This window comes from Uloborus diversus, chromosome 8 (assembly GCF_026930045.1).
Source record: "Uloborus diversus isolate 005 chromosome 8, Udiv.v.3.1, whole genome shotgun sequence".
NCBI lineage: Eukaryota > Metazoa > Arthropoda > Arachnida > Araneae > Uloboridae > Uloborus > Uloborus diversus.
Window position 1 is genome coordinate 53,085,457 of NC_072738.1, and position 144,179 is coordinate 53,229,635.

Sequence of the window (144,179 nt, forward strand, 5' to 3'; positions counted from 1 at the left end):
GGGGGAGGGGGCACCGAGTCCGGCTGAGAGTCTTTGGTTTTAAAGCCTTCAACTCCCGACTCCGACTCCGACTCCTTTGCCCCAAAATTAGATCGACTCCAACTGCAACTCCACAACTAGGTTCGAAAAAATCTATTTTTTATTTCGGATTCGCGTTACTTCTCAAAAGTTGTAGTTTGATACCCTCAATTTTGGGTAAATAAACAAAAACATTTTGAGGGAACATCTTTAGTTCGCGCACGATGCTGAAAGTTTGGGAAAAAATTTGTTAAAAATTGAATGTTTCAAAAATTTTAAAATAATTTTTTTTTCTAATTTTTATAGTGCAGCAACCGTAAAATATCGGTATGTAGAGTAGTTTGAACCTAAAAAAATATTTTATAACTTTTTATTGAGATCTTTAGTCGCGCATACGTTAATTTCAAATTTTAGGTGATTTTAGCCGAATTCAAGTTGTGTGCGCGGACTAAAGATCTTATGTAAAAGCTATAAAACGTTTTTTTTAGGTTCAAACTACGCGTATTGCGGATAATTTAAGGTTGTTGTATAAATAAATTAGGAAAAAAAATCTTTTTTTAATTTTAAAAAGTCAATTTTAAACGTATTTTTTTCAAACTTTCAGCATTGTGCGTGAACTGAAGATGTCAACTCAGAATTATTTTGTATTTATTTTACCCCAATTGAGGATATCAAACTGCAACTTTTGAGAGGTAACGCAATTCTGAAATTTGAAGAAAAAAAATCGATTTTTTCGAACCACCCTACTCCGCACCCCTGGTTTTTACTGTGAAATAACTATTATTATTGATATGTTTTTATTTGCTTCTAAACTTTTGACTTATTTATTCTCTTTCCGGCAACGGAAAATAAAAGGAACTTGGAGGTCCTTTATGTTTTAACCAAAAAAGCTGTGCAGACGATTTTTTTTTTTTTTTTTTTTTTTTTTTTTTTTTGCCACGGAGGAAAATAAATTCCGATGCTCTTTATTTTAACCCAAGAGAGCTTCAAACAATTTTTGGGAGTAAAATTTAATTATTTATTTATTTTTTTTTGGTGAGCTTTTCAGTTTTAATTTCTTTTTTTTTTCTTTTCCTTTTTTTTTTTTTTTTTTTGCAAAAGATTAAAGAATTGTTTTTTTGTGTGTGTAAAAAATACATTAGCTGCATTGTTTAAAAGGTGATGCTACTTTATTCGTTCATTTATTAATTTTTTACGTATTCATTTCATTGTATAAGAGAAGTATATTTTGTTTTTAGAAATCAGCTAAAAATGTTTAGAAGGTATCTTTGAACTAGTGTGCAGACAGAGCTAATTAAGAGAATATTGATCAGATGCTAAAAAGTCGAAAATGGTCTACGGTAAAGTAAGCTCGTTTAGTTTTAGGTGGAATTTCTTGTTATTAATCATATCGGGGATAGCGAATCAAAGAGTAAACTCTTTCTTTTTTTTTTTTGTAATGCACAGACTGAGCCGTGCGTTGCTGCTAGCATTTGTGAAGGTACATGAAACCCTTTACTTTCCATTGTCTCGTAAATACTTTTTTTCCCAAGAATATACTGGAGAAAATTGTCATTAAATTTATTAAGACATAAATATCTGCATGTCTTGAACAAGTCTGCTTTGCATGTCACGAATCCAAATAATTTGTTCAGTTCGTTATCAACATTAAAATCAACTTGGAGAGAAAGAGTGAATTTACGCGTTACAAAGAAACAATTTCTGTTTTAATCATAACTGTGAAATACGACTCACTAGTGAGAACTAGCATCTACCGGGATCAACTAACTCTTGCCCTACTTTTTCGATCTTGGCGAGGAGTTGGCGAAATTATTTCACATTCCATCTGTGGCAACCCGGTGTTATGGCTCCTGTCAATTTTGCGCGCGGTTTCCGCTCTTATACAAATTTGATTGTTTTCTTTCGCATGGTCAGTGTACACCGAGAATTAAAGGACTGCAGATCCTTAATTTTGTTGGAGATTTTTTTTTGTTTAGGTGGTTCCAAGTTGTTAACGATGTTACTTAGAGATATTTGGTGGAGTTTGCCAGTAGTGCTCTTTTTTTTAGTTCAATGCTATGGATTGACGCATGGTACGATGCATAAAATATGTTTATTTTGCTAAAATATATTTTTCTAAAATTAACTTTGAATGAAATTTTTAAAACATTTTAAAATGCATTTCACTGAAATTATTTATTACTTTTGATGGAAATTTTATTATTTCTGGCTGAAATTATATCTTTCAAGTATCAATGCAAAACTTCATTTCTAGTTCCATGTATTGCGTTTCAGAAAGTCTCCAAATTAATATACTTTTATTAATATAAACATACATAATTTGCGTGTCTGAAAATCGTTAACTTGTAAAATTATATATGTGTGTGTGTGTGTGTGTGTGTGCGTGTGGAGGTGGGGGGGGCGCTATTTTTACTCATGCATTGTTAAAATAATTTCCAGAAATAATATTTTTTAGAAAATCAATTCATTTTTAATGTCTTAGTGAGCTACGCAGCACCCGAAAAAATTTTTGAAAGTCGGCAGTCGATTAATGATTTTCATATCACTAAACTATTGCTCAAATATTTGAGTAATGATTTATTTTTTAAAAAAATCACAAATAGGTAAGCACATTAAAATAGATCACCGAAAAAACTATGAAATTCGCATTGCGATACAAAAACACTAAAACGAGAAATTCTTTTTCATAGTGTGCAATTTTCTTTAACTGTAAATATTTTGCGTGATTAGAACAGCTTGTATCATTTATTGTAGTACGAGGTACAACAGAAAATGAGGCTTGTTTTTAAAACTTTGAGGATCGTAAGCTTTGTAGAGAATATAGAAAAGTTTGTAGTGTTTTCAAAAAAAAAAAAAAAAGTTTTATTTATTTTATTTTTTTTAACAACAATATATATATTTTTTTGGCTCAATAAACATTTTGATGTCTCACAACATGAAAAAAAAATGTACTTCTATGTTCTTTGTTTTCGAAAATCTTTGAAATAAATTTTGAACTTGACACGTATGTTCCATAATGGACTTGAGGAAAACAACCGAAAGTTTTACTTCTATCTTTTTCTTTTATTTTATTTTACTTATTTATTTGTTTATTTTTTCATTTATTTATTTATTATTTTTTTTTTTTTTTTGTTCTTCTGTCTAACAGAATATTACTGAAATTTTTATTCGTTTGTTTGTTAAAGGTCATTGTAATTCTCATCAATTTCAATGCGGTAATGGTAGATGCATTCCAGTAACATGGCAGTGTGATGATGATGACGATTGTGGTGATCAAACAGATGAAGTAAATTGTGGTAAGAGGCTTTTGAAAATAGCTACAAAAACAGGTGAATTTCATTTCCATACATGTTTTGGATACCATTTTCATTTTCTGTTTAACTTTAAGTTTTATTAACATTATTTATATATTTTTGCCTCATAACGGATTAGTTTAAAATTTGTTTGAACATTTATATATACACAGCGTGTTACCATTTATCCTGCAAGACATGTATTTTCGCATCCTTTAGTCCTAGATGCTTACTTCCAATTGCAAAAATGGTCAAAATCTGATGCACAGTAAAGATATTGAAAGTTTTAAGGAAAGAAGATAATTAGCGGAAAAATATGAAATTTAACTTTTTATATGGGCCCTGGGTGACTTATATTTAGAGAAATATTTTATTATTTACATCTACTATTTACAGCGTGTACCCTTATGGTATTTTTGTTTCTTATCAATCTTAAATGATGGGAATTATAGTAACCTGGGAATTTTGTTTTTAGATGAAGTTTTGCTATTTAAGTTCATCTATATATGTGTTTTTCCTGAAAAAACGTGATTCCCCCCCCCCCCCCCCACCAAACCCATTTTCTAATGTAAAATTTATAATAATGTAAAAGCTTGAGTCAAGTTTTGAATGAACGTAAACGTTTTGTCACTAAGACGACGAAAATGAGTCTCTAAATTATATTAAAAACAACGAACTAGACTTATTCTCGTCACCATGGTGATCTGAAAAATCAAAGAGCATCAAAAACTGCCAAGTGAGGACAAAAAGCAATTCATCATTCCTCAATAAAAGGCATGAAATTCGATAGAATTTTACTTCGAACAAATAGAGAGCAAACATAAATTCCCGCGCAGAACAAAACTTCACAACTCCATCATTTTAAGAAACGGAATGTAACTACAAATAGGAAACAATTGTTCGAAAACCCAAATAAATCGATTTTTTGAAGGGAGGTAATTTCTAATTTGTTCATATTTCCGTTTTACCTTCCGCATTCGATTCGGAAGCCTTATTTATAACTAAAATACTTCTGAAGCCTTACTCAAGGAGGATTCTTTTTGAAGCCTTATTAGCGAAGAAAAGATGTGAGTTGTCAGTTCGGAAAAGTCAATATTTTTAATTGTAAATCCACACTTTGTAATTATAAGCGATATTTTATTAACTAAGGTAAATAATATTTATTTTACGTCACTTATAAATGTGTTATTGAGACATACTATACTGTTGATTTCATTTTGTAACTTCCTCGATATTTTTATGTTCTTCTGCTGTTTTTACTTTTTGTAAATTATTCGAAGGTATTACTCGGAAGATTTTATTTTTGATCAAACAAATCGTAAACCAACACTATTTTTATTCATTATAAGAATAAAGTCAATACAAAAAAAAAAAAGCTGCAGGCCCCAGGAAAAGCTTAATGCGGTAGCATAAGCATAGAATTCAGAAAAAAATTGATAATCCATAAAAACGTGAAGTAGTTTTTAACAAAGCATTTTTTTTTTCTTCACTATAGTCCCGTCACGTGAAATTAAATCAAAAGAACATAATTTTAATTAGCATGAAATGGAGTAGTTCTTCACCTTCAACTTTTACTATTCTCAGTTTAAGAGCTTGGATCCATCACCTTGCGGTGATGTGAGAAGTTGGTCAAAGAGGTAAAACATTTCAATTTTGCGCGGGCAAAGCAGATGTCTCATTTTACAGGTTTTCATGGGTGGGTCTTATACCATTTGCAACAGCCAAGGGCAGATCCAGAAAATGTTCAAGGAGCGAGCGATCTTTTACTCTCTCTTTTTGAAACTTCCATTTCTAAAATTTTCGAAGGAGTGTACTGAACCCCATCGCTTGTATCCTACAGTTGTGTTTTTTCCGAAAAATATCCAGGGGAGCCTTTGAACCTATCTCTAATGTCATTTAAAAGCGTCTAAAATTGAGGTTTTAGAACTTCAATTTCGAAAAAAGTCCGATAGAAAGTTCCTGTCCCTCTCCACAGAGTAAAAAGAGCGTTTTCAAGACTTCAATTCCGGAAGAATTGCGAAGATCATGTAAAATTGCCGTTTTTGAAACTTTAATATAAAAAATTTACGTCAAGAAAGTTCCCGTATCTCGCTCACGGAGGGGGGACCGCCCCCATAGCCCCTCCCTTGTATCTGTCCTTGTCAACAGCCATAGGCCGGAGACTGCATCGCCTCCTATAGTTTATTAAAATTGCAAAAAACATGAGACAGTAAGGGGCCATTCATTTATTACGTAAGGGTCCCGAGGGGGAGGGGGTTGAAAAAATGTTTACATACCCTTACTTTGGGGGGGGAGGGGTCAAATCCATTCTTACGTAATATTTTACGAGTCGATATTTTATATTAGAAATCGCGCGATCAAGTGATTTGGCAATGATCATATTTCATTTGCATCAGGAAGGTAAAAAACGTATTAGGATGAGCTGCTTTTTGCTTGTTTTTCAAAGAATGAATTAGTGTAAAACATAATAAAAGAATCGTACTATGTATGGAATGTTTTATTTTTAATTAGTATCGCATCATATACAAAGAAATGTAGGAAAAACATTCAGTCTAGAATCTAAGAAATATTTCTTTACATACAAAGTTTTAATTTAATAATAGTGAATTTAACAACGATTCCAGTGATGTAAGATTTGTTATATTTGAAAACCGAAATAGAATCTTACGTAAGAATGGGGGGGGGGAATCTTGCGTACCCTTACAAGGGGGGAGGGGGCCAAAAATTTCCAAAATCTTCCTTACGTAATTAATGCACTGTAAAAAAAAATCCGAAACGACACTGGGTATTTCCCTGTTACGTCTCGGGATTTTAGTGGTTTTCATCCACTTCCTGGAAAAATCAAGTATCATTGTCAAAAAGTTTCCTGAATTGCCATAACATGCACGAATACAGACTTATCACTGTTGTGAAAGATATTTTTAGTTGCCAGTTTAAAGATTAACTGAGTCTATTTATAAAGTGCATCGACTTCAGCACTCTTACGGTTCGTCCATGCTAATTATGCTCCCAAAGGGAGCAAATAAGTATGAACTACGTTGCTTTGTAAGAATTGCAGGTGAGAAAATTGTCTTTACTTGCAGTTCTGGCGTAGCTTTGGCCATGTTTGCAATAATACTCTTGGATCTTCCTTGATAAATCAGGAAGATGCCAAGCTAGTATATTATACCTTTCTAAGGTAACACTAATTTTCCAGAGACACGATTTGGGTTTTAACAGAAAGATTTCTGAATTTTTCAGGAGGCTTCCTTGATAATAACAGGAAGGTTACTGAATTGTAGCGGAAAACATTCCTGGATCTTGCAAGATATGTTGCTGGTAGAAACTGGGCATATCAGCTGCCCATTATTTTCCAGAAACGTTTCTGAATCGTTTTTACAGTGTGAATGACCTCTAAGAAGCAAAGGGATGTTCTGAGTAAAACACGTTTAAAATTCTGGTCCTAGGTAGGCTTTCACTGAATTTTTTTTCTAAATCATCCTGTGTAGTAGCACCTACCAGGTCTACTAGTACTACCATCTCTTACCCCAAAACGGAGGAGAGGTTCACCTACAATTTGTACTGGTTATTTCAAAATTTTTAACTTTGTCACAGACATCCCTTTGTTTCTTACTACTACATATAACCTAAATGCATTTTATTTTGAAGACACTAAGAATTTTTACTGAAAAAAATCAAAGTAATTTTTCTGTTAGACGACATAAATTAATACATATTTTAATAAGAGCTCTCACTCGTATCTCCTATTATTACTTTCTAAGGCAACACATTTGCTTCACTCGCAGCTCTAGAGCTTTAATACGTCACCCTGCGGTAATTTAAAAAATTAGTGAAAGAGGTAAAATATTTCAATTACACTGTAAAAACGATTCAGAAACGTTCCTGAAAAATAATAGGCAGCTGAAGTGCCCAATTTCAGCCAGTAACATATCTCGCAAAAGCCAGGAATATTTTCCGCTGAAATTCAGTAACCTTCTTGAAATTTTCCCGCTTAAAGCCAGTAGGGTCTCTAGAACTTCATAGTAATATCTCCATAAGCTGTATTACAATCAAAGCCAAAGTCAGCCAGAATTGCAAGGACCAAGCATATTACTTGATTGCTAATCTTGCAAGGCTACGTAGTCCAAAGACTCATTCGCTCCGTTTAGATTTGTCAGACAGGACAAGCTATAATTGATTTTGAGTCGATACACTTTATAAATACTCTCAGTTAATTTTTAAACTGGGAGCTTAAAATATTTTTTACAACAGAGAAAAGTCTGCATTTGTGCAACTTGTAGCAATTCAGGAAATTTTTTGACAATGATACTTGATATTTCCAGGAAGTTGATAAAAACCATTGAAATACTGAAGCATTACACGGAAATACTCAGTAACGTTTCGGAATTTTTTTACAGTGTAGGCTCGGCAAAACGGGAAGATTAGGTGGGTGGGTCTTTAGTTTATCTGTTTCAACAGACATTGGTCAGTGACTGCAGCGCCTCTATTAGTTCACTAAAATATGGTCGTTTCCAAAATTTTGAAACTTATTTTTTTCTGAAAGAGCATGCTTAAAAATATAGGATTTGATAATTTTTTAAATAATTTGACAAAGTTTGATATTTTTTAAGAGTTATTTTAATCAGTGCGCAGATTATTTTTTTTTCTTCTTCTGCGCATGACATCACAAGTGATGAAAAGCCATTCATGATGCCATTAGCGCAGAGCACAATATTTAGTTCACTTCTTTATTCACATGTACTGGCAACGATGTCGTTGATAGCAAGTGTAGAGCACAATAGTTAATTCGCTTCTTAATTATCAAAAGCTGGAAACGCGATAGACTGTAAGCGTAAGCATTCAGCGCGCTGAAGTTCATCACTTGTGACGGCATAAAGACCACGCCTTATTTGAAAAATTGGATAGTTTTAAAAATTAATTTTAAAATAAACGTTTTGAAAATAAAAGATTTTCCTCGCTCCATGTTTTTTTTTTTTTTTTTTTGCTCATTCTGTATCAACTTCAATGACTAAAAGTAGTACTTTTGACTGATGAAAACAACCCCGTTGAGAGTAATGAAATTCACTCTAAAATATGTTTTCATTAGGACGAGATGATTTTTATATATTTCTGCAGTTAGTTTTCATTCAATCTCCTTTTTCGAACGTATACTCTTTTGTGGCAACAAGTACATTTAAAGATGTATTTCATGAGCTACTTTTCAGTACTCATTGACATAGATAGCTCCATTTCGTGATGAAAGTTCGATATTTTTGTATCGAAAAAATAATTCTTCAAAACTTTCAAACGCTTGCGTGATTTTTTTTTTTTTTTTTGAAAATATGTGCCATACTTTTATATGAATCGTTGAGAGCAAAAATAGTGTCAATCAATTTCTTAGTACAATGTAATTATACTACTTAAATCCGTTTCAACCTCTTTCTACTTCACGCGAAAGTGGTGTAACTCTAGGTTCAACCATTAAGTGGTTGAACCTAGATTTACACCACTTTCGCATGAAGTAGAATGGAGTGAAAATTAATTTCTAACGATGTAAATACAAATTATAAAAAAAAATGATCTTACAACCACTTGCTCTCAACGTCTCACATATATATGTTGTAGTTGAAGCTTAAACAGAGGAACATCGGCTAAACTACCTGTGGTAGATATGAGGCACCCCAAGGCCACTATATAAGAGGAGCTGTCAACGGACAAATTTATTATTTGTACAAAAGTCTCGTTGCAGAAAACTGGTGTGCGTAAGCTTCAGATGCGTTCCCTGATTCATGTTAGATTATTTTATTCTGTAAATGAAGAAGATTTATTAAATACAAATTAAAAACAAATAAGGGATGAAAATGAGGTACATTGCAGTAAACATTTTCCGCATAGATTTTTGCTGTATTTGTGAACAAAGTTATCTTTCTAGATTTACCTTAAGTGACAATTTACTCAACATCAATTTATTTACGGCACAGCAACCAGAGAATACTAAAACGTATTAATAAATACTAAAAACAAGGTTGGATCCAAAGTTGTTTGGAGCCAAAATATCGGATAGGTCAGCCTGTTCTAAGGTACCCTGGAGTGTACGTTGTATGTAATGGTAACCAATGCTTCGTTTTCTGAAAAATAGTAATAATAACAAAAGATGCAAAGAGAGCAGCCAGTGTGGTAGCTGCGATGAGTCAACCCCCTAACCCCCACCCGAACTCTTGATTTTAATACTAACACCAAGCCTGATATGGTAATTTTTTCATAGATAAGGACTTATATCACCAAAAAACCCAAAAGGGAAATTCTGTCTACACTATTGATAGCAACTATCAGGTCCGTCATTTCAAATTTTTCCATGAAGGAGCAAAGGGTGTATGTATACTCAATGTTAATTTTCGAAAATCAACAAAAACTACACCCGCTTATATATATTATGTGTAGAAACGCTAATTTGTCAAAGCTGGGTTGGACCCCAGTAAACTCCTAAATGACGAGCCTGACAAAGAATAAAATATGAATAAAGGGTTTTAATGTTAGTATGCTCAATTGCAACAACTCTTCGGAAGGTTTGGATAATTTTGAGGAATGTGGTACATAGGAAGGTCCACGGATAACTGACATTTTCGAAGCAAAACCATAAGCATTTTGTCGCATTTCATGCAAGGTACCACATGATTAAAAAGCGTTTTTTCACTAGTTTATTGTTCTTTTTAGTCTGAATTGAATGGTGTAAAGGTGTAAATAAATTTCAAAATATTTTTTGGTTTATTTTTAAAAAATAGTTAAAAACATGGCAACTGACTGACATCAAAGACAGTATATTTTGCTTGGAATGTGACAAATATTTATGGATTTGCTTCGAAAATTTCAGTCAGTTACCTGTGGAATTAATTGCCCATATCGGTTAGCCATTTCTCAAGTTTAGACTTAGAACCCATTTTACTCAAAGATGCAAAAAGAAAAACCAAAAGCGCCAAAGCCCTTTTCTCAGTTGCAGTCAGAGAGCAGTTTTTAATAATAATATCTGCTTAAAGCATCAGATGCGGGGAAAATGCAATTCTGCCGCTTTTCCCCTCAAGAACCCAATCGAGCATCTCAATTATTCAATTTACAACACGTGCTCTGGCTGCCTTCCCAAAACACTCATCAGGCAATTTGCCAAGGAAACTCTTCAACGGCAAAGAAAATGAATTTCCTGACCGTGGCACTGTAACTGTAGCCCTGTCCTGCTAATGCATGAGCATTACGGTCATGACGATTACGGTTCGGACCAATAGCTCTCCGCTCTTAATTTCTTCTTGAATGAATGCTTGGCCGAAGGTGCCCTTTTCAAAAAACTGAAATTTATGACGTTTTAGGACACGTGTACATTTTTTTTCCATGGAAGCACATTCAAGCAGTAGCATTCTACAATCTTCTTTGAAGAGCCACTAATCCTGAAATCAATAATGCTAAGAGCCTAAGGGATAGTGCGTGTTTGAGTAGGGGGAGGGGGAAGAGGTGCCCACTCCCCCAAGTTCAATGGCGCGAATCACCCTCCCCCCCCCCCAAAAAAAAGAAAAATTTCTCAACCCTCTTTCCTTTTTTTATTTTTAGCTCTCTTTTTTAACTAATTATTATTTTTTTAATTTTAATTTATTTACTTATTTTTAATTATTATTTACTGTTATGACTATTTTATTAGAAAAGTTCTTTAATAGCATACACACACACATAAACTAAATAAATAAATGAAATAAAATATAAACAGAATAAAATAAAATAATTTAAATAAAATATAAATCAATAAAAATTTTAAATAAATAAATTTAAAGAAATTAAAAAAATCCACCCCAAAATTTTGATGGCGCAGCTTGCGCCATAATCCCTTCCTGTGGGCACCCCGGAGGAAGGGAGGGGGGAAAGGAATATGAGCTTTATAAAACAAAGCTAATTCAAAAACCTTCTCAATTTGTCTGTCATTGCAAACTTGAAAACATTTTGCTTAATGTTTTGCATCATCTTGTTCTGTATAGTGGCATAACGAAGAGGGAGGAAAAGGAGTTCGTACCGCTTCCATAAAAAACAAATAGTACTGCGTCAATCAAAAAAATTTCTTTTTAACAAAATGCAATTTCTATATGTGTCTATCTCTCTGCCTACATGTCAATCATTTATCTATCCTATTTGTATATATTTAACCATCAACGCATCGTTACCTATTTCTGTCTATCAATTTATATGAATTTACACCTATCCATTTATATCTCTCTAGCTCAGAGGTTCCCACACTTCAGACCTTCGCGGACCCCCTCCGGGGGGAAAAAAAAGACACAATTAAACCTATTTTTTCCTAATATATTTTTACGTTCTTTTTCCCTTCAAATTTATTTATTTATTGTTCTGTCTATTTTTCAGAGCTCTTGTCTAGTTTTCATTCTTACGTTGTTATTTTGAGTTATGGAAATAAAATTCTACTTGAAATTCAGTTAGGAATAAAAATGTTTTATTTGAAGTATAATATCCCAACTGTAAAAATGTGCGTCAGTGTTGGCATTTTACTTAATAATAGTTTTGTAACAATATGAACTTCGTCATGTACACAAAATTAGTGAATGTGTAGTGTGCTTTCTTCCGAGAGTTCCGAGGGGAGATGGGGGGGGGGGCTGCTGCGTGCTGCATGCACTTAAGCGAGAACATTTTTATTCCTCATAAATGTGCTTTCTTTTTTACTTAAAATATCAATGGTCTCGCGGACCTTCAGTGGTTTGCGGACCACAGTTAGGGAAACTCTGCTCAAGCTATTTACTATACCTATCTACTATCTATTTATTTCTATCTATCTATATCAATCTATCCATCTTCATGGGTATAAAAATTAATAAAATCGACCCCCCCCCCCCTTTTTCATCTAAAATTTCTCAATACGCTACTGATTCTATATACATATATGTTTGTTTATTTGTTATTTTTTTTTCGTTTTTATTCAGAGTTCAGATTATCTTTACACGTAATGAAGAAAAATGATGCACAAATCAATTTTTGGGCATAGGTTAAAATCAAACACTGTAAAACGCAATGAAACACGAGTAACTTTTTGGGTATCAGTTAAAATCTGGAGCAAAAAAACAATACGCACAAATAACTTTTGGGTTTATTTAATCTAGGAGGATTTCTTACGAAATAGTGGATAGAAAGGAGCTCGTTCGTATATAGATGTAAAATTAAATAGGCAATGTATAACATCATTCATGAAATCAGCAGAATTAAAATAATATGTGTATTAGAATAGAAGAAAAAGTTTTGTTCACTGTTTTGCCAACACTACGGGACCCCTCCACTCCCTTAGCCCCGACTGATCGTGGTAAGCCCTCTTCCAATTTTGTTTATATATATATATATTACTTTTACAAAATCCCCACCTCTTCCGGGACCCTCTTTAGTCCGAGCCCTACTGCTGTGGTACCCATAGTTCTTTCCATATGCGGGCCATTATCAGCACTTAAATCAGGGACGCCCCGATGGGAGGTCACTGTGACCTTCCAAAAATTTCCTTATTTGGCAAATTTTGTTTGACGATTCTGCAAAATTTCCTCTATTCGGCAAAATTTGTAGTTCTATTAGGCAAAATTATCCTCATTCGGCAAAATTTAGAGTTTCATTCAGCAACATTTAGAGTTTCATTCGGCAAAATTTAGAGTTTCATTCGGCAAAATTTAGAGTTTCATTCGGAAAGTTGAGAATTTTTGCCCTCTCAAAAATTTAAGTTTGGTTCCTTTTACATTTTTTACATTTGATTGCACAACTTGCCTAGGCTCAGGTTTCATTCGTGATGGAACTCAGAGTATTTTATCTGATAAAATTTTCGTATTTTCGGCGGAGAAGCTAAGAATAAATATTTGTTACCAAACGCAAACGTCAAGAGTGAAAAAAAGGCTTCCCCAGAACCTTCTTATCAAATTGTTCCTGAAGTTTAGATTGCATTAAAAGCAACACTTATTACTGTTTTTTATTGGAAATTCTTTAGACGTGCTATATCTCATGTCTTGAACCTCACGCGTTATCTTAAGCTAATGTCCGGAATTATAAGCGCTTTAAGTGGATGAAAATTTTTATAAGCTGCACGTGTATTGATTGTTTAATAGGGGTTGGCAACAGCTGAAAAATACCATCTCAATTGATTTTTAATTCCTTTTACAAAAAAAGGAAGTATTGTATTCGCGAAAAAAATTTCACTCAAAAATCGGCCTTAATTTCCATTTTGTTCACCCCCAAGTGAATGTTAATTTTTTTTTTCAACCCGACCACACGTGAATATGTGCCTAGGAACGTACAGACAACCAAAATATCCGTTTTGACGATCCCCGAGTTAATTACAACGAGTTCTCTCGTGACGTCTGTATGTACGTATGTATGTGCGTATGTGTGTATGTATGTCGGATAACTCAAGAACGGAATGTCCTAGAAAGTTGAAATTTGGTACGTAGACTCCTAGTGGGGTCTAGTTGTGCACCTTCCTTTTTGGTTGCATTCGTATGCTCCAAAGGGGGTCTTTTGCCCCTTTTTTGGGGGAAATCATTGTTAATTTCGATGTAAACTCAAGTGGTGTTATAATTTGGCGGACACTTGGGGATATATCGCCAGTCTTTTGGTTGCCAAGTTTTATCGCCAACTTGGCGACAAATTTGACGATTCCTTTTTTTAAAATCTGGCTTCAATTTGGCCACTGTTGGTGACATTCAGAGAGTAAATTATTGAATCATATTAAAACTGCCAATAATAAGAAAATGACACTAAATTGGAGTAAAAGGAAGTCATGTGATGCACACATCAGCTCGTTTTGCAAGAATGTTGTTACACTTGCTGAAATGGCGGAACCCTGTTGTTTTATAATTTTTAGCATTATTCTTCAACTTGACATCATTTATGTTTCTCAAAACTATTTTTGATACATAGCTGATTTTGGATGCTGATAAAATATTTTTGAACTTGAATGTCAAACCCAACTTCTGAGCATTTTTTAGGACATTAACCTGGTTCTTAAGTTTCCGAGAACACTTTTAGGCTCAGAACTTTATTTGTAGTTTATTTTTACATCTTTTAACTTTGAACATAAATTAGATGTTTAGTAATCAAATCGATTGGGCGAATGAAAGAATTTAATTAATGAAAAAAAAATAATTCTTATTCTTCCCAAATAAAACTGCCGCATAACAGTCTCATTCTTTTTATTCATATTATTCTCAAACTCTCAAAAGTGAACATACAGCAGAACTTACTTTTAATTCGCATCTCAAATAAGGTTGTAAACATTGCCGAATCAACTTTTAATTCAAATCATTCTCAAATATGGTTGCAAACTTTGGCGAATTAACTTTTAATTCACATTATTCTCAAATGAGGTTGCAAACATTGCCAACTTTAATTCACATTATTCTCAAATGAGGTTGCAAACATCGCCAACTTTTAATTCACATTATTCTTAAATGAGGTTGCAAACATTACCGAATGAACTTTTAACTCGCATTGTTCTCAAATGAGGTTCCAAACATTGCCAAATAAACTTTTAATTCACATTATTCTCCAAATGATGTTGCAAGCTTAGTCGAATTAACTTTTAATTCACATTAGTCTCAAATGAGGTTGTGAACATTGTCGATTAAACTTTTCATTCGTTTTCAGTTTTTAAATAAGGTCACAAACATATCCGAACTTACTTTTAATTCTTATTATCCTCAACTAAGGTTGCGTACCTATCCGAGGAGCAGTGCTTAATTTTGTTGGTATAATTTTCAATAAGAATACATCATTATATGACATGAAAAACTGGTAACCTGATTTTAAAGAAAAAAAAACAGTATAAAAAAGACAAATCGACCACGACCTTGTAGTACCTTGACACCATGAGATAACCTTAGCTTAAGTGCGGCCATTTCTAGATGCTCGAACTCTGCACTTCTATTTTTTTCACTCTTTTTTCCGTAAGTTAACAAACTAGATGCAAAGATCGACGCTACTGAAATCTTCACACATTTTGCTTCTATCAGTGACGTAAATGCCAGTTTTATCGTAAAAATGATTGGAAATTAATTTCGTAATGATGTCTACTTGTTGAAAAGTTGATCAACCGATTGCATTATTATTCTATCGCTTTAGGGTTTTTTCCTAAAATACTTGATTTTGAATTATGGCCACATGTCTGAATATCTGATGGCTACATCTTAAAATTTGGACTAAATAGCTGATTGGTGAATAACTTTTCTCATGGTGTTTCGACTGTTGGTCATCATATTTAGAGATAATGTTACTGCTTTTTAAAAGCAGAAGACCAAAGAGTTTTTATTATTATTATTATTTTTTTATTTTTTTTTTAAATGTCAAAGTTACCAAGCCTATTATTTCATTCGGAACTTAGGACAAACGGATTGTTGAAAGGCTACTTTATACACAATATGATGTAAATGTAATTCTAAAAATATGCCTTAGTAAAATTGCTGAAATAGAAATGCTTTATTAATTGAAACTTTTTTTAAATAATTAATTGTATTTTTATTACAACGTCTCAAAATATAACGATTCATTAGGCCAGCTTCACACGTACAGCTCTTAAATTTCATTCCAAAAACTTGAATTGCAATGTAATAGATACTTTGATATCCAAATTCAGCTAATCTAAAAGTATATTAATTGTGTAGATGCTTCATATTCAATTCTTATTTTAAATAAGAATTATTGCCGTAAGCTTTTATAGCCGTGTGGCTGTTTTACTTTTATTCAGAACGAAATGATAATAACACATCCATGAAAATTGGATGCATGAAAAGTGAGACATCATTCTAAAAAAGATAAATGGTTCTTTATATATATATATATATATATATATATATATATATATATATATATATATATATATATATATATATATATATATATATATATATATATATATATATATATATATATATATATATATATATATATATATATATATATATATATATATATATATAATTTCGAAGATTTTTGTGTAATTTGATCTAGCTTTAGAGATCGAAACATTGTTTTTAACACCTAGAGGTTCCATTAGAAGTTCATTAACTATGCAGAATGATCAGAGTTCTATATTTAACTAGTAATTGAAGCAGGTTTATGTTTTAAAAATATTATATTGTTACTGAAATGATGGCTTTTCAGTACTCGATGTAAGGAAGAAAGGAATGGCTTCCGCTTCTTATTGAGGTGGCCCGAGCCCCCTCAATAGTTTGTTTTTACGGGCAGAGCCCCCTCAATAATTTAAGAACATTATTTGTCATATTATGGTTTCTAAAATCACAAAATTATGTTGGTATTTTTTACTTTCCTTGTTTGAAGATAGTTACATTGTAAAATACCTTCAGTAATGAATTAAAACAAATAACTATTGCGGTAGTAAGCAGGTTCATTGAAAACGTGTGGTGTGAATAATGATAATGTTATGGTGCTGAGAGCACTCATAGAATTTGTCCCAGTGCGCGAAACTTCGGGTGAAGTCTGTTGCCGGCGGCGCTCTCATCTAAATGTTGCTGATCTGGAAAAAATATATCAGGGTTTGATTTGTATGTTAAATGGAAGGAGTAATAGTTTTCTTCAATTATTAGAGTTAATAAAATAATCTGTATTAACTTTTTTAACTCTATTAAAGCATTAATTTTGACTGAGACATTATTTTTATTTAATGAACTCTGAGCCTTATTCAAAGCAAGCTTAAATTAGTTATTTCACTTATAGTAATCAAAGTGCGACAGCAATCTTTTATGCTTTATTCTTTTAATGATAGTTTAGATTTATTTAAATATCATTTCAATCTTTTCAGAGCTACATATTCACTGCTCTGCAATCGACTAAAAGCATAATTATTACTGAAAATTAAATTAGCTCTTTACGAAAATACCAAGCATGATTTTTTTTTTTTTTTTTTTTTCAAAGCCAAAAAATGTATTAGCTTGTCGAGTTTCTCAGAGTGTTGATTTACCGAGATTCGAGATTTTGGGGTTCTAATGTTGATCATATGATTCTAAAATGCTTAAAAAACTTTAAAACTCACTATTTTTTATTTCAAATTTAGAAAATTTCCCCTGGCAAGGCTCCCGTTATGGCAAAAAAATAGTTGTTATAAATCGGTGTCACTGGGAGTGCCTTTCTATGCAAGTCTAGTACACTACTTTGTATAGTGACGTAGTCTAGCTATGGCACTGCACGGCTCCCCACAAAATGGAACTGTAAAATTATTCCTCACTTAAGGCAAGAGACATGATCTAATTGAAGCAGAAAATTTGTGTACCAATTTTTAGATTGTTTTACTTTGAAAACGCCATGTCACACATTGTTTGTATAAATTATACACACCAGAAAATATGTAAGTTGGCATTTTCAAAGCACAAAAATCTGAATTTTTTTTCGAGAGGGGGGGGGTCCGTGCTTTAACATACTCCCTAGACCCCGGTGACATCCGCCCCCCCCCCCAAGTAATTTTTCCAAGTCGGCGCCCCTGATCTGAGTAATCAATGTTAGAAAATGTATGCAGCTAAAGGTTGTTACGAAGCAATTTTAAATAAAATAGTGAAACTACAGATTGATTTTTGTTTATTTTTACTTGTAAAACGTTTTAAAAATATAATAATATTTTTTGCAATAAAAAGCGAAACAATTTGTTTACGAAGCGTTTTTCATTTGACAAGAATCCAGCTAATAGGGGAAACCTGAAATATCGTTTAGATATCTACCATTTTGCATTTTTTGCAGTATTCTCTTCTGTTTTCTCACCTATCTTCGATTGTTTTTTCTATGATTTATGTTCAGTTTAAGCTTTTGTCTCAAAATGCATGCAATAATATAAAAAATTGCCATTTTTGTATTATATAATTTATGACGAATCCTTTTAAATCAACTTGGGTATTGATAAAACTCTTCATTTAGAATATTTATTCTCTTACCATCTATTTCTATCGTTTAAAGGAGGCCAAATAAAACATTTAAATATTGAGAATGATCGCTCCATGCGATTCAGTGTGAGCAATTTTACATTCTCACCGTTGTTGAGGCAGGCAGTGAGAAGCAAAGGGATGTAAGTGAGAGTTTTGCTTTGAGTAAAGTGTGTGCAAGTTCAAACCTTAGGTAGGTTTTCATCGAAAAGTTTTCTAAATCATGCTTTATAGCAGCACCCAGTCTACTACTACCAATGCCCTTTATCATGACTCATGGGCGTAGCCATGATTCCCGCTAGAGAGGGTCACGCATAGGCTCAACAAGATAGAGGTTTTTAGTTGCCCCCCCCCCTCCCCCCAGTATGAACCTCGGAAAATTCCTTGAGATTCTGATCCTCCTGTGCCCCTAAAGAAAAATAAAAATGCTATATTTGGTCAGATGAGGGCAGGAAAAGCAGCAATGTGGCTCTCTCCTGATTTTTTTTTTAAATTGAAGTTTTAAAATTGCAATTTTAAATTATCTTTGGTAACATTTAGAAAGAGCGTGGGAGTCAAAGGTTCTCTTCAGGGAGGGACAGTTGCCTGCCCCCTCCGGCTACGTCTATGCCCCTTGTGTTTACAATTAACATTGCTTAGTTGGTTGAATGAATTTAGTTCTTCACAGTTGTATTTCCCATTTAATTCATGGCTGAAAAGTATGAGACTCCTTGGTTTAGATATTTCATTTCAGCGAAACATTTTCATTGCCTCTCAAAATCATAAACATGTCTTACATAACTTGCAACATTGTTACATAAGTTGATTGCACTGCTAGACGACCATTCAGCTGATAAAAACCATTCTCAACAGTACAATATTTACCAACATCAACTTCCGCCTTTTGTACTGCGTTTTCGGGACAGCTCTGTCAACGGTTACCAATGCGTTCCCATGCTATTAATAGTAAATCTTTGACCTTTCTTTACTTTCAGTTTTCACTGCGTTATCCTCTACCACGTATTCCCTCAACCTACATGTAAGACATTCACCAATACAACTTTATGTTCAATCAAGGCTCTTTGTCAGCAGTATCTCTGCCTGATGAAACATTTATTATTCTTTCATGGACTGCAACCATCGGCTGGACTTTTGACTGTCAGCAACGTTCTAGCGTTCTAGGTCACTCGGTGACTTGGGAAGTTTCATTGATGCGTTTTGTTTGTGTACATTTTCATTTAACTACGCAGTATCCTTGATGGCTACAAAGATGCGATCTGGAAATGCGTAATGAGAAGAAAGCCAATACGTTGATGATAGAGATAATGTGTAGTAAACTCGGTGAAAAGGTTCCAAGAACATGTTTGTAAACAATTTTTGCTTTGTAATCGGAAACGTCATTTACGGTAGAAAAAAATTGCCTATTCGTCGGATTGCAAGTGTGGTGTTTACTGATTAATAAGGTAATCTGTCCTAATTTACCAGACCAGTGGTGCCCAACCTTTTCTTACCCGTTACGCGTCAAGAATAGTTGGTATCATTACTACTTGCTTATTTTATCAATACAAAGCTTCATATGTTTTTCAGAAATTAAAATTCCAACTATTTGACCTCAAATTTGCAAAAATCATTTGTAATACCAAATAAATACTTGGTTGTTCTGAAAGTTTTCAGAATATATTTTTCGAATCGTAACATAGAACATAACAATGGGCCACATGGATCGACTTCACGAGCCACATCTAATCCGCGGGTCGTATTTTGGACACCATCGAAGTAGGCTTACTCTCGTAACGAAGATGACTTTTCCAAGAGTCCCTACGTCTGAGTCAGATAGCTTTTGACAAACAGAAGGATCTGAAGTGCCCTTTTTGGAAAAAAGAAAAGTGCTATACAATGGATAGCAAGCGTAATAATCAATGTAAACTACGCTAGACCTACGCTCATAATCGCAACAAGAGTTTCTATCTGTGGGATGATAACCAGTGGCGGGTTTGCCATCTCACAAACTGTTGCAATTGCTAGGGGACCGCACGACGATAGGAGTTCCATAGGAGATTCGAAAATGCACATGATAAATGCATTGTATAGTTCTGTGATGCTTAAATGGGCCCCAAAGTGTATTGCGATGGGCGATCAAAACTGTCAATGAGCCAATGATAACAGTTTCACCTTACTAGGATTAGTAATGTGTCTTAAATACGGGTTTTAGAGGTGACTCTTGTGGCTTCCACTTGAGGAAAGCTAGTGGGTATAAGGGCAGTGGCACTCGGGCAGCATTATGTAAGTTTATTCTTATGTACAGTCATAGAAAAAAAAAACGAAACACTTTTAATTATTCGGCCATTATGCATGCTAGAAAGGAAAGAAAGGTGTCATCCGACTTGGTTTAAAGTCCTCTTTAAAACTACGTAGGTAAAATTTTGATAAGGGACCATATACAAAGCAAAATGAGCATCAACTCTTGATTTTCAAATGGGAACCCCTAACTTTTGCTACATTATCATGTTTAGATCGCAAAATACAGTCAGGATACGAAATTTCACTGCATTCTGTGCAGTAGAACAGGAGTTATTAACGAAAAACGTTTTAGGGACCGTCACCACATTGAAAACGCTTCTTTCAAGGTCACGGCTTATCAAGTAACGGAATGAAAACAAAGAAAAGATCGAGATTATCCAGCTCAATTCATGATTTTTTAAGTTCTCTTTTTTTTCCCGTAATTCGATACTTTTTAGCCGATTATGTTGCAGCAAAAAACGATTTACGGTCGGTTTTTTTTTTTTTTTTGTAAAAAAAAAGGTAAAAATATTTACTGATTTTGTCTATCTGGATTAACCTAAGAAAGACGGATGGGTTTTGGCTGGTCCATCATATAGGTCGTTGTTAGTAAATCGAATAATGAGAAATTAAAAGTTATGGAACATTTTGCCTTTTCTTATATGAACCTATTGGATTGCTTGTATAATCATTCAGCAAATTAACCTCATAGAAATGTAAATATCCAACCTAATACCTAGAAACATAATGTGAATATGTTTGATAAATGCATTGCACCTATGTTACAGGTTTATTTTGGAATGAATAGAAAGTCTTTTGGTGTAAAATGGAATTGCGCGTTTTTAATTTCGCAGAACATCGGCAGAAGTTTAGGTCATCGCACAAAAAAATATAAAAAATGTACTGCACTACGTGGGAAGGCGCAGCATTAAATAGATTGGAGACTCGAGCGAAGCAAGGTCCATTTATTCCGTGAAAATTTGCTCTAAATACATAAAATGAACGAAGTATCAATCTAAAAAACAAAACAGAAACAGGAGAATATAAATACCCGTTAATGAGCAAACCGTTCATACTCGAACTTTATTTGGGAAAAATTTGGTTATTTGAATTAACCCAGTGAAGAAACACAGAGACTGTTGATTGTTCTAGAGGCTTTTTTGTAATCAAAAAAAGAGAATTTGTTTCAAAGCCTAATTTTTGCGAAAGATCATAATGCGTGGTATTATTAATAAGGCAAAACACAATCGGCGGTTTTAGTTAAACATGTAAGGGCTCTTAAAAGCAATTTGGGAAAGTAATTTCCCAATGCTGTTTCTAGCAACAAGATTCGAGATGGTCCAACCCGTAATTTAAAAAGACAAAAGTTATTTTAGCTTAAACCAAGGTGAACCGAAATCTGACTTCTTGTCATTTCTCCGATTTTGTAACATTACAAAAAAACCTTAGCATTATTTGATTTTGTTTCGCGTACTATATACCCACAATCTAACATTTTATATAGTATCAGACATTCGGCTGGCGCACCTATTGTAATACAACACGCAGCATACCCGACAGTCGGGTTGATCCATCCCGAAGCTACAATTTCGTCCTCGCTGGAGACGTCGCAGACTGGAATCGAAACAAATCTGGCGGGTTGCAGAAGTCACCTCATTGAAACTGAGAGTGTGAATAAACTGGTAGGTAAAGTAAATTTATCTGCTGTATATTTACGGCATCTCACTGGTGAGATAAATTTTCTTTATCCACCAGTTTTTAGGCACACTCAGCTTCAATGACGTGACACCTGCTTCGTTGTTCGGTTAAATCTAGTTCAGGGCTGTTGGGCTCAGTATTAGGACCCACAGCAGCCAGCGAATGGGATAACCAAACCTCAGTTGTGTCAGTGAAGATGCCTGTGCCACATTCAGCTCGCGAAGTTGGTCCATGTGGCGGCCCGTTGTGTGTTCAGAGAATAAGAGCAGAACGTAGAATTAGTTCCAGTGTCATAAAGTTGGAGCCGAATATTCATATACTGGATTCTGAAAAACATGTATTTATAATAAAATAGGCACCCATTGGTTGATAACAATAAACTTTTTCATTTTGTTTCTTTGACGATATTTTTCCATGTTGTTCAAAAGAGAAGAAAATAATTAAAATTTTATCTTTGTCTTGCGAGAATGATTTAATGTGAAATGCATGGCAATGACCGAGAATGTAAATAGAAAAATAGTATTTAAATAATAATTAAGAATAGACTAAAAATCAACTTAATCTAACACGCAAATTAATGTTTTGTTAAATCTTTGACGAAGTCAAAAAAAAAAAAAAAAAAAGTTCACAATTAGCCACAACTATTACTTTTGTGCAGAATACAGCTCAAAGCACGCGGCCCGCTAATGCGACTGAGATTTCCTCTCCCACGTCTTAACACATTGAAAACACTATACAGAAAAGAAAAAAAATAATAATTCCTAAAACCAGTAAACTTATCTAAGAGCAAATATTACTTTTTGACCCATCTGGATACTGTTAAAAGCGATTTAGACAATATTTTTCCTTTTAGTATATTATCACCGGGAAGAACCATTAAATCTACACTGTCTATTGCAACATGGCTAGCAAGACAATGAGGTTTTGTTGTATGTTTCTGTGAAAAAGTTGTGCATTTTAATTTTTTTGAGCAATCACGATTGCTTATTGCTTTTATTTGACTGTTTTGATGTGCTATCATTTTATTTCCCCACCAGCACCCTCCGCAGCACCATCGTCGGCCGGCCGCCTCACGATGCTGCTCCTCTGGCGAAAACCGTCTCCAGGTTACGTCAAGATCCTACACACACACACACACACGCATACATACACACACATACACATACACGCACATACACTCACTCATGCCTGCACAGACACAAACACACATGCCTACATAAAGACACACATACGAACGCCTACACACACGCGCGTACACGCACATAGGAACGCCTACACACACACGCGCGTACACACACACACACGAACGCCTACGCGCACACGCGCGTACACACACAGCACTGCATATACAACACGCACACACACAGCACTGCATACACAACACGCACACACATGCATACATACACACACGCACCCACACACATGCGCCTACACAAACACACACACATGCGCACACAAAGGCTATGGCTAAACGCAGAAGGGAAAAAAAACAGAAGTATTTTAAGTGTAGCTTTTAATTTAAAAAGTTCTATAAAATATTCTTTTATTAGACAATGAAGTAGTGTTTCGCTTTATTTACACATTGACGTCTGAACGATATCCACAAAAAACTGACTGTTGCAATATTGTGTTGTTCTTCTGCAGAGACAGCGAATAAATTTATGCATTTAAAAATTTCATAGACATAACTCTAATATAGAAAATTCACGTTAAAATTTGTTTGCTTATTTTATCGAACAATTTTTTTCTCTTTTTTTACGAAGAAACTAACTTTCATAAGTTCTGTTTTAAAAAAGTATACGGTCCCCTAAAGTAGGAAAAAATGAATTTTTAAGCATAGCGCAAAAACTACTGAATATTTTGAGCTCAAATTTTGGATTCCAACATAAAAGCTCTTCTAAATTGTTTTTCTGTTAAAATTTAATATGGTTTCAGATCATATTTTTTTCAAAAAATATTAAAATAATTCATAAAAAAACTAAGATTACATTTTAGGTGTTGTAAATTATGTTTTTATTATTGGGTCGATTCATATTTTGATATAAAAAAACAATCTTTGCCGTGCCTAATCTAGTTTTTGTGTTATGAGTAAAAATATCAAAATACGTTTTAACATTATGAGAGGGAATTTTCAAAACTCGATTCTGAAGTAACGGCTGGATCGAATTAAACAAAACTTTGTATACAAAGTTAAAAAAGTATTTTGATCACAAATATGTGATAAAAAAAGGGGGTTCTCATTGAAAAATTTGAAGTTGATGCTCGTTTTAATATGAAGACGACCCCTTAACAACAATTCTTTACCTCAATTATGTAGAACTTTTTATTCCTGAAACAATGACACCTTACACGTGTCTCTAGTGTCAATAGTCTTTGAATACGTTCGAGTGTTTCGTTTTTTTTTTCTATGACTGTACACTATATTAGCAAGATTAACTGAACTGGTTGGAGTCTGCTGCATGATCTGGCTCAAAAAACATGGTGTAGGTTAAAAAAAGTGGAAGTCCTAGGTTGACCAACTGTCGCTGCGCCTCAGCCAATACCTACAGCTGGTTTCCAAGACTCCCTAAATCTGATGGCTTTGGCAAATGGAAGGTGATATGATCGTACATAGTAGGGGAAGCTGCTGTACCCACGGACAAAATTTACTTTTCAATTTTTGCTGTTCTCTGGGAATGGATAATCGATTGGAAATTGTTTTGGCAGAATCTACAACTTATCTTCTAATTTGGCAATTTTTGTCAGGCGAAAATCTCAAAGCTTTCAACTTCAAAAAAAAAAAAACCTTAAAAACCACCTTTTTTTGTCCATGGGTACAACACCCCGTTCACCCCGCGGACAGGTACCTTTGTACCCATGGACATACAAAAAAAAAATACATAAATAGGTCTGAGGCACTCAATTATACTCAATACATTTTCATAAGCCATTTTATATTGAAATACTTCAAACATCCATTGAAAATAACATTAAATAAAATATCTAACAAAAATTAAACTATAAAAATTAATCGAAGGTTTTTTCCTTTTTTTTTTTTACATTTTCCTTCATTTTTAACATCAGTGAAATCTTTAAAAAGTTATTACTCCTAAGAGAGTTAATGATGTTATGAGTAATTAATATGTTTTTAAACAAAAAAAATAATAATAACTAGATTCATAATATTATGGCTCTCTATATACCTACATAATAACCTCAATTTATATGCAAATTGAAACCTTTAACCAAAATTAACCCATTACAAAAATACTCAGATCAAATTAAACCAACAAAAATATATTATCTAAGTCGACTTCAAATGAAAACAGAATTGATTGACGGTCTGTAGATCCTACAACAGGTGAGGGTTACTTCAACACTATATCTTCAAGCTCAACTTCAAATTCATCCTCTTTGTTGAAAGAAAATTTCGGACGTTGATGACAAGGCACCATTTTGAGGTACTTTACGTTGTAAGAAGACTCACGTGTGTCCCAAGGTCTCAAGGAGACTAAAAATTGCCATCCGTGGGTACATATGGTTATGTGTCCTTGGGTACAAAGGTACGCCATTTGGGTTTTGCAAGCCAGTCACATCGACAAGACCACAGTTTTAAAACATTAAAAATCAGAAACAAAACCTTCAAAATATAGGGTATCATGATACCTACAACAAAAATGAATAATACAATCCACGACGGATGAAAATAAAAAGAGAAATTGCTCATGTTTTTTTTTTTTTTACTTAGATCCTACTAAAACCGAAAAACTGTGATAGAATCTTAAATGATCGTTCAGTGGCGTAGCTAGACCCGACTTTCGGGGGGGGTTACTTCTTTTATATATATATATATATATATATATATATATATATATATATATATATATATATATGTGTGTGTGTGTGTAATCGCTTGGAATTTTTTCCCTTCTCTTCTCTCTTCTTTTTCTCTTTTTTTTTGAGACTAACTTTTCGGGGGGGGGGTTTTGTCCCCAAACCCCCCCCCTTAGCTACGCCCCTGTGATCGTTTGATGGCGTTGAAAATTCCTGGGGTACTGGAGAGGGCTGTGATACACGCGTTGAACCCCAATTAGGATCTCTCTCGACGATATCCAGAATATCCCTACCAACGTCCGTAGGTACAACCGTCCGTGGGTACAGCAGCTTCCCCTACGCCCTGCTCAGTTATTGAATCAAAACTTTTCACTAAAACATAAATTTCCAAATTATGGTGGACTATACGTGCACCAAAGCATTCTCTAACTCAATTTTTATTCCATAAGTACTCTGTTTGATTCGTGTTTACTTTATCAAAAATCTTAGTGGTTTTCTATACTTTCCTCCAAAAACCCTCTATATTTCAGTGCGAAGACCTTAGATTCTGTATAGCGCGAAGGAATTAGTAAATTTTTTTCCATGTCTGAATACCAAGCCCAGGTCTTACTGGCTCGGAGACTACGTCCTTGCGACCGTATACTTTTTTCCCTCTTTTAAAATAACTCCTCAATATCATCATGCGGTGGTCAGCTCATGACATATGATAAGAGGCAAGCGGCCCTCCCAAACGAAGTTTGTTTCGTCCCCCCCCCTCCTTCTTCTTTCTTTTTGATGCAGAGGACGTTAGGTGGTCTCTTGGAAGTGCCAGACAAAGTGAGTTTCGAGGTTGTTGTTTTTTTTTTTGCTAATAAAGATCTTGGAGGTTACTGCCTTTCCGAAAGTTCCAGCTGGAAGTTTGTTTCGTGCATTTTCGGAGCAGTGGACTTTGGAGGCAACTGTCTTCGTGGAAGTGGCTGTGGCAGATGAAGATTGTTTCGTGCTTTTCTTGGCGCTGAGAACCTTAGTGGTAATTGTCTTCAGGAAGAACAAAAGAAGAAATTTGTTTTGCAGAATATCGATGAAGCGGACTTAGGAGATAACTGCCTTATTGAAAGTGACGGACGAAGTTTGTTTCGTGTTTTTCTCGGTGCTGAAGACCTTGGTGATAACTGTCTTTCAGGAAGCACTATGGAAGAAGTGGATTTTTGATGCAGAGGACTTTGGAGGCAGCTGCCTTATTAGTGAAAGTGGCAGACGAAGTTTGTTTCCTGTTATTCTCGGTACTGAGGATCTTGGTGGTAACTACCTTCTTGGAAATGTCAGACAAAGCTTTTTTGGTTGAGAGAACCTTGAAGGTAGCTGCCTTCCTGAAAGTCTGCTAAGGGAGGAAACCCCATATTTTATGTATTGAATTGAAGAAAGCCATAGAAATGTCTATCAATCAACACGATGTGGCTTCGACAACGTGTCACACTATCTAGAAGTTCCCAGAATTTTAAAACAGCGACCGCAACGGCAGCTATAGAAACCGGAATCTACCACTTAGTAGCTAAATGCTTAATCGCTGGTTCATTAGTAGAGATTCTATAGATTGAACGTACTGAGAAGCGTTCTGAACGTACTGAGAAGCGTTCTCTAGTAGAAGTTTTTGTATTTGTTCTTGCTAGGTGGTAAGCAGCGTTGCTCAGACTCATCATTTAATGTCAGAAGGGGTAGATTAATTTTGATAACTTTAATAACTCAATGACTTGCGTCATCATTTCAGCTCTAGATTTGTTTATTAACACCCAATATAAGGAGGTCTCAATGGTGCAGATCGTCCAAAATGTCTCACCATCATTTCTCATGAACGATTCCCACAATTTGCGTGAAAAAATAGAGAGGATAGAGAGCAAAAAAAAAAAAAAAGAAAGAAAGAAAGAAACATTTTTGACTACTACTTAAAAGCAAAGGCAAAAAGTTTCTTTTTACTGGCAATTTGCAAGTTTCATTACAATGACCTTTGTTTCATAAAATTAGCTCTAATTGTTATCAAAAATTATGTATGAAGTTTTTATTTTCCCATGGTAAATAGTTTACTAAAATAAGATATCTTAATATATAAAAATCTTCTGTGCGGACGTTTGTCACCATAAGGCTTTTAAACGACTTGACCGATTTTGATCAAATTTTTTGTGGGTAATTAAGTTGTGGCAAGCATGGTTTCGAAGCGCGATGGATCGAATCGGAAACGTTTTTGTTAATTAATTAATTAATTTAAACATTGGATGGTTATATCTCCCAAATGATTAATATTTATTTTACCCTATTGTTGAGTAAAAACTGAAATAAATATTTAACCCGTTGCCAAAGACAATAAGAGACCCAGCTCTGCTTTTTGTAATGAAATTTCCTACTGTGATATGTCAACTGAGAATAGATAAAACGTAAAGAGATAGTGAAACCTTTTTTCATTTTTTGAAAACAACGATTTTAGGTCCCGCGATATATTTTAAAGTAAAGTAGTGGAAGGTTCAAGCAAAACGTGTGTTCTGCCGTCGTAGTTGAACCATGTGACCGGATCCGTGCTTTAGGTTTTCCTAACCAAATGATCTGAGAGTACCGTACCTAACAACATTTGTTTCTCGGCAGAAATCCATCTGAGTTTTGGCACCAATGTCAAGAATACTTTAAGGATTATCTAACTAATCAGTACATTATTAAAGGAAAAGATGATGGAATTTAAAGACAAAAAAATTTTTATTTTCGTCCAGATAAATTACAACAGGGTAGTTAGTTCTGTACACAAAAGATCAGTGCAGTAAAAGATCTTTATCTTTGGTGGGAAGAACTAATTTGGCAATGTATGAAGTTTTAAAACTTTTTCGGTCAAAAGATCGGACCGCTAATCGGTTGGAATTAGCTTCGCTGACTGATCGGCTGGATTACAGTAACGTGGTGGCTTGGCGACTTTGGCTGTAAACAACAGAGTTGCGTGATCTTTTTTTTTTTTTTTTGCATTTTAAAGCTACTGTTATTGTAATTTATTGCATTTTTTTGTTTATTTGGCGAAAAATTTCAAATTGCAAAAAATTGTTTTTCGTTTTTAGAGAGGGTTTATTCATTTTAGTTGAAGAATGTGTTTATTTTACATCGGGAGCGGGGGGATGAGTGATTTTCGCTTATACTGAGTACTGTTTTTACCTTTATCATTTTTTTAAATGATATCCTTTCGATTGTTTTATTCTTTTTCATATGGGTTATGTTGCAGCGGGATTTTCCGTTTGTTCTAGATGGGTATTAGTTTTTTTCACTTAATATCTGAGGACGATTTTTGTCCTTTGAGTATGACTGAAGGAGCAAACCATGCAATCTATGAAGATCTTTCAAGTTACGCTATAAAAAAAATAGTCAATAAAACAACTGCTTAGTGGGCATTAGATAAATCAAGTTGCAATAAATATATGCATTCTGACACCAAGCAGCTTAAAACATTCTCTTTTTACTTATTTTTTTTTTCTCAACAAAACGGTTCAAACACTTGATAGTTTCCTGAATTTTTTTTAACTTTTCAATTTACAAAGTTTTAACAGAACAACGTCTGTCGGGTCCTCTAGTTTATACATAAATATCCCCTTTATTGGGATTGGATTCCAACCAAAGCTTTTGAGATTTTGGTACTAATTAATTACATTATCCATCATAGTAGATAAAGCAATGTCTCTCTAAAATTAATAGATACAAATTACATGCTTAGGGAAAAATTTAACGTTAAATTGAGGTTCATGAAAATAAATTTTATTTAAAAGTTGATGGAAGCATTTACTAACTATCATGTATGCACTTTATTCTTTAAATGTACTTCATGAAAATTTTCATACGCACTCGTTTTATTTTGATAAAAACTCATCTCTGAAATAAATATCACGTGATATTGTTTGGTGTCTAAGCCATTGGAATCAAGGGGAACTTCATTTCATCACTTCCAAAAAGCAACGACTTCAAAACAATTCCTAAGTGATCCCTCCCTCCTCCTTATTTTTTTTTTCCTGAGATCTCATATTTACATTTTCCTCCAAAGTCCTGAAAATATTTTTATCCACCAAATAATAAATTCAAAATAATAAAATTCGCTCTTTAAAACAGTTGGTTGTTCATCAATATTTTTCCCATGTCAGTTACTTCTGACGCAATCTTTTTAGCAAATGTGCGTTTCAAATCAAGTACGGCGATCAATACCGGTTACTTCGTTTTGAGGTCAAGTTCAATAAACAACTAAGGCGTTCGCAAACCAAAAAACAAAACGCAATCGATAATTGATGAAAAAATTACCCGGCTGTTGATATTTTTTTTTGAAAAACGATGCCGTTAAAACAAAATTTCTTTTGCAACTGACTAAATGTTAAAAAGTGATTTGTATTGTCTTTGCTCTTCTTCTTTTAGTAGGGTGTGAAGATCTGAAGTGTTGTTCAGTGCACTAGTTTAAGGGTTAATTTCCCTCCCATAAACTAAATGTTTTCCTCAGAAATGTATAGAGCACGGGTTCTCAAAGGCAAGGTCGGATTTGGAAGTGTTGAGACCCCGGGGTAAGGAGGGAGTGGAAGCCCCTAATCAAGGTTCGAAAAGATCATCATATTTTCGAAAATATCCGATACTTTGATATATATCCGAATATTTTGATATATATATATATATATATATATATATATATATATATATATATATATATATATATATATATATATATATATATATATATATATATATATATATATATATATATATATATATCCGATATTTTCGACCCGTGAAAGTTAGGATATTTTGTAAAAATTTTATTGTGGGGCCCTTTGTTGTGGAGGCCCCAGGGCAGTAGCCCCGCCTGCCCTCCCTCAAATCCGGCCCGCCTGTTCAAAGGGGATGCCGTGGCACACTGGGGTGCTCTACGGGGTAGTGAAGACACTAAAAAAATTCCAAAACGTCACTATTTCCGAGGAACTTTTCGGGATTTCACGAGTTTTCATCTATTTCCCAGTAAAATCAAGTATCTTTGCAAAAACGTTTCCTGAATTGCTACAAGTTTCACGAATGAAGACTGTTCACTGTTGTGAAAAATATTTTTAGCTACCGGTTTAAAGATAGTCTGAGCGTGTTTAATAAGAGTATCTGTTTCAGTTCAATTATGGACCGTCCAGATTGACTAAGCTTCCAGTGAGAGCGAACAATTCTCTAGATAGCTGCAAAGCAAGAATTGCAGGTGAGGGAGACGCTTGGTACTTACTTGCAGTTGTGCATTAGCTTTGGCCAAATTTGTTTCTGGTGTTTCCTTAGTAAATCAAGAAGGTTCTAATCAATTACATTAAATCTACCAAATTTCTCTTGAAAATTCCAGATTGGCTTCAACCAAAGAGATTTCCAAATTCTTCAGAAAGGTTCAAGAAAAATTTCAGGATGGTTACTGACTTTTACCGGGAAACTTTCCTGGGTTTTGCGAGATATGTTGCTGGCAGAAATCGGGCTTATTAGTTGCCCATCATTTTCCAGGAACGTTTCTTAATCGTTTTTAGTGAAGGTGCTGCGAAGTGTCACGGTAGTCTGCGGTACTAATATACATTATATAATAAGGATAGTCAAATGTACAGTGATAACAGCGGATCAGATAAGTTTGGAAACCCCTGGCACAGAGAGGAATTCAGTTTTGGTATAACCGGAAGAAACCAAAAGTTAACATTTGTTGGAAACCAAGCTACAATGTTAAATGGTAAGGTGGGGGAAGGAGTTTGAGATGGTATAACGCTGCAAGTAACCGACCCATAGCAATACATGAAAACTTGGGTATAAAATATGCTCAAACATTTTTCTTCGCTTTCGAGGTGGAGTCGCACCATGTTTGCGTACCTCTCGCAAGTGTACTGAAATACTCTAAGTCAACTGTGTGAAGAAGTTTTTACGTTTCGGGTTCGATTGTGGTTGTTCCAGACTGACGAACAAAGAGTAATAATACAAACTTGGGGCGATTTTATTCCGAGCTCGGGTGCGGTTGTATCAGATTAATGAGCCAAGAGTAACAATACAAACTTGTAGGTTTTTTGGTTTCGGTCTTGGTTGTGGTTGATCCAGACTGACAAGCCAAAAGTAATAATACAAACTTGCTGTTTTTAGATGCTTTAAACGAGCATTAGTGACCGCGTTCGAAGTCAGATCTGTCTTTCAAAATTTTCCAGGAGGGGTTAATGGTTAGGGGTACATACTCAATACATATTATACAGCAAAAGAACAAACTCCAGGCCTACATTAAGAAAATACTACATTAATTTCTCAAAGTCGAAGTGAGGGGAGGTAATTGTTCCTCCCGGTTACCCTAAATGACGGACCTGTTCACAGGCCATTTAGCAACTAAAAGAGCGAAAAGCAGATAGACTACTTCAACAAGCGAAGACAAGTACAATCACTGTATCGTACAACCTGCAAAATGTAGGACTTATTTTCCTTGCAGTGCTCCATGCAAAAGATGCGTAATCGAAAGTTTACCAATGCGTTATGCCTAAGCTTAACTACGAATGTATTTGCAATCAATTTACTGATGAGTGCTCAGTCGACTCCCGCTACAACGCGATTCGACTTACGCGAAATGCCTATAACGCGAATTTTTCACGAGTAACGAATTTTTGAGCTAACGCAATTTTTTCGCCCACAACACGAATTATTTTCGAAAGAAGTATCAGCATCGTTATTGGCCACTAAATATTGATTTAGTGAATGTTATTAAATCCCTTTTCGCATCACTGACAGCCAAAGTTCCCACACCAAACTAGTCTAGTGCATCAAATAACCACTCTCAGCATCTTTCATTTATTTATTTTTTTCATTCAAAATATAAAAGTTGATGAAATATAATGGCACCTTAGAGTCACCTGCATCTAAAGATTGTGAAGTTGAGAAGAAAAAGAAAGTTTCTGATAATTTTTTTTTTAAAAGGCTAAGATTCTCGATGTGCTTCAACTACTACAAAACGTCGACGGTTAGCGTGACAATAAGTATGAGTGAATCTTCCACACGTACAGTTAAAAGTCAAAACAAAAAGGTATCCATAAAAGTTAGTTTCAATATTGCAGCTTGCAGAGCCGTCTAGCAAAGTAAATATTATAAAAATGGAAGCTGCTCTTGTATTGTGGATTAATAAAAATATCAGGAAGAGGAAATGTTGCCACAGATTGAAACGTCATAAAAGAAAAGGCGAAGCAACCGTATTTAAAAATGTACTAGATAAAATTAGCAATCTGATCATAGAGCATAAATCATTACTATATTCATTCATTAACTCTTAAATATTGTTACTGTATCTACTGTACAGTGCTATTATAGTGCATCATTTTAATTTACTATATGCTGTACGTACCGTGTTGTTTTCTTTTATGTCCTTCATTCCCATTGGTCATTCATTTCGTGCATCTTAAAGTATTTCATGTTGAATAACAGTTTATTTTTTAAATACAGTAAAAGTTCAGTTCTTTATGCAAGAAACTGCAGTGTATGGTTAAAAAATGCTTTACAGCAATTTGATGAGTGTTTATAAGTGTGGAAAAGTATTTGGTACGCTTTAAAAAATTTGTATTCACATATTTTTCCACAACGCGAACTTTCGACTTATGCGAGGAGCCTTGGAACCGCTTGGAACGCATCCCTCGCGTTAGTCGGGATTCGACTGTATTCGGTTTCGATCTAAGAAGATTAGACAGTGCTGCCAGATTGGGGGAAATTTCCCCATTTTGGGGAAATCTGGTGCTCTCTGGGGAAATTTTGGGGAAATGGGTTTTGAGGGGAATTCTTTGGGGAAAATTTTTTTTTCTTGGTTAAAACCTGGGGGGAAAAAAACCTCAAGGAAAAAAGAAATTTTTTCATATTTAGTATCGCGTCAAGAAGTAGTAGTTACATTGTTTGTATCAAATAGCGTTGGTTTAGCTTTACTGAACTTTATGGAATTCGCATTTCGCGTTATGTGGAATATTATGCTACGGAATTCGCATTAAAGTTCTGCGTGAGTAATTAGTTGATACGTGAAACGGGTAAAAATAAGTATGATGAAGAATGTTCTTGGATAAATCTATACAAAAATCATAGTTTAAATGTACCATACAGAAGCAAAGTAGTAAATACAAGTGGAAAAAAAAAACATTTGGCTATATTTCTTATCTCTCGGTCAGGCGATTGTATTTATGACTAGTGGCACCCGCATGACTTTGCCCGTAGTAGAAAATTAAAAGGTCTTTCGGTTCCCCTGTATATTTACAAATAATGCATGATGAATTTCTCGCCAATTGGCTTGTCCACGTTACGGTTCCACGTTATGATAGCTTGGTAATTTACTCGTCCATCTTATGATAATTTTGCTCGGGAAAATGTTCTTAAAATTGGAATAGAAAAAGCACAAAATCGAATTTTCGAAAAATCGCTTAAAGGTGCACACCCCCTTGCTACAAACTAATTATTTGCCAGATTTCATGAAAATCGGCCGAACGGTCTAGGCGCTATGCGCGTCACAGAGATCCTGGCAGACAGAGAGATATCCAGATAGAGAGAATTTCAGCTTTATTATAAGTACAGATAAAGAAAAATATTGATAAAGAAGACAAAAAAAAAAAAAAAGGAAGAAAGAAAGAAAAAGAAAAAAAAAAGCGAAAATGGGAAGAAAAAAAAAAGTTGGGGAATTTTCTAAGAAAATTTGGCTTTTTGGGGATTTTTTTTTTTTTTTTTTTTCAAGAGACAAAAATATTAGAGGAAGTCGATTCATTTTCTGAAAATAATGGTGGAAAAATAATTTTTGAATTTGGGGAATTTTGGTAGAAAACATCACTTTTTGGGGAAAATTTGGAGGGGAATTGGGGAAATCTGGATTTGACCATCTGGCAACACTGAGATTAGATGAACTGCTGTACTGTAATCTACAACACTTTCAGTAACGTTATAGGTAAACTGCGAAATTTTTTGGACAATACCGTAGTTTTGCTGCAGTAGATCACATAAATTATTTTTAAACAATGCGGCAGAGTTGAACAAAAGCTACAGTTGATCCACAGGAAAGGATATATATACATTGTAATAGATTCATCTATAACCCCATTCCGATGTCATATCGGATGACGTCTTGAGATGATAGGCGCCATCTTCAGCAAGGCTTGTCCCCTGTAAGGTATAAAACCTACAGGGAATCAGTACGAACTAGCACACAAACTAAAATTACACATTTTTAAAAGAAGGAGAGAAAAGTTTAAAAGGGGGAAAACATTTAGAAAGTGAAAGAGAAAAAGGAAGTGAACAGGTTCCACATTGGGAAAGCCTTCTTGTTTGATAGTAAAGCAGGGGCGGATTTATAGTCCATTCAAGGGGTGGCGGTTGAAAACCGTAAGAGCTGCCCCCTGTCACGTAGGGGGGGGAGGGGTTAGGTAGTCAATTACTCATTACTCTCCCCCTTAGAGATTTTTTTTTTTTTTTTACAAAATGAACACTTTTCGAACATTGGGCTCATAGAAGTGAGTTATATACTCTGGTTTTATGCGGAAAATAAGTGAAAAGATTGTACAACAAACCCCTAGAAAAAAAATCGGTTTTTATGATTTTTTAAATATTTAAGAAGGAATACACCCATGAATCTCCCAACTTGCTCCAAATGTTCATGCTTTTGAGTTTTGCACCTCTCTAGCATCTCAGAAGAGTGTTAATTGTTATTATAACGCTCCCTTTATCTCCAAATGAAAATAATGGCTATATAACCATCGAAAACTGAAAGCAATTGGGGGCAATTTCCAAAATTTGGGTCATATAGGGGGGAAAACGGCTGCAAATTTTAAATTCAGGGGGTCATTTTCCATAAGAATCAGCAAGAATTATGTCAAAAGCATTTTGAAAACTTTTTTTTTTTTTTACCGCGTAGTGTTATTAAACTGTTAAAAAAAGGGAGGGGGGATGGGCGAGCTTGTGTTAAAATTAAGAAGTGGGTAAAGCTGGGTAAAGCCGTCCATCCTCGACTACACTACTGTCTAAAACTAATTAAAAGCAAATTTAAAGAATTTACTTGATTATAATGGTAGCTATTTCTACTAACTTCTTCAATTTCATATTATTGTTTTCAGAAAATGACGTTTACGGAGGAGGTGTCACCCCCACAGCCCCCCCCCCCAGTAAATATGCCACTGTAGTAATGAGCAGCACTGAAGAAGTTTGCTAAACTAATGTTGAAGTACTAAAAATCATGTTTCTTGCACTGTAAAAAAGTTCCGAAACGTTACTGGTTATTTCCTTGGAACGTTTCGGAATTTCAGAGGTTTTCACCTGTTTCCTCGCAAAATCAAATATCTTCGTAAAAAAGTTTCCTGAATTGCTAAAAGGTGTACGAATGCTTTCGGGATTTCAGAGGTTTTCACCTGTTTCCTCGCAAAATCAAATATCTTCGTAGAAAAGTTTCCTGAATTGCTAAAAGGTGCACGAATGCAAACTTTTCACTGGTGTGAAAAATGTTTTTTGCTACTAGTTTAAAGGTTGACTGAGCGTGTTTGTTAAGTATATCGGCTTTAGTTTAAATACGGCCCGTCTGGATTGACTAAGCTCCCAAATAAGCCCTGGGAGCAAATAAGTCACTGGATAGCTGCAGCTTTGCGAGGCAGGAATTGTCGGCAAGGAATATGTTTGGTTCTTGCTTGCAATTATTCGCGTAGCTTTGGCCATGGTTGCGCTAATGCTTCTGGTGCTTGGTAAACCAGGAAGGTTCTAATCAAATACATTAAACCTATTCAATTTTTGTAGATGGTTCACGACTGGCTTTAAAAGGGCAGATTTCCCAGTATTTCCGGAAGGTTATTCACTTTTATCGGAAAGTGTTCCTGGTTTTTGTAAGGTATGTTACTGGTTGAAATTGGGCACATCAGCTGCCTATTATTTTCCAGGAACGTTTCTGAATCGTTTTTACAGTGTGTTCCGTTTGCTCTGTATTTTACATACGAGTCCCTTAATAATTTTAATTAAAATGAAGTTATATATGAAAAGGGGGGAAGTCTTAAATGAATTTTCAGAAAGTAACCCCTCTTTTTACATTGACTATCGGCCTCATATAATTTGTTTTCACACGACACAATATTTTCTAGAAACCTATCTACCAAGGGAAGGAGGCGAGAGTTAACTCAATGTATTTAGGGTTTTTTACAGTCATAATTTTTCCGTACATAAAAACAAGTATATGTGTGCCATAAGTCACTGCTTCTGTACTTAAAAATGAAAAACCTTTTTTAAAAGGTTTTAAAAAATGAAGAAAATTTATTCAAACTGCAGTTTTAGAATAATACTGATACTGTTTGAATAAAAGCATATGTTACATCATTTTCCATTTTTGGGTTATAAGTACTAAAACATAATTTGTTTTTCTTTGTCTAGAGGTTCGCACTTGCTCCGAAACTGAATTCAAGTGTCGTAATGCCAAATGCGTCCCTGTTCGGTGGTTATGTGACAGTGAAGATGATTGTGGAGATAGATCGGACGAAGATTCAAAGCACTGTTGTAAGTTGCTTTTATATCTTATCACTTTTTTTCAAAAAAGAAAAAAAACAGCCCTATCAATCTTGTCAGCATTAATCATGAATGAAACATTCAGATGTGGGTTTTATCAGAAACGGAAAAATACCTTCATTTTTAACCAAAGATGTCAACAAAAAAACTTCTTTTTTTATGTTCTGAGAAATCGAAACTTAACATAATTTGAAGAGTGTAAAAGATCAATGAAAAAGGATGTTAAACATTTTACTCTGTACGGAAGCAATAAATGGAATGATCAAAACAAATACAGTCGAACCTCGTTAATTCGAACTCGATAAAAGCGAATCACTGCTAAGATGAACAACATTTGCAATCTGTGTTCCACTGTTTATTGTTTTTCGGATGAGACCAACTACGAATAAGACGAATTGATATTAAAAACCCCTTTCGATTGTACAGCTCAAATTACGAAAATATTGAAAAAGTGTTTTATCAGGTTCCAATAAACACTTTTTCTTCGTGGAAAATGTTTTAAACTTCTGCATTGCACACTAAAAATTTGTTTGCTTCAGAAAAAAGGGCTTCTTGTCCCTTGAAAACACGCTTTGCAATATATATTTCTACTTCAACAACAGTTGACTTTTTTCATTTGTAACCGAATTATTTTATGTAAGTCTTATCTATTTTGTCTGCGGTAAGTGTAAGAAAGTATAAGAGGAAGAAATATGATTCAGTTTTTGACTTTAAAGACTCTTAGACTGGGAACGTCATTTTATCCTATGGAGCAAATGCTTCGCGAGTCTCTGACGAAACGAGAAATAATTAAAACTACGTCATAAATATAATAAGAAATAAAAACAAATTTGTCAAAAGTCTCCTAAATTCGTTCAGATAAGGAATTCAAGGACCATGCTTTAATGTTACTTAATTGTTTCGTTTTCTTCGAAATTTTCAAGTACAATTATTTTACACTGCAGTGGCGCATTTAAGGGAGTTTGCCGAAGAGATCCCAGCTCTTCCTAAAATGAATTTAAAACTGCTAATTGTGAATAAGGGTTTTAATGTCTTCAAACTTAAGTTTGGAAAGTTTTCATAGGTTTCAGCCAGCCCCTCCCAAAATAAATTCTTTATGCACTCCTATTACTCTGAATATTATCAGGCTTTGACTTTGACATTATCTACGATAGCCTCAAAAAATAATTTTTGGTCGCTATTCAAATCAATTTTGCGAAGCTGTCTCATATGTCAAGTGCATCAAACGCAAATATCATTTTGCGGGCTAGAACTTTGATTAGGTGATCATCTATTTTTGTGCCTCAAAATGGGACATTTAACAATTCCGGGCAACAAAAATATCTAACGAAAAATGTCTCGTTTTTTATATTTTGCTAATTATAGAAAAGAACAGCAATAAATACTTTTAACAAAGAAAATTTTATGTAGTATTATATTTCTTAATGTACATACTTACTTGAGTACATTTAGTGCTGATTTATTTCAAAATAAAAATTTTGGCACTTCTTTGAACAATTTTCTTTTACAATCAACATTGTTTAAGCAGCGATCTACCATTGTGCTTTTTCGGCAGTCCCTTTTTATTCATAAGCAAAAATACCATTTCTATCAGTATATTAGTGCCTGAAAAAAAATGAATTAAATAATTATGCAAAAGCATGATTCAAGTTATTGATAAAAAGCGAATGCTTAAGGAATTCCCTGCAGCGACTTTTGACTGAAATATTCCCAATGCTCCCTTCCATCACTTCAGAAAACTGGACATTTCAGCGTCCGCCAACAATGTGCGGAGACAGTGGAACAACTTTCTCATTGCTACCTGAACCTGAAAACGGGATTGTCTCCCATACAAGACACGAGACGTATGGTCACTTTGATAAGCTTGTACAATTATTTCAGTCATTTGCGTGTGCATTTCTAAACAAAATGTTGTTTTATTCCTCAGTTATTTATTTATTCATTTTGTTTGTAAAGAAGCTAATCAACTTCACATATGTAGAGGGCCACGAACAAAGCAACTTTACTTCCAGATAAACACAAGAAAGATTTATAAAACGAAAAAGAGAAGGGAATAATACCGACAGATCGGTGGGAATCGAACCTATCTGCCTCTGACATACAGAGCGAAGCTTCGACTACAGATCCGCTGAGGCCCCTGCTCAGTTATTTTTTAACACATTTGCCTTTTCTACATATTACTACTAGTAAAAATAGGGTTCGATTTAAAAATTAAAACTTTGTTTGCTGTGCAAGATTCGTTCGTAAGTGATTTTTAGCAACTGAAAACGACTAAATTATTTCCTTCTTCCCCAAATGAATCCTCAATTTATTTCATGGAGGAGGGAGCACGTTTAGCAGTAAACAGATATATTATCTCCCATCGAATGGCAATACTTGACATAAACTTGAAATGTAAACAGTAAACAAAACGCGGTTTGCTTAAAGTTGTACTGTCTGTAGTTCCATATCCTTCGAAGTAGAGCAAATAATTTAGTATTAAAATGCAAAAATATTTGAATTTTAATTATTGTCCTTTTTCTTCACGATACGAATTCTCAAATGTTTGTTTTAACCGTTTACCCGCCAATGTTCCAAAAATGGAACATCATATTTAAGTGAAAATTTTCCCAAGAAATGACGTTAAAATAAACAAGTTTTTTTTAACACAGTTTAGTCTTATTTCAAAGTATTTTTTTGATTTCCTGCTTGATTGTTTATATGTTTTCAATTATTTATTGCGATTTTTCAAAGATGAGTGTTTTTTTAGCTTTTTGCAACTTTTTCTTATAAAATTTACCAAAAATTGGTTTTTTCAGAAAATGTGATGATATTTATTATAGTTGTGAAAAATACTTCAATGTATGATTTTAAAATGCTTGTAGAAATGTACAATGATATTTCCGAAAGGTGTACCCCTTCAAAATAGCATGTTCCAATTTTGGAACATTGGCGCTTTTAGGGAGTCAAATTTCCAAGAAGTAAATCGTTCGATTTCCAAGGGGAAATTTCATTTTTCGTAATATATGTTTCTTTTTTTTTTCTCATTTTGAATGTACTCTGATGTAGATGTTGGCAAAACCAAGTAAGTTTATATTTTGAAATTATATGCCGTTTCGTTTCGTTAGCAAAGAAAATAATAACAGTCTTCTGTTTGACGGACTATATGGCTCCGAATCCACACCTGCTCGGACAGCTGCATTGTCACGTAATAATAAAAAATAATATTAGTGAGAGTTTTATTCTTCATATTTTAAATGCAGTTCAATAATTTGCTAGCTTTGTTTTCGGGCGAAACGAAATTCTGTTTGACGTATACCAACTGCTCATAAATGTTAAAAAATGTCTACAAGATTTCTTACTGTAGAACAAGCTGTGGCTTATTTAGAGACATTGTCAGATTCGGATTTTTCAGATGTGGATATATGCCAATTACCCCCTGATGAACTAGGCAATATCACTGAGGAAGAATAGATGTTGACAGAGATGAAATCCTACAATTTTTTGGTTTGTTGCTATTGAGTGGGTACCATTCTGTTCCTTCTGAAGATATGTATTGGAGCAGTGCAGAAGATACATCTGTGCCAATTGTACTAACAGTTATGCCTCAAAATTGTTTTCGAAAAATAAAAAACAACTTTCATTTGATGGACAACCATGAATTAAAACAAAATGACAAACTAAGAAAAGTTTTCCTTATTTACGAAGAATTGTGTAAAAACCCTCAACAATTTGGTGTATTTCATGAAAAATTAAGCATAGATGAATCTATGGTTCCCTACTACGGTCGGCATTCATGTAAAATGTTTATTAGATGAAAACCAATAAGATTCGGCTTCAAAATTTGGATGCTGTGCTCTTCAAGTGGATACCCATATTCCATGGAGATTTATTCAGGCAAAAAAGAAGGATCCCCTGATGTGCAATTAGGATCCAGAGTTGTAAATGATCTATTATCAGTTTTGACTGACACGTCTAAGCATGAAGTATACTTTGATAACTTTTTTACATCATATGACTTAATTTCTCAGCTATCAAAAAAAAAGTGTACGAGCAACAGGAACAATTCGTGAAAACCGAACTGGCCATTGTCCACGGAAATCCAAAAAAGCCCTTTCTAAAGAAGATCGCGGAAATTTTGACTATCGATCTGATGGATCAGTGTACATGTGCAGCTGGAAAGATAATGCAGTGGTTACAGTAGCATCTAATTGTTATACACATGAGCCACTTGCATCTGTAAAATGTTATTCAAATGCGCAGAAATGCAAGATAGATGTGCCACAACCTCATCTTATCAAGAGATACAATGAAGGAATGGGGGGTGTGGACGTCTTGGATAAACTTTTAGGGAGCTACAGACCTCATTTGAGGAGTAAAAAATGGTGGTGGAATCTTTTTAGTAATGCGCTGAATATTCCAGTTGTAGCTAGTTGGTTACTTCATTATGATTTACACGAAGTCAAGATGAAGCATTTAGAGTTCCGAAGAGAAATAACTCACCTCCTTAGAAAAAAAGTACGAGTGGAAAGTCCTCCAGGGCCTCGTTGTCATTTACATAAACGGTCAAGAATGTCTGACGGACATTATATTGTATCTGCATCCCAAGGACGTTGCGCGGGGTGCAAAAAAATACGACTAAGAAATGTTTCCATTGCGACAAACGACTTCACCAGCAACGCTTCCTTTCATATGATGGGCATTAGATATTTCAGTATTGGATTTTCTGAATTCTGATATGTACACAAATGCAATTTAAAATATTATTTTTTCCGCAATAAAGTATGCTAAGATAAAAACCGCATTCAAAACCTCTTAGTTTAAAAAAATTCTCTGAAAAAAAAAAACTTCATGCAAAACGCCAATGTTCCAAAAATGGAACACACTGAAAATCATAGTAAAAATTTTTTTTCCGGAAATTTTATTTTATTTCTGTATTTACTAGACATAAATAGACATAATTGCAAAAAATTACTCAAATTTGATCATCCGTCAATAGTTCGGCGGTTAAACGGTTAAGGTTGTTGCTTTACTTGTTCTGAATTCACATTGACTGCTATGATTAAAATGAAAACTTTGGCAATCATTACGATATTTTTGAATTTATTTCTTGATTGTTTCAGCTAACAAAACATGTACTCTTGACCAATTTACTTGCGGTTCTCCCACCGGACTTTGCATTCCTATTTCATGGAAATGTGATAATCAGAATGATTGTGCCGATGGTTCTGATGAAAAAGATTGTCGTAAGTTTCGCTTTTGTTTCTATTATTTAAGATTATTTAACATAATTATTTAGTTTTATTATTGTGCTAATTAATTTGATTAATTATTTACAAAATTTTCATCATGTGCTTAATGTTGTTTGCCTGTATATTCTTTCCAACGAAGAAACATGGAAAAACTGGAACAGATATTAACCCTACTGATAACGCTTTACTTAACACCAAAAAATTCTCTCCAAGAGAGGAATTTTGAGTTTTTTGCCACGTCCTACAAACGTAGGTAAACAAACGAAGTGTAACTTCAAAACATAACCAAAATGTTTATTTTGCACTGATAGCAGTGAAAAAATCTTTAAAGTGGTGTCTTACTTATGATTTTTTGAGAAAATTATGGCCTACTCAAAAAAAAAAAAAAAAAGCACTTGAGAAATAATAAATGCACAGTATTAATCTGGAGTCATCATTTCCTTCATTATACCTCATGTGCTACATTATATTTCATACATTGAGCTTAGTAATTTCTTGCTTGTGTTTTTAGGCAAAGTTACTTGCACTGAAGAGGAATTTACATGTGAAAACAACAAATGCATAACTCAGAGGTGGCGTTGTGATTTAGATAATGATTGCGGAGATATGAGTGATGAAAAAGATTGCCGTAAGAAATTTTTAAATTAATTCCCTCTCAAAAAGTATTCCTTTCTTGGTCACAAAGAACTATAATATAATGTTTTCCTTTCAGCTAATGTGACGTGTTCTGCATCAGAATTTATGTGTGCAAATGGCAGGTGTATACCTGATCGATGGAGATGTGATGGCGATGTTGACTGCACAGATAACTCTGATGAGCTCTTATGCCCTAAACAAACATTGAAAACCTGCAGCCCAGCTGAGTTTAAATGTGGTTCAGAATTTAAGTGCATTCAGAAGACATGGTTGTGCGATGGTCACTTTGACTGTTCTGACAGATCTGATGAGCAAAATTGTAAGTTTTTATTGCATTTTCTTTTTCAATTATGAAAATATTTTACATTTTTTAAATAAATGCTTAAATTTGGAGAAAGGGGGACTAACAATACTTTTAATTTTGAAACTCATTTAATTTATGTTTCCATACTAATTATTTCTCATAGGTACTGTAACCTGTTCAGATACAGAGTTTACTTGCAAGAATAAAAGGCAGTGCATTCAAAAGCCCCTGCTGTGTGATGGTGCTAAAGATTGCTTTGATGAGTCAGATGAAGAAGACTGCCCAAGTATGATTCGAATTCATTACACAATCTTGATTTTAAATTAGTTTCCATGCTTAGCAGCTGTACAATTGCTTTTTTAGTTTAAAAACAGAATGATGAAAATTTACTTCTGTATCTTTATATTTTGTCAAAAGAATACAAATTTCTGTTGAAATCTCATTGTGCTACAACAATAAACTTTCCAATTGAAACAAAAAGGAAAATGTTTTCATGGATTTAGTTCAAAAAGTTTCACTTAGGGATCAAGTCGTTATTTTAATCATTTCCTTTTTTCTTTTCTCACTTTTTTTTAAATATAAAGAAAAGAATTTGTATTTTGAAGAAAATTTGACTAATTCGTAGAAAAAGTAATCATTCAGTTTAAAAGTTGAAATTTAGTAAAAGTGCACAATTTTGTTTTACTAAAGGGATATATAGCAGATTCCATACAAATGTAATGCCACATTGCTAAAATATAATTTTCATAAAAACAAAAGCATCATTTAAATATGATTTATTGGCTTTTATAGTTATTTGTCTTTGGAAACTATTCCACTTTCTGCAAAGCAATTGTAGTATTACAGTAGATTCTCGTTTTACTCGCATTTATTTTACGCATTTTAAGATTTGACACTTTTTTTTTAATTTTACACGGATGAGTTTCAGTTTTACGCGGATGCAGCAATGCAAACAGATAAAATTTTCCCCTCTTTCAAAATCCAAACTCCTAAAGATTGCAGATTACTCGCAATCAGCGGTATTTTGGCGTGCTAATAATCGAGCTAGGACCACTGGAGACATTTTATGCGATAGGTTCCAGAGTTCTTTCCAAAAGTAAAGTAATTAAACTCACACAGTTCAAAACTCACTAGAAGAAGAGCTTTTAGGAGTGACAAAGGAGGCCAAAACCGACTAGGATACCGACATCGATGATGCATAACCAAAACTCATTGAAAATTTTGAGCCATTCCTGGACAATAAAAATGATCTTTCTGATTTGTTAGTGAAGAAGGATTCTATCATGGAAATGACGCAAGCAATCATGGATGTGTTAATGCTCTGCAAAAAATTACAGAGGAAAAATTCTTAATGATTGCCAAAAAACTCATAGCCAGCTCCTCTTTATAAACAGAACACGAAATTAATTTATGTTACTTTCTTTATGCATGTTGTGCATAAAAGTCGATGTAAGTACACATTAAACTTATTATACAATTAGTTATCACTAGAATGAAGTACTTTGTTATCTATAGAACCAAACCCCTGTTTTAACACCATAGCTGCCAAGTGCTCCGTTTTTCCCGGAGTTTCTCCGATTTTTATTGCGTACTCCGAAAATCCGATTTTTTCCAAAAAACTCCGTTTTTTTGACTTTGTTTGTACACTTTTCGATTTTTGAGGAAAAAGAAGAAATTTCCCTATCCTCGAAGGCAGGAATTGTGCACAAACTCAAGAAAAGTGAAGACAATTTGATGCTTTGGAAGCTTAGTGTCAGGATAAACACTGAGGGGGAGCGTTGGTTTCTGATCGTCGTTTTTTCATCGAGCATTTCAGCTACGTGTAAAACGTAGCCGCCATGTTTGGTCATTCACAAGATGGAAGTTAGTAGACGATGCTTAAGCGCCTTCGTTTTCAAAGACAAAGCAGAATTGGGTGTTTCTTTTAACCGCAAACTAATGAAAAAAGCAAAATGTGCTGCAAAATGTTTTTTTTTTTTTGGTTATTTTAAATAATTTTATTGAGAAATATGAAAGCAGTTATACCATTTAAAATTTCATTTTATCCTTATTGCTTTAGACATGAATGTGCTAAAAATTCGCAATTAAATTGTAGTTTCATGGGGATTTTTTATTTTTAAATTATTTTCATGCAATAAATTCAAAATTTTATTTCTGAATTTTTGACTTAGTCGCCATATTTGGTCATTTGCGAGATTTTAGTACACAAGACTCTTAAGTGGCCAAGTTTTCAAAATCGGAATTAGATGTTTATTGCAATGAATTGAAAATAATGCAAAATGGGCTAGTTTTTTTTTTTTTTCGAAAAATTCTAAATTTTTTTCTTGAAAAATGCAAAATTTTTTCTTCAGAATATTATTTTATCCTCATTGGTTTAGACTCTAATATGCTAAAAACTCGCTATTTCGTCTAAATTTTAGTTTTTTAAGGGTCATTAATTATTTATAATTGCTTTTCATGCAAGAAATTCAAAATTTTATATCTGAATTTTTGACTTAGTCGCCATATTTGGTCATTTGCAAGATTTTAGTACACAAGACTTAAGTGGCCAAGTTTTCAAAATCGGAATTAGTTGCTTATTGCAATGCAAACTATTGAAAATAATGCAAAATAGGCCTTTTTTTTTTTCGAAAAATTCTAAATTTTTTTCTTGAAAAATGCAAAATAATTTTTTCTTCAGAATATTATTTTATCCTCATTGGTTTAGACTCTAATGTGATAAAAACTTGCTATTTCGTCTAAATTTTAGTTTTTTAAGGCTCATTAATTATTTATAATTGCTTTTAATGCAACAAACTCAAAAATCTATTGTATTGAATTTTTCGCGTTGTTGCCATGTTTGGTCATTTGCAACATGAAGTAGACAAGACTATTAATAACCTAAGTTCCCGAAAACAGAATTAGTTGTTTGTCTCAATGCAAACTATTAAAAATAACAAAAGGCAAAAAGTTATGTTTTTTTTTTAAATAATTTTCTTGAAGGGGAAATTTTATCTATTTGATCCTCATTGCCTTGTAGGCTTTGCTATAAACTGAAACTATTTCATTTAAATTGAAGGTTCCTGCTGACTTCTCATTTATTTATTTAAAATTTTTTTTTTTTATTATTATTTTTTTAAATAAATCAGAAACCTATTTTAACTTAAATTTTCCATGTGCAAAAAAAGTATTGAATATCTCTCTTTAAATCCTATTCATCTATTTTTTTTTTAGGGAAGTTGTAAAAACTGCCTCCTCCACTCCAGTTTATATTTCAAAACTTGGTGATATTCGTGGCCACTAAGTTTTTGGAGTCTAGTGGCCACTTTCAAAGTTTCAGTGTCTTGACCTTTACTATGAAGTTGTTTTACTTCGAAGTATAAGAAATAATTGTGTTCTTTAATCTTCAATATGTTCTTATGTATGTAGGATATAAATACAAGCATATTTTAAAAAAAAGATTGCAATTTTATTAAATCAAACAGTAATCATTTTTTTTTTTTTTTTTTGAACTTTTCAATATGTATCTATGTAATGTTACTTTTTAAATGGAAAGTAATTTTGTTTTAAACTTGGTTGTAGTTTTGTTGAAAATCTAACATGAAAATTCAGAAAAGCATTTAAAAAGTGCTTAGAATTTATGGAAATTTATGGTACAGAAGGAAGGTTTAGCGCAGGCCATGATTTCATGCTCCTATTTTAACTCTCAGTGCTCCTATTTTTTCCCTTAAGTGCTCCTATTTTTTGTATCTTGAGGTTGGCAGCTATGCGAAATAGAGATCTAATACTAGTGTTAAAGACTAGTATTAGATCTCTATATGCGTGGTTTCGATTTACTCGGCATTTTCGTGGAACGTAACCCCCGCATAAAATGAGAGTCTACTGTACAATGTTTTTTTAATTTAAAAAAATGCATATTTTTTTTCATATTAAATATGTTTTATTGCTTCTAACTGGAAAGTTTACACCAAATAAATATTAACAATGTTTTATAAATTTGAAATGCTTTTGAAATGTGCATAAGAATGTGTATTATTATTATCTTCTAATTCACCTAATGAATTCTAGTTTTGGCCCCAAATTCATGCAACTCTACTACACATTTTGACTGTGGAGGCATCTCTTGTATAACAAAAAATTTAGTCTGCAATGGAAAAAATGATTGTGGAAATTGGGAAGACGAACCTCAAAGTTGTTGTAAGTTTTTTTTTTTTTTTTAATATTTCTAGAAACTTTTTTTGGCTTCAGAAAATATCATCCATGTGAAATTTTTTGTATCTGAAGATTTTAATGAAATTGAAAAATAATTCTGCATAGCATTTCAAAATTTTCTTTCATTTATTATAATTATAACTTTTAAAATCTAGTAATTAATTGATAGTAAAAATCATGCATTAGAAGCCTTGGTTTAATCTGAATATATCGAAACAATTTTAAAATTTTGATCGTGAACTTATACAGAGATATTGTAGGACATTCTGAATGTTAAAATGCAAAATAGTGCGAGGTTTTTTCTTACCCCCCCCTTCCCTTTCATCTTTAGAAAATTAGTTTTTTATAAATTAATCACTGATCTACCATTGTAAGCTAAAAAGCAGTACCTCTATTTTTTGCCTATTTGTAATTAACTCACTTTCTGGTTTTAGTATGGTGATATGTGTTACCCTTCAAAACTAGAAAGCAGTGAAATACAAAGAAAAACATTATACACATTGCAGTATGTCCACTTTCCAATATTAAACGAGCTGATTTCTGCATCACATGACTTCCTTTTACTCGAATTTAATATCATTTCCCCATTATTGGCAATTTTAATGTGATTCAATACAGGGCTGTCGGATTTTAGCCGGGCCAAAAAAAGCCGGCCGGCTTTTTTTGGTTTAAACCACTTTAAAAAGGCCGGCTTTTATTAAAAAAGCCGGCTTTTTTAGAAAAAATACTTTTTGGTATTTTTAGTGTGATTTAATCAAAATGAAAATTATATATCATTAATGCAATTACTACTCTTTTAATAAAATGGTTAAAAATTAGACAGTTAGATAACAATGTGCAGTACAAAAAAAAAAAACATAACAAAACAAACTATTGCTCTATATTATGAAATTATTGAATGGAATTTAAATGATTAGAAATTATTTTCAGTTCAAGTATTCAAAAGATCACAAAACACTGCTGCTTTTAGTACCAGTCATTTGGTTCAGTTTTTAAATAACAGTATACTCTTACCTTTTTTTCTGCTTTTGTTTAATCACCCAAACAGTAAACCACCAACACATTAAAATTTTGCTACATCACAAAAATAGAGAAAAAAAACTTATTTATTAGGGACATGATCCTTTTTGATACAATTTAAATTATTATAAAGGAATGTTTCACTATGTATATAAAAGATCACATACGACTGCTGCTGTATTAAATAAATTACCAATCATTTGGTTGAGCCTTTAAATATCGGTACACTTTCACTAATTTTTCGGCTTTTTCTGCACCTAAGCTGTTTCTGACTTTGCTCCAAATAAAGCCATAATTTGAGAAAATCCTCTCAATGGATGCAGAAGATGGAGGACAACTATGTAATTTTATAAAAAAATCACAAAAATCATCAGATATTGAACTCTTGGTTTTTGAAGCCTTGATTTTTACTAAATTCCACCATTTTCTTGCTGGAAATTGTTCGATAACGTTTTCAGAAAAAAGTAATGGTGAATAGGTTTCGGAATCTTTTATCTTGAATTTTAGTACACCGGGTAGAAATTGAGGGTACTTTTCTGCAAGCCACATTTCCGCTTCATTTTCCTGTAGATTTGTCAATCGCTTGCCAAAGTATTTGGGATCTGTCATGTGAGCTAGCAGATGAAACGGCTCAATGTGTTGATTAAATCTTTTTCTAATTTTTGCTTCATGGCTTTCTAAAGATGAGTCTCCTATAACATTCAACCATGTCTCCACTGCTTTCGATAAAGTAGCGTTGTCGCTTTGAAGTTCATTGATTGCTTTTGAAATAATTTCAAGTTGCTTACGTAGGTAAACCTTGAGTATAGATACCAACATTTGTCAGTATACTTCCAATCTGCTGATCAAACTCATCCAAGTGCTCTAATCTGATTTCATTATACTTGTGAAAATTAATGATGAAAGTTCTTAGACATTCATCTTGTGAATTCCATCTAGTGTCATTGGGTATCTGAGGCATTAAGCCATTTTTCTCCTTTAGCCACCCATGAGCATTGTGCTTATTCCTGAAATATTTTTGCACTTCTAAGACATGTTTAATTAAACTATTTGGTATGATGTCTTTAACACAAAGATTTAGCATGTGTGCTGAGCATCCATAAATCAAAAGTGACTGGTGAGTTTCCTGAATTTGATTTCCCATAGCAGTCATCTTATTTTCATTATCTGTACAAATAGCGAACACTTTCTTATTATACTTGATCTCGACTTCCTCTAGTGTTTCCTTCGCAAAATTAGCACAAAACTCTGCTGTTTTCTTTTCCGAACCACAGTCCATAGCCTTGAAAAGGTAAGATTTAACTCCGGTATGAATACTGCAGGCAAAAATTGGGTCATTTTTTACACTTGACCATCCATCAAGGATTAAAGTTAGAGCTGCTTCATCGACAAGTTCTTTCTTTAAGCAGTTTTCAATATCATCGCAAGCTTCATCAAGTAATTTCCCCGAAAGTTGATGCCTGTTAGGAGGAACGTAACCAGGTCTTAAATCTTCAACCATTTTTTTAAATTCTACATTGCTTGAAACATTGAAAGCTATGTTGTTTGCATAAAAAAATCTAGCAACAGATTTATCCAAATTTTGTTTCTGAGATGCTGTTGTAACTACACCGTAAGAAAATATGGATTTCTGCTTTTGTTCTTTGCTTGAAGAAGGAACTTCTGCACAGTCATTATTGCACTCTTCAACTCTGGGCACTTTAGTAGGAGGCTCAATCTCTGCAATATCAGTTTCTTCAATAGTCCTAGAGGCAATATTCCTTTTGCACTTTTTAAAATGTTCTTTTATTCTTACAGCTCTTTTGCTAACAACAGTTTCGCAATGTTTGCACTTCACTTTTGTGCCAAATTCAGTAAACTCATTCCATTCTGAAGCTTGTTTTCTCCCACATCCTGAAGCCATTATAACTTTGGGAAAATAATAGTGATCACTAAAAATTTGAACTGAGCTACTCAAAGGTTCAAAATGGTTTTAAAGCAGAAAAGAATTGTGATACCATTTTCAATCTGCAATTCCATTCTTTTAAGAGGTGCTATTTTATTGGTTATTGGAACTAGATCAGTAACCAATAGTTGTCAGATAAATTTTTTATTCCCCCAGACTTGGATGGGAGGGTGACCTGTCTGCCCTTCCATTCCTGAAAGGTACCCTTCTTCCCCTTTTATTTGTGAAATGGTTCTGTTCTTGCCTGTTTGATGAGAAACCAGAACCCTGTTGATTTTGAACACAAAAGTGAATAAAATGCAGCAGTACCTTCCTCACTCTATTTCTGCAATCTTTCTCTCCTCCCCTCCCCCCCTCCTACTCAACTAGGATTGTCATTGACTATTGCTCATTCACCAGCTCCCCAATTCTGGAACAAGGAAGGAACATTCTTTCAGGATAATAATACTCTGCCACCTGTTTTTATCTTTAGTTGCACCTTTAATACTTTTGTATGTCACTGCTCCTGTCACTCAAACTAGAGGATCATTCCCATTGATATCCACTCTTTCTTTCTGACTAGCCTCTGCTGAATTCTGAGTAATTGTAAGTTTCTAGAATTGCCTTGAAACCACTAAAGAATACTGGTCATGACCCTCCTTATCACCTTACAAATAGTGCAGAATGGGTTTCTTTGTCCAATTGACATACCTCTGAATGCAATTCCAATGTTTATCTTTTCAGCAGAGTTTAAGTAAAGGGAAGGTGTCTTTTTCCATTTTATAACATTTCATTCAAATTCAAAGCAAGTAATTCAGCAATGATGTATTTTATTACTATTTATCTACTTGGAAATAAAATAATTAAATTCATTTGAAATAAATTATTTTTTAAACTTTAGAATATAAAAAAAGTAAGAGTTCTGCATTTTAGCAGTGACCTGTTTTTAAGATCAGCTGACCTGTATCTGCTCCCTTCCCCCAGGCGCGCTTTTGATATGAAGTCCTGGAATTATTCAGCTAATATATGATAGCACTTAATTTTGAAGCTAATAAATTAGTAATATTTCAAGCATCAGTTCTTTTCTTCTACTAATCTTGGTTTTTTGCTAAATTCAGAAGGGTGCCATTTGATTATTTTGTAGTATATGTTTTTTTTAAAACATAGAATAGTCTTTAAAAAAATAAATACTGTACACACAAAAAATACTATGCAGATGTTGTTTTAAGCTGTAACACAATCATTCAAAAGAAACAATTTGACAAAAAATGAGAAATTTTTATCACATTTCAATGAAGCATTTTTTTTTTTTTTTTCACTGTCTTCCTAAGAAAACTGATTTTTTTTTAAGTTTAAATTTTCCCAGTTTGTTCTGAGTCACTATACTACATACTTTCTTGTATTGTAATCAAAGATAAACATGTTTAAAGTCATATTGTCGTCTCTGAGCAACAGTAGGATATCATATTGTTATTTCTGGGATTAGATGTCTTACTGTTGCTCTGAGGCGACAATATGGAAGCACTTTTCCATGCTGAAGGTGGAAGAGTAAGCAACAAAAGCGTAAGGATTCTCTCAGACATTTGAAATCATTTGCAGTTTTTGTTTGTATATTCTTTTTATCACCATATTTTCAGCATAAGCATTGCTTTATTACTTGAATTAACATTGGTTATCCTATTAAAATGTAAGGAGGGCATTAGTATAAGTAGTAAAGTATGTAATGCAAAAAAGCCAAAAAAGACCGGCTTTTTTTAAAAAAGGCCAAATAAAGCCGGCTTTTTTAATAAAAACCGGCCGGTCTGGCTTTTTTTAAAAAAAGCCGGCTTTTTTACAGCCCTGATTCAATAGTTTACTCTCTAGATACCACCAACAGTGGCCAAATTGAAACCAGATTTTAAAAAAAAATTCATCAAATTTATCACCAAGTTGGCGACCAAAAAACTGGCAATATATCGCCAAATTATGACACCACATCGAAATTAGCAATGATTTCCCCCCAAAAAAGGGCAAAAGACCCCTTTAGAAACACCCAAATGCAACCAAAAGGAGGGGTGCACAACTAGACCCCACTAGGAGTCTACGTACCAAATTACCATAATCCTCAGTTTGGGAGATACTACTTTCTTAGTTTGGACGGCAGTATTTTGGTCTTTGCTATTTTTGAATATTTCTCTTCAAAAAAAATGTGGTGGAGTGTTTTAACCCCCATTGCAAGAAACCCTATCTATATCTCTGAATACATGTATAGTAAGTCCTATATATACATATATTTAATTATCTAATCATTAGGTTGTATTTAATGTATCATTTTTTAAAATGTGTATTAAAAATTGTTCATTATTGATACTTAGTAGAATTTTAACATGTAACTAACATTGAATCCTGATGTAAGATGAAAACTATTAAAGTTATTTCCAAAACTGTATTGCAAGTTGTAATTTTTAATAGTACGTCAATAAAATTGGGAATTTTTTCTTCAACATTTTAGATATCAATGAATGTCTTCGCAACAATGGTGGATGTTCTCAACAGTGTGTGGATGACATAATTGGTTTTCACTGTCAGTGTTTGCCAGGTTATAAACTGTCTGATAATCAAACTTGCGATGGTAATTATTTTTACTTTTTCTTTATTAAAGCATGAACATTTCATTTAATCATTTTACAAAAGTAATAAAGTTTTGGGGCATTACAGTTCACTTTTCTTGTTTATCAAAAATGCCTTTGATTTGAAGTTAGAGGTCACTAAAAGTTAACTTCATCAATATTATGAACTAGTAGTACCCGCACGGCTTTGCCCGTAATAGAAAAATTAAAAGGTCTTTTGGTTCGCCTGTATATTTACAAATAATGTATGGTGAATTTTCTCGCCAATTGGCTTGTACCCATGTTACGGTTCCACGTTATGATAATTTTGTAATTTACTCGTCCATCTTATGATAATTTTGTTCTTAAAATTGAAATAGAAAAGGAACCACATCGAATTTTCAAAAAATCGCTTCGAGGTGCACAGCCCCATGCTACAAACTAACTTTGTGCCAAATCTCATGAAAATCGGCCGAGCGGACCGCTCACAGAGATCCAGACATCCTCCGTTGAGAGAGACTTTCAGCTTTATCTTTACTAATATTATAAAGAGAGGGCAGATTTTTGTGTGTTTATATGTTCGAGGTAATCTCCGGAACTATTGCAACTATTTGAAAAATTCTTTCACTGTATGAAAGGTGCCTTCTTACTGAGTAACATAGGCTATAATTCGAAAAAAATCCGATGAATAGTTCTTTTTTTATTCCAATTTAAGCCCAAATTTCACGTAAATTGTCTTTTATTGGCTATTAAAGAGGTGAAAAATTACTTGCACATATTAATATTTTACATAGTTGAAAAGGGTAGAATTTTCCGCGTTCTAAGAAATTTGTTTCAATGCTCTAACTTCATTACGACGGGAGCAATTTGCGTTTTTCTCTCGAACTTTTTTACGCTTAACTGAAATTTTGGCAATACTTTCTTCATTGAATCTATCAATAAAAAGTGAAGGAATTGTCCCATAGTTTTCTTTTTGACACCGTTGGAAAAAGCGACATTTTTTACTCCAGAAATATCTCGACCTATGGTCGAAAAAATAACCTTCTATCTCCAAAGGAAAAAAAGTTACAAGCCATTAAAAATAAAGTTTGAATAAATCTAATCTCCATTAAAATTACTGATGTTTTGTTTCGCATTGCCATGGTTATGTTTTTTAGCTTCGCTTCATTTTAATTTCTTAAAGGTCCAAAATTTTTGCGCCACGGTATTATAAGCAAGGGGGAAATGTTTTCGCCAATTCTGCATATTTTACGATCAACGTTATGATAATTCCCCCAGACAATGTAGAAATTGCGGGAAGAGTTTAGAAACTAGGAGTCTTAGCAATTTTCCCATTTGTCGCCAAATTTGTGGACGCCAAAGACCAAGGGCTACTGTACTTCAGCCATGGCCTTGCTGATAGTGATAGAAGCAAACAATTATAGCCCATAATTGAGGATAGCGCCAAACCCCCCAGTTATCGAAATATCTTCAAAATTACTAATGAAAAGAAACCAGTAGTGCATCGTAAAAGCAGGGGGGGGGGTGGAAGTTGTATTTGCACCCGTTTTTACATTTAATTCTAAAGAAGAACATTACTATACAAATACAAATACAAGTACAAAAGTGACGACCAGCAACAGGCTCTGGGCCCAGCTAGACTGGTCCTAGTCAATTTACAATCCCCAGTGAAGATCAATGGCCCTCTTAAAACTGTCTACTCCTTTGCTCATTACCACCTCTTCCGGTAAGCTGTTCTAAGGTTCCACTACCCTGCTAAAATAATAATTTTTCCTAATATCCATGTTAGCCTGAGATTTAAATAGCTTAAAACAATGACCCCTTGTCCTGTTTTCAGTGCTAAACTTTAGCCCCGTAACATCTTTCGTTTTAATAAATTTAAACAGCTGAATCATGTCCCCTCGGTCTCTTCTTTGCTCAAGACTGTACATTTTTAGCCTTCTAAGCCTGGAACCATAATCTAAGTGGGAAAGTCCACTTATTAGCCTTGTAGCCCGCCTTTGAACCCTTTCCAATACATTAATGTCTTTCTTAAGATAAGGAGACCAAAACTGAACAGCATACTCCAAATAGGGTCTTACCAAACTTCTATATAAGGGCAGAAGAACTTCTTTAGATTTATTTGAAATAGATCTATTGATAAGCCCAAGCATCTTATTGGCTTTGTTGCTAGCAATGCTGCACTGTTGGCTAAACTTTAAATCCTGACTTATTATGACCCCCAGATCAGTAACTTTGTCTGCCTGACTAATGACTGAACCTTGCAAATAATAACTTGTACACTTATTTCCATGCCCTAAATGTAGCACTTGACATTTCCCAACATTAACAGCCATACCCCATTTATCAGCCCACTCCGTAATATGATCTAGATCCTCTTGCAGCTGATTTGCTTGTTCTTCATTTTCTACAGTCCCCATAACTTTGACATCATCAGCAAAACAATTCATGTTCCCAGAAATATTTTTGTGAATATCGTTCATAAAGACAATGAACAAAACAGGCCCTAACACTGATCCTTGAGGAACCCCGCTTAAGACCTCACTCCAATTAGAATAATTTCCCCTTACAACTACTCTTTGTTTCCTTCCGGTCAGCCAAAAGTTTTGAAAGCTATGATTTAGCTTTCAAAACTTTATGATATCCAAACAAAATATCAATGTGAAGAGTAGCCAAGTTCGATCGAAATGAGGTTCTGGGCAGACTGTGTCACCGACAAGATTCTGATCTCAACGGATAACAAGTTCCATAGCAGTTCCTCGTGGAAATTGGACTGCCCCGTGTTCTTCAATTCATTTTGAAAACAATTTTTTTTTTTTTTTTTTGATCCCGGATTTAAACTTGGCTGTAGTAAAAACCGCTTCACTCGCTAAATAGAGTTTTAAAACAACTGTAAATCTAATTTAATGATTTGACGAAAAGTTTTAAATTCCAAAGAAACTTAAATAGTTTTTTTTTTTTTTTTGAAAAGGTGTGTATGCATTTTATACAAAGAAAAATGATCATTTCACATTAGAGGGGAAAGGGGCATCAAGTTTCTTTATTCAAAGGACTTCCATTAAATTTTTAGCACGGGCATCGCTGTGCGTGTACTGCTAGTTATTAGTAAAGAAGATGATAACCACTTTTGTTACTGCCGCTTAGTCTTGAAAGTTGATAGTTTTCAATGGAAAAGGGGTACTTTATGATTCTCAGAATAGTCATTAGAGCATTAGCATGCCAGACAGTTTTTACATCAGATAAAACTCTGTGCAGTGCTGACTCCTTATCCAGGGGTGCCCTCCATTGGTCCATGGCTTCGACTGCGAAATCGAAACTATGACGTTGTTTGAACACTGCTCCAATCACTTTTTCACTTTTTAGGCGAAAGATCTTATTTTTGGGGGTACTCTAACATTTGAGGTAGGTGTGTCATTACTCTTAAGGGGTGGGCAGGGCATGCTAAGCATGGCCATATTGCATATTTTTCATTGAAAATGTGGTTCTTATCTAAACATCACTTAATAGACTTGTAATAGTGTTTTTTAACGCATATAGTTGAACAAGAATAAATAATGGAAATACAGTTTGCTGGTGTAAAAAAAAAATATATAACTAAAAGGAGTGGGGAGAGGGAGGGGGGAGGAATCTTAATGAAGTTTTTGCCATTCATTGCTAAAAAAAGACAAATCAAAGCAAAGCATGGTCTATGCCACAAACTAAATGGTTATTATTCTATTGTAGCAATATTAAATGCTAAAAGTGTTTTTAAATGTTTTTTTCACTGAATTGTCATTAAAAACATATTATTTAATGAATTTAGAAAAGATTTTCATATTTTCTAAAGTTTCCTGTTATTTTGATAGTTCAATTTTAAATATGAACATTTCACTTTAGATATTGATGAATGTCAAATACCTGGCTCTTGCTCACAACTTTGTAATAACACTAAGGGAAGTTACAAATGTTCTTGTGTTGAAGGATATAGCATAGAACCTTCCAATCACAGATTATGTAAAGCTAAAGGTAATGAATAAATATTTTTTCAAGCCTTTTGATTTTGAATATTTTTTTCAGCAAAAAAGTATTATTTTAAAGTAAATAAATTGCTTTGTTTCTACATTTACTGCTTTGTAACAGATTTGTCATCTAAAGATTATTATGGTAGAAACATAACATTAAAAAATTGGTGTTCTTCATGCAAATAATGAAATTAAGCCAGATCAGTGGTTGGAAGTAGCGCACTACAAGTAGCGACGCTACTGTAGTAGCTACATTTTTGAGAAGTTTGTAGTGTATGTAGCGCATTACTTTTTTAAAAGAGTAGTGTAGTGAGTAGTTAACTGCAAAAAAATAGTAGTTTGTAGCGATTTCTGGAAACTACTTTCAAATAAACTGAGAAAAAAAAATCAAGGTTCACACGAATTTGACTGGTGCAAATTTTACACAAGTACATCAGCGGATGCAATGAGAAATAAGACTCATAAAAATACGAACTGACCTCATTCATTTCATTTTGACGCCAGTAGTTTGACGCTTAAATTTCCATATTTCACCAATATTTAAAAGAAAAAAGCACTTATTTTCGTAAAAATGAAGATGTCGGTGAATTCGCGAGTTGAAAATTTGGTGAATTTTACATAAACAGACCGAAGATTGAAAAACAAAAATATTTTAGCAAGGCTTAAATTTTCAACAGTATTCACCAAATAAAAAGAAGCTACTGAAAATGTTATAGAGAAGGATGAAATTGAACTGCTCTGGAGTGCTTACAATAAATACGAGCATTACAGTGTATGAGAGTATGACAACGGAAATTTTTCTTAAGTGTTTTCTGATAAGCTAATTTATCAATCTTTTTTTGTTCAATCCTCCTACGGTGTGTGTGTGTGTATTAGGGTGTCCCCCCCTCCCCCCAAAAAAAATCGAAAGTTGATTTTTCAAGTCGCACACTCTCTTATATTTTAAATGGCAACAAGTGCCGATTATGTCTGAAAGTGTGAACCAGCACTTGTGTAATGCTAGGCCAAATTAAAATAAAATGTTTTTTTAGAAACTCAAAATTTTTGTTGATAAAACTTTGCTCCTATACCCCACATATGCACCACAAAAACATTTATTCAAATTAAAAACCATTTAGATATCCCACACGTGGCCTAACATTTATAATTTTCTTCAAAAAATTAAGCTTTTGATACATATTTTCAGTAATGTAAAATTTTACGAAGTTATCAAGTTGAAAAATATAAGCAGTAAAGTAAAAAAGTAGGTAATTATCGTTAAATAGAAATTTTTGTTTTCCTGCAATTTTTAAGTTTCTCACATAGTACTCAAAGGTATGGATTTTTTCCAGGTTGAGTTAAATTTTTCATTTAAAATATATTATTTTTTATTATTCGTTTGTAATTGTTGATCTGTAAATGTTCACCAGTAAGTTTTGAACTTGATATTCTATTTAAATTTATACGCAATTTTTTAAAAGATAACTGAAAAAAAATTAATTTTTTAAATAAAATTAAAAATTTTAGGTCAAGCATGTCATATCTAAATGTTTAATATGAGTAAATGTTCTTGTGGTACATGTAGGGTGTTGGGTACAGGGGGGCAACGTTTTATCAACAGAAATTTCGAGTTTCTATTTTTTTTTTTTTTTTTTCGATTTGGCCTAGCATACAAGTACTGTTTTACACTTTCAGGTGCAAGTCGGCACGGGTTGCCGTTGTGCAAATTATATGAAACTTTTTTTCACGATTGTTTTGACACGAGGAAAAAAACAAGAGTGTATGCTACTTGAAAAATTGACTTCCATTTTTTGAGGGCCAACCTCTTGTGTATGCTTTTTACTTACTTATTTTTTAGAAAGTAGCGAAGTAGCGACTACATTTCAAAAGTAGTTTGTAGTTGCTACATTTTGAAAAAAGTAGTTGTAGTTGTAGTTAACTACATTTGTAACAAAGTAGTTGTAGTTGTAGTTCGCTACAAAAAAAATGTAGTTGTTCCAACCACTGAGCCAGATATATCATAAAAGTAAAATCTAATGTCTTTTTTAGAAGGCCATGGAGAGTTGCTTTTTGCTAATCGAAGAGACATTCGAAAGATAAGTTTAGAAGATTCAGAATATACTTTAGCGGTCAGTGGACTCCGTAGTGCTGTTGCCGTAGATTTTGACTATTATAAAAATCTTCTTGTATGGACTGATGTTTTGGAAGAGAAAATATACAGGTATGTGTTTATAGTACAATGAAATTATTATCCAGGTTAATTAACCTCAGTATTTATGCTTCATCTCCTATTTTCTTGAAATTTAAATCAGGTGCATTATGATTTTTTTCTACTTATTAAATTGAATTTCATAGAAGTATGTGTATTCAGTCTTGATTGAAATTTGTAAAAAAAGTTCTAAAACCAAGGGATTGCAATTGTTTGAATTGCTCAAAAATATTTTCTAATTGAGCTACCGACATGAAATGAGTGTCATTTACAGCATTTTTTGTTCTTTCTCATAATATGCAAAATCATATAGTTTTGTTTTACACAATTTAAGCAAAAATTTAATTTTTTTTTTCAAAGCCCTTTTTTTTTTCTTTTTTTAGTGATATTATGAGTACTTAAGTGTTGTTTTAAGTTACAGGTCAGGTGAAAGTATAAATGAGAGATAATAGTGTTTTTGTTTAGAAAAAAAAACAGGTAAAAACCTCATTTCCAGTACTTTTACCCTATATTCAAATTAATTTTTGCATCTATCAATGCTAATAATGATTTCTATTAAAATAAACATATGTATAAGTGGATCAAAATTTCCCCTATTAAGTGGGAAGTAACACCTTCACTTTAAGTAATAAGATCTGATATCTGGCAATGTTCCATCAATCATGTGCTTTAAATGAGCTATGTAATTTGCTGGTGAAATAATAGCTTGTGTTAAAATAGCCGTACAAAATTAAAGCTCTATTGTCCAAAAATGTTAATAGCTGTTTACAATTAAGAATTTATTAACTAAGAATTGTTAATAAATTCCTATTGTTAAATTTAGAATTAATAGACTAAGAATATTTGACTACAGCATTTCCAATAACAGTAAACTGGAACCTCATATCTCAGCATTTGTTTTGCTTCTCCTACAAAAATCTCTGAAGTACATGTCTACTTCTGCATGACTTTTAACTAACTTTGGAGCACATCAGCTTTTCAAACAACTCAATTGGAGTTACATTTATTAGCTAAAAATGCATTTGCTTAACTTGGCATAAGCCATTACTGAGTTAATATTTTCATGTTATAAGTTATTAGATTGTGAACTTGTTATTGTGCCTAAGAAATACTTGGTAATATTAGGACTTAAGAAAGTTAATATTTGAGTACACAGTAACCGCCGCTTATATGAATCTGGATTTTGTTCTATTTTTCGTAACTTGATTTTATTAAAGCGGTTGAGTCAATTAACCAGCAGCCATTGTAGTTTTTTAAAACTGTGCTTCAGGCACAAAGATACAGCCTAATATTTTTAGTGAAATTCATTTTAAAAAAATATTGTGTATTTAACATTAATTACTAATCATGTAATATCACATGAAAACAAGAAAGTTCGTCCTCTTTAATTGGAATTGTATATAAGGTATCTCTGCATAGACTGGCATGAAGGACAATTTATTGCTAACAAACAGAACTGAATGTAGCTCCATAAAGCCTTTAGGTAGATTTGGAATCAGTTGCCCCCTCCCCCCTAAAATAAGCAAAATTTCCTTCACGTAAAAATGACCCAAAAGTGTTCCCAAAATTTAAACTTTCAACCTTATGAAAAAATGATGACATCCAATCAGGGGCACCTCGATTGGAGGTCACAGACCTCCCAAAATGTTCCTTATTCGGCAAATTAACTGAGGATTCAGCAAATTCAGAAATAATATTGCATTACAGAGATTCTTTTTCTTTTCTTAAATTTTTAAAATTGTTTTTTAATGATACTTTTTTTGTCATCATTGTTTTAGCAGCATCTTGATCCTTTTCCCCTCCAACAACAAATCAACAATTTGAATAATTTCCTCTGTTATTTCGCTTACTCACTTGTGCTCTTACCACCCCTCACTGTTCGATGGGATTTCATTAATAAATTGTAACTGGATTACATTGCAAAGAGTCATAAGTTTCCTGCCCATTTGAGAAAAAAAAATATATCACGTTTAAAATTTTTCAAAGACTTCTTTTCTTTCTTCGGTTTTTAATTTATAGCATGTTTCCTTTATTTAAGATCATTCAAACTTTTTCGCTCGTCTCTTATTTTCATTTGCCTCCAAGACTTAACAACAAAAAACAATTTTTAAATATTAATAATGTAAAAACGAAAATGAACGTCAATCACTCAAGAAACAAGTACTGAATAAAATTTAGTATAGCACTAAAAGTCTTTGTCTAAAAGTCTTTGTCAAACTACAATCTTATTGCTACTTTTGGCTCAAAAGCAACGACACTTTTTGAAATCGACACCCGCTCTTCGTCTTCAATTACTGTTTTACGCCGATCTATTACCATAATTGGAAAACTTTGATTTTCATAACATGTGTGACAGCAAACATTTTTAAATTACAAGAAAAAATTGACTCTGTGGAAAATGAAAGAATGCTAATATTTTACTTTCAAGAGTAACAAATTAATTTTGAAAATGTATGGTTAAAGCAAAATTTCGTGTCCCTGAAAATTTTGCCGCCCTAAGCAGCTGCCTACTCTGCCTATTGGGAAATTGAGCCCTGGTAACAAACATGTTAAATTACATCAAAGGAGATTAATGAACAATCTCTGTCTTATACTATATGTTTATATTCAGTAAAATGTATTGATTGTTACATTTCTTTTTCTTAAAACATTTAATTTTTCAGTGCGCCTTTGGATACTGGGTATCCTTTGACAGAAGTGGTTCATGATCAAATTCAAACTCCTGATGGAGTCGCTGTTGACTGGATTTATCACAATATTTACTGGACAGACACTGGTCGAAACACAATCAGTGTTGTTCGCCTTGATGGATCCATGAGAAAAACCCTGATTCAAAGAAATTTAGATGAACCTCGTGCTATAGTAGTGAATCCTCTAGAGGGGTAGGTTTACACTAATCTGATACACATCTTTCAAATTCACGTAAAAATTAATTACTAAGCAAATATATAAGTAAAACCCCTCCCTTGACTACCTTTGAGAAACATTTATATATTGCTGGGTACATAACGGTTATTTACTGCCCCTAAGCCAAGCCTATACGCAATATACTAGACAGCCCGGTTATCACACCCTGAGACTGCAATTTCATTTTTGTGTGCAAAATAAATAAAGAATGCAATATAAGAGACAAATGTTGTTTTATCTATATGAACTACTGATCCCTAAATCATTAGATATGTCATAAAATGATATGCATGAAACACGAACTTTTCTTGCACTTAAATTTAACATGCATGCTTTTTGTTCTTTTTACTTATCTGTTTTGAGCTTTTGGTTAGCTTTCTTTTTTTTTTAATGTGTATATCTATGTAATTTTTGGTAATGAGTACTAGTATTTTTCTGAGAAATTTTTAAATACGTATGTATTAAAACACAACTTTTTAGCATTAAAGTTTCAAATGTTTTTTTTTTGCATATAGTAATATTTATAACTGAAAGTTGCTTAACGTAAAAGAAACTAAAACTATTAATTTTTATTTTATTAGCATACATAATTTTGAAAAATTAGTTACTAGTTATTGTGCCCATGTTGCTATAGTTATTAATTATTTTTGAACTGTTATTTATATGAGCTAAAAATGGGAAATTTGTGATATAATTTTCATGAAATTATAAGTAAATGAGTTGTTGTGTGTTGTTGTTTTTATTTTTCTTTATTTATTCATTTTTAATAATTTAAATGTGTTACAATATTCCTTCTTTTGGGTTATGTTTTATATTCTTTATTATTATTTATCCCCTTTTTGATATTTAAATATGGTATGTTCAAACCAAAAGTTTAGTTTCATATATTTCCTGACAAAATACATGTAGTGATGAAATTAAAAAATACGTTGTTACTGCGTAAATAGCAGTAAGGATTGCAGACATGTTTTTTCACACCAGTTTTGTTTACAGAGTTATAACAAACTGCTTTTTCAATCATGGTTTTTGCAACTTTTTACTTGTCTAACAGGTGTAAAAAAAATTTTTTTCATGTTTTGCATTTGAAAGTTTGACAAAGAATATGCTCTGCATATTGATCTTTATCATTTGTTACTTTTATTTCATCAAAAAAGGAGAAAAAATGTTCCTTTCCTTTGCTTGCTAATTTGAAAATTGGTGTCTAATCTTTAATGTATGAGGCGGACCAGAAAGTAATGTTGATTTTTCGAACCCTGAATTTTTATCAAGCTTTTTTTTGATCTGTGAATCAATTATTATAACCAACCTTCTACCATCTAGTGAACACATTTTAAACCTTGTATCAGTAAAATACAGCTAGATTTGGATCAAAACATCTGGAATGCATTTTGGATATTAGCCAAATTTTCAAGTTTTTTCATCATAGAATGACTGGAATGAAGGGACATCAGATGGTGCTATGTCAGGAGAGTTTATTTACATGATTGTCAAGAGAAAAGATCTGAAACATGATTATGTGAGATTTATTACGATGGATATGAATTGCTCAAAATGAGCCATAGGAAAAAAGTAATAAATTTCATAGAGGTGTGACACCTACCATACTCACCCGACATTGCACAATCTGGTTTCCCATTGTTCTGATCGCTATGTGACAAATAAAAAAATAAAAACATGACACCGCAAAATACCATCTCTAGACAAAATGCTCAAAAAACAATAGATTTTTATTGATTCCAAACTGAAAATTGTACATTAGGAAGCAAAAAGTTGTTGATAACAAATGGTTTTTTGATTAAAATTAAAAACTTCAAAAAAATTTACTTGTTTTTAAAAATATCCATTACTTTTGAGTCCTCCTAATATATGAATAGTTTTTGCTGCATTGTTTGTTGAAAGAAAATAGTACATTTAACAAAATGGAAATGTTTTTGTAGATGGATGTTTTGGGCAGATTGGGGTGAACCTGCAAAGATAGAAAGAGCAGGGATGGATGGAACATACAGAAGCGAAATTGTTTCAAAACATTTGCGTTGGCCAAATGGACTTGCAATTGGTTAGTATTTACAGAAATATTTTACAGTTTCTCTTTTTCATTTATTTTATTTTTATTCTCAGTTCGTTTGTGCATGTAATTTGCAGATAAAGTGCGAGTGCTTATGAAGATACTGTTGAATAATAACAAGATTTGGCTATTGTAATAACTATACAAACCATAAGACCTCTTCAGTCATGCAAGATATTATTTTCTCGTGCAAAAATGTAGTTCTAAGGATTTAGTCTGAAAATGAAATAATTATTTAATTTTCTTTTTGTTTATGTATTTATATATATATATTTTTTTCTCCCTTTTCTTTTTTGCAGATTTGGTAAATCGAAAGTTATATTATGCAGATGCCCTGTACCACTCGTTATGCAGTGTGAATTTTGATGGATCAAATCATCAAGTCATTGTAATGTCAGTAAATGATATTAAACATCCTTTTGCATTGGATGTTTTTGAGGTAATAACTTATCTATTGTAGTAATTGTTTTTGCTGCCTACAAAAATTGTTCGTCATTTTTCATGTAAACTTTTGATCTCACACATTAATGTAATACATGTCGTCTTACTGTATATAAAAAACATTTTGTTCTGTGCAGGATTGGGTGTATTGGACTGACTGGAAATCTGAAAGCATTTTGAAAACTGATAAATTTTCTGGTAAAAATATTGAAGTTGTTGCTTCTGGAGTTGCATCTCCCATGGGTGTACGTGTTATGCATCAAAATAAACAGCCTCAAGGTTAGATATACCTTTTTATTTTTTTGGTTTATTATTTGTTTGTTTATTTATGGTAATGAAAAGTCAGGATTTTCAGCAAAAAAAATCATAAAAGTCTCATATCAGAGACTTTTCTGAGAAAAAAGTATCGTATGTTTTAACTGTTTCATACGTTTAAATTTTTACCTGATGTAACTTTTTCCCATGAAAAAAAGGGTAAATTCACAATTTCTTTTTCACAAAAAATGAAGAAAATTAAAAAAAGTATTTTACTTTTTCACAAAATTGGGATCCAAAAAATAAAACCTGGATTGACACCTGCTAACTGTGTGACATGTTTCATTATTTTCTGATGAATTTCTCCTAGTATGGTGTTCTTTAAAATAGTTTATTGATGAAAAAAAACTTTTTGTAAAATTAAATTGTTGAGTTTTCTCTCTCTCTCTCCCCCTCCCCCCTTATACATTTAAAAAAAAAACCTCAAGGTTTATAACTCTACTTGATTATTTTATTCATAAAACTTACAAAGTGTCACTCTCTTCATTAAAAATCAGGAATGGTTTCCATTTCCTTATTTTTCACAGTTGGAAATTCTGTGTTAATGTCAATGTATTTTCATTATTCATCATTTAAGTAGGATTAAGAAAACATTTAAAAGCTTGAATTTTTGTGTCCTGAGTTTAAAATATCAATACAGCAAAATTTTCTTTCTTGGCATCTTGTCATTGTTGGTTATTGGCCAAGGATACTTTAGCTTATCCCCATCAAGTTCTATAGTGCAATTTATTCATTAAATTTTTTTTTTCTCAATCTGCTTCCCTGCCGATAAACCTAGTTTTAAATTTTTTTAGAGCCTCAAATTTACAACTGAATCTGCATAAAGTTCTGAGTCGTAATATTCAAGCATCACATTGATGCTTAATCATATTGATATATTGATAAAGCATTGACTTCAAAAATGTAACAGCATTAAGATTTTTTTTTATTTTATGTGTAAATAAATCAGAAAACACTATATGCATCCACACAAAAATGTGTCAATTTGATATAATAATAGTGTCCAAGTGTTAAAACTGTATATGCATGTAAGAAATGAAAAGCAAATTTATGAAGTAAGGAATAGAACTGCATATGTCTTAATATAGCACACACCTGAGTGATGTTGATTTTTTTTTTCAATAAAGTATGTCATAAGAATTTCATGATTAATTATTCATATGCCTGATTGGAAATGTGGAAGTCCAATGGCTCCATGGTAGCGCTTTGCACTTCCATGCCTCAGGTTTTTGTTTGATTCCTGGGTTAGGCACTGTCAATTCAGACGTTCATATCTTCAGTGGATCGATAAAATAAGTACCAAGCACACTTGGTTACTAAACCCTGAGGGTCATGCCTTCAGTTGACCACCCAACACAAACATCTGCTTTACACCTCAGAACCTTTGGTCAGGAAAACTGAGATGGGCATAGTAGGTCTTGGCTCTCATGGGCTAAAATCAACTGCTTGTAGCTTCATCGGTGGTTACAAATAACAAGACAAATGTAAAAACTTAAAATAGAATGAAGATAATGAGGCCGTTTGCTCGTTCTTGCCAGTATTGTGAGGGTTGGTGACTCCCTTCAACTAATGTGACATATAGCGAACTGATTCTACTTATTTAAATAGTAGGCTAGGAATACGCCCTCTTGTGGCAGTTCATAACGTCGGCTGTTGTGCCACTGGGTTTGCTTTGATTGGAAATGTGAGAAGAAAATTTTTTTACTTGCCCTGGGCATGTCAGACCATATAACTTTCAAGCCCTAGATTTTTTTAATGATTTTTAAACTTAAATTTTGGTTATCTATTATCCATATTTTACACAATCTTGAAAATGCTTCACCCATTCTTGTTTTAAAGTTTGTATTTCAATATGTCTGTACCTTGTTGAAACTTTTGTTTGACTGTTCATGTTTTTTCTCCCCTTTTAGGAATGAATTATTGTGGTGCTAGAAATGGTGGTTGTTCTCATTTGTGCCTTCCATCACCAAAAATTTCTGTATATTCTTTAAAATTTTCCTGTGCATGTCCAGATGAATCTGTTCTTGCCAGTGACTTGCAGCATTGCATTATAAGTAAGATTTTCATCACCCCCTAGATTGATTGAATGGTTTTTATTTTCTTTAAAAAACGTTTTTAGTGTTAAAAATCATGCTGTTATGTTATAGTTCAATCAATGCTAGTAGAGATTATAAATAAAAGTTGTTAATCTTAGTAAACAGCGTGCAATAGAAATCAATGACTTTCAGACATCATTGTTCTGCATTCTGTTTCTCAAAATGGTATGAATCACTTGAATGAAGAATATTCAATTGCTTGTTAAAAGTGTTAAATAAATGTAATCTGCACACCTAGCTACATATAGACCCCACATTCTTCTGAGCGATTTGCCTTAGGCATTTTATTAGAATAAATAGTGTTTTTTGGAATATTAAATTGCTTCTGTTTTACTCTTCAAAATTATATTTTCGTTTGAGGCTCTTAGCATACTTTTCTCACTTATACCAATCCCTGAGTTATTTTAGCTAGTCTTGACCTCACAAAGCAACACTAAAGTTCCTCCCATGCAGACCTATTTGACTGCAATCAGCCCCCCCCCCTCCCCCTCAGAAGAAATTGTTTACCTCATGAGCTGAAAGGTGCTCTCTTGACAGTAATGCTACTAGAGTGCCCCAGCTAGGTTATTGTTTTGATCACTCTTTTGAAACCATATCTGAATGTCTGGTAGAGTCCACTGCTTTGGAAAGGAAATTTCTTTTCACTGTGTGTGTCTTTGACCCATCAGTGACTTTGCTTGAGGGAAATCAACTGCCAAACTAACTTTTTTAAAAATTATTCTTAAACACTAATATAGAGGCCGCCCACAAACAAGTTACGCTTTGCAGAGAGGAGGGTTTCTGAAATTGATAGTTTGTGACTTGGGGGGGGGGGGGGGTAACAAAAGATGTGGCATCACACATTGTTTGGTAGCATTTATGCTTATGAAAAAGTGTGCCATGTGACTAGGGGAGGAAGTAAGGTGAAGTGTGACACTGAGGGGAGGGTGTCAAATTTGTTGAAGGGAACTGTGACATCATTTATGACCAGACTCTTGGCAGCTTTCACACGGACACAACAGATTCTTTATTGTTGACTTTCTGTCCCCTTCATTGATTCTACTTTAATTAAATTCACTTTCATGACAAGTCATAATATATAACCGCACTTGTTCTTCCATGCTTTGAAAAAGATGTTACCTGAGTACTGTTTAGCAAGCAACCTAAATGAATCAATCACTGATTAAAAAAATCACTGAAATAAAATCTCTTCTAATTAAGGGATCAAAGTTTTTTGAGGAAATTAATTTAAAAGCTTTCAGCAAATTTTGTTAAATTTTTGAACCAAATTTCATAAATAGCAACTATGTTTTATTTTATGTTGTTTTCATTTTCTTTCCATAATTATCAGAAAAATCGAACCACTCAAAAAAGTGAACAAAACACAAAAAAATATGGGTTTGATTTTTAAAATTTGTTGCACTTTCTCAATTTTGAATTTTTCTGTATGTCAAAATTCATCTTTCTGAGTCACAAGTGCCAACTCCATGGGGCTTGAGGGGACTCCCCCCCCCTCCCAATAATTTCTGTGCGGGTATGTCTTTTTTTAGCGGAAGTAACCAGTGCTTTACTTGAAGAAGAGTTTCTTTTTGCTTGAATGTCAATGAGAATCGTTAAGTTTTTAGGAATTTGTAGGCATTTATAAAATACTATACATCTAGGCAAAGAGCCTATTTAATTCACTAAAAGATGTTCTTGAACGCCTAGACTTGCCTTTTCTGGATCTAAGAGGACTGTTTGGAGTATTATTGTATATTAGAGTATGTTGTGCCAAATATGAAGGGGAAGTTTGATGGACTTCAAAAGTTGGTTTTAGACTAACAGCCACAAGCAATATGTATCCACTGCACAGCTCTCCACAAAATATAATTGTAAAAATGTCCCTTGAGACAAGGGACATGGTCTAATTGAAGCAGAAAAATTTGCATACAGTAAAACCTGTGAAGTTGACCACCTTTGTAAGTTGACCACCTGTCTAAGTTGACCGCTTTTTTCAGGCTCATAATTAGCCCTTATCATATAAATCAACCCCTGTAAGTTGACCCTAAAGTAGTGCACCACGAGTGGTCAACTTACACAGGTTTCATTGTACCAATTTTTAGATTCCTATACCTTGTAAACGCCGTGTAACGTATTGCTGGTTCATGCAAATTACACTCATTAGAAAATATGTAAAATGGAATTTTCAAGGTGCCCCGGGTAAAGTTCGGCCCCCTCAATAATTTTTGAAAGTTGGCGCCCCTGCTCTAATAAATTTGTGAAGGCACTGCACATAGATAGACAGACATTTCCTTTGTTGATATGAAGATATACATCGATTAGACATATGTAATTATGTTGATTGAATTTCTTATTGTTTCTTTTTTTATTTCATTTTTTTTTATTTATTTAATTTTCATTTTTATTATTTGTTCACTTTTGAAATTGATTTGTTAGCCTTTATTAAAATTTTTTTGGAAAGAGAATATTGTATCTGTTTTGAGTTTTAATTAGTACATTATCATGGTATTTCAGATGAATTTACGACAAAGGCCCCATCTACTGTTACATCTCTATCTACTAGAGCTCCTTACAGTACTCGCCCAAGTTCAACAACACCGAATCCAAAAAAATATATGTATTCAACATTTAGTTTTTCTGCAACTACCAAACAATATCGTCCCACATCAAATGCAACAACATCTAAAAACATTGAAACAACAGCAGTCTTCTCTACTGTTAGGAGTACTACAACGAACCACATCTCAGGTATGTTTAAACATTATTATACTTGCTTTATTTTTTAAAAATAGATCAAGAAAGTATAACATATCCTGCTCAGTTTCTGATTACTTTTCACGGTGCTGTTTTCTACGTAAAGTCTATTCTTTAGTGTGCAAGTAAAGGGCAGTAACTGCACATTTTTCTTTTTTTTTTTCTTTTCTTTCTTTTCTTATTTTTGAGCTCATGCTTTTGTTTGGTTATGACTATCATCATTGTGAAATCGCTCAAATTTTCAATGTCTTTTAGTTTTTTGTCACTTATATGTGTTTAATGTTTGTTTATTTATTTTAAATACATAATACAATAAATGATAATATGCTTACAGTAATGGATTTTGAATCAGGATTTTTTTTTTTACTAAAAGATACTTCTTAAAAATTAAAGTTCACTTGCTAATTGATTAAAAATGTACATTCAAGTTTTTAAATAAAAGGTATGACTGTGTGCTGATACTTATCTGAAAAAAAAAATTCTGCTTTTAAAAATATCCTTTGTTTTTTTCTTCTCCTTTTCTCTCTCTCTTTATCTGGCATTATATTAGATATTCTAGGTGTTATTGTGTTTGGGTGCGAAACGAGAATTACTATTATGGTGATGCAGCTATTCTAATTGACTTAAATAATATAATGCAACTATTAAAAAGGAATTGTAATTTTATAGTTCATGAATGTTAATTATCTCATTTGAGCTAATTAACATTCAAAGAGCATTACTAATATGACTATCTAACTCACCACAGCATTAGAAATCTAACAGTTCTTGATATCAATCAAAATGGGAAGTACCATACTTAGTACTTGTTAGTTTATTTTTGAAGTTACTAAAACCCTGAAAAAAAAAATAATTAACTGGAATTTCTAACTTCTGCAATACCAATGCTGCCTTTGCCATCATACTATGCTGGAATTTATATTCAAACTACTTATCATCTTTAAATTATTCTTGCACTTAAAGGCACTAAGCATGTTGTTTGTTATGAATGCAAAACTTCTAAACCAAAAGCTCAGAAAACTGAAATTTTAATAATGGTTTTATTTGTTGCAATAATTATGCCTTTTATTTCACACTAGTGGTACCCGCACGGCTTTGCCCGTAATAGAAAATTAAAAGGTCTTTTGGTTTGCCTGTATATTTACAAATAATGCATGGTGAATTTTTCGCCAAGGCTTGCCCATGTTACGGTTCCATGTTATGATAACTTGGTAATTTACTCGTCCATCTTATGATAATTTTGCTTGGGGAAATGTTCTTAAAAATGGAATAGAAAAAGAACAAAATTGAATTTTCGAAAAATCGCTTCGAGGTGCACACCCCCATGCTACAAACTAATCCTGTGCAAAATTTTATGAAAATCGGACGAATGGTCTAGGCCCTATGCGCATCACAGAGATCCTGACAGACAGAGAGAGATCTGGACAGAAAGATTACAATTACAGTTCATTCAAATCACCTAACCATCACGAAACTATTTGCATAATTGCCGGTTAGAGTGACAATAGCGAAGAATGCATCTATATAACAATAAATTGTCAGTGCTTGTCTTATAATTTCGGGTGACAATATTTTAACCATATTATATTTTGCTATCAGGTTTCTCTTCATTTATTTTACGATCGCAAATGATTCAGGATGTATCCACTATGGTAAACTTAATTTACAGGATACATATAAAGTCTTCCGACAGGGTTCGCCAATATATATCAGTCGATATGTATTGTGATATATGTCATGATATATATCCGATATTTATTTTGAAAATATCATGATATTTTTGATATTTATTTTTCAAACTACCATATAAGCAACGATATAAGATTTTTTATTAATATAATATAATAAAATACTATTTTTTTATTGTAATAAATTATGTATACAGTAAAAATGCCTAGGTAAAAATTGAAAGTTGTTCAGAAAAGAGGGACATTTCTTATTCCTGTGCACAGACTGAGTATTTTTATTTTTGAGTTATATAATTTTGTGAGATAAGCTAACAAAAAGTTAATCATGCTAGCAAAAGAAAAAAATGAGTAAATCAGCTAATGCTTAAGTTACTCAATTAAAATCAATAAAAAATTAAAGTAAAATAATTCTAAAATTCATACAAACATAATCTATTACAATAAACAATTATACCAATACAACATATGGTTTTACGTTACTTTTTCTTGATTTAATTTTGCATGGTATTTCAAATTAAAATATACTGTGATTTTCTGTGATTTTTACTGGGCACATGCATACATGTAACCAGTTTTATGAAGCACATTCATATAACAATCAATATCTAACATAATAGTATCAGTATCATGATGTTATATTTTATTATTACAGCATTAAATTGTCACATTTCACAAATGATTGTTAATATCATTCATACGTAAATACATTTTAACTACATAAATTTTTACATAAAATGTATATTTATATATAGATAATGGAAGAAACATTTGTTTTAAGTCTACCAATATATTATAATGATAATGTAAAAAATTAAATACAATTTAAAGATACAGTTACTATTTATTGGCTTTAGCTTGCGCTGATTAAAAATATCGAATATTTTTGAAAAAAACATGATCTTTTCGAACCTGTCTTCAACTGATAAAGAAAGTTTATTCAAAAAACTGCTTCAGATTTAAACAGAAGTCTTTTTTTTTTACATCCTTATAGCAAAAAGTTTTTTCACAATGTTAGTACACTTTTGCTGGTACATCTTAGTAGTTCTAAAAAGGTGAATGATTTTCAACTTTACTCCAGGAACTGCACGGCCAAAATTTATGATCAGAGAGTGGGGGGGGGGGGGGGAGGGTTTGGTCATTTCAGACCACATATAGGTATAAACTGTTTTATTAGAATAGGCAGTATGTGTTAAAACCAAAGATTCGGGAGGGAAGGGAGAATTGGCCCTCAAACACTCTTCTTGTAGCTCTCCTGGGCGTATTTTCTTTCAAAACACCATTTTCAGTTGCACCACCTAAATGCCTTTCTCTAATATTGTACCCATATAAAAAATAAAACTTGATGACATAAGAATATATATATATATATATATATATATATATATATAATAATAATAATAAAAGTGAAAAATATTGAAAAGACCACACCAAAAGCCCATAGATGCGCAACGCAGCAAAACTAAAAAGCCAAGTAAATATAAAATTAAGCAAACAGAATTTCAAATATTAAACAAATTATAAATAATTAATGATGATAAAAAGGAAAAATGCAAACAGCTATTAAGTAGGAAAAGATAAAGAGTGAATCCAGAGCTCATCAGCCATGGAGGATTCATTAGTTATGGTCAAAAGACCAAAATTTTAACTATGAACTAAAAGAGAATGTTTAAGCTCCAGTACATGCAATATAGAGTAACAATGGGCAAAAGCACCACTTGCTAAACTAAAAACAATAAACTAGAGCTCAAACCTAAAACCAAAAGCAGGGGGTTTCGTCTCGACTAATTAGGAAAACAAGTTCCGATAATTAGCCATCCACGGGACAGTACCTGCCTATAACAAAATTGTCTTACCTTGAAATCCATGTAAACAAAGCTGATTCCATTGTTCAACCTGATAAAATTCCATTCCAGTTGTCAACATAACAATAAAATAAAGATAAAAACATATCCAGAGGACCAATCCATAGACATACCGAGTCCCCTGTTTCCCACGTGTAAAAATTCATCCACCCCGGTGATTCATAAAAAATGGTTTGTCACGGTTGTATCATTAAATTGTGAAATTAAATTCGCATCTTTTATCATAGATTGTAGTGGAACAATTTGAGTCAATTTGTGTGTTGATATCCAGGAAATTAAAGCTATTTTGATTAGAACTAGTCTTTTTGAGCATTAATGAACTATGATAAATAGTTTTGCTAAGTTCAGAAAAATTAGGAAAATTTATACACAAAAGGTCATCGATGTATCTGCAACAAAGGGGTGTAGAGGAAGGATTGTCAATTAAATATTTTCTCTCATAATATAAAAGAAAAAGGTTGGCCAATGTAGAGCTAAAATTAACTCCCATTGCAATGCCATTAATTTGTAGAAAACATGAATTACCATTTTTGAAAAAATTATTGAAAATACAAAATTTAAAAAGACCAAGAAAAATCAATTCATTAAAATCAAGGGAATCCTTGACCGAATTAAAAAGTTCTGACACAGAGGAAAAAAGTTCAATGAGTGGGATATTGGTGAAGAGGTTTTCAAAATCAAAAGTTTCCAAGTTATTTATATCAAGCATATTAAGTAAATTGATCACTTCAACACTATTATTAACAATCCAAAACCAATTCATTTGTTGAAGTTTAAGTTGTTCTAGAATTTTTTTGAGAAACTGTTCAAGCTTTACACTCAGATTTTTTCCAATGGTGTTGGTGGCAGAGCATATAAAACGAAATCCAACAGTTGTTTTATGAAATTTTGGAATTGCATATATGTAAGGTAAGTTAACAGAATCAGGACGTGGCAATTTAAAAAGTTTGTAAGCAGCAGCAAATTTTTTGATGATGGAGGATTCATTAAGTTTGGAGGAAACATAAGTGGTGGTTTTTTCTAGTTCATTTTTCAAAATATTAGCATATAATTTTTTGCAGCAGATAGAGTAATTATAACTGGCTTTATCAACAACACTAAAGACAAAGGCTTTTTTAAACTCATTAATGGCATTATTTTCATCAGCAGAGAGATGGAAGTATGAAGATTCTGTGTTGACAATATCACGTAAACGTGATTTCAATTCAATTAAAAAGTGGTGTCTATATTCAAGAAACGCATTAAGTGGAAACATTAAAACTATAGGAGATTTTTCTTAAAAATATTCAAGTTCAAATGTAAACTTATTATAAGCTTTCAGGAAATTAATACGAAAATTAGGCCGATATTTAGTACCCAAACTAAAAAGTTTAATGAGTTTTTTGTTTTGTAAAAAATTTAAATCACCGGTCAGAATATGACCAAGATCAGAGTTGAAGAAGATGGAATTAGAGAAATTAGCACAATTGCAATCAAAGTCCAAATATTTATCAAAATTTTTAGCAACTTCTTGATAGTTTAGAATTTTTTTCGAGAAAGGAGTATTGAATTTGTAGCTGAAGACAATTTGTAGATCCCATCAAGGATCTACAAATTGTCTATACTGTATTGTCATTTGTCAATACTTAATTGTTTTTTTTAAACTGAAAATAGGTATTTCTTACAATGATAGAACAATTCTGCAAACTATTTAGTCAAGTATTAAAATTTCAGAGACTGGAAATTGCAAATGAACTGCTTTAAATAATTTTGGTTGTTCTAGAGTCCGAAAGTAATTAAATAAGCTTTTGGAAAATCCTTGAAAAGTGCTTCAATTTAATTTCTTGTCAAGTGTATGAACTGAAATGTCCGAATGTCCTAGAGGTTACTCTCTTGTTCAAGACACCCCGTTATGAGGTCACCATGACCTCCCAAAATATTTTCTGATTTGGAGAATTTTGAGGGATGATTCACAAAGTTTGAAGACAGTATTGCAATAGTGCAGTTTTTAAAAATCTTTTTAAATGATGTTTGATGCATTTTCTCATTAGATGTATGTATGTTTTTTTTTTTGGACACATTCTGTGAAATTCAGAGTTGTATTTGGCAAATTAGAATTTCCACCGACCTAAAAATTTAGGTTCCTGACGCCTCTGCTCTTGTTACTTATTTTTTAAATCTGTATACCATTTCTTTATATGCATTTTTTGTATTTTTTTACTACAGATCATTTTACATTCAATTCAGTATTGTGTTTGTTGGTGGATTGGGGAGAGGGCGATCAAAAAATGTTACTGCACTGAAAGCTGGTGTTCTTCCTCTCTGTTGATTATTGTCAAGGATTTGTCGAATCAAAAAGCAATTTTTATTCTGATTAATCTTAGTCATCCAAAGATTACAGCTTTTAAAACATTTTCGTTGGCCTATTTTTTTCCTGATACTTATAGTCACAATTACCCCCATTTCCTGTGGCGAGAAATTGCCGAAACCTGTATCACCATGTAATATAAAGGGGGCATATTTTGTTCCCCACTTAGAGGAGGTTCCTGCATCACTCTCCTTATACACCAAAACCATCCACGATCAATCCAAAACAAAGAGCGGGAGCATTAAAAAACTTCGTTAAAATTCTCTGATGCAACAGATTGTCATGTTATGTGACCATCAAAACCAGTGCCATGTCGGGGGCTGAAATAGCAACCCTAAACTTTGTGTGCTAGGATGTCTACTCTAATGACTCACCTCCTCAAAAAAAAAAAAAAAAAATAATAATAATAATAATAATAATTTTAACAAAAAATCAGGTATCCATGAACAAAAGACTTAAGATGGCACTCCAATTCAAGAAGTGTATAATGTAGTGATCCACCACCCCGTAACGCGATCAAAAATGTCATTAAACTGCGTTGTTGTGATGGCTTAAGCTTCTAGAGAAACCGAGAAAGAACCCCCTCAATTTGTGCATCCCACTTTTTTTTTTTTTTTTTTTGAGTTATTATTTCTGCAGGGTTTTTTTTTTTTCAATTAGTATGTCAAATGTATTTTAATACCTCCCCCCCTCCTCTCCAAAACAGAAATCTGGATCCACCTTCTTGTTAAGGTCTTTAACTAGTTTTCAGTTAGGGCTGCTTGAGAAAACTCAAATCTTCTAATAATGGGATTGGGAGCCTGGATTTGTGAATACAAAATTCGTTTAATGTTTTCTTTGAGCCGTACCTTTAGATATTAGTACCAGCACCCAAGAAGAACCCTTAACTTTGTGTACTATAGGATGCCTCCTCTAAAGACTCAACTTAACAACAAAAAAAAAGAACTCAGTCATTCGGCAGATTTTGTCTGACGATTCGGCAACTTTTGAAACATAAATTGCAATTTTTAAATGCCGAATGATCCTTTTCATTAGAAGTACTAATGTGTGAACACCATTAGTTTATCATTCGACAAATTCAGAATTTCCACCCTCCCAAAAATTTAAATTCGGGGCGCTCCTGTCGGTGAACTTTCTAACAAAGAAAATAAAATGGAAATGGATCCTTATATAAATTCTTAGCAAAGAAAGAAACGGAAACTGTGGTCATTACCACCCTTGTCGCCTGCATTGTTTTTATTGAAACGACATCACGCGAGACACACGTGTTTGGTGTACTGAAAAAAAAAAAGATCTATCTTCCCTCTGCGACGCGGACGGTATTTAAGAAGAGTGTGGAGGATCGAGAAGACTTCTCTCTCCCAATTGGTTGGATTTTGCGTCCTTCAAGTTTCCTTGCCCTTCCTTAGCAGAGGCAGTGTGACTCAGCGGTCACACATACCGCGAATTTCGTTTTATTCCTCTCTCGGGGAAAGTTTATTAATTACGAAAGGCATGACCAACGATATTGCATAACTGTACACATCTATACAGTAAACCCTAGTATTACGCGGGTTTATTTTACGCGGTTTCGATTATACGCGGTTTAAGATTTGACACCTTTATTTTATTTTACTCGGATAAGTTTCGATTTTACGCGGTTGCGGCAATGCAAACAGATAAAATTTTCCCCTCTTTCAAAATCCAAACTCCTAAAGATAGCAGATTACGCGTAATCAACTGCATTTTGGCGTGCTAATAATCGAGCTTGGGCCACTGGAGACATTTTATGCGATTGGTTCCAGAGCTCTTTCCAAATGTAAAGTTATTAAACTCACTGGAAGAAGAGCTTTTAAGAGTGACAAAGTAGACCAAAACCAACGAGGATACCAAAGTCGGTGGCGCACAAAAAAATAATAATAATTAAATAAAAAGAAAAGAAAAGGAAAGAAAAAGAAAATAAAACGATGATACACAGGTTTACGGGTTTAAAGAAAGGAGAAAAAAACGCAAAGTGAAGTCCCACAGTTTTGTTAGCGCAAAAAAAAAAGAGCTGTGTGCATCACATGACTTCCTTTTACTCCAATTTAATGTCATTTCCCCATTATTGGCAGTTTTAATGTGATTCAATGGTTTACTCTCTAAATATCACTAACAGTGGCCAAACTGAAACCAAATTAAAAAAAAAAAAATTTAAAAAAATCTCCAAATTTGTCGCCAAGTTGGCGACAAAACTTGGCGACCAAAAGATTGGTGATATATCACCAAGTGTCCGACAAATTTTAAGACAACTTGAGTTTACATCGAAATTAACAATGATTTCCCCCCAAAAAGGGGCAAAAGACCCCCTTAGGAACATCCGAATGCAACCAAAATTGAAGGTGCACAACTAGACCCCACTAGGAGTCCACGTACCAAATTTCAACTTTCTAGGACATCCCGTTTTTGAGTTATGCGAGATACATACACACATACATACGTACATACTGACGTCACGAGAAAATTCTTTGTAATTAACTCGGGGGTCGTCAAAATGGATATTTCTGGTGTCTGTACGTTCCTAGGCATATATCCACGTGTGGTCGGGTCGAAAAAAAAACTAAACATTAATTCGGGGGTGAGTAAAATGGAAATTAAGGCCGATTTTTCAGTGAAAATTTTTTCGCGAATGCAATACTTCCTTTTTTGTAAAAGGAAGTAAAAAAAGAAGTTGCACCAAAAATTTTTTTTTTTTTTTTTTTTTTTTTTTTAAAGGTATGCAGGCTTGAGGGCGCATCGGCGGCCGATGGACCGACGGGCCAGTCCGCCCCTGGCTATAATTAGTGTATTTTACAAAAACGATAAGGTGTGGGGAAATGAAATTTGTTGTGCAATCGTAGTCTTTGCTGATCTTGTGCAGCTCAGCGCCGAATTTTTCTTGATTTTTTTTAACGTTACGTTTATGATTTATATGAACCCTAACTCACTGCGTCAGTTGGGGGGGGGGGAGATGAGAGATAATGGAGCGATTTTTATGTATTTTATGAATTTAATCATTGATGACTATATGTCTTTCAGTGAAAGTGACTATAAATGTTTCGGTTATTTTCGCGTGGACCTGAGAGAAAAGGGATTGAAAGGGGGGGGGGGAGACTCAACAACCTCGGGATTGAACAAACTTATTTCAGTTTGAAAGATTTCGACCCGGACATCTCAGACTTCAGTTTCCGAATTGAACAAGTTCTCGTCCAACTTTGAATAGTTGAACGAAAAATTTTTTAGCACTTAAAAAAAAAGGCTGTTTTTTTTTTTTAATCGAAAAATTGTAATTCCAAACTCAGTTGGTTTTTTTTTATTTTCTTTATTTATCGTGCTTTCTTCATCGTACATACACTTGTTCTTTATTGATGTTAAGTTCTGTTGTGCGAAGATACAAAACATTTGCTGCACTGTATGTATTTTCACTGTTTGTGGAAAGTATTATGTAACACTAGCATTCCCGTACCCGGCATTGCTCGGGTAATGGAATTAGAAGATGTTAACAGTGCTTGGTGCACCTAGTTTCGAAAATCCCCTATAATAATTACTTATTACCTATAACTTTTTCTAATTTGGGGAGGATCCCGGGGCCCCTGGACTCCTTATATATATATGCCCTTGTCCTTAACCGATCTTTAACTGTTACTAACGATCCTTTTAAAGTATTGATTATCTTTGCAAACACAGGTCATCTACATTTTATTGTTATACCTATGTTTAAGCAAGAACTTCTTTGTATACAACATTTTTAGTTTTTTTTTTCTGGTGCTAAAATTATTAAGCTGCTTGATGAACTGACTTTGGAGCAAGCTACATAACATTGGCCGTGTGAGAAAAAGTCTTCTCTTAAATCGATCCCTGCTACTTTTAATGTCTGTCCTTGTGACTTATTAATGGTTGTTGCAAAGCAAACTTTAACAGGAAACTGCACTCTTCTAAATTCAAAAGGATAGTCCGCCTGTGATGATGTTCTTAAAAACTTTGCTTCTAGTTTTGAAAAAACGAAAGCAAAAGACAGAAACATTATGATTTGACTTGAGAAAAGCCTCGAAGAATCACGTGAGAAACAAAAACAATATCAAATTTATAGTTCGCTACGACCAAAAGTTGAGATGAAGTACTGAATAATGCTTTGAATAGCCTTCGAAAATAAGGGATTTGAATTTCAATGACAGGTTTTAATTTCGCAGAAGTTAAGGGGTTTTAATTAATTTCTCCCGAACTAATTGAGATTTCGAAAAATCCTTTCTTAGTGGTTACTTTCGTAATCATGTGGACATGTCTGCCAAATTTCAAGTCTGAAGCTTCAGCGGTTTCGGCTGTGCGTTGATATATATATATATATATATATATATATATATATATATATATATATATATATATATATATATATATATATATATATATTTATATATATATATATGTTATCTCAGGACATTGATTTTTATATATTAAGATTTCAGCTAAGTTTTTGAGGAATGACAATTTTTACCTTATTTGTCCGTCATTTTAGTCTATTTGCGGTATATCCGCGATTTTTATTATCCTGCCACCCAATTCCATGGATAATCAATGGTTTACTGTATAGACATGTTTAAAATATAGAACATGAAGGCGGCTTTTCTTCAAACATTTTTTTTTTTTTTTGAGCAATCACGATTGCTTATTGTTCTCATTTGACTGTTTTGGCGTGCTATCATTTTATTTTCCCACCAGCACCCTCTGCCAGCACCACCGTCGACCGGCTCCTAACGATGCTGCTCCTATAAAATCGTCTCCACGTTGCGTTGCGTCCATATCCTACACACACACGTACACATACACACACGAATGCCTACACACACGCGCCTATACACAGCACTGCATACACCACATGCATACATACACACACACACCCGTACACATACAGCACTGCGTACACAACGTGCACACACATGCTTACATACACACACACACGCGCGCGCGCGCACCCACACACACGCGCCTACGCAAACACACACACACACGCTCGTGATTGCGAAAAGCATAATTTGAATTCAAAATGCCAAAAATTCAATTTTTTTTTTTTTTTTTTTTTTTTTTTTTTGTGCTTTAAAATATGGAAAATCTCAATGATGATTCCACGTTTTGTTTTTAAATTCCAGGAACCGAAAATGTTTTTCCCCGTAGACTTAACCTTGACCGCAAGTCAAAGATTCATTGATTGAATACTGAGTTTAAAAAAAAAAATTATTTTCATTCCGAAGTTCGGATCGAAGTACCAAATCCAGTGTAGGTAGCGAAATCCCATCGAACTCTATCATGTCAAACTAGTGTCGAGATTTCATTCCTCAAAAGTCTCTGTAAAGATGTCTTGTCTGCATCGATTCGCAGCTCCGCGAAAACCTCATAACCTCACTCAAAAGATATTTTGCTCTGTGATGTCGCATAATCAGTGGCGGCGATTCGGGGGAGGGGGCAAGGAGGGACACTATCCTACCCTACACCCACTTTTTGTGGTTTATTTTTTTATTTTATTTTCCAATTTAGGAACCAAAAATAGAAATTATAAAAAAAAAAAAAGTAGAAATGTCGAAATTTTCAGATCATAATTATTTGTTTTACTTTGCACTGTTTATGAAACATTATTTAGCACAAGCAGTAACTTGTAGTTCATGTATTCATTGTTTAGATATTAGTAAATCAGTTTTGCGTAAACAAGCCATGCTTAATGAAATTATTACCAAGTGTTTGTGGTATCTCAAAATAATTTGGGGTAAATAATGTAAGTCAAAATGAGTCCAGCCTACCAGCTAAGTGTTTCTTCGGGGAAAGTGCACATAATTCATCAAAATCTTAAGAAAAACATGAGTTTTAGCTGTGTCCTTTTTTTTTTTGCACATTTTTGCTGCCGCTAAAATCCTATGGCTTTTTTTTTTTTTTTTTTTAACTTTAAAGTGTATCTTCAGATTAAAAAAAATCATTTAGTGAAATCCCGAAGCCTCTTAAGTGGTCCAGTTGCTAAGATATAAGCAAAACCAATCCTCAGAATTACCGGGACAAACATGGCAAGAAAAATAAAAGTGCTTAATTCTTCACATAGTTTTAAGTTACAACTTATATTTCATTTATTATTTGTAAAGCTAAACAACAGTTCAGTCTGATAAAGATCCGTACAAAATAATTTATCGTGGACCGCGATCCGCTATTTGGTGATTTCTGTTCAAAACTGTTCTGTTGACTTCGATGCGACTATTTTTAGAAACGCTTATGTGCAATTTGTAGCAAATATTCTTATACGCGTAATTTCTTTTTCCGCATTTTCTGACGCCGCGCCGCGTCGTTTCTTTACCTTACTTCATCTCTTTATTATTGCGGCTAGAGCCTCACTGCAATGGGTTCTTTAACCTCAATTTTCGCGAAACAGTCTCATAAAACAACATGAATCACAACTGATTCATGGAAAAACTCCCCGAGAAAGTTTTCGGATTTTGCAAGGAATTCTATAGCATCGTCAGAGCTACTTCTAGCTATTGAACTGTCGTCAATTGCAGAGTTTTAGATTATCACGTACCGAATAAAATTTTCAATAAAGCCAAGCCTTCGCATGAGGCGGTGGAAGAAGGGGTTGAATGAGTAACAGATGGCGAATCCAGAATAAGGGGGAGGGGGGCATTTTAATGTAAATTTTGCTTAAGTCAAGCCCTGAAAAAAATATGAAAAATTGAAAAATTAATTTGAATTCTGAAATTTTGAATTCAAATTATGTTTTTCGCAATCACGAGTTGCGACATGACCCTACTCATAGGTTACTACCCTACTCACTTGTTTCTAGAAACGGCTCCTGTCCCACCAAGCCTTCCCCTCTTCTTGGGCGGTTACGTGTGTATACTGCCGGTGCAGGTAAACGGCAGTATCTGCAGAAATGAGTTTTCGAGATATTTGAAGAAATGTGCGGTGGATTCAATATTAACAATAGGAAAATGCTGGAATTGGACGTTTTTTTTCGAGCCTTTTTTTCAGCGGAAACCAAATAAGCGAGCTTGTACAATAAAGATAACATGCAATAGATGAGAAAATGCAAAGCGAAAAATTTGCAGTTACTGCCCTTTACCTGCACACGGCAGTATAGTTGTGTATGTGTAGGCTTGTGTGAATGCACGTTGGCGTGTATGTGTGTAAATGCGCGCGTGTGTGTGTGAGTGTGTATGTGTATGAGCGTGTGTGTGTTTAGGACATGGACGCCACCGACACCGACCAGGAGAAGCGGATTCCGGGGCACAGTGCTCAGGACCGGAGGAGCCGCGCCTGCAGAGGACGGTGGGGTTGAAAAAGGAACCGGAACGTCAAGGACGGTCAAGTAAAAACAATTAGCAATCGTGATTGCTCAAAAAAAAAAAAAATGCAGCATTCATTTGAATTTTGCATGCGGCAAAGCTTTAAATTCAGGAGAAACAGCACTCTTGTGTCAATTCAAAAAACAGAAATGCAAAACCAGGGGTGCCCATTCCCCTCCCCAACCCTGTTATATTGACGCAAATCCCCCCCCCCCACCAATAAAAAAGTTCTCAACCCTTCTGCCATTTTTTATTTTTAGTCCTCTTTTATTTTATTCATTTTTATAAAATATTTATTTATCTTTAATTATTAGTATTATTATTTTGTTAGAAACGTTCTGTGCTACACCAATAACATACACACACACATACTCACAAAATAATTAAATTAAATAAAAAAAATAGTTTAAATTTTAAAAAATCAACCTTTTTTCAAACAAATAAATAAAAAATTTAAAATTTTATTTTATTTATTTGTTAAAAAAAAACCCTCCCCTAAATCTTAATGGTGCAACTTGCGCCATCCCCCCCCCGTGCAAAACGAATAATTCAGAAGAGCACTTAAATAGTACTTAAATAGAAGAGCACATAATATTAAGCAAATCATTTAGTGAAATCCCGAACTCTCTAAGTGGTCTTTTTGCTGAGATATAAGCAAAAGCTGGCCTCAGATTACTCCGAGTGCTTAAAAATATAAGAATCATATCAATTTTGACGTCTTGAATTCAAATTATGTTTTTCTCAATCAAGAATTTCAATACGACCCTACTAGTTGGATTTCTTGTTTCGAATGGAATGGAAATGGCCAAGAAATTCGTACCTGTCATATTATGACTGGTGATTTTCTGGAATGAGTAATATGAGGCGTATCCATAAAAAATAGATATGGTCCAGGCATCGTCAGCTCTTCGGACGGCCCTGATGAGCTTATGGATGAAAAGTCTTTTATTGTGAATGAGAAATATTTTTAAAGAGGGGAGTTTGAATCAAGTATATGGAGGCGTAAAACTAAAACAGCAATTTCTCATTTTAAGCTCCAGTGCAGATTCTACTTTTGTTCTTAGCTCGGCAGCTCTTCTCTCCATCTTTTTTGTTTGAAATATTAATTTATCTATCACTAGCTTTCACCATTGAGAAGGAATACTAATGGAGGGAGCCATAGCAAATGTCTCAGTGAAATAAGCTGGGGCCCCAATGTTTCCCAGGTCAGGTGACTTGTTTGGCTGGGAAGTTGTCGCGTTTCTGCACGCAATCGCTCTTTTGGCATTAAATATTTTTCAGACGACGCGACGGTGCTTATTATGAAGTCGGGGCTACAAGTCGGAGCAACTCTGGCTCCAACTCCTTTACCGCATAATAATAAATAAATAAATAAATAACGGATACAAATGCAGGCCTATCATTCAAATTCCCTCTCCCCATTTCTTTCCGGATTTTAAAATATAATGTAATTGCATTTTTCGTGTATTTTGATGTTTATTCCCTAAAATGACGGGCATGTACAAATAGTTTAAAGTGTTCTGTTATTGACTGAAAATTTATGGATTCATATGTATTGTAATCAATGTTTTGAAATGATTTCATACGCAGGCATACTAGTATTTAAATTGAAGCATAAAAATAGCAAATCTTTATTCTTGCGCATCTGCTATTCACAGGAGCTTGGCGAGAAGATACTCGCCAACAAAGCAAAAGTACACAAAATGCTTAAGAGCCGTTAAAATAATTACTAGTTAAGTAAAAAGTTTTTATGGAACTAAAATGTTATTTGCACTCAAGATATACAATGTTTTATTACTTTTATAGGTAGAATAAGTACAAAAATTTAAAAATTATAGGCAACTGTGGAATATGTACTCGTTGAATGCATATAAATGTTATTTTTTCTTTATTTAGAAGTAAAAAACATTCGTACATGCTAGGGAAAAGTTACTGGACCTCCTGGTGTGGCTTTTTCCTCACAGTGTACAATGCTAGAATACTGCACTATTACTATAAATCTAATTTTTCCCTTCTACAGTTAAAGGTTGTTATCATGCATGGCTTCAGCTAATGAAAACTTCTTCAGCGGTTACGGTCAACTCGAAATTGCTCCCCAGGTCACATGGTACTGTTGCCGTATCGGGATAGTAGGGTTGCACTCTCTCCATCTGTTCCTTCTCAATGGCTTTCACCCGCGGCTTCGCTCACGTGATGTAGTTTTTTTTTTCAATCGATTCAAGTTAATGGTCAACACAAGGAGAAGTCAAATAGTTACCAAAAAAAAAAAAAAAAAAGGTTTTTCGCCGACATTTAAAATGGCCTCCCCCCTTTAATATATCAAAAGGTATGATGATAACTGAAAATCAAGGGGGGGGGGGTAAATGAAACGTCGGCGAAACTGGGAAGACACCCAAAAAATCACACAAAATAAATCAGGAAAACGTTCAGGAGTTCTAAAGAAGTTAGTTTGGGTAATTCTCAAAAATTCCAATTCGAGTGAGGTCAACAATTCTTAAATAAAGTCAACCATTTCCCTTATAATCCCCATCCCTGTCAAATGATGTCCAGTGCTACACCTGCTATCTAAATTATTGTGTAGCTTCTTACCATAGAAATCGTCTCAAAATAGGGTCAACATTCACTACAAATCCAGATTGTAATAAAACCCCTTTAGAGTGAGGACATCAAACCTTTAAAATCCCCCACGTGAAGGAAATCAACTGTTTCTTAACAACGTAAACAGTTCTGATTAAAATACCAAAAAGGTTCACAGTAAAAATACCATTTAAATCAGAGTGAGCACTAGTTTTTTTTTTTTTTTTTTTTTTTCAAGTTTTTTCCCATTTAAATGAGGACAACAGTACAAAAAACTTCTCATTTCGGAAAGAGAAACATTCCCTAATGTCTCGATTAGAATGGTGATATCAGCGTTTTCAAATAACATCTCCCTCTGAAGATCTCCTTCGTGTTTAATTCCAAAAATCTTCATCAGTACAGGTCCGATAGCATAAAAAACAAATTAAAAAAAAGAAAGAACAATACTCTCTATTGTCGCCATTAAAGTAGGGATATTAATTCCACAAAATCCTAATTAGCACCATTAATCCTTAAAAAGAAAACACACACACACAAAAAGAAAGAAAAAAAAAGAAAAAAAAATTAAAAGTTTCATTAAAATTTTTAAAAAATTCGCCAATGCACTAACGTAGTCGCCTGGTGAGTCTGGAGATATAAAACGGATTTGGTGGATTAATTTACATTTTAATAGCAGTTTTAATGTTATTTGAGCGTGTTGTTTCACTAATTTGGTGGATTAATTTTAACTACAATGCCCTATACATAGTATTTAATGATATTTTTACCAAAATTAGTTTGGCGAAGTTTTTACATTTTAATGCAAATTTTTTAATGGCTGTAGCGCCAAGATTTTTGAACACTCGTACCGACCGCGTTATCATAACTCTGCTATCGAATAAGTTTTTAAATGTCATTTTTATTTTTTTGCAATTAAATTCATTCTCTTCAACGAATGCAATCTATTTTTGCAATTAAAGGCAGCTTAAAAATGTAAAGTAATCCAAATCCATTATTTATCGGAATAAGGACCACAGTGCCATACATTCGCCAGAGACTTGCCAAGTTTATAAAACTGCGTAAAATGTTTTCTTAATCTACATTCATAAGATATGAATTTTAATTCCGAACAGAAGATGCTACAAAGAAAATGTTTTGCATGTATTTGGCCTTTCCTGGTAAAAAATGAATATTTTTTCGACGGTAACTGGGGGTAGGGGGGGCAGACTCTATTTAACAACTTTATTTATTTAGTTACCAGATTGTTATACATAGCAAAAATACCCGCCGTTGCCTGGGTGTGTAATAATTGTGAGAAACAATATAGTTACTTTTATTCGTTTTCTTCTGTAACTGAAATAACTCAAAACACACCGCTTTGACGTGATTAAAAATCGAGCTTTTTTCTTACCCATAAAAGCAAAATGGCAATAAATACGAAGGACAAAATAGCACTCTTTTAGAAACAAAAAAACGACATTTAAGAACATACAAATTTGAGGAATTTCCAAAATATGAATTTAAACTTCACTTGTTTAAAACGATTTTACCTTTTTTTTTTTTCTTTGAACATATTCTAAAATTGTCTCTCTATATTGCTATTGAAGTACAAACTTTTAAAAAATGTAGCCGCCCGTAATCCCTTACTGCGATTTAAAATGTTACGAAATTTGCGGTAATCGTTTTGGGATCCCTTGGATAAGTTTCCCCCTCCCTACTTTGTAAAACTGTGTGCTACTAATTTTATCGAAGAGATAGTCGCCAAATACTGCAATACTTCTGGTGACCATGAAATGATGCTATCCAAAATGTTTCCAAAATAAGAATTTAAGATTGGCAATTGTGTTTGAGATTGTGCGCAAACTTGTGCTGTTTATGGATTTGATTAATTTAGTTGGCGGATCATTTTACATGTTAACAAATGATAAAAAGAAAGAAATATTAAAGAAATGGCGATATTTTGGTTACATGGGGAAAACCGAGAAACAGTATTCGCGTAGTTTTTAGCTTCAAAAACAGCGACAATTGAAAAAATTGCCACATGCCTTAGCTATTGAAATGATACCGCAAAAAAAGTTTGGCGAGATTCCTGCTGGTCGATGAAGCACCCAGTCAACACAAATAAATTTAAAAAGAAACCTCCATTAATTGCATCAAAGTTGCGTAAAACTGGAAAAATAATCAGCCAAATCCAGGTATTATTTGCCTATCTTGTGCAAAAAATCTTACTTTAAATTTTAACTTGAGAAAAGCCTTGAACAGTCAGACGAAAAGCAAAAATAGTCAACAATACAACAATTGTCGCTATCGACAGGGAGTTCAGATGATACCCTAAATACTATATATTGTGTTGAGGAAAGCCTTCGAACATGGAACTAAAACGCTCATACCCCTTTTTTTATTCTACTTAGAAATTTGGAACAGGTGCCATCTTCAGCAGAAAAATCAGAGCTTTCGATGGACATATAATGGTTATATGTGCAAGTATTTTTTTATCCTCATATTAGAGAATTTATACGAAAATTGGGTTTTATGGCCCCCTAGGGGGTTTTGCCCCCCATAACGGGGTGAAAACTACCCTATGTGTTATTCTGATGCATAAACTATATTATTGTAAAGTTTCATCAAAATCCATTCAGTAGTTTTTACGTGAAAGAGTAACAAGCATCCACATACATCCAATGGCAAAAAAAAAATATTGAATTCAATTATTAATACGATTAGAAATTCGCCCGTCAAGGTATGAAGGGTAAAAATTGCTTCTACATTTGAACGAAGCCATTACCTGTTTGGTGATATTTTGATATTTGAAATTTTAACCCAACTCCAGTGGATTAACCCTCAACTCCAGTAGATAGCGTTAATTGTTTTCGTTTCTTCCATTCACCTGAAATGACACAGTCTTATCAGGGCCCGATTAAGATATCGAGGGGTGCTAGGCCAAATCTTTTTTTGAGGCTCCCTGTATTCAAATTTTATTTCTTTAGCCGTTGGCTGAACCAATTTTTGCCATAGAATAAAGTAATTTCAGCCATTTGGGGGCCCCTAAACATCAGGGGCCCTAGGCCAGGGCCTAGTTGACCTATTCAGTAATCAGGCCCTGAGTATTACCAGTAAAACAGTTAAGTTACTGGATCGAGTTCAGCCTTGTCACAATAAAGCCTTTCCCTATATTTTAAACATCACCAAAAATTTTATCAAATTATCATGCCCGTGGCGCGAGTTTCATTGTTGAAACACGCGGGGTACTCGATCCGCGTGTTTATTATTATTTATTTGAGGATTTTGGTAAAAATAGTTTTAAATCCGCATAAACGAATAAATAAATTAAGAACCTTTTTAAGACTGACTCTTGTTTACTGTATTGATTCGTTTCGCACTTGGGTGATTACTATAAGTAACTTTTTCCGTTCTCTAGTATACGTCTATTTAAAGCAGAAGAAATATTTTATTAACCGACGTGTAAAACTCTTGTTGGGAGAGAAAAAAGTGACAAATCGATTCGAGCCACACGCAGACATTAAGAAGACGATGTAATAACATCACTTTCCTTCTTGAAGCAGGTAATCAAGTAGATGAAAGGATTTTTCTCGAGTCCCGATAACTCACAAGGGATCGCTTGTAGAATTATTTCCGTGAGTTTAGGTAATAATCCTATGTAATTTTGTTACAAAGCATCGTGTTTTTTGCTGTTATAAAGTATGTCTGCTTATTTGCGAATGTTTTACTTGTACTCAGACAGGTGTTCGTGCCCACAGGAGGGGGGGGGGATTATGGCGCAAATTGCGCCATCTGTGTTTTTTTTATGGGGGGATTTGTTTTTTTATTAATTTTTATGAATTATTTTTAATTTAAATTATTCATTTTATTTTCTTCTGTTTATATTTTATTTCATTTATCTATTTATTTAGTTTGCGTGTGTGTGTGAACTTTTCAAATTAAATAATAACAGTAGAAAAATAAAATAATAAATAAAAAATATTATAACCAACATTTTTAAAAAATAAATAACAACATTTAAAAAAAAATAAATAGGCTCTCTATTTAACGGCTTTCAAGAGACCACAAAAAATCGTCCTAACAACAGTGGAACATCCGGGACTGTGAAAAGTCGTTTTTAAATAGAGAAAGTCGTTAAATAGAGCATTATTAATCAAAGATTTAAGGGGGTCCGGGACACAAAAATCCTCAAATTTTGCAAATTTTTTTTTATAATTTGAAAAATTGCTGTGTTTTTTTCTGCTTAAGAGGACGTTTGAATCTTGTTTCTACCTTAAATAGAACGAAAGTTATAGTTATTTTTGTTGCATGCATCTAACGAATGTGTACATAACTTTAAAACTTTAAACGCGTTTTTCTCCATGATGCAATTTTTCCCGATTTCTTGCATTCAAACTCTTATAAGTCAAGAACCGATAAAGATAAAGTAATGAAACTTGGAGCATATCTTTTTCAAACAGTTTACTTTAAATTTTATTCGTCGAATTTGAAAAAAACGTTTACTGCAAAAATTACGATTTTTTTTAAAAAAAAGTATCTTCGAATTTTTCGAAATTTTTCTTTAAATATTTTTTATTTTTCATTGAATCAATATTTTTAAAATCGCCGAATAAAAATTAAAGCTTAGATATTTGTGCATACTTTTTTGAAAAAAAATTGAAAATTGACCAACAATATTTTGAGTTATAGCAATTTAAAGCAACCCCATTTTTTTGAAAAAAACTAATTAAATTTAAATAATAAAATAATTTTTTTTCATATTTATATTATGATTTTGCTTATTAAATAAATGATGAATCAGTTCAAAAAATTTCAAAACTCTAAAGTACATAATAAAAAAATTTTCAAAATGTGTCCCGGACCCCCTTAACTGTATAAGAAAAAAAAGAGGGCTAAAAATAAAAAAGGGAAACAGGGTTTAGAAAAATTAGGGGAAGGGGGTTTGCGCCGTTGAACTAGGGGGGGATGTGTACCCCTCCACCCAGATTTTTCGGATTTTCGTTGATCCGAATTGCCTTTAGTCACATTTAGTCCGGATAAACGAGGTTGTGCAGTATCTCCAGAAAAAGTTTTTCCAGGAAAAATTCTCATATCTGTCGCTACGAAAAAATATGAGTTACAATAGCTTTCCCTGTCTTGTTTAAATCTTTTTAGGCCCATTTTGAAAATCTCTGATCTGATCATCACTATCTCAGGTTGTTGGCCTAACATAAGGGGCCATTCAGTAATTATGTAAGGATGCCGAGGGGGAGGGGAGCTGGAAAAATCTCTTCATGCACTTACTGGGGGGGGGGGGGGTCAAACCCATTCTTAAGTAATATTATTTTCCTAGTCGATATTTTATAATGGAAATCGCGCCGTCAAGCAAATATCATCTTTCATTTGCTTCTGCAAAGTAGAAAACGCATTAGGATTTTTGTTTTTTGACTTGTTTTTCAAAGAATGAATACACCCAAACCTCTTTTTTGTGCAGTGTATGAAAATTTCAGATTGGGACTCAATTGGCGATAGTATTTATTAAACGGACGAAGTTATTTATAAAACGACCGAACTTTTTTTACGCGGTCCCTATCCACCGCACAAAATGAGGTTTGTTTGTAGTGTAAAATATAATAAAAGAATCGCATTGTGTATGTCGTGTTTTATTTGTAATTAGTATCGCATCAGTCACGGAATGGGGGTCAGACTGCGCCATAGAATTTTGAGGGGTATTTTTCACTTTTTTTGGAGGAGCTTTCGGTCTGGGGGGGGGCTTCTGATATTTAGGGGTGGGGCGCCTTTGCTCTTAGGGGGGGGGCACCCCTGGTGAAAATGTGAGTAAGGAGAGACAGAGGAAGAGAGAGAAATGTGTTGTGACATCGCACATTTTGGTGAAAATAAAAGCATTTTTTTTCTAACAATATTCTTATGCTATGTTTCGTGACACATGACAAGGAGAAGGGTGAAGTGAAGGTGACACATTGTGACATAGGGAGTCAAATATGTTGATAAAAGTGTGACGCCATCATAAATGGAAAGCTCTTTCGAATGAAAAATTGCACTTTGGGGCTATCAAAAAATGATGTCACGCTTTGGGGGGGGGGAGGAGGTAGGGTTGTGAAATTGTGACAGTTTGCGACAAGGGGGAGAGAGGGGGTAGTAAAAAGTGTGACATCACACACTTTTTTAAGAATATGTTTATAAAAAGTAGCGCGACATGTGACAAGGGGGTGGGGGTTGAAGTGTGACACTTTGCGATAAAGGAAAGAGAGAGGGGGAAGATCAAAAAGTCTGACATCATTTATGGACAGCCCCTTTCTTCAAAACGTCTACAAAAAATCGTCGACATCTTTGCCTAAGTTTATTTTTCGTTTTAAATGATGGTAAAAAGTTAGAAGAAACAAACGAACTTCCACAAGAGCATCTCTATTTAGAACATTCCTACCAAGTTGCGTGTAGCGTTACACAAATGCGCTGCCAACTTTCACTTATTTCATACTTACACAAGGATGAAGTCTGCTTGTCAAGCTGAATTCAATCTTTCCGTGCGTCAGCTGTCACGAGGAATAGAACCAGACCAAAGACTTAAATCGATTTTCGATTCCGTAATGCCAAAATAATTACATTGCTAAAGTAGCGATTTTGTTTGACCTAATTACAGCGTCTTTGCTTAGCACCTGAAATTTTTATGTAGGTTCTTTGATATAAAATTAACGTACTGCATCACCGAAAAAGTTTCTTAAGGAATATTTTTTTTTAATAACACATATTGAAAAGACAAAAACAATCAATTATTTTTAAAAGGTGCTACCGGAATATTTGTATGTCTTTTGAAGAACAAATCAATGTGTGTGACGTAAACTATTTGGCGAGCAGTGTTGCTCAGGCCTGGATTTGAAAGTGTGGAGGCCCCTAATCAGGGTTCGAAAAGATCATCATATTTTCGAAAATATCCGATACTTTGATATATGTTCGAATATTTTGATATATACAGTGGCTCCCAAAAGTGTTCGTACACTTTGAAATTTTTTAGTAAAACCAAAATAACGCAAAACTAAATTCGAATATGAAGTCCAATATTTTTTCACATCATTCCTATGTCATTCTTAATACAACCCAGTAGTTTTTTTCAAAATATTGACGGATCTTCTTTTTGAAATGAGTGAAAAAACGAAGAAACAGAAAAATAACACGCTACAAAAGTCACCGCACACTCAAACATTTTCGAATAAATTCATGATTAAAATTATCATATGCCGTTTTTTCAACATTTTTGCACTGTGTTGACCTTTATAAGTCATTTTGCTGTAATTTTTTGTTTATTTATTCCTTAATATTGTGCTTATTACTTTGAAATGGCTGGTATTCGTGAAAAACCACAAACACCATTCGAAATTTGAATTTTTTCCTCACAGTAGCGGTAAATTGGTTTGAAATGTCTCTGAATTAGTTAATTTATTCCGTTGTATAGTAAAGTGCTTGATTAAATGCTTTAAAGAAAAGAATTGGACCGAACACAGGAGAAGAAAAGGTCAACCGGCAAAGTTGACAAAGCGTGATCGGAGATTTAAAGTTAAAAAAATTATGAAAAATACACATTTGAGTGCTGTAAATGTTTCTACAGAGTTAAATGAAAATTTTTACATTTAATTTTCACCTAAAATTGTTCGCCAAGTTCTCTGGTTAGCTGGATTAAATTGGACCTCTTCCTGCAGAAATTTTCTTGGTCGTGCGAAAAACCGAAAGCTTGCGCTTTTTGTCGTAAAATCAATGATAAATAAGCTCAAAACCCTTTGGAATTACGTCTTACTTACAGATAAAAATGTATTCAACACTTTTGGTTAAATTGTTGTGTAATTGTAAATAGAAAAAAAATTAGGAACTGAATCTTAAGACTTAGTTGGATCAGTTAATCAGGACGGTGGAGGTGTTCTAGTATGAGGGTGCATATGAGCATCAGGACTTGGAAGTTTGACATTTTTTGATGAAATAATGATTCATTCTGTTCATTTAAATATTTCAAAAAGAAATTTTGAACTATTAGCCCAAAATTTGGTAATCGGAAACAACTTTGTTTTTTACACAAGATAACGATAAAAAGCACACGTCTGTGTTTTGCGCCTCAAAATTTGTCCTTAAGCTTAGAAATATCTTCTCAATCGATAGATATAAACTTAATGGAACATATTTGGAGATATCTGGTGGCTAGATTACGAAAATACGGCTTTGAAACGAAAATAGAGCTATGAAAAGTAAGACTCGAAGTGTGGTTGAACACTTAATAAAAAATTACGCAACAAAAAGAAAGAAAAATAATGAAATTATTTCCAGACGTTCGAAAAGTGTTATTGATACTGCATGATATTCTACTAAATAATAACTTAATAAAAAGTTAGATTATTCAATAATATATAGACATTTTTTAAAGTGTACGAAGACTTTTGTGAGATGAAATTTCCGGCACTTTTTGGTTTTTGATTTTTAAAAAAATAAGTTTTAATATTTTTAAAAGAATTTTTATGTAGTTTTGTTAAAAATTGATCATAGATCTTATAATTAAATCCCTATTCCGAAATATTAATTCTAATCAATGGATAGGGGCCTATTTCATTGAAAGTCGTAGGTGTACGAAGACTTTTGGGAGCCACTGTATGTATATATATCCGATATTTTCGATTTTAAAAAATTCCATTCAAGTCATTTCGTCAAATAATTTTTAAATTTTTGAGCTCAAGAAGTGAGAAGTTGTTAGGATGACCTGCAAAGTTAACCATTTTTCGGATTTTTTTTTTACTTATTTTCTCTTTAACTCATAGGCGCAAATTACAAATTAAATGAATAAAAAAATATATATTACCACTGAAATGCTCGATCGAGTAAAAAATTGATAGTAAATGGATACTTGCAATCAGGGCTTTCTGATATATCGATAATAATTTTATTTTTCTGTAAGCATTCTTCGTAGAAATACAAAAAAAAATAAATAAATAAATAATATCTGGGAGAAAAAACGTAGAATTGCTGAATCGTGAAATTTAAGATTTTTGTAAAAATTTCATTGTGGGGGGGCCCCTTTGTTGTGGAGGCCCTGGGGCAGTAGCCTCGCCTGCCCTCCCCTAAATTCGGCCCTGGTGCTACTTAGGTTTTTTTTTTAACTTTAATAGATCCTCAGAATGATCCTTAACGCAACTCAGATCCTCAAACGCAACTCACTGTTCGAAAATATAATTAAAAACTCTTATGGATCGTTGAAATCGTATGAAACTGAAATTGCATCTTTCTGGAGCATTGCAACTTCAATATCATATTGTTCTACAATAGGTTTAAAATTTTATCATTATTATTGTTTGTCATTTTTATTTTCAAATTACATACAGGTGTCACTATTTTTAAAGTAGACCCCCTTTTTGCGCGGGAGTTACGTTCCACGGAAATACCGCATAAATCAAAACCGCGTAAACTAAGACTTAATATTAGTGTTAAAATAGGGGTTAAATTCCGTAGATTAAAAAAAAATACTTCATACTAGTGATGACTAATTGTTTTATAAGTTAATTGTCTACTTATATCGATTTCTATGCACAATATGCATGAATTAAACATGAATTAATTTCGTGTTGTTTATAAAAAGGAGCTGGCTAGATCTAGATTTTGGCAGTCATAAGGAATTTTTCTCTGTAATTCTTTGCAGAGCATTGAAGATTCTATCATGGAAATGACGCAAGCATCCATGATCACTTGCGTCATTTCCATGATAGAATCTTCCTTCACTAACAAATCAGAAAGATCATTTCTATTGTCTAGGAATGGCTTAAAATTTTCAATATGTCGTTATCCTCGTTGATTTTGTCCTCCTTTGACACTGCTAAAAGTTCTTCTACCAGTGAGTTCTGAACTATGGGAGCTTAATAGCTTTACTTCTGGAAAGAGCTCTGTAACCAATCTCATAACCTGTCTCAAATGGCCGAAGCTCGATTATTAGTACGTAAAATGCAGTTTATTACGTGCAATTTGTAATCTTTAGGAGTTAGGATTTTGAAAAGGGGGGAATTTAATTCGTTTGCGTCGCCGCATCCGCGCAAAATCGAAATGCAAAATTTTTGCGAAAAAAGAAGAAAAAAAAAAGCGACTCGAAGCCACATGGGAAATTTGAACATGAATGCAAGTGTTGCATGTTGTTCCACTTCATTTCTTTTGTACTTGATATTTTTGCATTTATTGTTCCTCATTCACGAGCTTTTGAGACAGCTGTCACAGTACATATACATGACTTTTACTTCCGTATATAAAACAAAGTTGCTTGTAAGAAAGATCTAAATTAAGAGACAAAATTTATGTGTTTCCTGTGACTAAGAAGTGTCGCTTCGTCTGTTGGAATCAGGGCTGCCGAGAGCCAAGGCGGGCCCCTTGTCACTGCGGTTGCCATATACTACCCTAATATGAAAAATAAAATTAATTCTACTTGGACTTACCTCAAACTTACACTACTTCAAGGCACATTTAGCACTTCTTTCTCCTCTTTATGAATCTTAACAAACAAAACTTGACAAAGCAAACCTTTTTTATGCAAATTTTATCACCAACAAAACATTTTTGTTTGCAATCAGACTTTTCTTTTGAGGTATGTGAGAAGAGGGAGTCGTAACAACGCAGAATTGTTTTAATGGGGAGGTTTGGCACTTCTTTCACGCTTATATGTTACCTGAGATTTGGCAATATCCCCCTCTTTCCCCCTCCATCGCCCTAAACTCTGAAATTTTCCGTTTTTGATCACAAAAAGTTTAAACTAAGCATATCCCCCTCCGATTGTGTGTTTTTTTTTTTTTTTTTTTTTTTTGGCTACAACGCCACTGATCCTCGTGTTCTGAAGGAGAAGTTTAACTCTCAACACCTTCGCTGCGCCCCTACAGCGGGCGCATATTCAACTTTCTTTCTCAAGAATTTACAGTCTTCTTCAGTGCTAAAATTACTATTTTAGTCGTAAGACTAGCAATTGTGGAAGGCGGGGGGAGGGGGGGTAGCGATATTAATTATCTATTCTAAGAATTCTCACTTTCTTTCAATAATGTTAAATTTTATGTGTATTTTTGAACCAAATATTGCGTTTTTCTTAATTAACTCTATTAAATATTCACTGCTTCACCTGTAAAACTTTTTTTCAGGTGAACCTGTCTTTCAAACCCCTATTCCTACTTTTAGCCCATTTCACTGAAAACCATAGGGGTCGCGTTGGGTTCAAAGATCTCTCTCGTCTCTAACTCTTCTCTATTTCGTATTGCAACATTCCGTTCGAAAAGGTACGGTGTGGTTTCCAATTCCGGCATTCTATGTAATCGAACTAACTCGTTGAAGTGAGTGCCCTTACCCTTTGCCTTCTCTGATAAGGCTTCCGTTCCGGTGTAAACAAAGAATATTTACCCAGCCCCCTAACCTCAGCTATGTTGGGGTCGATTTTTGCACCTGGCGCGTCTGCTTCGCGCCGACCTATTCCATTCAGAACGTGCCGTAGGAGCGCAGTGCGCATTAGCAAGATGGCTCTGGCAAAGGATTGTTTACTATATTTCTACGTCCTTGTTTTCGCCTGCAGCCGCGTTGTGGGAGCTGACAACTACACCGGTGAGTCAGACTGCTTTTGACATTTGTGATTCTCGAAAATTTTGCGTCTGTAATCGCAGCAAACCATTGAGATGGTGTGGGTTAGGATAAATCTGTACTCGAGTAGATGGGGGGAATTGTTTCAGTTGAAAAACGCATGTGTGCAATAATATTAGAATACAGTAAATGGAAGTGTAATATATTTCCAATGTTTTCCTGCCTTAAACTTGCTCAAAAAAGAATTTTCTCTGCTCCCCAAATTTTTAGAAAAAATAGACGGTTTTTCTTACAACTTCACCAATCCTTGTAGCAAACTGATTTCTGTCTAATAAATTTTTGTGGGATATTTCCTCAAAATACAGTAAAAACCCTCCTAACGGACACCTCTCTTATGCGGACAATTTTTAATTCCCCAGTCCCAATGCAAATAACATTATTAAACCCCTTTCCTGGGGACACCTCTCTATTGCAGACAAAAAAAATTTGCCCCGTTAGTGTCCGCATTAGAGGGATTTTACTGTATTTTTATTATTGATGCAGAGAAGTTATAAGATTTTCGTGAGATCGATTTTTCTCAAAATTGCTCCTCTATTTTAACAAGAAATCACTTTCACTTTCTGGGTAAAGATCAAAACAAGATTTCTCTTTCTCTCTCTTTTTTTTTCATCTGCTTGCGAAGAAAAAAAAGCTGAGAAGTTCATTGGCTCTTGTTCTGCTGTCAAATATTCGTGTCAAAATTACAACAAGATTTGTATAGTTAACAGTATTTAAATATATAAGGTTCCTTATGATAAAATTCACACAAAAGCTTCCAAATTTGTATTACCATGATTTTGTAAAACATTTCTCTTCCCACAGCTGACTATCTGAACATTTGAGAAATTAAAATTTACAAATTAATGTTTCATGAAAATTTGTTAGAAATAAGGAATAAGAATGTGTTAATAAATGTCCTACTTTTTCATAATGTGAAGCTTACAAATCTTTAAAAGATAAGGAGTGAATTAAAATAAAGCACAGTTATACATTCACACTGCAAATTTATTGTTTTTAAGTAGTTAATGTGAAGTATTTGAATAGTATAATTAAGGATAAACTTATTAATTTTGTGGTCTTATGTGAATATTGAATAACAGTGTCCATCTTCTCATTAATGTTGTAAAAGTGACTGATGTGCATACAACCTCATCTGGATCCTAGATTACCTCAGACAATTTTGTATTTATTTCTTCACTGCTTGGATATCATATTTTCTAATAATAATGTGTTCAAAATCAAGTTTTGTGAAGTAATGTTAATTTTGTGTATGAAATTATTCAGTGTTTTAGTTTTAGTGTATAGCAGTGCTTCAGTTATCCTAATCAGATTCATTTTCCTATTGTGTTGTTTGTATGCCGGGGCATGCATGGGGGGGGGGGCTCCTGTTGGCCCGGGATCGAGATTTTTTAAATATGGGGTGAAGTATATGTAGGGGTAGGGGGCTCACAAAAGTCATTTGTAACGGGCCCCAAAATTTCTGGGTTGTGAACCCCTGAACTTTAAAGGAGAAAACTTGGAATTAAGCCCATCATTTCGAGTTCTTGCAACATTGGGAATTTGAAGAGATATATACTTTTTAAAATACATGTAGATAATTTTCTAACTCAACCTTTTTTACTGAAGTTTTGTTCTTTTCTAGATGTCACCGATTCTGAGTCCGTACCTCTTCCTACCTCTTCATCTGCCCAGACTTCTTCGGAATCGGCTCATGAACCTAATTTAATGAACGAAACATTGCAAGCCATAAAAGAAGAAATTGACGATTCTGGGAAAATAGCTGGAATCGTCATTGGAGCTTTAGGAATTATATGCTTCATCTTAACTGTGGTATGTCTCATTTTGAAAATAATTTTACTTACCTTTTACCTTCAAATTGTACAGTTTTCTCAATTTAATTCTGCTTGGTAGGAAAAAAAAAGAAAAAAAAAGTGTGAACTCTTTCTATAAAGGAGTTAAACTATAAGCCCTAATTACCTGTCATCCCATGGAACGGTGCTTCCATGCAGTAATAGAACCAGGAAAGGGGGTTAAGGGGCTATAGCCCCCCCCCCCCCTCTTGAAGTTCAAACTAACACTAGATAAAATCAAAATTTTAGACATTTTTAATCTGAAATACTTTTGCAAATTTAAATGTGCATTATATTTAAATAAATATATAAACTATAGAGGGTGGTGTATCAATGGAAGGGGGGAGATGGGCTAAAGGAACTGTAGCTCCTTTGCCCGTTTGGTCAAAAGTTTTAATGGATTACAATGTTATTTGCAATGGCATGGAAAGGCTTGGAGGAAATTGCTTTGTCCTACTATCAAGGTTTTCAATCTGAAGTTATTACTTTTAAATAAAAGCAGTCATACATTTTATTTTGTTTCCAGGTAAGGTTCCCCCCCCCCCTTTTCTAGAACTTCAACTTTGATAACGTTCTGAGGGGGTCTGCGGACTAGACTTAATTTTAAGACATAGTCGTTGAAATATTTTCATGGAGAGCCTCCAAACCTTCTCATTTCCTAAGCATCAACAAACATAGCCCAAAATTGCATCTTTCTGACATTATTGACGAAACCTTTCCAGAGAAATCCCTCTTCATTCTCCAAATGTCATCAGTTATTGCTTAAATTTACGTGGTCAATGTCAAAAAATTTCTAGAGGAGAGACGCCTAGTACATCACAAAAAACTGCATAGAATTCTTACTTAAAGACTCCAATTTAAAAAACTTCTGAAGTAAATCACCAATTCTTCTTCTCATATCCCCAAAGATAGCCTATAATTGTGCTTTCCCGAAAATTTTCTGAGAGAGAATGTGGACCTTCCCCATCACCTAATGTCGTCGCAGGTAACATAAATTTGCGTTTATTAAATTTTTATTTCTGCAAATTTCTGGAAGGAGCATTTGATCACTGAAATTATATAAAGCTCTGTTACACAGATTTCAGGGGTGCTGATGAGCAGTGGCGGCATTTCGAGGGAGGGGGACCCCCCCCTCCCCCCCATTTTATGGTTAATTTATTTATTTTATTTTCCTATTTAGAACTAAAACTAAAAATAATTTTAAAACAAAACAGAAATGTCAAAATTTTCAGAACATAATTATTTGTTTTACTTCGTATATCTGTTTACGAAACATTGTTTAGCAAAAGCAATAACTTATAGCTTGTATTCATTGTTAAGACATTAGTAAAACAATTGTTTTACTTAAACAAGCTATACTTGTTTAATAAAATTATTACCAAGTGTTTGACACCTCAAAATACATCGGGGTAAATAATGTAAGTTTAATTCCTGTCTAAGTGTTTCTTTGGAGAAGGTGATTGTGTACAAAATTCATCAAAAAACTTGAGTTAAGTTGTTTGACTTGCATCAATTTTCACTAATCTGCTTCAGTATTCTCAAAATCAGTCCGAACAAAACTTCGTACTTTTTTTTTTCAATCTTTGCTGCCGCTAAACGTCCCATGGCTTTTAGTTGTCCTTTTTTTTTGCCCCCCCCCCTTCCCCCCAACTTACAAGCCCCAATCACCGTCCCTGCTCATAAGAGGTTGTTCATGGCCCAGACTGTGGCACTGATATTTTTAAAAAGTTGTTTTAAGTGATTTTAGACCCTTTTTTTGGGGGGGGGGGAGAATTCTTTAGCATTTGAGGGGCTGTGTCATTGTTCTTAGGGCTGATAGGCAGCTAAGTAGATTCATTTTTACATTATTGTGCAAATCACTCAAAATACTGTTAGAGCATTTTGTTTGGTCAAATGAATTTGTTTTGTGTAAAAATCCTTACTTAATTGTCATATTGTGTAAATTGCTCAAAATGCTGTTTGACTTTATTGCTGTATTCCCCTAGTTAGAAATTATTTAGTGCATATAAAATCTTCATTAATGAACTTAGTATTTCAGAACCATTCCTTTTTGCTATGTTTAAAATAGTGCTTTTATTTTAGGTTGGCTTCTTTATTTACAAGCAATACCTCCGCAGAAATATAACAAGCATGAACTTTGATAACCCTGTTTATAGGAAAACAACAGAAGACCAATTTAGCTTAGAAAAAAATCAGTATCAGCCTGCAAGGTCATATCCATCTGTAAGTATAAATTCAGCTGTACTGATAACTTTTGAATTGATGTGTTGAGAAACGTTGGACTAATGATAATCTAAACCATTTCACAATGACCGCAGTTGTTCAGCTGTCATTTTTCTAAGCTACATGACCTCGACCAGTTGACTCAACTTCAATACATATTTTGTTACTTCCATACTATAGTTTAGTTTCTTCATGTTTGTTTCTTTCGATGCCTTGTTGTAATTTCGAATTGATTTTCGTTCATACACTGTGTAGCAGGAAGTCTTTAGTGCTATGGTGGCATGAGTGAACGTATAAAATCAATTTTTCTTATCAGAAACAAAAACAAATAAATAAATGAACAAAAGGATGGAAAACACATATGAGACAGTGAGAAACAGGGATGTAAGTACAGTCAACCCTCATTTATTGCGGTTAATTTGTGCCAGACTTTACCGCGATAACTGAATTTCCGCGAAGTAGGATTCTGTATATATTTTTCTAATTAGAGCGCATAAAACTTACTTACGGCTATTTAAATAGATTTTTATCATAGGTAGAGCCCCCTAGATATGAAACAGCACCCTTAGCCACCATTACATTTGTATTACTTAATATATTGCACAAAATGAGAAAATTAGATTTGTTAGACGTAATAGATATCACATTGTTAATTATTGAGGAATAAACTACACACACACACGCAGTTCTTACACACTACTACTAATCTATGAAAAAATCTCAATTTGTTCGATGAAGAATCAACTGCCTGTTAGTGACCGTAAGCGTCTTCCTCTACATTTACGTGTACAACTTAAAAAGCTAGTACAATGTTGAACACCATTTACAGATGTATTTATCCTCTAGTAAATAATACAGTGATTTATGCTTTCCAGTTAGTGCTTAACGGTTAAAATGAGATAGCGATTCCCCACACTTTCTTCGTCGATTTTATACCTCCACTCCCTCAACTATTACAGCTAGCCCCTCAGACCTTACTTAAAAGACATATACTTTGTTATTTTTTTTGTAGAAAAAAGTTTACACGAGCGCATAAAAAAGGCTAACTACTATATTTGAAAAGTAAAAAAAAAAAAAAAAACGCGATGTAGTGAAGCCGCGAAAGTTGAAGCGCGAAGTAGCAAGGGACGACTGTAGACATTTTCCAGTTTTGAGTAAAACGCATTTAAAGATAACATCCTAGGTAAGCTTTCATTGAAATTTTTTTCGAAATCATGCTGTATAGGAGCAACTACCAGGGCTAATAGTACCATCTCTTTCCCCAAGACAGAGGAGAAGTTCACCTACCATGTGTACTGGTTATCTCCAAATTTTTAATTTTGCCACTTACATCCCTTTGCTTCTCACTGCCTCATATGTAGTTGTCTTACCAGTAGTTTGTTTTAAGTTTGTTCAATCTCTTGACCAAAACAAATTAAGAAAAATTTCTACCATTTATATGCTTGTTATCTCCCAATTTCTATTTTTTTACTTATGCCCCTTTTCTGGTTGCTCTAATTACTAAAATATATCCTTAACATCTTAGTATTTATAGGAATAAATATATTTAAAAAATGAATTTAGGAATTACAAATACTTCTAATGTGAAAGCAGCTATTGAAATGAAAACATTATACTCCAAAAATGAAATTAGATGGTCACTTTCTATTAGAGGTTCAATATTGATAACATAACATTGATGTTTAAATGTATATTCATACATTGTAAACTGGTTCACTTCATACGATTCAAGTTATAATTTTTTATGGGAGCTGTGAATTTATATTCTGTATGCATTCATTTACTTATAACTAAATTTTCTTTAAGCGTCACAGCTAAGTCAATAATAAAAAAAATAATAATAATAGCATTAGTGTTGATGAATTATTAAAAATACTTGATTTTCAAATTGGGTAATTAAAAAGTATTAGTAATTAATGCATATATTTAAAACATAGAACATTGGACCATCACTATTAATATATAGGAATAATTTCAAAATATCTTTTAATGTTCCCCTGAATAATTCCAAGAGCTATAAATGAGTTATTTAATGATAACGAACTAATTTGAGGAAATGATACTTTTTGAAATTAAATGACATGAAAAACAAAAAAGACATTAACGAGTACATGTGTGCTCTTGTAGTTTTGTTGCAAACTGAACTATGAGTTGATAATAACTGTTTACATAAACATAATCATGCCCCCCTCCCTCCCTTTTCCTTTTTTGTGGTGATGAACATCAAAAAAAGGATTGCATGGAAAACATTAATGGAAGAAAAACAGACTGAAATAGCAGGTCCATATCACTGATCCATACAAACGTTTAGTGGTCCATTCTTGCATCCTGGTTTTTAAATAATATAAATTAAGGAAAAAAGAAACGAAATAAAGAAATGATATATTTAGCAGTTTTCAATAGACCAAACACAAGAGGTAGAACCAACGTGTAATAATACTGTAGAAATTTCTTTATCTTTTCTTGCAAAGAAAACATAAACATTGTTAACAAAAGTACAAACTTACAAAAAAAATTTTTTTTTTTTTTTTTTAATTAAAAAATGATGTTTACAGTTTTTTGAACCAATTAAACTTTACTGGTCCAATGGACCACTAAAATTTATATTCTGGCCCGATGGAGCTTTCTGTAGTCCCAGACCTTGTGGGCCACTGTTAATTTCGAGCCCTGTATATTGAGCTTCTCAGCATTGTTGGGGACCTGTTAAGAGTCAAAAACATCAGATTTGTAGAGAGTGAGTAGGATAGTAAATGCAATAAGCACAAATTAAGATGTCCACAATAACTGAGGAAAGGATTTTTGTAACTTCGACACAGTTGTCTCTTGTCTGCTTTTATTTAAATTTTTGCACGTATGAGTTATACTTTTTTTTTTAGCTTTTTAACAGTTTTTGAATAATTGTGCATGCCTCCTATTTAAATAAGGAAGACAATCAAATGTATAGAAAAAATTGAAATACTGTTATTTTTATAGGCTTTTATAGAACTCTCTTGGAGTGAATGCAGTGCTACACTAATTCAATAATAACATATTACACAATCATTTTAATTTGAAAAAAGTTATTTCCCCTTCTAACATATGGGAAAAAAAATTCACTTTTATCCCCTCATCTAGAAAAAATGAGTTGATGTGTGCATCACATGACTTCCTTTTACTCCAATTTAATATCATTTCCCCATTACTGGCAATTTTAATGTGATTCAATAGTCTACTCTCTAAATACCACCAACAGTGGCAAAATTAAAACCAGATTTTAAAAAAAAATCGCCAAATTTGTCACCAACTTGGCGACAAAACTTGGCAACCAAAAGACTGACGATATATCGCCAAGTGTCCGCCAAATTATAACACCACTTAGGTTTACATCGAAATTAGCAATGATTTTCCCCCAAAAAGGGGAAAAAGATCCTTTTGAAAACACCCGAATGCAACCAAAAGGGGAGATGTACAACTAGACCCCACTAGGAGTCTACGTACCAAATTTCAACATTCTAGGACTTACCGTTCTTGAATTATGCGACATACATACATACAGACATCACGAGAAAATTCGTTGTAATTTTAACTCAGGAATTATCATTAAGGATATTTCGCATGTCTATACGTTCTAAGCACTTATCCATGTGTGGCAGAGTCAAAAAAAACTCGATATTCATTCGGGGGTGAGTAAAATGGAAATTAAGATTGATTTTTGAGTGAAATTTTTTTTGTGAATACAATACTCCCTTTTTACTTCCTTTTACAAAAAGGGAAGTATTGTATTCGCAAAAAATTTTTCACTCAAAATTCAGCCTTAATTTCTATTTTGCTCACCCCCGAATTAATGTTGAGTTTTTTTTTTTTCGATACGACCACACGTGGATAATTGCCTAAGAACGTATAGACACGCAAAATATCCTTAATGACGATTCCCGAGTTAATTACAACGACTTTTCTCATGACGTCCGTATGTATGTATGTGCGTATGTATGTCGCATAAGTCAAGAATGGTATGTCCTATAAAGTTGAAATTTGGTACGTAGACTCCTAGTGGGGTCTAGTTGTGCACCTCCCCTTTTGATTGCATTCTGGTGTTTCTAAAGGGGTATTTTGCCCCTTTTTTGGGGGAAAATCATTGTTAATTTCGATGTATACTCAAGTGGTGTTATAATTTGGCAGACACTTGCCGATATATCGCCAGTCTTTTGGTCGCAAATTTGGCGATTTTTTTTTTTTTTAAAATCTGGTTTCAATTTGGCCACTGGTGGTGATATTTAGAGAGTAAACTATTGAATCACATTAAAATTGCTAATAATGGGAAAATGACATTAAAATTGAAGTAAAAGGAAGTCATGAGATGCACACATCAGCTCGTTTGTAAAAGGAAGTAAAAAAGAGTGTTTAGGTGCTAGGATTCTGTAGTAAACAGACACATGTGAAATTTTACATTTGGAATATGATGCGAACATGAAAGCACTGAAAACTTAACATATGGAAGAAAAATTAGAATTCTGCCATTTGATAGACAGTTTAAAAAAAACGAAATTAAAGTTTTTGTCACAGATAATTATATTGCTCATTGCAATATGCACTGCTCTCTCTCTTTCTTTCTCTCTAGCAACAAAATATGATAATTATTATCATTACTGATTCCATTGATTTTAATTGCTTAAACTGCAATTTAAAACAATATAACCTAACAATCTGATAGTTTTGAATGCTTTAAACTTTACAGGTATTGATACTGCAATGCATGCTTATTTATGGACAGAGTTCAAAAACATCCGATATTTTAATATACAGGGTGATTATAATTAAAGTTCCACTTTCAAAACGCTGTAAAAATAAAACCACTGGTCAGAATGACGTCAAACTTCAACAGAATATTATCAAAGAAGGGGGAACTGGATGGCAGAAGAAAATAAATAGTTAAAATTTTTAGGAACAGATGGCACTGTAAGCATAATTTAATAGTGATCGACTACAAATGACAAATAAATCATAAAAAATTACCTAAGGTGTAAACTATACGTTAAAACACTACTACTTAGCGTGCACGAGGGTACAAGTGTGATACTGTTAGTTAAGTAAGCCCATCCAACACGTCAAGGTCATATCTTATCGGATTTGAAAAATCGGTTTTTAATTGTCCTGAGGCCGAAAACCGCATAAAAAGCATCAGTAAAAATCAGATCGTTCTTTAATTTTCGTGAGACTGGTGCAAAAGATGTTCAGTATGATGTACCCTGTTTTCTGTAACAAGTTAAAATCGAGAAACAGCTTGTTCTACGACTGATTGAAGGGTTTTCGGGATCACGTTTAGAATGTGTCGCGCGATGCATGCCTTCAGCTCAGCAAAGTTTGCAATCGGAGCACTGAACACAACAGCTTTCAGATAGCCCCATATCCAGAAGTCACAGGGGTTAAGATCAGGTGATCGGGACGGCCAGGTCTTTCATTGAGACAGTCATAGTGAATTTCTCAGATGCGAAATGAGGAAAAAAAAACGTGTATTTGGCTTGACATTTTTATAACAACTTCAATGAGTCGTGCGCATGACAGGTGTTTCGATTTACATATTCTGACACTTGCAGCGCCATCTATTACTAAAAATTCCAACTATTTATTTTTCTTCTGCCATACGTTTTCCCCCTTCTTCGATAATATTCCGTTGAAATATGAGGTCATTTTGACCAGTGGTTTTATTTTTACACCGTTTTGAAAGTGGAACTTTAATTATAATCACCCTGTATATCGTATATTTTGATGTGTATCAGATATTTTCAATCAGCACAAACTAAAGTCTTCAAAATATTAAATGCATCCTTAAATCACTCTTTATTTTCTTACATTATTATTACAATATGTAGACCTAAAGTTAAGGTTTCTTTCAATATTTATATCTTATATTTCATTTTACATTTTTATAAATTTTAATGGAGTTAATTTAGCGTTAGCTAATTCACTCAATTTTTCTTCTGAAAGTTACTTTTATTCAGTTATATGATTCAGAAATAAAAAATATGCATTAGTCGCTGCATATAGTCATAAGACTTTTTCTTTTTTTCTGTTTAATGTTTAATTAGGCACTTTTAATATGAATTAAAATTGATACTGATAATGTTATGAATGTAAAAGAAAAAATGAAAATTATGTTATTTTGTTATATTAATGATGTATTAATACATCATAAAAATATAGGACATAACTTTTTGGTCATTTTAAATGATAAATGAACATTATTACTATGATTAATGCAATTTTTATTTTGAAAATACCATAGTTGAAAAAATACCTATCAAAATATCATGATATTTTCAAAATAAATGTTGGGTATTAAGCCTGATATATACCATGATATGTATCGACTGAGGGTGTATCAGTACAGCGTTTACATATTTTCAGGGCAGATGGAGTACACTTAGACGATGGGAAATCACAAAGCAATGCATGGTCAAAAGCAATTTCTTGACACAATAATGATGACACAAAGCACAAGAAAGACAAGACACGAATAAGAGGAGAAAACATGTTTATTATTTTTAAAGGGAACCGTGGACCTTCCAAATAGCTCAAATCGGTCAAAAATATGATTTTTTTATTCCGTGGAAGTAACAATATATGAAGTGTGCTGAATCGTATGAAAAAAACCTCTTGTTGATCTGATGTTTTATCGGGAAGTTATATGCGTTTAAAAAAAAGTAAACAGAGCGTATTTTCCATTAAAATGGCTGTAAAACATGTAAACAAAGTTGAAACACTAAGTAAAACTAAGTGTCAAACATGTAAACTAAGTTTCAATAAATTCTTACATTGGTATTAATGTCAAATATTTAGTCATCGTGAAAATATCTTTCAGGAGGTATTAAAATACGAAGAACATGAAATGTAGGTGAAATTCAATGTCATTTATCTCGGACTGGAAAATTCAATGCGACACAGATTGAAAAAAGCTCCATGCGACTTAATTTTTGTTCGATATGCTTCAAATTTCAGAATATGATACTTTGGTAGTAGTTTAATAAAACTGGGTATGCATTAAGGTTTAAGAGATTTTTATGTTGCTTAAAAATATTAAAGTTTTGATTTTTATGTAATATTCGCAACAAAAACTATTGCTTTACGTGAAAAAAAATACTGTGCAGTTAATAATGGACCAATCCTTAAATGGATACCCAAAGTTCTTGACAATGTTCTGTTCTTTGATAAAATGCAAATTGTTTGAGAAAAGAGCAAAAATTGAGTCGCATGGAGCATTTTAGAATTTTCATTTTAAATTTCAAAATTTTTAATTTTAATTAAATTTTTATATTGTTGCATTTTTTTTGCTTGATATTTTGCATGCTAATAAACTTACTAATTTTTATGCCCAGTTTCATATTTCAAAATTAATAAACAAAAGAAAAAGCTTTCAAGGTCCACGGTCCCCATGCTGGTAAGTTTTTGTCTGGTGTAAACGATAGATAGATGTCCTTAAGTAACACCGAAGCATCAGATGACAATGCATGCGCACATTTGGTTTTTGTTGCCGTGCTCGCTTTGACATTCGATCTTCGATGCACCAGAGATGTGAGGCATGCATCACGGCCCAGGGTCGTAATTTTGAATACCTACTTTGATGACGATCGTTGGCACCTTCATGTTCTCTTTTCTTAGTTTTTTGCTGTATTAAGGATAATAAACATGTTTTCTTCCCTTATTCGTGTCTTTTCTTTTTGGTGATTTGTGTCATCACTAACGCGCCACGAAAGGGTTTCCGACCATGCATTGCTATGTGGTTTCCCATCGTCTAAGTGTACTCTATCTACCCTGAAAGTCTGTAAACGCTGTACTGATACACCATGTATATGTACCAACCCTGTTGAAAAATGTTTAAGAATTTGTTACACGGTCACATTGCTTATAATGTCAATTCTGCCAAGTCAAACCTTATATCAAGGTCTGACTATAAAACTAATTCATTTAAGCTATGTTTCATGTTCGATTTACTGATTGGTTTGTTATTTTCTTTCAGAGTCTTGAACCACTAACATCGCCAGGGACCAATGAATTTGTATAGTGATGAATTTTATCGATTTATTCTTCCTAAAACTCCTTCCATCATTCGGATGATACAAACAAGTTGTAAATAGTGACTTTTATGAATTCTTGTACATTTCAAAAGATTATTTTTATTAAAATAATCTGATATGTGATGATGGAACAAATGTTTCAAATTCAGTGATCAAATTTCTTTGCTAGAGCGTTTGAATAATGTAATTTGAACATTATTTGTTGTATTGAATTTTGTTTGTTGTTTTTTATGTGATGCAAACTTTGTTCCGTTATGAGTTGTAGATATAGTTTGGCTGTGGTATTTTGACTTTGGATAAGTCTATTTATGTATAGGTTAAAAGAAAAGAAATTCTTAGATTGGTATAGTGCCAATAATCCTTATGGCAAATAACACTATCTTTCCTCAGTCCAATTATATGAATTGAATTATTTAAGCCTCCGCAGATCAAATGTCAACTTATCAATGCCAGATTATAACTTTAATTGTTTGTATTTCATAGGTAATTAGAGTTGGTAGAAATGCTCTTTATTAAATTTTTGGACTCTGAGGGCTGCACCTCATATTAAAATGATTCTCACAGGCCCGAAAACATAAAATTTCAAAATATTTTTTTAATTTACAAATAACATGAGAAAATATGGAAAAGGAAAGAAAATTAAAATCCAACAATCGTTGCTATCATTACTAGGCTTCTTTTATTAAATGCACCAGGTTTTTTCAGAAACCAATTTTTAGATATTTGGTTCTAAATTTGTAACATCATAAACCATGCTTTTTTATTTGTAAGATTAAACGAAACAACCGGCCACACAAATGAGCTACGCGGACCGGATGTGGCCCCCAGGCTGTAGGTTGGACACCACTGGCCTGAGTGTTCAGATGTGCATTTTAATTTGTTGAAAAAAAAATAATAATTGATTGAACATTTTTCTGGTATATACTGGTTTGAAATGTTTTATGCAACACATGCAATCTATGATGATAGTACAGTGCAATCTATGTAAGTTGACCACTCGCAGTGCACTACTTGAGTGATCAACTTAAACAGGTGGTCAACTTACGGAGGTTGGTTTATATGATAAGGGCTAATTCTGTGCCTGAAAAAGTGGTCAACTTACAAGGGTAGTCAACTTCTTAGGTTTTACTTTATTTCTTTTTTATGAAATGAAATGTTACAAAAAAGCAAAGGAAAGAGAATTTGTAAAATTAATCATACTCAAGATTAGTTTACTGATATATCAAAATCAGGGTTGATTTAATATTATTAGAGTTAAATGTTCTAATTTGAAAAAATCAAATCAATTGTTCCTTAATACAGAATAACCCCGATTTAACTATTGTCAAGGGACTGGAAAAGGTTATCGTTAAATCAAGTATATTGTTAAATCGAGGAGCATATACATTCAATGAAGTTAAATCTGGACCAGTGAAATGTATCATTAAATTGAGGAAATCGTTAAATCAAAGTTATACTGTAATTAATATAATTTAACTTAAATAAGTTTGAAAAAAAAAATTTTTTTTAATTCTGTAAATAAATGAAATTAGCTTAAGTACCTGTGATAGCAAAAGGAAAATTGATGTTGCAGCTTAGTTTCTTTATTAACTTTTCTTTCTTGAAGAAGCTGAAATAATAAATACAAAATGTTATTGCTATTTATTTTTAAAAAAATATTATACTGAATAATATACTATAGTGAGCAAAATATTAAGATTTAAGACCTTTCACCTTACTTTTCAGGCTTTCTTTGTATTTATTTTTGGAAGATTTGCTTCACATTTTAAATACTATATCAAAAGCGAAATATTTAAACGCATTGGACATTTAATATATAAATAATCAAAATTATTCTTCAAAATTAGTTTGAGGATTTGTTCTCAATCAGTTGTGTGTCCAAAATGTTATGGATGTTTGTTGATTATTGAGTTTTGGAACAAACGTTTGTTACTTATTTATATAAATTGTGTGCATTTATACTTGAGGTTGTCTTTTTTAACCCACAATATAATTTCATTCCAGCATATGGCACGATCTTAAAATTCATTCAATTATGTTTGGTTTTCAAAATTTTTTACTCTACTTTGTTTGGGGATCATTTTTGAGTACTAGAAGTTTTATTTACGTTTTTTCCCCCATTAAATCTTTATAAAAATTTAATAGTGCATTTGATTAACTGCTTTTTAATGATTAGTTCATCAAACTTGAAGATACTCAACAATAAAGCAGGGAAAAAATGAGCACTGTTTAAAATTTGAGCTGACATACATGCAGAATTTTATTTAGATCCCTCGCCATTTTTTACCACTTTTCTCCTGTTTGCTGAAAAAATATTTATTGAAAGTATTAATAATACTTGTGATGACTAGAATATTTTATTTAACGGTCAATATTTTTTCAGAAATATTACAGTTGCTGAATAGACTGTTACAATTGAAATAAAATTAATCTACTGTATACTTTTATAATCCACAATTTCAAAATATGGGTTTCATGCACTTTAATTATGACGATAAACTAGCACTGTAAAATTAGAATTATTTACTTATAAAATGCTTTGAGTGAGAAATCTTTGTATTATTTTATATTAATGGCATTTCAAAGTATGTGTTCCTCAGAAATCACAAAATCAAAATATATTTATTTTACAAAGGTTTGAAGTTTTTGTTCTTTCGTTTTGCATTTGACCTATGTTTGTACATTGATTTGATCATTTTAAAATCAAAATGTGCATAGTAGTTAAAGATTTGGTTCTGCTAAATTGTACTGAAAATTTCAATTTTGGCATATATTTTACGTAAGGCATCATTTTCTGAGTTTCATATAAATTTTGCCTCACCTGCCTTTTTTTTTATGTAATACTTAAAGATGCAGTTAGATCTTATTCCAGGGAAGAAAACTATCCCCTAGTTGGGGCATACTGCAACTGGGATATTGAAATTTTAAGGGGTGTTTCTTTTTTTTGGGGGGGGGTCTCTCTCTCTTTAGCTTTGTTCTTGGTCTTGGGAGGGGCCATCCTCATTATTCTGTCCTTTAAGTGCCTATTTTGAAAGAAAACTAGAATTTATTCAAGAGCAGATCCAGCTTCTAGTTTTGGGAAGGACCACAAGTGAAGTATTCAGACTCAAATAGGTTTTTTTATTTCCCTGCCTTTTAGCATGAAGCCTTAGGGTTGTCACATAGTATGAGAGAGGTTGTGGATTTATTCCCTCAAATAGGGGACTTGTGACAAATATTTAAAACTATATAAGTACCTAAAATGTAGTTTTAGATTATCTCTAATATCTTCAAGTCCTCTAAATCTGCACTTGAATGTTAAAATTTTCAAACTTTATTTATGTGCATGACTTTTAAAATGTAGTCCCAAAGAACAACATTGATATCATTAATTTTATGGCAATTTCCATTTTAAGCAGTTAAAATTATTGGTTATGATTTAGCTTGTGTTAAAGCAAAAAAAGGAGTTTTGTACCACCAATTAGATAAGAAAAAAAAAACTAATTTCTTGGGGGGGAGTGGATACATTAAAGTTCCAGGACTTTTGCTACTTTAAAAATACCGTGTTTGCAAAACAATACTCAAATTTCAGAAGGTTCATATCAAATGAGCTGGAAACAGCCTTTTTTCCTGCTGAACTGCTTCATTTTGTTGTACTTTTACTCAACGCTTTGCCAATATTCCATGCGAAATGCCATCAGAAAGCATTAAATTCCTTTAAGTACTAGATTTTATTTTGAAAAAGAAAATTGTGTTTTTTTTTTTTTTTTTTTTTAAAGCAAATGCATTGTTTTTTTAAGAAATGCAGTTTAGTGGTTAAAGCCTTTGTCTTTCACTGGATGATCTGAGCTTGATATTTGGCATGAAAAAAACCTACTACTTCTCCTATGCTGTATGGCACTCAAAAGACAGAGAGTTGATAGAGGAAAATAATCCTTTTTATTGCTTACTTTTCTCCGCACGCACCCCACCTCTTAGCCGTAGGCTTACTAGTGGTACCCGCGCGGCTTTGTCCGTAGTAGAAAATTAAAAGGTCATTTGGTTCGCCTGTATTTTTACAAATAATGGATGATGAAATTCTCGCCAATATGGTATGCTAGTTTGCTTGTCCACGTTATGGTAATTTGCTCATCCATGTTATGGTAATTTCCTCATCCATGTTTTGATAATTTGCTCGTTAAAATGTTCCTAAAATTGGAATAAAAAGAGAAAAAAATTAAATTTTCGAAAAATTACTTCAAGGTGCACATCCTTATCTTATGCTACAAACTAATTTTGTGCCGAATTTCATGAAAATCGACCGAACGGTCTAGGCGCTATGTGCGTCACAGAGATCCAGGCAAAGAGACTTTCCGCTTTATTGTTAGTAAAGATTAGCACTTTTCCTATCTTTCCCAAAAATTAAAGGTTAAAGGAAATTTTGTTTTAAATTTATAAGACTGCTGAAGTGGTGTAACTACTCCATTTCTTATGTGTAATAAGTTTTTCTCTTTTAGGCAATGTTCAAAATAGGGATATTTTCTTTTTAGCTGCAGCAGCTTAAGCTGAAATATTGAGTTCTTATTCTAGCAAGAAAGAAGCAAAATATTTTACATTAAATTTTTCTTCATTTTTTACTTTACAACCTTTAATAGAAGAACCAAAAACAAACACATTAACATATAAAGTTAGCTCATCAATTCCTCCTACTGGTTTATACATATTTAGATTACAACTATTACGGCGATACTTTCACATACAACAGCTTTTATGGTTATAATACTTGTATTATAACTTATATTAGGATAACCTAAACAAACAGAAACACGTTAAAATAAAGTTAGCTTACAAATTCATTCCATTGAGGAACTGACTTTATGTTATTGTGTTTGTTCAGGCTGTCTAATATAAGATTTTTTTTTTTTTTTTTTTGGTAGGTGTGCATATTTTGTACTTTTTACATCTGATGAATCGTTAATTTTTATGACCTCAGTTTTATTGCACTTTCTTGTTGTGTCCCAGAAAATGTGATAACTTGGGGGGAGGGGGGCTACTGTAATATGATACTGCATTCCTGTTAGTCAGAGAGACAGTTAAAATTCTGGTTCATTGGGCATTATTAAAAATTGAAGATAGGAAAAAAAAATACACATGTAAGTTTGGCTTTTAAAAGGTGGCTGGTTAGGCGTTTTCTAGTAGCTACAATGTTTGTTAATTATTCATTTTTTTTAAATATTGGTTATTATAGTGTTTATTATAAAGAGAAAGATTTTAACAAACTGGTTTTATATGAAAAGATTTGTTCTTTTTAGAGTTTATTTTGTATATTTTAATAAGCATGCAAATTTTACTGTATGACTGCTATTTTCATTGGTGTACTTGGAAATAAAGATGGGTATTTATCAGCAAAATGAATGGTAAAGTATTTTTCAGATTTAAAATAAAAAATCCAAAAGAGTAATATGAATTACTTGAAAAAATAATTTTAAACATCATTAATCTTTATCTTATATTAATTATACATATATTTTAAAATGAATTCTTAGTAGTTTGAAGAAAAAATACATAATATTTTTTTCATTATGAAATTCAGTAATAAGTCTTAATAAAATAATATGAAAAGCACAAATCTATTCATGGTTTAGCAATTTAGGACATATATATTAATAGTTTTCTTCTTTGATGATATAACAATTCTCCTATGTGTAGAGTGAAAGCATAGTCTTCCCTTTCATTAAGTTTTAACTTGTTATCAAATTTCAAATATTTATGAATGTTCCTGTAGTTACTGTTTAATGTAGAAGTGTTTTTATTTTGTGTAATACTTTTCTTTGTGTGAAGTACATTTTAGCATTTAGATATTTAAAATTGCTTTACTTTAAAAAAGAAATCAAACACCCCCAGCCCCCAATTTTAAAATCAAATAAATGTTTGTATATACTCAATTATTATTGTGAAATAATGTGCCAACGCTTTATTTTGCGACTTAATTAAAATTGTACGGTTTTATTCATATTGCAGTTATTTTACCACAACATTTTTCATTTGAAACTGTTAATATTTTTTGTTTAAATGTTTTTGTGTTATGTAAAAACATATATGAAACAATAAATCTTGTTTATTAATGTCTCTTGTCATGTTTTAAAAGTATGTGTGTTAGTTGTTTTACATTTTCTTTTTTAATTCCGAAAATGTACGCTCACTCTCACTCCCACCTCGTATTTTAGTGTTTCTCGCACTGAATTATTCAAACATTTTTTGATGCAGATACTCAATGCTTGAATATTAGAACTGGAAAAAAAATTACTTTGAAAAAAACATGTTCTCAACCCTCGTATTTTAGTATTTCTGGCCCTAAATTATTGAAATGTATTTTTCGATATTGATTCTCAATACCGTTAACGTGGATTACTTTGACCCTAAGGCTCTTTTTTGGCCCAAATTAAAAGAATAAAAAAGATACAACGTTCTCTGTAAACCTTCGGGAACCAATTTTTAAACATATGTGGACAGAATCCGTGAGAGAGCAGCCTCAAGGACTCAGTAATGTATACCAAGCAGTTTGATAGCTCCACAAGGAACAACAGTACTGGTTTTGTGTTCCTTGTGCTAACATGTGTCTTTATAACCTCTCAGACTTTAACATGCAGCAGCAGTTCTTTATCAGCTAAAAGTTTATTATAAACACTATTCAATATTTTGTGTAGTAACATAGTTGTACTTCTCATTTCTGTTAAGCTTTTTCTTCAAAAGTTTTCACCAATCACAACATATCTCCTAACCCAAAAGTTACCACCTACTTTGGCCCAGCATAAAAACTTGAAAAAGTCTGTCAGAGAGATTTGGAAAAAATAAGAAAAGCTAAAAATAAAACTAAATAGGAAAAGCACAAGAAAAAAAACAGGAATTCTCAGCAATGGATTAAGATTAGCGATTAAAGACTCAAATCCACAAAGCTCAGTTACATGGCTTTCGTTATGGAAGATGAAGAAGAACCAAAAGTTGCAGGAGGTTTAGAAAGAATTGACCCAGTTGGGTGTCTACTCCATACAAATTTTGTTAAATTTGTAGAAAAGTTTATTGTAGAACGGAAAGAGAGAGCGAGCTCAAGGTATAGCAGTTCATGCAAGAGAAGAAGGAGTTAATGTTGAGAGCAAAATGGAACGCATCAAAAAGTTTTAGAAGTGACCGAAAATTCAGGATTCTTTATTTTTTGAATGGATATTATCTTCATAAAATCATTTAACCTACAAAACTGATGAAAAGATGACTGTCCTCTGCTGGTAATTTCTGAGACAATAACTTGGCATAGGCATGCAGACACATTTGAAAAAAAAATAATTTTCCTTAAAACAAATATGTGCTTTTCAAACTTCTTGTAATTTTTTCTTTCAAATAAAAAGTTTTTCCAATGAATGAACACGTCTTTCTTTGATTATAGTTAGTTCTACTACAATTTTAATTTGGAAAACCACTTTGGGCCAAAGGTAAGGGTAACATTGGCCCAAGAAAAAAGGCAAATACTACTTTGAAACAAAGCGATCTGTATTCAAAAATTAAATTAAGAGATGTGTAAAAAAGGTTTTCACAACGTATAAATATGAATAGATACAAAATTATTGAGAAAAGTTCAAAATGTGGACCAAAGTAAGCCACGTTTACAATACTGAAACTGGAAAAGAAAGAAAAAAAAACTTTTTTTTTTTGTTACCAAACTTTAGAAGAACTTTAAACTTCACCACCAGTGCCATATTGATTTGTTGCACTAGGAATATTTAACAAAAAGTCGTGAGTGAAATTATTCAAGCCTTTTTAAACTAATTATTTAAATCATGTGAACTTACGCACACGCGTTATATGTTTTCTCGTACTGGTGCAACTGTAGAAAGGGTACTTTCGCTAGTGAATAATTTGTGAGATTGAGAAAAAGCAGTTGCACAATTCACAAGTTCTTGAAACAGTATAGATTGTAAAATCAAGTTGTTCATTCTTATCCAGCGCCAAATCACTCGAACCTGCTCTCTTCGGGAAAGAGACCAACAACTTTGACACGTTTGTGGGTCGTAGAAAAACTACTCACATCACAAAATTACTATTTAAAAATCATAACTTAAAAAATATTTTAACATCAAATATATTAAAGTTTGAATTTCAACAATAGATGGCAGCACTACGCACAAACGAATTTAATTGTTTTTTTGCGTGCCAAAGCGCCATCTAACATCAGGTGAAAATGTTTAAAAAAAAACTTATTCAAACATCAAAGCATTTAAAGGAGAACATACGGCGCGAAAAAAAAAAAAAAAAACTAGCTTCGTGCAATACGTTTTCCTTGCTTCACTCTTTCATTTTCAATCTTAGGATAATAAACTTTTTTCCCTGAAGCAAAAACATTTTTATCTCATTGCTTTGCAACGAAAAAATCGCATATCTCGCGTGGTTTAGCTGAATATTTTCCCCGTAGAAACTGATTTCAGGATAGATTAGAGTCATTAAAATTTGACATTTTTAATAACTTATTCATTAATGGCTGGAGAAGAAACGTTTTTACATTTTTGCAAAGAAAAAAGTTCTAAAAGCAAGGAAGTTCTAATTTCAAAGGGGGGGTGGGCTTGAGCCCCCCTTGCCCCCCTATATGGGCGCCCTTGGTGGTTTTTCTTGTTTTTCGATATATTCATTATATTCTTTATCCCCAGGCACAACAGCCTTCTCCCATTAGTCCTCAATTCGCGCGAAATGCGATTTTTTAAATTAAAAAATCTAATTTTAAAATTTGAAGCCACAACTTTTGTCCTTCTTACGTAGCTTTCGCAATCCTAAATCCTTAGTGTAAACTAGGGCAGCGATGTCGGAAGGAAAATGACCAGACTCCAACTCCTTTACCCTAAAATACTCAGGCTCCAGAGCATTTGCAGGACAACGAGGGAAAGTGATCGACTCCAACTCTTGGAACTTTATATTAAAGTCAGTCAGGCCCGGACTGGCCATAGACTTGACCGGGAGATTTCCCGGTGCGCCCTCTCGAAAGGCGCCCTTTTGTTGTTTTCTTATTTTCCAAAACATTGTTTTAGCAAATAGAAATCAATTATGTACAATATAGAAGTGATTTTGCATGTGAATATTTTCACATGAAAAAGCAACGTTCTTCTTATTTATATAAACGTTCCCTTTTATTGTCTTCATAAAGGCAATTAGTCCCCCCTCGTTTCGTAAACAGTCTGCTCCCAGGGTACCGTTTGTGGCTTATCTTTTGCTCCAAGGTTCAGTTCTGAGGACAAAGCAGACCCATGGTGTTTCCCCAATAAAAAAGGGATGTGAGAGCAGGGCTGTGAGAGTGAATATCACTCATATTCACGCATATCTATGGTCAAGAATGGTTTGATTTATTGACTGTACCTAAGTTGCTGTCAGAGCGGATAGCATGACCCCCTTTCTGCTAACGATCATGAGTGAATAGAAACAAGTAAGATTGCAAATGATGTTAATTTTTGAAATCGGCACATTAAAAATAGTGTCATGTCGAAATAAGCCGCATAAAATCAATATTATAGTGGATGGAGGCACACGATGACAGATGTCGCATTTTTCGTCGCTTCACAAAAAAAAAAAAAAAAAAAAAATTTGAATTTTGTCATCTTGAATTCAAATTATGTTTTTCGCAATCACGAGTGTGTGTTTGTATGTGTGTGTGTGTGGGGGGGGGGTATGTGTATGTGTGTGTGTGTAAGCATATGTGTTTGTGTCTGTGTGCAGGCATGAATGTGTGGGCAGTTGTGTGTATTTGTGTGTATGTGTAGGTGTCTGTATGCATGCGTGTGTGTATGTGTTTATGTATGTGTGTAGGGTATGTGTGTGTATGGTGGTGTTTGTATATGTGTGTAGGGGTATGCGTGTGTATGATGGTGTTTGTGTATGTGTGTGTGTGTATGGTGGTGTTTGTGTATGTGTGTGTATGTGTTTGTGTGTGCGTGTGTGTTGGTGCGTGTATGTATGCGTGTGTGTGTGTAGAATACGGACGCAACCTGGAGACGGTTTTCGCTAGAGGAGCAGCATCGTGAGGCCGGCCGCCACGACGGGTGGTGCTGGCAGAGGGTGGCGCCGCGCCGGTGGGAAAAATGATAGGACGCCAAAAACAGTCAAATGAAAGCAATAAGCAATCGTGATTGCTCAGAAAAAAAAAAAAAAAAACAGGACAAGACTGTACGGGTGATTGTCAGACTTTTTGAGTCAAGGCATCCTTTTTGGAACTTGGATTTGTGCATGGCGCCCTTCCCAAAATAAAAGTATGACTTTTAACTGACAGTCAAAAATAAATATGAGTCTTGTATCTGCATTGAATAGCCCTTATTTATCCTGCAGAGGTTCTGTAAAAAATGGGAAAAAGTTTTATAACTTATAAGTCTAAATTAGTTGAGAAAAAACAGTAATATTTCGAAGTGTCCTAGGAGGACTGCAGGGCTTCCCGGGGCACATTTGGGGTATTACTGGACTAAACATTCAAGATGCCGAACACTTGAAAGATAAAACATTTTTCAATTTTAAACTAAGTTTTGTCACTTAAAATCATAATAAAAGTTAATGATCTTTGCCTCTGGCAAGCTTTATGTTCAAAACATATTCTAATTTTTTTAACTGATCTTAATTCCTTCACTTTTTAGCCAAAGGTGTGCACAATGTAGGGGGATCATGGCATAACCTTTGACATTGAAATGTTTAGTGGATCACTTTAGATTTTTTAAATCCCATGTTAAACGTCATGTTTTCGGGGGAGGGGGGGGGGCGCTGCGTAGCATTTGGAGGGAGTTCGTCATTGCCCTTAGGGGGAGGGGGTTGTCGCCCTTGTGTAAGCTACAGTACTACCTTAAAAATATTTACATTTGAATTTCTGCAAAAAGTCATTATATTATTGCATTTTATGCTGCCTTCCTTCAGCTATATCATTTTGGAAAGTTTTTTAATCTGTGCTTTCCCCTCATATAAAGCTCGATACCCCCCTCCTCGCTACTCTGCTGACATGTGAAAGTTATTACTAATAGATTTTGCATTAATGAAACAGTATAAATCATTTCGAGAGAAACGAAATTTGAGTTTGAAGAAGGAATGCATAACAATTTCGGAAATAAGTAAAACGCAAAGGTATTACTAGTGGCGTCGCTAATTGGGGCGAAGGAGGGGGGTGGTTGTCCGCCCCGGGTGCGACCTGTCTGGGGAGGGGGTGACACCCAAAATGTAATTGCAAGTTTTCAAAAAACACGAAGCTGAAATGCATTTTCAAGAGTACTAATATGAAAATTTTCCAGGGGTGAGACAGCCCGGACCCCAGTATATCCCACCCCATATCATGGAACTAATACTACTATATTCAGAATTAGGTTCATAATGTCAATACTTAGGTATACACGGTAAAAACGATTCAGAAACGTTCCTGGAAAATAATAGGCAGCTGATGCGCCCAATTTCAGCCAGTAACATATCTTACAAAAACCAGGAACGTTCTCCGATAAAAGTCAGTAACCTTTCTGAAATATTAAGAAATCTCCCTATTAAAGCCAGTCGTGAACCTTCTAGCAAAATTAAATAGGTTTAATTTATTTATTAGAACTTTGCTGATTTACCAAGAAAGCTTCAGAAATATAAGAGCAACCACGGCCAAGCTACGCGAAAATTTCAAGCAAGAACCAAGCATATTCTTTGCCTGCAGTTCCTGCCTCGCAAAGCTGTAGTTATCCAGTGACTTATTTGCTCCCATTGGAAGCTTAGTCAATCCGGACGGGCCATTAACAATCTAAAGCCGATACACTTTAGACACAATAAACACGCTCCGTCATTATTTAAACTGGTAGCAAAAAATATTTTTCACACCAGTGCAAGGTCTGCATTCGTGCATCTTTTATGAATTCAGTAAACTTTTTTGCGAAGAAACTTGATTTTTTGGGGAAATAGGTGAAAACCTCTGAAATCACGAAACGTTCCACGGAAATAACCACTAACGTTTCGGAATTTTTTTACAGTGTATTAGTGACCTCTTATACCAACAAACTGAAAATCCATTATCTTTACCTTTGTGTGCGATACGTTTAAAGTAACTGCGGGGCCAACAATTTCATATAGACCCCCTTACTTTTTTGATCTCTTGATGCCCACATGCGTCTGGGGGAAGTTACATAAAAAGCATTCACAGTTTTTATTTGTCTTCTGTATATTATCCCATTAAAAATTTTGTTTTTCACAAATGATGCAGTGAGAAGCAAAGGGATGTAAGTGGACATTTTCAAGTTTTGAGTAAAACGCGTTTAAAGATACCATCCTGGGTAAGCTTTCACTGGTTTTTTTTTTTCTAAATCACGCTGTATAGCAGCAACTACCACGGCAACTAGTACCATCTCTTGCACCAAGACAGAGGAGAGGTTCACCTACCATATGTACTGGTTATCGCCAAATTTTTAATTTTGCCACTTACTTTCATATCTACATGGAATCTAAAACCTTCTTTTTTCCTTTTAGAGGGGGAAGGGGTGATATCACAAATTACCGCTCCGAGTGTCACCCATGCTAGGTACGCTACTGGTATTACAAATATTAATAAGAGTCACTAAAGACTATATTAGAAATCTAATATGAGAAATATCGAAAACCTTATTCGTTTTCTATCTGCAGTTAGTTATACACATGTAAGGAGAGTATATTGTCTACATCGGCGCCCATATAAAGGGGCAAGTGGGGGCTCAAGCCCTCCCCCCCCCTTAGAAATGAGAACTTCCCGGAGTGCGTTTTTCTTTGCAAAACTGAATAAAAATTTCTTTTTCAGCCATTAATGAATAAGTTATTAAAAATGTCAAATTTTAATATCTCTAATCTGCACTGAAATCAGTTTCTATGGGGAAAATATTTTGCTAAATCATGGGGAAAATTTTTGAGCCCCCCCCCCCTTAAGATTTTGCATATGGGTGCCCTTAACTGCCTAAAAATAAAGAGCCCTTTTTCTTTCACAGAATAAAAGTTGAAGATTCTAACCATTAAAGCAATTTATGAGGGTCTTTCGCAGCATTCTTGTACTGTACAAGAGCTTTTGACTATCTTATGATAAGTAGAAAAAAAAGGAGCATACATGTAGACCACACATGTTGGCTTTAATGGTTTTATTAATAAATGATGCATTTTAAGATGCGTTTTATAGATAAGGATTTTCGATGGTTGGGGATTCGTGGCAACGGATTTCTGTTGGACAAGGAAGGACAACTATCATAAATTTTATCCAGTTAAACGACAGAGTTCCGATTGCTGTTATTTACATGAATTGAAGAGTCATTTGCATCAGATTTTAACGTTAGTAAACAAGTGATTTTGAAGCTGCAGCAAAATTGGATACATCAAGTTAAGGATCTTTTCAATAGTAGGTTACTCGTTTCAGTTTCCATTTTCTTTTTATTGCGAAAATATTTTCCTTCATGTATAATCTTAAATTGTAGAATTACGATCTATAATTCGTAAAAAAAAATGGTAATATGATCTATGAGCTGCGAAATGACAAATAAATGATATTGCAAAATTTTCCACAGTACATAAGTTAACAGAAAAAAAAAACGTACTTAGATAAGTTGAAAGATAAAATCTAAGTGACTTGTGTTATCAATTGAAAACTGTTATTTTAAAAGTAAAACAGATTACTATAATTAAAGTATTAAGTATTAGATCAAGTCTGTCCCTGATTTTTTTTTCTTTTCATTGTTCCTCTCTTTTTAATATGATTGGTTCATTGTATGACGGCTCTTTCTAGGTCGCGTCAGTTTTTTAAAACAAAATTTTATACTCAAAAACTTTTCGAAACTTTAAGACAACAATGCCATTAAATGAATGGGAACGTTTTTAAAATGTTCGTTTCCTATATGTACTTTTAAAATATAACTCTATGGACAGCTAGAATTTCTGAAACGAATTTTCAGAAATCAGATCCTGATCTAAGAATGGGGGGAAAATATCATCGCGAAACACCCTCCTGTTTTCTTACTATACGGAACAAAAAACTTGTAATTTGAATTTTACTTCGAACAAATTAAAGGATTCTTAAATGAAAAAAGGAGGCACGGGGAAAATTAGACAACATGGTCAAAAAATTTATTACTTCTTTTAAATTGAAATCTTTGAGTTTTTTGTAAAAGTTTTATTAATTACTTAATTTTTTTTATTAATTCATTTATTCCTTAATTTTGAATGCATATCCATACATAAAAAATAATTTCTCAAATAATTTAATTTTCAAGCTATTCCCAACAGTTGCATCGTTATCAAAATGATACTATTTATTAGGTCGTGCAAAGAGGCAACCAGGCGCACTGGATGATTTAGAGTTCGATTGGTTATATTTTCTTGTAACTTTGACCGAAGATATTTGCTATGACTACATTATCATGTTGATAATCATACTAAATAATTAAATAAATATCGGATTTGAAAAAAAAAGAGAATCAGACTTTAAAAATAGACTTTAAGGACTCTAGATATTACTTATGTTTGAATAATAAAAAATATGTATTGCAAATATTAAACGAAAAACATTACATTTTAACTCATTTTCGTGGTAGCAGTTTCTTTATAGCATAAATAAGCCGATTTCATTACAAATACATAATTCGTATCAAATTTGACGTTTGCGATGCAAAAAAATAATTTTATACTTTAAGTACAGAACAAATGAATAAACATAATTCGAATTATCTTTTTTTTTTTTTTTTTTTTTTTTTTTTTTGAGGGCTGACATTAATTAATCACTAGTGTCATTTCTCATGTTATATCCGCACTGATTTTTTCATCTTAATTACTCTTTATTAATTTTCATTTTTGATAAATTATAGTATTTTTTACTTACCCAATTTATAAAATCATGTTTTCCGTTCATGACTGAATGCTTCTTGTATTGCTATTCATTCAAAAATTTACCATTTTTCTGTTTTAAGTATACATTTATAGAAACTAGTAATGACCTATTTAACCTCATAACCCCTGATATTCATTACCACTTGCTCCTATTCTCAAAATAATTGCATAACGAAAATGCTTTTAAAAAGCACCATGTAGAGGTGCAAAGATTTTTAACAATGCTATAATGAAATGATATTTTTAATTTATTCTTTTTGAGTTTTGAACTTTAGCACATTAAATAAAGTGATTAAAAAATATTTTTTAAGTCTTTGAAAACGGACAACAGTTTTAAACGTGATGTACATCTTTTTAATTTTGAATTGCAGAAGCATTTTTTCGAAAGTGACCAACTAGCATATGATATGCAAGAAAAATACGGAAAAAAAAAACCTGGGTATGAATACTGATAGCACGGAGAAAAAAGCTCTTCAGCTTAAAGAATCGACAAATTTATGTAACAAAATTACAGCATCATGTTTTAAAACGACAGCAGATACCAGTGAAAAATATTCAATCGACAACACAAAAAATAATGCATCACGGCAAGAGATGTTGTCTCCTAATGTTATTGAACTAGTGAATGATGCATTTCCAGAAGAAAGACGAACTAGCAATGAATTTTCGGAAAAAGTGCCAATTGAGAAATATTTAGCAAAACTTCTCATTCTTAGGAAATAGAAAATATCCCCCCCTCCCCCCAAGCGTTCTTCAAATTTTCTGGGGGTATCTTGATAATCTTTCCTCTCTTTCTTAAGGAGGGTTTCTTTCTAGGGGTAATCAGTAATATTTAAGGTGATGTGCCAACACTCTTGGGGAGGGGAGGTCTCTCCTACTATTGTTGAACTTGCAAAAAATATGACTTCTCTTTTAGACATTTTCTGTAACAAAAAAAAGGGCTTTATTTACTTCTCAATAATTTTGTATCCCCTTAAAATGTCCGCACTATCTCCTAAGTGTTTAAGATATTATGGAGGCAAAATCGGCGCCCTTCAACTCAGCCTTCCCGCTCCCTTTTGACCACCCAGTCCGGCCCTGAAGTCAGTGACAGATTTACTAGGGGGGCGACCGCCCTCTCCTAAGTGTCACTTTTCGAAAACAATAGTATGAAATTGAAGAAATTAGCTACTATTTTAATCAAGTAAATTCTCTACATTTGTTTTAATTAGTTTTAGACAGTAGTATAGTCGAGGATGGACGGCGTCACCCACTTTTTAATTTTAACCCATCAAGCATGCCCCTTCTCCTTTTTTCAAATTTTAACAACACTGCTTGGAAAAATAAATAAATAAAATAAACACATAAATAAAAATGCTTCTGACATAATTCTTGCTGATTCTATGTAAAAAGACCCTCTAATCGAAATACGACAGAAGTTTTTGTGTCTTTTTAATTCGTGTAAGTATTATATAACTCTAAATTATTGACTTAATTAAAAATTAAATCAATTAATCAATTTAGTAAAAAAAAAATTTGAAAATAAAAATAAATAAATAAATACGAAAAAAAAATTAATAACAATTAACAATAAATTTACAAACTAACTATTGAAAAATAATAATTATAAATATTTACACATTTTTTAACACTTACAATATCCTGCACTAATAATAATATTACGGAGAGAGGCTATGAGAACTCTGTTCACTTTTGTGCCCCTAGATGTTGTATGTTCACAAGTGCCCCATCATCTTCTTTGGAGCTAACTCGCAAAAAAAAAAGAACTTTTTATTTAATAAAAACGTTTAAACATTGTCATAAATTTACTCGAATGTTCATATAATGGTTCGTAATGGTTTAGCATTGCAGTTAGTTTTGAAAATGTTTTCACGTGAAGAAAACAATGAAAGCATTTTTCAACACCTGCTAAAAAACAAAGAAGTTGCCACCACAGACACATGAAATGGCTCCTTGCTCTAAATGTTTGTCCAAGAGGTACAACTGGTACTGTCCTTATTTGAGAATTTTTCCAGATTTTTTGCTTGAAGCGATCTTAGAGAAACACACCATGTTCACATGTGCCCCGTGTTCGCATGAGCCCCCTTTTCCCTTCATTATTTTAATTTGGATTGAAAGAGAGCATTATATATTAGCCATTAAAACTTTCCTGGGAGGCTAAACAGGTGCAAAGTTTAAAAGCATGAACATTTGGAGTAAGATCGGAGACTAATGGGGGTATTATTCCCCCCTTAAATATTTAAAAATCAAATTTGAAACAAGCCCCTAGGAAAAAATCAACGAAACCGATCATTTTTTTATAAGGTTTGTTTTACAATATTTTCACTTCTTTTCGGCATAACTCCAGAGTATAGGACTCACTCCTATGAGCCCCGTGTCCGAAAAAATGTTTACATTGTAAAAAAAAAATGGAACCATCGTATTTTGCATAGCAAAAACCATGCTCACTAAAATGCAAAAACATTAGTTTTCAAAGTCCTATAGGGAAGCAATTGACTACCTGAACCCTCCCCCCTCACCTCCTCCACCCCCTTCTTGACGGGTCCGTGGGGTGGCTTTTACGGTTTTCAACCACCACCCCCTTGAATAGATTATAAATCCGTCCCTGTTTAAAGCCTTCGACTCCGGGTGTGAATAAAGATTTTTTTAAAAATATTATAGGTTATTTAGAGAAAGACTTAGTCAGAAAATAATAATAATAACAATAATCATGAATACATAATAGTAATATTATTATTTTTTATTAATTGTTATAATAATAAATCAATAATAATAATAAATAATACATGAATAAATAATGGTCGTACCATTATTTATTTATTATTTTTATATATTTATATATTATTAATTTATTTATTTATTTATTATTATTTATTTATCATTCATTATTATTATTACTGTAATAATATTGATAGTGTATTACATAATTTTAAAATATTCATAAGCAAAGTTTGTACAATCCCCTATAACTTTACACAGCAGTAAAGACGCCATGAGTTTGATTAGATACAGTACCCGCCACTAATAAAATCACTGGATTATACAATCAGCCGCTTTTTAAAATCAAATTTGGAGGAACAGAATCATCGCAATATCAAAACATGCTAAAACTATCCTTTAATAAAATCATTATCGCCGCTTTATAAAATCAAACTTTTGGATATAATACGCCAAAAATTGATGAAGATGCACCAAGAAGGGAAGGAATCGGTCTCTGAAGATGGGGAAATACATGAGCCGAATTTGCTCTCTTCAATAGATATCAAAAAAGTGCTTGATATTATACGATGCACTTTTGAGCCAAGAGGAAAATATAATGTTAAAACTTATAAACATTTTGTAAACTTTCAAACGATATTGTTCTTTACTCTGCAACTCTGTTAAAATATTGGCGTATTGTTATTTGATTGCCCCCCCCCCTTGTGCAAATTAAAAAAAAAAATGTACATCATGCTCAAAGTAAGTTCAGCTCAAAGTGCTTCAAAATAACTGTATTTTGAAGCACTCGAAACAAAAATAAATGATGTAATTCATTTCGTTTTTAGAGCATTTGAACTTAAAAATCTATATTTTTTTTAAAGTGAGTTTGGTATGCCGTTTTATAAAATCAGCCGCTTTATAAAATCAAATATCTTCTGAACCAATGTGATTTTGATAAGCGGCTGGCGAGCACTGTATTTTCAAACGTTCATTTAATGTAGATTGCAGGCATTTTTGTTTAAAAGAAGATTCCAGTTTCCTTGAACTGTTTTTAATTGCCTTCTTTGTTTAGCAGCAACGTTTTAAAATCTTTAAATTAACTTTCGGGAAATTGTTTTTAGTCATTTTTCTTTGAGATAAATCTCAAATCAAAACGTTTTAAATGTTAAATTTTTAACAGTATTTTGTTTCTCTTACGAGCTAAAAAGTACTTGCATGAAGTTATGATTTGAGTTCATGTTTATTACACCTGTGATGCAATATGGAATCCGCGACCATTAGCAAGACTAGGGACGCAGGGAAAAAAATAAAACTAATTAAATTCAAAGCCAGGATTTTGTTTCGGGGGGGGGGGGGGCCTAAATTTTCGACAAAAAAAAAACGAAAAAGTCACCTGTTGGTATGATTTTTGAAGCATATTGCACATTGGTATAAATATGGCAATGGGGGGGGGGACAGAAAATTTTTAAAAAATTAGGATGAAGACGGGGAAAGGGGCAGGCGTTATTAATTGTCGACTTTTTTTTCTTGGATTTTTTTTTTTTTTTTTTTTTGGAACAGTAATTTTACTGAATTACCAAGAGTTAAAGCTACTTTATCAAAATGTGGGCAAATATTTTCTCAGATAATTTAAATATATTATTATAATATCACTTAGTCAAAATTAAATAATGTACAAGTTTTGTTGGTTCAAAAAAGATGTGTGGTGTCGTAAATGTCGCGCTTGTGAACGATACCAATGATATAAGGACCTTTAATTGGCCCTGAAGTTGGACATGAAATTGGAATATGTACCACCAATCACTTTTCATGAGTTGCTCTAAGGGTCAGGAGCGCCCAAATGATTGTTTGTAAGGGATTTTTAATATTTTGAAAGACATGCCGAACTGAAATTGGGTTCGGTATCCCATTTTAGACGCAATTTCAAAAGACATTTTTTAAAGCAATTTCAGGCTATACTTGGTAGTAAAACAAGTGACAGGGTTTGATTTGCAAGGCGCTACCCTGGAAATTTTTAAAGTGCTAAAAACGCATTTGGGTCTGCCCCCGGAAAGTTTTGTTATTGATGTTTTAAAAACGCAATTTTTTGAGATACATGTTGACATGTTAGGGGAAAAGGTGGTTGCTCTTACTCGAAAATTTTATTGAAGCTATGAGGCCTACGCTTGATGACGCTGGGGGAGAAGAGAAGGTTCGAGGGTTTTCAAATTAGGAGTGGTTCGGAAGCTCGCCAACTGTAACGATTTTTTTTTTTTTAAACTGTAGCTCTAAAAAGACACTTTTTAGAAGATTTTTGGTGATGTTAAGGGGAGGAGAAATTCAAAGATCCAACACCGGAAATTTTCTTAATTTGTAGCAGCTTTAAACATGCATTTTACACAACTTTTGGTTACAAAAAGGAGGTGGGAGAGAGGTGGACTCTCGGTCCGTTTTTGAAATGGAATGTTTTAAAATGCAATTGTTAAATATCACCTATTATGCTATGGAGAGGATAGGGGTTCAGAAGCTGCCCCCCCCCACCGAAATTTTTCGAAATTATAGTTGCAAAAATCTCAATTTTAGACAATCTTTGGCTATATTAGGGGAAAGAGGGATTCGGGGCCAATCCCCAGGAATTTTTTGAAGTTGAAATCTTCAAAACACGGTTGTAGGACCATCTTTGGTGACGCTAAGGGGACCGGCAATCCTTCCCAACTGAAGATCTAAAAACATAATTTTGATTGACTTTCAATGATGTTGTGGGAGGAATTTTCGGAAGCTCTCCTCCGAAAATTTTTTGAAATTCAAGCCCTGAAAACTAAATTTACGATAATCTTTAACGATGTTGGCGAAAGGGGTGGGGGGGGGGAGTGAAGAGACATTCCTCCAACAAATTTTTGAAGTTAGCTTTCAAAACGCGATTTTTAGAAGACCTTCGTAATGTTAGTAGGAGGAGAGGTTTGGAGGCCATTCTTCGGTAATTTTCGGCGAGCCAGCGGAAATTTTTTCGAAATTGAAGTCCTAAAAACGACAGTTTAGACGATATTTGGCGATATTAGTGGGGGGGGGGGGACATCTTGAATTTCTCCGGGTTGAAGTTCGAAAAACAAAATTTTTGATTATTTTTTTAATAGCATGTAAAATTTTGAAAATTTCGGGGGAGGGGGGGGGGGTTCTGATTTAATAATACCCGATTTTACGATTTCCTCAATTTAATGACACAGTTCACTGGTCTGGATTTGACTACATTTAATGTCTATGCTCTTCGATTTAACAATATCCTTGATTTAACGATAACTTTTTCCAGCCACTTGACAATCGTTAAATCGGGGTTATACTGTATGTTAATTAAATTTAAAGTGCAAATTCATAGAAGACGAAAGAGTTTATTTATTTTTAAATCTTTCTCCTTCCTGAGAAAAAAAAATAATCTGGCATGCATAATTTTTCAACAACCATAATATAAAGTATCAACCACAAGTCTTCACCGTTTTACCTCATAATATGTGTTCTATTTTTGAAAAATGGTCTAGATTTTTCTTTTTCAAAATGATTGCCATATTTACGAGAATACCTAATCTTTAAAGCACCTGGAATTACATCATGCTTTTGCGCTACATTGCCTCCAGCGTCGAAGAGACTCAAAGCTATCTTTCAGCAAATAATAGAGATAGGCTTATTTTTACACATGGCAAGCTTGTTACCTGATAAGATCAGATACCAAAAAATAGGATTTATATCAGCCAGATAACATTGTCAAATCCTGTTTATTTACATTCCTCATTTAAATCAAACGATGTCCTAGATTAGATACAAAGAGACATTTAATTGTGGTAATAATTTTAAACCATGTGCACATGCAGATAATTCAGCACTAGATGCTATTTTGCACTGACTGTTCGTCCGTCAAGTTTTAATGTTTCATAAATTTTTCAGAAAAAATTTCAAAAAAAAAAAGGGGGGGGGAAGAAAGAAAGGAAAAAGAGAAGAAAAAATAGTCCTCTTCATTATCAATATTTATTAATGGAGTCGTATAACTCATTGCTAAAATTAACACTTTATGCTACGAAAATAAGAATGCTAAAAATAAGAAAGGGAGAGGGGGTGGTCATCAAAGTTTTAGATTAGACCATTTTATTGAAAATGGCTACCAAATAACCAAGTCCCAGTTTCCTAGGGCCCGCTCTAGTAGTTCTGGCGCTCTAGGCGATATTGACAAGTGCCACCCCACCCTCTTTGAATAATAATAATACTAATATTGAATAAAAATAATATTAATGAGCTGATGTGTGCATCACATAAGTTCTCTTTACTCCAATTTAATGTCATTTTCCCATTATTGGCAATTTTAATGTGATTATCAGTAGTTTACTATCTAAATATCACCACCAGTGGCCAAATTGAAACCAGATTTTTATTAAAAAAATCGCCAAATTTGTCGCTAAGTTGGCGACAAAACTTGGCGACCAAAAGACTGGTGATATATCGCCAAGTGTCCGCCAAATTATTACACCATTTGTATATCCATCGAAATTAACAATGATTTCCCCACAAAAAGGGGCAAAAGACCCCCTTAAAAACACCCGAATGCAACCAAAAGGGGAGGTGCACAACTAGACCCCACTAGGAGTCTACGTACCAAATTTCAACTTTCTAGGACTTACCGTTCTTGAGTTATGCGACATACATACGCACATACGAACGTCACGAGAAAAGTCGTTGTAATTAACGCGAGGAATATCAAAATGGATATTTCGGGCGTTTTATACGTTCTTAGGCACTTATCCGTGTGTGGTCGGATCGAAAAAAAAAAAATCAACATTAACTCGGGGGCGAGCAAAATGGAAATTAAGGCCGAATTTTGAGTGAAAATTTTTTCGCGAATACAATACTTTCTTTTTTTGTAAAAGGAAGTAAAAATGATATTTTAATAAAAATAAAAATAATAGTAAAGTGTTTACAATTAAACGGAGTTTCTATACTAGCTTGCAAGTTAACTTGTCAGTGACGTCATTACGCGCGGAGGAAAAACACTGAGTGAAAAGACCGCCTGTAGGTTTGTAAGGAGGATCTCCGATAAGACACCGCACTCGCAGTTGCCTGCTTGGCGAATTAATCCGCTTTGGCATACTTCAACGAGGTGGAGCACTTGAGCAAAATCGCGCCAAACGCAGAATATCCGGAGATCGCCAACTGTTTGTGAGCTCTGATTGGCTGGTTCGTTCAGTTGCAAATGAATGTATGGATCCGCGCTGCACCGCTCTTAAAATTGAAAATATTTGACGATTCACAGAAATTATGACAAAAAAATGTCCCTTTTGCGTCGGTTTAACTAACTAATCCGATTTCTAAAGCAAAGTGCGTAATTTCCCCCCGATTATCTGGCAAAGCGCAAGGAACTATTTCCTTCACTTGGCCGCAGCTCATTTCTCCATAGCCAAGAAAGCTTGCAATCGAGTATAGTTACATTCCAAACTGGGTTTTGCATATCCAAGCACTGCACTGGTACACACTTTAAATTAGATATTTTATTCCACTAAAGTAGTGCATCTTATGGCGCTGAAACAGATATTGATATTTTCAAATGATTTTTAAATCGTGCAATTTGCTGCCTCTAAAAGCAATTGTATTTCTAGTTTAATTCCGAACTATGTTTCACATATCCATGCATTGATGCACACTCTAAATTATTATTATTATTATTATTATTTAGCATTGAAGCAGCGAATCTTATGAGACTAAAACAGATATTCATACTTTAAAAAAAAAAAAAAAAATCAATTTCGAAATTGGCCGCTTCTAAAATCTGCCGTCCTAGGCGGCTGCCTACCCCAAGAGCCGGGCCACCAATCGCCAAAAGCGGCCATAACGTGTTTTTTTACATCTACTAGTATTTAAAAAGGGTCCGTTTTTACGATCTCTCTTTTTTTACTTCCTTTTACAAACAAGGAAGTATTGTATTCGCGAAAAAATTTTCACTCAAAAATCGACCTTAACTTCCATTTTTCTCACCCCCGAATGAATGTTGAGTTTCTTTTTTGACCCGACCACACGTGGATATATGCCTAGGAACCTACGGACACCCGAAATATCCATTTTGACAACCCCCGAGTTAATTACAACGAATTTTCTCGTGACGTCCGTATGTACGTATGTATGTGCGTATGTGTGTATGTGTGTATGTATCTCGCAGAACTCAAAAACGGTATAACCTAGAAAGTTGAAATTTGGTACGTAGACTCCTAGTGGGGCCTAGTTGTGCACCTTCCCTTCTGGTTGCATTCGGATGCTCTTAAGTTGGTTTTATGCCCCTTTTTGGGGGGAAATCATTGTTAATTTCGATGTAAAGCTCGAGTGGTGTTATAATTTGTCGGACACTTGGCGATATATCGTCCGTCTTTTGGTCGCCAACTTGGCGACAAATTTGGCGATTTTTTTTTTTTTTTTTTTTAAATCTGGTTTCAAGTTGCCCACTATTGGGGATATTTAGAGAGTAAACTATTGAATCACATTAAAAATGCCAATAATAGAGAAATTACATTAAATTGGAGTAAAAGGAAGTCATGTGATGCACACATCAGCTCGTTTTGGTAAAGAATTCATTTTTGTGTTTACAGCTTTTTACAATTCCAAATTCCCTGAAAAATACTCGTGTTTGACGACAGACATTTTCTGACATTTCCTGCATTAGTTTCCTAGTTCCCACATACCTTCATTTAGTTATAACTGCCTACATTATATTATATTTAAAAATTTGTAAAATGTTTCCTTTTGTTGTATGCTTATATCTTTAAAACTATATTCAGTGAAATTTTGTTTGTTGTTTTTGTAAAGTATCATAAACTTTTAAATTGTTGTTAATGTTGCAAATAGCGAATAGGCTCTTTAGTTATTACTTACTGTGCTTCGTACATATTTTTTTAAATAAAATGTCTACTACAACTGAAAAAGTGGCTATCAATTTTTCTGACTTGGGTTGCCAGTGGTTACTATTTAGAATTCCTAGTCTAGAGCTTTTGGGGTCATTTTAGAACAAATCATACACAGATTTTTTTTAAAACAACTTTTATAGTTACCACCGGCTAATCGTATTTTTTAAACCAATTCTCCATCTGGTTATGAGTAATCAAGTATCCCAGGGTTGCAAAGAGCCAAGGCGAATGATTTGTCAGTTTATTCACCGGGCTCTCATCCCACCTTTAGCTTCAGGTGACATGACTGAACATTATTTCTCCAACACAATCACTCATTACATTCTTTAGTTCCTGCAATAAAGTAACTGCACCTAATTCGAAATCAATCTGCTTAAAACTGAAGTTAAAAGAATGCCATTCAAGATTTAACAAAAACTAACAGACTATCCACCATGTTTCTAGAAAGCTACAACGTTTACCGTTTTATTACATTCAATAGTGTTGATGCAATTCTATAATTTTTCCAGAAAAGAAAGAAAGAAATGAAAAAGAAAAAAAAACACTTTTTTTTAAAATCACCAATCTTTTAACCTCCAGCTTCAGATGACATGACTGAAAACAATTTCTCCTGCACAACACCCCCCCCCCCCCAATCGTTACATTATTCAGTCCTGCAATAAAGTAACTGAACCTAATTTGAAAACAATCTACTTAAAGCTACATTTAAATGAATGCGATTCAACACCAACTAATAAACTATTCACCATGTTTCCTGAAAGAGCTACAACGATCACCGTTTTATTACATTCATTAGTGTTGATGCAGCATGTCTAAACATCTTAAGCACAGATATATGTTTCATTTGAACATATAATCTCAGATAAAAGCATTAATGAAATATCATTCGAATACGGACAACCCCAATTTGAGCTTTAATAATAATGGATTCACTCAACCAATAAAAATCCACCAATTAATATAACAGGAAGGAACATTTCCTTGCAAAGCAACATAGACACAAAACCGGGATTAGTTCTGGATAATTAAATTTGAGAGGAATTAGCTATTAGGAGTGTAATATCCAGTCATAGGAAGTGGAAACCTGAAATGATCTTACTAATTGGAAATTGTTGCTAAGCTACATCGCGTTGCAATATGGATTATTGAATTAGGTTTTTCATAAGCTGTTTGCGTGCGTGTATAAGTCTGCTTTCTCTCCTTCTCCTCAAATACTTTGCAAAAAAAAAAAAAAAAAAAAAAGTAGTTTTTTAATGATTTGAAGAAGTTACTTGAAAGATTTAGAAAACAGCCCAATTTTTGAAACACAAGAAATCTAGTTTTATATCATGAATAATGTGCCAAACGAAAATTAATGTAATGTAACTCCATAAGGGATGCTCGAGCAGTAATGGTAAAGAAGGGAAGAATAAGAAACCTTTATTTTATTATGAGATAGCACCCTTACGTTGCTAAAGTACTACTTGAAGTACTACTTTAGCAAGCTGTAAACTCCACAAAAAATGTTTTGCTGAGCAACCCGATATCTTAATTAGGCCCCTGCATCAGGCGGGTGGTTCAAAAAAACTTTTTTTCAGCTCGAGTCCAAGACACTCCCTTTTTTTAGACCTACTAATAGGATTATGCTGTAACAGTTTTAGCTTTTGACTCAAATTTTAAGAGGGTGCTCAATGACCCCTTATTTTAACATTAGCCGAAGCATAGATGTCACAAATTTAGAAACATTTAATTTCCCCAGCTTTTTTTTTTTTTTTTTGTAAATAATTTTTTTTTTTTTCAATTTATATGCATATTACTCGTGTATATTATAATATGTAGCACTGTTTTTTCAGTTCAATGTATTTTTTAGCCCCCTCCCCATACTTGTGATGTTTTGGGGAGGGGGTTGAGCACCCTCTTTCAGTTGAAATAGAAAGCTAAAATTCTTCCAGTATATTACTATCTATAAGTCGAAAAATATTAAGGGGTGTCCTGTTTTCTCGGAGAATTTTTTTTACATGTAGTTTTTTGAATCACCCTACGCTTCATGTTAATTTGTAACAAACACACAAAATGTGACGTTGCTCGGAATGCAATGCCTATTGCAGTGGCAATTCTTTTCCCTCACAGCATTCTAAAAGCCAAAGAGATTCTTCTTAGAAATGTCTTGGGTTATTTTCTCTCCGTTTTAAGAAATTCAATGATGCCAGTCTACATTCACGAACATTGTCTTCTAAACAAAATCAATAGCAAAACGAGAGGTAGCTACTGTCCACTTCTGTCACTTCCCGAGGGTCCCTAATCTGGGCAAGTCACTACTGTGATTGAACAGGGGATCCTCGGGTGTGATGTGATGTCCACTTCTGTCAAGTTGAGCTCCGCTGCCCGGCCGATTCAACGATTCCATTAGTTGAAATAGGGGTGAGGAGAAACGGCTTAAGAACTTGCGGATTTAGTTGGCAGTGTTATTGCCCATTTGGCGAACAATATTACTGTTCAGCATGCAAGAAGTAGCAAGAGGTACAGGATTTTCTCGCCGATACATGAGTTGTAATGGTAGCCTAACTCTGCGCCTAACAATTCCTCTTCTTACTGATTGCTCTCCCTCGAAAGAAATAGACTTGCTCGAGGCCATAGCTCAACTTCTCGGAGGTGGACAGTATAAAGCGTAAATGTACAAGAGTTATATATTTTTTTAGTTATATTTAAAAGTACATCATCAATTGATTTAACGAAAAAGTATCATGAAAATAACTGATAGAAATCAGTTTTTTGTTTTAAAATCAGAGATCGTGGTTTACTTTTGCTTTGTTTGAGATTTTTTACAATTAAAAATAAAAAGGTTTTTTTTTTTTCATTCTGATAACTATTTCTATTAGCTTGGTTTGCACTAAAAAGTATGAAATAAAATAAGTGGATTTCTTGATCACATCACTCAAAAATTCAGATTTAGATCTTAATATCTTTATAATTAAGTTAATTCTACAGAAGTCAATAAATTAAAATATGAGAGAAGAAATAGACGGTAGGGTCTGGTGGGGGAAAGTGGTCAATGGGGTAAAGTGGTCATACGTAAAATAAATGGCTATAGCTTGGAAATGAATGTTTGAATGGATGTGAAAATTTTATTTTAGAGTAAGGCAATTAGAAACTACATTTTGAATACAATATTTTACAACTGGCAAAATTTTATTCGGTAAAAAAAAATGTTTTGCGTGAACATGAAAAATTTAAAAATCTGAACACCTATTTTAACATCATTGGGAAATTTTGTTTGTTAGAATTAGGAACAGATTGACTGTACAGGAAGCTTCCTACATGTCTCAAGAACTCTTACTCATTAGCAGTTAGCTGAATCTAATTTAGATAATTTTTTAGAACAATTTAAGTAAGATGGGGTAAAGTGGTCATAATATTAGGCTTAACGAATATTGTTCTTCTAATGTCACTTAATCTTTAGGTATGAGGCAGATACAAATGAAATATTAATTTTACTTAATATGTATTGTTTTTACAGTAAACGGGGTTAAATATACGAGTATATGCGTATATATACGCATATATACTCGTGTAGACATGTACATAGACATATTCACATATATGCGCCAATAAATACCTATATGGGTATCTGCAAGTATTTTTTATCCATACAGCCATACGTTCTACTATACACGTATATGCTCGCTTACACTCGTAAACACGTATATATAAAAACACTTATGTACTCAGGTAGACACGTCTATACGCGTACGTACTCGAGTAGACACTTACATACAAGCATATGATATAAAAGTATATAGGGTGATTTTGTAGTAAGTTACCGCCCTAAGCCAGGGCTAAGGCAGAAATATTTAAAATACACCACCAGCTCTTCGCCACCTGCTCATGTGATTCCTATTCCGAGCTGATGAGTGCTAAAAAGCACGAAACTGATGGAATAACTGAGCTGGTGGTGTATTTTAAGTATATAGGGTAAGTTTACATTCTTGAGCAAATTATTAAAAGGTGTTAGAGGAGAGGATAAGAAGGAAGACTCAATAAGGAACATATGGTCACAAACACAATGCTGACGCGCTACATGCACGCAAAGTGAGAAATTGATGGATGCAAAAGAAGTCACAAATTTATATATATATATATATATATATATATATATATATATATATATATATATATATATATATATATATATATATATATATATATATATATATATATATATATATATATATATGTTACACAAATACAATTTTACACAACATTTTAGGACTTAAGAAAGTTTTAAAGCGATTGATGAAATTTGCGGCCTTGAGCTGTAATACATGCGTCGCATTCACAGATCCCTCTCTGTTGCAATAACGAGACTTTTGAAAAACTTTCATCAGCCGCTGCGCCTTTGTTGCGTAGCGTGTATTAGAGCTACTACAGACCGAAACTTTCAACAACTGCTCTAAATATTTCTTAAAAACTAAAATGTTACGTAAAATCACCTTTGAGCAACAAATTTGTGCCCTGCTTTGCATCCATCAGTTTCTGGCTTTGTGTGCATGTAGCGCGTCAGTGATTATAACTTCCTTATGATTCTTTGCTTCTTATCCTCCCCTCTCACACCCCTTTGATTTTTGTCCAAGAGCTTAGATTCACTCTGTAAGCCGACATGTATATCAGCGTATATTCTCGTGTATACATACATAGACTGGAGTATATACGTAAATGTACGTATATACGTCTATACAGCTATATAATCGTGTTTAAACGTATACATGCGTATATACTCGTGCTTTTATATTATATATACGTGAGTAGACACGTACCAAAGACGCACTGGATGTATCCACGAATTAACTCGTGTATACCCGTATATGTATGTATGTACACTTACATATGCGTATATACGTCTACTATACACATATATACTCAAGTATGCACATATTTTCTCGAGATACAAGTGCATACGCGCATATGATGTTCGTTTATACGCGTATATACTCGTATATACACGTGACACGTACATATATGTGCCACGTATATACATGTGACACCTACGTACTCATGTAGACACGTATACACTCCTGTAGGTAATCACGGATACATGCTTATATACTCGTATATACACGTATATGCTTGAGTAGGCACGTGCATGAATGTATCTGATTTATACATGTATCTACTCATATAGGAACGTGTTTACTCGTGTATAACACGACATGTATATATTCTTGTATACACGCATGTACTCGTGAATATACTTGTAACTATAAAAACAACTGAAATATACAAGTATTAGGGTTCTTTATAATGGTTTTGCATCTATTTTTAACTATGACAACTTTACCCCATGCTATGACCACTTTCCCCCACCCCATGGGGTAAAGTGGTCATAAAAACATAGGGAAAAGAAAGTTCTATAAAACTAATAAAATCAATATTTCTCTTCCTAAAATTTAATGTACCGTGTTCTTTAATAATGCAATGTAAAAAAACAACAAAAAAAGTTGAAGTTTTTAAAGAATTTGTTGCATTTATTTTCCACCAAAGTTGAAAACCTACGATTTTATGACCACTTTACCCCACCAGACCCTATACACTGTAACAAATAGCTTTTACTGTACCACCTATATTTCTTCCTTATATTTTATTGGCTGCTTGAGAATTAACCTAAATAAAGAGACATTGAGATCAACTGCAAGTTTTGTGTGCTACTTACATTCAAGAAACCATAAACTTATTTCATTTCATATTTTTAATGCGAACCAGGATTACAGAAATATCCTTTATGACCGATTACTGAATAATGCCAATTGATTGGTGCATCCCTAATTTGAACTTTTCAACCAATAAAGGTTAGGAAATAGGGATACCCAAATCATCCCCGGTTAGAAGGTCACTGTGACCTCCCAAAAAATTTCCTTATCCTGCACTTTTTTTTTTGGCGATTCGGAAATTTTTTAAGGAAGTGTTGCAATATTTTATATCATTATTATTTTTTTATGATGCCTATTGTCTATTCTCATTAGATGTAGGAATGTGCGCATGCTCATATTCTCTCATTCAGTAAAATTCAAAGTTTCATTCGTAAACTGAATATTCTGCCTCTCAAAATTTAAAGTTGATACGTCCCTGTCCCAAGTATCATCCGGGGGGGGGATCCATTCAGACGCCGACGAATTAACCCTATAAGTGCAACCAGGGCCCTGCTTAGGAGGTGGCAAACTGTGCGGCCGCACAGGGCCGCTAAAATAGTTTGAAGTTTAGGAGCCGCTAAAATATTACAAGAGAATAAAATATTTCTGTGTGAAATAGTTACAATTAGTGTACGCGATTGTATTCTGAAAATATAAGCGATATAAAATTTGTCTTTTTATAATTATTTATTTATTTTCACATTTTTACATTCAACAGAAATTTCAAACTTTTAATTTTTAATGAAAAAATTGCAAATTAACATGCGATGAACTACTTTAGTGTTATGGATTTTTGTTGATCAGTTTGCAACGTTTGATATTTTCATCGTAGTGTCATTGTTTTAAGTATAGCTTATGAAAAATATAAAATATAATTGTTTTTATTTTAATGTATGCGCGTATTTTCTTCGTGTGCCATTTGCTTCTGTAATTGCTTGTAGTAAATTTAAGTGAAACATGGGCGGATTTAGGTGGGGGGGGGGGCGAGGGGGCAGTAACCCCTTCAGTCTTTTAAAGACTTTACACATAGTAACAACACTCCTTCCAAAATCTTTAACAAAAAAAGAAAATGACTTTTTTTTCTTTTTCCTTCCTTCTACATAAAAGGAAGTATTGTATTCGCGAAAAAAAAAATTCACTCAAAATTCGGTCTTAATTTTCATTTTGCTCACCCCCGAATTAATGCTGAGTTCTTTTTTTTTCAACCCGACCACACGCGGATAAGTGCCTAAGAACGTACAAACACCCGAAATATCCAAATATCCATTTTGACATTCCCCGAGTTAATTACAACGACTTTTCGCGTGACGTCCGAAAATACGTATATATGTATGTGCGGATGTATGTCGCATAACTCAAGAACGGTATGTCCTAAAAGTTGAAATTTGGTACGTAGACTCCTAGTGGGTTCTAGTTGTGCACCTCCCCTTTTGGTTGCATTCGGCTGTTTCTATAAGGGAGTCTTTTGCCCTTTTTTTGGGGAAATCATTGTTAATTTCGATGTAAATTCAAGTGGTGTTACAATTTGGCGGACACTTGGAGATATATCGCAAGTCTAATTTGGCGATTTTTTTTAATATGGTTTTAATTTGTCCACTGGTGGTGATATTTACAGAGTAAACTATTGAATCACAATAAAATTGCCAATAGTGGGAAAATTACTTTAAAATTGGAGTAAAAGGAAGTCATGTGATGCACACATCAGCTCGTCTGAATAGTTCAGAAGAGAAAATGACGAGAATAGCGAATGTCCTTTTCTGAGGAGAGAAAAAAAAAAAAAAAAACACCTTACACTGTAATACAAGATTACTAGTAGTAAAACTGTCACTGGGTTGTTGAAAATGTGTTCAAAACGACTATTTTGAACTGAAAACCATCAGAGAAGGTATATATAAATGAAAATAGCCGCTGAACGAGCTATACATTCCGTTGCAATACTTAAAATATTTGACGATTATTTCAATAAATTAGAAACTAAAACAATAAATAAAAAAAGGATTTACCTGTAAACTAAGCAAGCTATAGCTTAGGGCACCCGCTTTGTTAACGGCCCCCTTCTCCCGAAAATTTTATGATTTGTTCTTAAAAAATGAAAAGTAATTTGAAAAAATAATTTCATTTTAAAGTGCTTGAAATCAATGAAAATTTGGAAAAATGTGAATACAAACCAGAAAATTTAAAGTTTGTAAAAAAAATGGGAGAGGGTAGGGGGAGAAATGCCAAAATATGTCAAATTCAGCTCTTTGTCACATTCTGCATTAAAAATGCAAAAACCGTGGTTCTCACGTTTCTGTAACTTAAGATAAATGTTTTTGACTCACATGTTTCATATCTTGCAGTTTATTTAATCCCGATTGCAGTATTTTGGAAATTGTTTTGTACTGCTTGCTTTTATCTTACTTCTACTACACTTAGTTAATCTGTTTAGCCTGAAAAAAACATGTATTACACTAACACTACATCTATTCCTTTTCGTTTTCTGCACTACTTGTAGTTGAAAAGAAGTTGTTTAATGAGAAATCTATAGTTTTTTTTTTCTTTTAAACTTAAAATAGTTGTTTCTTACAAAGTTAGAACAATACTGTAAACCTGCACAATCTTATAACAAATTTCAGAGACTGGAAAGGGCAAATGAAGTGCCTTAAATAATTTTAATTGTTCTCGAGTCCATGAAAAAAAGTCTTTGAAACTCCTAAGCAAAGTGCGCTTCAATTTTATTTCTTATCAAATGTATAAATTATAAATTAGTGTCCCAATGGGCAGCAAGTTACTCTCTTGTTATCTATTTTCTAAATCTGTGCACCATTTCTTTAAAGCGTTTTTTTTTACTATCGATCATTTTGTATTTAATTCATTGTTGTATTTGTGGGTGGGTTGGAGGCGTGATCAAAAACTAATTGAATTGAAACGACAGACGATGTAAGGAAATATGCATAATATTTTCTTCTCCCTCGTTTTTTCTCTCTGCTGTCATTGATTTGTCGACCCGAAAACAATTTTTACTGCGTATAATCGTAATTTGTATAAGAGAATGTTGATGTTTGCCTGTTTTTCCCTAAAGATTTTTGTAGTTCCAATTAACCCTTATAGGGCTTCAAAATGCAGAATCTTATACCTGTTTTACAAAAATTTCTCCGGGGAAAAACTGGACCCCCGAAAATTGGAGATATTCTATTTCCCATTTAAAAGGAAGCTCTGCATCACTCTCTTGATACTATTTCCTCTCTTAAGTTCAATTCAAGAAGGATAGAACAGCACATTAATAAAACGACACAAAAAAGTCAGGCATGGCCTTATGTATCACAGGAAAAAAAGACTACAACATAGTGGGGGCGGTGGGGGGGGGGGGGACTTCTAAAAATGGTCTTTTTTTGCTACCGACAGAAAAGTTTTTCGGACTACAAAACATACCCAAAACCTGAAATAGCTTAGAGCCACGGAAAGGCTAAATCCCATCTCTGTTCCAAAAAAAAAAAAAAAAAAAAAACCTGCTAATGAAATGTGTTATGTTTTAGGAGAGTGTAAATAAATATCGAAAATGATAATCTATCGACTATTAAAACAAAATTTTGCACAGGACCGCTAAAACTCTAAACACACCCCTGAGTGCAACGAAATAGTGAAATAATTTTTACATTTCAAACAAATGCGTAAATGTCAGGAGTGCAGAACATGATTCATAAAAGATGAACGCAAAACAAAAAATATCAAGAAAAATCAACAGCTAACCCTTTCCTGTTTCAGTTTTACGCTAAAAAGGTTGTTATTTTATTCAAATATAAACAGCCATGATAGTTTATACAAATTATTATAGAAGGAAAAAACGGTACATAAGTATTAATTCACGTAAACTAAAACACAAATGATTGAAAAGAGAAAAAAAAAATCTCTGGTAAAACCACTTGTGTAATTGGACTTACCCCTACATTCAATTTGTTCTTTTCAAAGGAATTGCAATGTGACCGTTTTGCAGGCGTATGTCATTTAGAAATATTTTTGCATTCCTTCTTAAGGCTCAGCTTTTATAAATAAAAGCATCTTTAGTTTCTAATGTTTACCAAAGATAGTTACTATAATTGTTATAAACAGGCTGTATGTATTTACTTCTAACGTTATGCTTCTGTTAAGATAATCCTTCTTTTCAAATAATAATAACAGTTAAATAAGCATAACTTACATTACATGAATAAATAAAAATATATAAATAACAGTATTTTTGCTGTTAAGAAGAAGCTTCTAAAGCATTGAATACTCTAAATACGAAAATAATACTCTAATGATGGATTTTTCTTTAGCTTTCTCTATCGGACACTTTTATTTCATTAAAACTTGATGAAAATATTACAAAGAGGAAAGAGCATGTGCGGACGCCTGAAATATCGTCCATTAACCTTTCATGATTCTTTTCTGATCCGTT

General features: G+C 33.4%; 1 protein-coding gene across 1 annotated transcript; it reads left to right on the forward strand.

The window, feature by feature from the left end:
- The first annotated feature begins 1,348 nt into the window (after positions 1 to 1,348).
- LOC129228369 (low-density lipoprotein receptor-related protein 8-like) lies at positions 1,349 to 111,126 on the forward strand. The gene is made up of 20 exons (XM_054863047.1): positions 1,349 to 1,363; positions 3,167 to 3,314; positions 37,385 to 37,507; positions 42,619 to 42,741; positions 43,259 to 43,375; positions 43,460 to 43,702; positions 43,851 to 43,973; positions 47,735 to 47,863; positions 53,314 to 53,433; positions 57,287 to 57,415; positions 59,440 to 59,611; positions 62,263 to 62,481; positions 64,444 to 64,562; positions 64,871 to 65,010; positions 65,150 to 65,291; positions 67,238 to 67,381; positions 97,287 to 97,517; positions 99,175 to 99,362; positions 101,465 to 101,623; positions 109,599 to 111,126. The coding sequence occupies exons 1-20, from the start codon at positions 1,349 to 1,351 to the stop codon at positions 109,641 to 109,643; spliced, it is 2,829 nt and encodes a 942-aa protein (XP_054719022.1). The 3' UTR covers positions 109,644 to 111,126.
- Positions 111,127 to 144,179: the final 33,053 nt, after the last annotated feature.

What these genes read in the sequence shown, in the direction of transcription:
- LOC129228369 (XM_054863047.1), top strand. An exon ending in CAGATTATGTAAAGCTAAAG is followed by an intron (nt 57,416 to 59,439) that starts GTAATGAATAAA and finishes TGTCTTTTTTAG; the next exon opens with AAGGCCATGGAGAGTTGCTT. An exon ending in GGGAGCTGACAACTACACCG is followed by an intron (nt 97,518 to 99,174) that starts GTGAGTCAGACT and finishes GTTCTTTTCTAG; the next exon opens with ATGTCACCGATTCTGAGTCC.